Here is a 144,179-nt window from a genome sequence, read left to right as displayed (position 1 = left end):
GTCCACACTAGGCTTCCCCCCTCTCTGGGAAAGAGGTATAGAGGCATTTTGGGTTAGGTTTATCGTTTGCCAAATGAAGAGGTACACTCAAAGAAATCAGGATAAAAAGTTGAGTTGAATTTTTTTTGTCCGGGTTTTTCTTAGCTACACGAATACATAGGATTTTCCACAGTAGGTATGTAAGATATGGCGGTTTGTGGGTTTGCGTTTGTTTATGGTGTAAATCGAGGACACACGTGCAACATCATCGGTGAATCGAGGATGGGAACCAAATCGAGGACGAACTCGATTAGAAAACGTGTACAAAACTAATGAGAGCTGTTGCCAATAAGTCAGTACAAACAAAGGAAAAGGGAAGAGGAGCAAAAGAAAATACTCGATTTACACCATAAACAAACGTGCTAGTGTGAGTGCTGGCTAGTCATTCCTATATCAAGCCAATACTAAAGTGTTGAATCATGTCAGATTTCGAATGATGAAGATTAGTTACAAAGAAATCTTTTTCTTTTGAATGACAGTGTTACCCTCTTACAGATTTGTCTGTTATGCAGTGTATAGGAGGATATGGTGCTTGTGTGTTTTACATGCTTTGAAAGATTCAAAAGTAAGGTCTTATTCTTGTCATGATTAGTTTGGGCTTAAAATTGTACTTTAGCGGTAAAAAATGGACAGAAGACGTCAGGAATGATTATTGTCTGTAAATTGTCTACGTTAAATACAGGTGGAAGAAACTTGACACTCGTATAAAAGGTCTATTGACAATTGTAATAATTATCTAATCACTGAAATTTCATTTAAAGATTATTGATATATTTATTAACAGAATTATTAATAAAAACTTGTTACATTGATTTAGATGCCACTATACTGACTTTGCGCATGTATTGCCAGATTACCTGTTTAATGCTCGATCAATAAAATTCTGATGTAATCAGACATTCCTTTTTACAGCAAAATAGACATTTTGTACAAATCATTTTATTCAGCGAAAGCAAAATGTAGTCCCTATCATGTTCATAAATACATCGATTTAAAAATCGATTTATTATTCCAAAGTAGGTCTGCCTAATGGCTAAAATCACTTGGTTTCTAACAAAACATACAAATATCCGACATTTCAAAAATTACATATGGACATGTTTATTTCAAATGGAATGACATGTTCCGCTGCTGTTTCAGCCAAAACTTTTCGACCTATAACAGATCGTTCTAATATATAACGCTTACCACATGTGATTTGTTCACCAAATTAGATGTGTGGTTGCGAAAGCGTGCCGATTGTTAAGCAAAGCTAATCCGATCACGTACTTAGACGCTGTTACAGAGCAGTGAAATTCATGAAACCAAAACGTGGCCTTTTTGAAAGTTGTGTTTCTCAGAAAATATGTTCAGAATGGGTGAATGTTAAATTATAACGGAAGAAGAAATTCTAAACTTCATGTCAGTTAACAAATCGCCGTAATCGATGGCGAAACGTCAGTACTGGTTACTGGTAAAGCTTACCTTCAAATCTGGTAGAAATCGTTCGAAACATTTCCCAAATCTATGTATTTATTAAATTTTTTTTAGGAATTTACTCCGGTTGTTATTTTATGATTAGTTGAACACTGTACTTATATCATCTAAGTATAGTTCAAATTTCAGCCTGTTGTTGCAAACGCTAGTGTAACACCTTGAATTATCTCCAAGGAAAATTTCGACGAGGATTTTTTTTTACCAACCAACACGTGCATGCTTTTCAGCAAAGATCATCGGCGCTATGGTTGACCGATTTCGGTCAACCATAAATGAGTTGATAATTAATATTCATTGCTTTCATTTAGAAAACTTGAAATTCAACGACGAATTTGTGCATCAGGTATACTCGGATCGTACGGGCGAACTTTTTCCAGCGTCATGTACTATTTTGAATTTATAATGACCGTTACCGAGATTTTCCAAAACTCGGTCTTCGTTCGGCCCTGCCTGCTATAACAGTGCTATTTGGTTGTCTAATTTTGAAGATTCCAGATCAACATTAGTCAATGTTATCTTATAGAAATATCAAACTGTACTGTCAACTGTATGATATTGCAAAGCAAGTGATTTATTTAAATACTTGATCAGAACATTATGTGGTAAAGCGAAATCGGAAACGAAGCCGAGCTTTGAAAAAGGGTCGTCAATGTAGTCATGTTTATTTTTAGCAGGCACGTCACATTTGTTATTATGGTTAATGTTAACCTACGGAAAGTCCCTGGTGTAAAAATGTAAAAAAAATAGTACGTTACGCCCTGGTGTACAATAGTACGGTACGATTGTCAGCACACGATTGGACTTCGTTGATCGAGATATACCATGGCAGGTAAGCGGTTTTTTGTGCTTTAAATATCAAGTAAATGTTCCAATACTTGTTGAATATTCATCAATGTTTAGATTTATGCCTAAGTGAATTACAGTGTAGAATTGTGTTACCTTTATTGGCTAAGCACTGTCAAATTACATGACATGTAAATTCCTTGAAATAACACAAAAATGCCAAAAACTTCCCGTAGCCTACGGCCAGTAGCTTACAGTAGAGTTATGAAGTGCACCCGATACTGGGCCTAATGTCTGTACTTACTAGTTGAATGAGACTGAAGTTCACCAACAAAGAGTGAAGTATATATATACATTACCTGAGAAAATTCGGTGGAAAAGAATCGAAGAGTGACAGGCTTGCAGGTCGGGGCTCCGTTTTCGTATAACATTCCAAAGCCTTGTTCCCTAAAAGAACCCACTGTCGTGATCTTTTCATATTTTTAAATTCGAAGAACCTTATATGGCCCGTTTCAGACGTCGTGCTTATGCCGTGTCGAATATAAATCAACTTGAATTGTGTTATCATCCATGTTTGACACCAAACAAATGGCACTGACACAGCAATTAATATGGCACTACTGTGAGGACGAATCACTATTGTGTGTGCAAAAAATATACACGGTCGTAATTGATCGGCAGTGCACTGCCCCACCCGTCCACCTAGCTGTAGAAACACTGCTTGACGTCATTATGTTTCAGGTCTTTTGAATTCGTTAGTACCCCACCCGCTCTTGCCCTATAGAACAAAAACAAGCGCCTTGTAACTATTCATCTCTTTCACAGGATTTATTAGTTGCACATTAATCAATGCATTTCATTCCATCACCGAATCAAACATAATACATCAAAAATTACAAGTACAGGCTGAGTCAAAATTTTCCCAAAAGAAAGTGACCGAATTAGAAAAAACAAACAAGTATTGAAAAAAAATATACGTGGCTCGCTCCATTTCATAAAAATAACAGAGGCATTATTTACAAGTTATTGCCTAGTAACTGTGAAAAGTTCACGTTATTTGCAAACTCTATTCCCAACTCTATTCATTGCTTTCATTTAGAAAACTTGAAATTCAACGACGAATTTGTGCATCAGGTATACTCGGATCGTACGGGCGAACTTTTTCCAGCGTCATGTACTATTTTGAATTTATAATGACCGTTACCGAGATTTTCCAAAACTCGGTCTTCGTTCGGCCCTGCCTGCTATAACAGTGCTATTTGGTTGTCTAATTTTGAAGATTCCAGATCAACATTAGTCAATGTTATCTTATAGAAATATCAAACTGTACTGTCAACTGTATGATATTGCAAATCAAGTGATTTATTTAAATACTTGATCAGAACATTATGTGGTAAAGCGAAATCGGAAACGAAGCCGAGCTTTGAAAAAGGGTCGTCAATGTAGTCATGTTTATTTTTAGCCACGGAGGCTGCCTGATTTACAATTTAGACGTGAGCGTCGCGAAAAATTGTTAGGTCTGGGAACCAGACTACAAATAGTATGTCATGATTGTATACACGATTGGTCCCAATCCGTTCCCATGGTGACAAGCAGTACGCTCCCACCACTTCCTGCTCTCTCACTACTACCAACTGACAACCATGGCAGGTGAGTGTTGTTAAAAAATCATAAAGTAAATGCTCAAATTCTTGTGTAATATTCATCTGTGCCTAAGTGGAATACAGTGAAGTAGGCCTATGTGCTGTTTTTATTGGCAAAGTACTGGCACATAACATGACTTGTAAATTCCCTAACATAAAGCAAACATGTCAAATTTTCCTCGTGGCTTACGACGAGCAGTAGCCTACGGGGAGTGTTATGAGCAATGGGCACATTTTCCTTTATACGTTGAATATGACTAGTATGAGTATCACCCGTTATCCACTGAGTGAGCCAGGTCCTGTGTATCGTCTGATGTGTCTAGACATGATAATGCAAGCCGCGCGCCAGCCAATCGGAGTCGACTTAACTCAGTCGTGACGTCATTTCATTCCCAAATCAGTACTTAATGGTTTGATTGGTCAATTCGAATACTAACAGGATGAGAACTATTTTCTTAAATTTATATTTAAAAAAAGACATTTTAAATTGCCAAAAAAGTTCAGTTTATCAGTTTTGCAGCCGTGTTTTGCAATACAACCGGGCGCGATATCGCGTAACATGATACATAGCGCGTGACACATTTTTTTTGTATCCATTGTCTATGACGCACAACGGGTGAATAACTGAAGACCCAATATGGAAAGCGCCCTCTAATATGGTCAAAATCTAAGAGGTCAAGAGGCGAGGTCTTGCCTAATTAATCAGCGAATCTGCTCACATATCACAGACCCATGGCAAATTCGCGAGAGGCTTCTCTCAAGGAAAATGCGAGAACTCCTGGACAAATTGAGAGAAATGACCCGAATGTTTGTACCCCTGTACATTTTTAATGGACCCGCTTACACTTTCGCTCCACGACCCTCTTTTCTTACACATAATCATTTTCGGGTGAAAAGGTTAAATGCATAAAGGAACATTTACAATTTGCATCTGGTCACCCTGGCCGCGACAGGCACGTCACATTTGTTATTATGGTTAATGTTTAACCTACGGAAAGTCCCTGGTGTAAAAATGTAAAAAAAATAGTACGTTACGCCCTGGTGTACAATAGTACGGTACGATTGTCAGCACACGATTGGACTTCATTGATCGAGATATACCATGGCAGGTAAGCGGTTTTTTGTGCTTTAAATATCAAGTAAATGTTCCAATACTTGTTGAATATTCATCAATGTTTAGATATATGCCTAAGTGAATTACAGTGTAGAATTGTGTTATCTTTATTGGCTAAGCACTGTCAAATTACATGACATGTAAATTCCTTGAAATAACACAAAAATGCCAAAACTTCCCGTAGCCTACGGCCAGTAGCTTACAGTAGAGTTATGAAGTGCACCCGATACTGGGCCTAATGTCTGTACTTACTAGTTGAATGAGACTGAAGTTCACCAACAAAGAGTGAAGTATACATTACCTGAGAAAATTCGGTGGAAAAGAATCGAAGAGTGACAGGCTTGCAGGTCGGGGCTCCGTTTTCGTATAACATTCCAAAGCCTTGTTCCCTAAAAGAACCCACTGTCGTGATCTTTTCATATTTTTAAATTCGAAGAACCTTATATGGCCCGTTTCAGACGTCGTGCTTATGCCGTGTCGAATATAAATCAACTTGAATTGTGTTATCATCCATGTTTGACACCAAACAAATGGCACTGACACAGCAATTAATATGGCACTACTGTGAGGACGAATCACTAATGTGTGTGCAAAAAAATATACACGGTCGTAATTGATCGGCAGTGCACTGCCCCACCCAGCCACCTGTAGAAACACTGCTTGACGTCATTATGTTTCAGGTCTTTTGAATTCGTTAGTACCCCACCCGCTTTTGCCCTATAGAAAAAAAACCCAAGCGCCTTGTAACTATTCATCTCTTTCACAGGATTTATTAGTTGCACATTAATCAATGCATTTCATTCCATCACCGAATCAAACATAATACATAAAAAATTACAAGTACAGGCTGAGTCAAAATTTTCCCAAAAGAAAGTGACCGAATTAGAAAAAACAAACAAGTATTGAAAAAAAAAATATACGTGGCTCGCTCCATTTCATAAAAATAACAGGCATTATTTACAAGTTATTGCCTAGTAACTGTGAAAAGTTCACGTTATTTGCAAACTCTATTCCCACGTTATGTCTATTTTGATAGAGAGATTGCAACATTCAGCTTCCCACCACTGACGCATTTTACGGTTCTACGAAATAATGAATATAGTCTGGCAACCAGCGCAGCTGGGGTGGAACCATGTTTTGTCGGATAATGTTTGTGTGTGTATTCTAACCAAGGAGGTCGTTTGCAGTGTCATTTGTTTGATACAGGAATGGCAAATATGAAAGAATAAAGGACCAAATTCATCTACATGTATATGATCGGTAGATGGCAAGTTTGGGGCAAGTTGAGGATATTTTATCAGTCTAGATTTTATGAGGAAAAAGTTGAAGAGGGTAAAGCATGAATAGCTATTTTATTGAAACGAAAATACACTGGAATTGGCGTAATAGGCATTACTGGTTTAAATAAAGCTAATGTGTGTAACCGCAGGTTGAATAATGCTATCATAGCAAGGTCAAGGAAACATTACAATGAAAACGGCAAACAACCTTCCCGGCCAAGGTCCACTGGCGCCAAAATGGCTTGTGCAAATTAATAAATCATGTAGGCCTACATGTCAAGATTTTAGATAGTGTTAGAGAAACTAGAATTCGGCACAGCCTGTAGATTTAGAAATTACCTCCTCTGTATTTTTGAGTTTTTGTGTTTATTCTCTTTGATATATTGTGTCATAAAACCGGAAGTTAGGTGGTTCATACACAAAACATTTTGTTTAAATGTACATATTCAAGAAATATATTTTAAAATGCATAAAAATCGTGTACAAATCGACCGTTTACGTCATTAAGACATCACCTCGGATTTTGCATACCAATATCATTATCTTACTTCCCACCAAGTTTTAAAAAGATCCCACCAGACCTTGTCTATCAAAGAAAACAACTCAATTTTAATGAGTAAAGTTCATAATATGAACACATTTGTTCAACAAGTAAAATCGACCCCAATTGGCTGAGGCGCGAGAACGCATTTATGTGCATGTTTTTATCAGACGTTGTACAGGAGTCTGGGATGCGTGGATAACGGGTGATACACATTGGTTCTCGCGAGAGTAATACAAAACGCCCAGTTTTTAAAGAATGGCTTGGCGGACAGTTGTATTCTACTTTTAAATATTCTTTTGATTTAATATCGTTTCGTTTAAAACGCGTTTTGTAGCCCAATTGGGCGCATTCCAGGCCGTAATATTCCTTTAATCGCCGAATCTGTTCGCATATCATAGACCCTTGATGTGCAAGGGCATATTCCATAAGAGTGTACACTGTCCTTTGTCAAGAAAATCAAACGAGAGGTTATTACATGATTATTTGTTATACTCAATCAATGCAGAACCAATGCAGATTCAAGACCCGTTGCAAGGTGCAGCTCGAGCGAACATTCAAGGCAAGTACTTTTTTCAAGTTGAGACCCAGGGGATGCAGTGAAAGGGGGAACGGTGGTGCTTGGGGAACCCGTCCCAAACCCACATTCACCTGCATCCTTGGGAACAGGTGCTCTTTGGTGTTACAGTGTGCTACAAAATGTGTCACTCATATATTAGTCGATTAGCAGTTTCAAAACCATGGTTAATAATGAACTTGGTTCGTAATTCGTATACGATGGAACAGCCTTGAAAAGCCAAGATTCGATTTTGATTGGGATTTTTTTTTTGGGGGGGGGGCTTTTTTGCAAGCCATGAGAGTGGCACAAAATGAATCCATGTAATGTGCACAACATGATTGGGTCAAAATTATGTTCTTGCGGACAGCCCAGGCTATTGTCCGGCTTGGAAGTTTAATTAATTCAAAACCCATGGTTTTGTGGTACCAGTGGTGGCACACTCCTTTTTCCATGTGTTTTAAAGGAAAATATTGCAGGGAAAAATGGGGGCAATGCCACTCGCCTGGATCCAAACATAATATACAAAACAATGGCGGGGTTGTGAAGGTTTATGAATAAGGTATTAATCAGTGGGCTTGTGGTAGCCCCTCCAGATTAGATATATCAAAAGGAAAACCTGATAACCCAAGCCTCTTTCAAGAGGCGGGCCTGTAACCTTTCATTTTTTCACACAGGAAAAGTAGTCTAGAAAGTCAAAGTAAACGATAAGCTGCTTAATTAAGATATTTTTAAATCTAATTTGAACTGATAAACTATCCTGGAATGTTATTAGTCATTTCATAAGGACCGGGGAAACGTTTGCCAAAACTGGGACCAATTAAGCCACTATAATATCAACACTCTCGTCCAGCCAAGCTTGAGCGGATCCGGAGGATGGAGGATTAAATCCTGCTCCCAAACAGATGCTTGGCAATGTGCTCTTAAGAACAAGATGTGTTTCGTCCATGCATAGGTGGACAGCTTGGGCAACTTGAAACACGACTGTATGATATACCGACGTTTGCATATATATTGCTTTATAGCAGTGTGACAGCTTTCAAACTAGGCAGGTTGTGATATACAATCATAGAGATAGACCTACAGGGTAGCCAAAAACAAGTTTACACGTTTTCAGAGGCAGATTTCTCAAAATTGGGGAGATTATTGAAATTGGTTTAAGATATTCCTAACCTACAAGTTTTTTTTGGTGGCCGGCCCCCTTTATGGTAAACGAATGACCCAAGTCGGGATTCTGTATGCCGTTGATTATGGTCCGTGTTCCGTGTATATAGTGCGCCCATGAGTGCGCCGTCCGCGTAATTTTTATTCCTAGGAGGGTTAGGGGCAATTCATGAATAATTCATGTATATTCATGAGACCGGACAATGACATCAACAGCATTGTAATAAGTTACTCAACTAGTTATTTACAATACATTAAAGCATTTTAAAGAACGGTTGTCGTCGAGCTACCACACGGTAGCCTAGTGGATAGCGAGATGAGCTATGGATACAAAGATCCCTGGTTCGAATCCACGTCGTCGCTGCTCATTTTCATCAGCTATTTTTCTTCTCCAAATCTATCACTGAGATAATTTTAAATTAAGGGGAAAATAGAACGAGAACCTAAGTCTTGCAATGATTCAAAGGAAAAACTGAATTATTCATGACATTGCCCCTAACCCTCCTAGGAAAAAAAATTACGCGCGCCGTCCCCGCTCATCAGTAGCGCGCCCTCATGCGCCGCCCCCGCTATGCCCTATGTGGATCGAGAACCCCGACTTGACGAATCTGCCACACGTTTGTACGGAAGCTTGAATTGCCTTCCGCGATACCGCGTTACTGTGATAATTTATCACAGAAACCCGGAAATCAAAGATAATCCCTTCCTCGATACCGCGTAATTACCGTGATAATGTATCACAAAAATTCGGAATTCAAAGATACCTATTCCTCGATACCGCGTTACCGTGATAATTTATCACAGAAATCCGGAATTCAACGATAATTTCTTCCTCGATACCGCGTTACCGTGATAATTTATCACAGCGTTTGTACACGCAACCAAAGAGCTCATCTACCAAAAGTGGTAGCGGCCAACTTTGACCTTTGAGCATGTGAATGAAGGTACGTACGTACATGTTTAGTACAACATCATACAAAAAAGACAGATCACGTTCTGTGAATCAAATTGCAGAACTTTTTTCCACCCGAGTTGACCCCGACTTAGTTAGTTTCGAGTCAACTCGGTCCCAATCCAAGTCAGTTCGAGTCAACTCATTACCAAGTCAACTCGGTCCCATGTCAACTCGGTCCCAAGTCAACTCGGTCCCAAATTAACTTGATGGGGGAGAAAATGCTTTAGCAAGGCACTACAGGGGCAAAAATCAAATTGTGCCATGTTATGGGCCCGTGCCATGTTAGGGTACATCAACAATACGTGTTAAAGTGGTTACGTCATACACCGCTGATCACGCCTTGCTGAGGTACGCAGGCACACAAACCTGTGCTTATTATTTTTTTTCTTCCTTTTTTTCTTCCTTTTTTTTTGGGGGGGGGGGCTTTTCCGGGGGGGGGGGGGGGCAAGTGCCCCCCCTTGCCCCCCCCCCCCCCCCTCGCGACGCCCATGCTTATTATAGCACGGTGGTCACTTTTTTTAAGTTCATCATTTTTTTTATCCGTTGGAAAATAAAATAAATAACTTATGATACTTAACGATGCCGTCATTTTGTGGGCACCGCTACATAAGGAAGGTTTGTGTGGAACGCGTATTAAACCTCGGATGGCGTAGCCTCAGCGGTGTATGACGTACATGTAACCACTTTAACGCTTTTTGTTGATGTGCCCTAACATGGCATGGCCCCTAACATGACGCAGCTTGATTTTTGCTCAACGGTGCCTCGCTACAGCAGTTCCCCCCAGCAAGTTGATTTGGGACAGAGTTGACTTGGGACCGAGTAGACCTGAGACCGAGTTAACGTGGTACCGAGTTGACTTGGTAATGATTGACTCGAACTGACTTGGATTGGGACCAAGTTTGACTCGAAACTAACTAAGTCGGGGTCAACTCGGTCCCAAGTCAACTCGCGGTCCCAGGTGCCAAACAAAATAGGTGGAGAAAATATCTGCAATTTGTTTCACAGAACGTACTTTTTTATGTACTTTTTTGGGTTTAATCATTGATTTCGAGGTTGTACCGATTGTACCGCTCTTACTTGAAGCAGCGTGTTTCACCGAAGCGGCTGCCCGCAACAGGTCGTTCGTTGCCCGTTGTAGTGGCGCCACCGTACACAGTCTCGAGACGCTCGATGTATACGCGTAGTAGTACCGTGCGAAATATGGCCATCGTGACTTTCTAACGCATAGGCTTATGCATAAGGTTTTAACAGACGATTTTTCAAACGTCTATTACCTTGGTTAAAATGAGCGAGTCTAAATGTTTGGCTACTTTGATTGGCGCACAGTTAGCATCATGCATAATCATGTAATGCATATGCAAATATGAATAACTACATATCACCGGGGGGGGGGGGGGGGGGCAAGGGCGGATCCAAAAGAATTTTTTTTGGGGCCCCCCATAAAGTGGGTCAAAAAATTACGGCGTGGGGTTCGGGGCCCGCTTAAGGGCCCCGAACATTTTTTGGATTCTAGATGCTCTTTGGTGCGATCTGAGGCAATTTCTGACCACTTTTACCAATGTTTTTTTTGAGGAAAAGATGGTGGTGTACTCATTGCCTGCCTTTATTGCGACGTCACATAAAAAAAGGTTCCTTTTTTGGGGGGGGGGGGGGGGGGGGGGGGGGGTCCTTGGCCCCCTTTGCCCCCCTGGATCCGCCCTTGGGGGGGGGGGGGTTCTGACTGGCTTATCCGTCAAGGCGCTATTCGTTATTCATCCGGCCGTAGCGCGGTAAACGATATCTTTGCTAGCGTTATGCATGCAGTCATATGTCTATGCATGCAGTGCATTAAAAATACAGCGCGAACAGCGACCTCACGCGGCCACTATTTTTATGCAAATCAGTTGGACCCGATGTAGCGCCTTGGTTCTATCGTCCATGTGAGGTTTTGGGGGTGTTGCTCATTATGTTAATAGCCTTAGCTGACCTTAAATGTCGTTTTCTCATTGGTCGATCGTTGCGTGGAAACTTGCATAGTGAAACGTGGCACCGTACATAATCCATGCGGAACTTAGCTGCAAATAATTTGACGACGTCCGGATTTACCAAGGTGTGATTGGACACTCCACATATTAGCCCCGCCTACATTATCTGTAATCGCATACGAGGTCGAGCGCTGGAAATCTAGCTCAAAGTAAAGAAAAACATAAGCTTTTGCCGACGATTGAACCAAGGCTCTCGATCTTCCCCAACTGATTTGCATAAAAAAATAGTGGCCGCATGAGGTCGCTGTTCGCGCTGTATTCATAGCGCGACGATTGACCGCGTACGGGACGAATAACGACGAGAGCATTGACCAAGGCTAGTCAAGACGGACTTACTGCACTGACATTGATGACACACACGTTGACGTCGGATCGCCAGGAACGGTAACCAGATGAGGGCGCCCTATATAAGCTAAGGCCATTAATATTACGCGTATTATGCATCTAAGGATGCAACCCTGCAAATAAATTCCCATAGTCATTAGTGCTAAATGCCCATACTTCAAAACTCTTTTAAAAATACTCAGAACTCTCACAGGTATTCAAGCTGCACAGAAAAATGATGATCAACATGTTAGGCCAAAAAAAATTCTCCGGTTTCTGGTATGCGCGCGCGTCGCCGTAGCCATGCGCGTCGGTAAAATGAAATTTTTTTTTTTTTTAAATAAAAGATGATGTCTCAAAACCGCCAATCTCACTGGTTTAACTGGAATCCTGCTGCTGCACAATTTTAACATGTTTTATATTGGGTTATGGTCGAGAATAAGCTTTATGTGGCCTCTCTAGACTCCCATATATTTGCACTTAGTTTAGTCGGGCACCATTTGCAGTTATCAACCGTCATTTGAAGCAAAAAAAAAAACAGGTAAAAAAAAAAAAGCCGCGTCGCCGCACAACTTTTTGGGCAAGCTCCATACCAGAAACCGGAGACTTTTCTTTTTTTGGCCTTATCTTTCGTTTTCTTTTCATTTTTTGGTGGGTTGACCATTGACTTTTCGAGATATTCTCACCCAAAGAAGACGACCCCTATTTTCCCCAAAGAGGAAAAGTAGCCATCTTGAAAAACGATCCCTCCACACAATGGCAAAATAGCGCCACTTTCGAGCCCAATAGCATCCAAAATACTCAGAATTGGAAGACCCAAGTCCGGGCAGAGGTTCATTAATATTACCATATCTCTTCAATTTCCCAATTTTACGGCGCTCAGAACACCCTAATATATAATATTTTGAGGTTATAACTTTTCTGGTTGGTAGGAGAGTTTTTGCAGATTCATCATTGGCTTGTATAAGGTGTTGATAGCTCTCAGTGGTTGTATCGGATTCAGTACACAGTGCACTATATCTGTTACGAACTGAGGCAGTATACGGTGATCTGAACCAGTGCTATCGAAACTGCTGTATACGCCTCAACATTCTTAATTGAGTTTCTCCATTCTCTGTTGACAAGGATATAGCCGATCTGTGCTTTGCTACCAGACATATCAGAGATGCAAGTCCATAGTTTCCTGGGCCTTTTCTGGTGTTAGTTATAATCAGATTTTACGAATCAGTGTTCAGCTTTGTGCATGGACGGTGGTTGCACACTATGAAAAAAACTCAGTCAACTCAGTCAGGAACATTTCAATCATTTCAACTGCATAGGTTTTAAATACTGAAAAGTAATAACCTCTCTTTATTGATAGTTGCCAGAGACACTTTCGAATTCAGCAAAAACCGAAGCTCATCACCTCCGAAATTGCACATTCGTGGCCTATTGCCATTTTGCAATAGACTGGTTCCGCGCAAACATTACCGTTGTGATTTGAATTCAGGGGGCGGGATTAAAACCTATGCGAGGAAAAGCTCCTAATGCATTCGGGATTCACTGCTAGCTACATGTCCCTACAAAGTCCGAATGACAATGGAGGGACATGGAAGCAGTCTAGATAGAAGGTGCCTGGTAAAATGGTCAGTAAAGGCCAAGATGCAGCGATATTTTGCATAATCTGCACACATATTCGTCACCGACACCACGAACTGACACCCTCTACACCACATGTGTATAATTTCTTTTTAAAATTCAAATTTTCTTTTTTTGCACATACTAGCAGTTTGTATCATGAAGTTTAACATGACGAGGTTAAAATTGCTGAAATCATCTAAAATAAGCAAATTTTACTAATGAATTTTCAAGAAATTGGTCAATTCTGGTATTTTTGGTTACCACGAAGTGACCCTGCACAGGGTGTCAGTTCGTGAAAACCAAAATGTACGTGTTTTCGGGGAGTGCGCGCATGCAATAGCGTTAGTGAGTATCAGTTCGTGAATACCAAAATTGACGTGTTTTCGGAGAGCGCGCGCACGCATGCGCAATGTGTGCGCGCACTCTCCCAAAACGCGTCAATTTTGGTTTTCACGAACTGACACTCACTAACGCTATTGCATGCGCGCACTCTCCGAAAACACATACATTTTGGTTTTCACGAACTGACACCCATCTTAATCATTTAATTGCTAAATAACTAAGCAGTTTTTTACAATATTAAGTTTATAATTGAGTAGTGTAAGCATTTTCACATTAAGTGATACTAAAACCTCTAGGACAGATGGAATATTTTACTGAGTATATTCGTGTCAAACCTTTAAAAGCGTTTTTCTCCGATTTGTATTTCTGCAACGCTGACCACCGGGTGTCAGTTCGTGGTGTCGGTGATTATCAAAGACACTTGCTCTACAAGTATCTATTCCATAGGTTCACTTCACCCTCATCCATCGGCTTACAAGAAAACATCCTCCAGAAAAGGGGGGGGGGGAGGGCAGTGGCGTAAAACCAAACGACTGTTTCTCTTTCCTGGAGGCGCCACCACTCCACCCACATGCACCTGCTTAAAAGAAAATATTTTGTTAGTAAACATGAGGCAATCCCCCTCGCAGTGGCGCAGGAGTTGGCTTTGGGGAGGCTCAAATTTTCCCATTTTTTTAAGTTTAAAGTTTGAATTTAGGGGCAGGATGGACTATGACACCCCTATTATACTACTCGAAAATAAGCCACATACATATCACCAAGGTCAAATCGAGGAAATAAAAAAAAATCCCCCCAAATATTTTTTTCAAAGGCTGGGGGGGGAAGCTCAAGCCCCCCCCCGGATGCGCCACTGCCCCCTCGCCTTGATCCAACTATGATAGGCCTAGTATGGGAGGCAAGTTATTCAATTCTGCGAATATTATGTATTTTTCTTTAAGAAGTTTGTTTTATTTTCATTTCAGCTATCCCAAGATGCCTTGCGCAGGACAAGCTATTCACGTTGGCCGAAAAGTTGGGCACACAAGGCACTAAATTTGGATTACATTTGGGTTTCCAAGATTCTGATCTTGGTGTCTTCAACAAAAATGATGTGGGAGACACAGTGCAGGCGACCTGGAAAATGCTCGTTAAGTACACCAAGAAACACCCCGACACCGATCTGGTTGGCAAGTTCAAGAAGGAACTTAGAGAAATTGATCGCGTTGATTTGGCACTTGGTGAGCACCTTTTTTTCTATCTCTAAAAAGGCGATGCAAATTGTTTTAAAACAGGTAATTTGTTTTCCGATCAAAGCTACGAACTCTAATGCTACACGGCATTTACATTAAAGTTTATGAGTTGGAAATTCTTCTACAGTCAGCAAGGGTTCATAAGTCTAATTAGCGTCCGATGATGATCAATTTTAGTCTACTGAAAGCGGAATGGTATGCGTTAGTTTACACTCAAATTCCAAATTACAAATACTTCATCTTCTCTCAGTAAGTAAATCTCGGCCCTGAGACTGTCAAGCCTTAAATATACATTAAATTGAATTCATAGATAAAGACATGGCTGGCTGGTCTTAAACACTTTTCCAGTGCCACATGAAATTTGGGCTCCTTTGAAATCCGGTGCCTTTTAACATTTCATTGGTTCAACGCTCATATTCCTTACGTATGCATGCGCAATAATACAACTGAATCAGTATTTCATAGTCCGAAATTCACACTACACCAGCCCAGCTGCGTTTTGCGCGACATCGCATAGTATACGCGCGGCGCGCACGCCAATCTCCTTATACGGTAATGAGTTGTGGAGGGACATTCCATATTATTGTAAGATGGGTGTTTAAAAAAACATGAAGTAAAATTGTTCAACAAAATGGTTGGCAACGTCTTGATTTTTATTTGTTTTGATTTTTGGACCGTGACCGAAAAGGTATTTATGAATGGGAATAAATATGTGTTCGGTCGGTATTAAACACTCTGTTTAAGACCGGTGGGAGTCTAGATGGGTGACAATTACCCATCCAGACTCCAACCGGTCTTAAACATTCGCTCGTACCCCCACCCTGCAAATAGGGCGCTGGTAAGGGCTGATGAGCTTCACCGAATCTTGTGAAGGAAGTACAGATTGACCTTCGCATGCAGCTAACGCGCGCTACGCATGATGGGCACCGGAAGCTAGTTTGTGTGACGCATTCTATGTCACAGGTCACGCAAATCTATCCAATGAGAGCTCAAATGACGTCAGCCCTAACCAGCGTCCTGTCTGTAGGACGGGGGGTACGAGCGAATCTTAAACAGAGTTTCGCTCGTACCCCCGCCCGGCAAACAGGACGCTGGGATACTCTGATGAATTCACGCTCTGATTGGTTGGATTTTGCGTGAACAGTGACCTGCGCGTCATCAAGGTCATGACTCTGCAAAGTTTGAAACGGCAGTTAAGTCTGATTCATTACTCTTTTATTCCAGTTAAGAGATTTTTTTGTCGTTGAAAAACGTAATAATGTAGGAAATTCCGTAAAACTTATCGGTGTTGTACATTTACAATTCCGGTCACTCGCTCAGCCTCCGTTTTGAATCACGAAACGGTCGGATTGCTTTATGCGACGCTCAAAATGTTGTCCACATGGTCCGCAATGAAACAGAAATCACATCCGGTATGGAATGTGCACAATTCTATGGGAAGTTTTCGTATAGTCTTGAGCAGCTGCAGCCAGATGCTTTGTACATAGGTCATAGGCCATTCCTTCACAAAATTCTGTGAAGCTCATCCGAGTATCCCAGTGTCCTGTTTGCAGGGAGGGGGTACGAGCGAAAAACGGATTATTATTATACCTCCCGAACACCCATTTATTCCCTAACCCAATGAAATTGTAATTGCAGCCAAATGAAATCATTTTTTTTTACTCAAAAAGTTATCTTCCACCTTCTCAGGGCGTATACTTTGTTATTTGGGATGCTTTACTTTTCTTACATTATTATTTATTTTATATAGAACTGAAGGCAGCAGCAGAGGCTGACTTAAAAGAACAACAGGCAGAAGCAGAGGCCGCTGGCGATCTGCGGTAAAGCCAAAAGCGCCCTCAATCTAAAAGCCAATGTGGAGAAATAACCACGCGAAACGGAGATTAGAGTTACATGTCGACCATCGTCAACATGCATAAAATAGGCGTACTTAGGATGCATAGCTTCAAAGGCATATAGGTTATTTAGAGATAACATTTTTCTTTATCGCGAGAGGGGCACTGTTGCTTTTGATGGCCAGCTCAGTGACCATTTTATTTGCGTGAGGAGGAGCACTATTATTTTTATAGGCCAGTTTTCCATGAGAGCGGCACAATGTCACGGTTGCGAACGGGGCACTCATTGTGCTTTCGAGGTGCAGTTTAATATGTCGAGTAGTTATCGCGAGAGGAGCACTATTGTTTTTGATGGCCAATTTTCCATCTCGAGAGGGGCACAATTTTATTATTGCGAGAGGGGTATTTGTGCTTTCACGGGATAATTTTTCATCTCGAGGAGGTAAACAATCTTGTTAATGCGAGAGGGGTACTTGTGTTTTTGAGGGGAAGTTTTCCATTACAAGAGAGGACACAAATTTAATTGTAGGGCGATCATAATTATGCTTTCATCTGTGCGTTTCAGGGGCATTTTTTTCATCTCGAGGGGGCACATTTATAACCGCGAGGAGGGCACTTTTGTTGGCCTGGGAAAATGGGGGGGGGGGGGGGAGGGGGGGGGCGCAGCCCCCCCCCCCCCCCCCCCCCCGCGGCCATCTGCCGTCCCTGCTTGATGAACTGTTAAAATCTGGCTATAAGCTGGCTTGCTCCTCCGTACGTAATGTAGCCATATTGGCAGCCAATTTGGAAGCCGTATATTGTTTATGCAAAAAATGACAGTGGAAATTACAGAGAATAGTACAAATTGATTCACTGACCACTATCTATATCTGTGCACTATGTTACTGTGATGCACCTTTTTACAGTGCCTTCACCTGATTATTTACTTACGTTACGTAATTGCGGAACGAGCACATGCGCTTTCTAATCCGAATTCACTGTATCCCTTGGAATTTGATTATAACCCAGCCATATTAATTCTGTATGATACCCACGGTCTTGCCCCACGCTGGTTGTCTGTGCTCCAGAGGCATGTGGTCACCATAGCTCCTTGTAGATTGCAGTTTGTGTATTTATGGATTCTGTCTTGTGTTCTGTTTAAATAATAAATGGTTGAGTACGGAAAAGTCTGCGTTCACCGTCTTTAATTTACCGAGTCCTTCATAGTTAAATTGTCAACTTGAATCCCGGATGGCCGATTGAAGTTCGTCCATCACATTACTAATATCATAACTGTTGTAGGGTGTATTAATGAGCAGACACACAATGCAAAATTAAAAACTTTTCTAAATCACTTAACAAATTTCCTAAACTATACGTATATATGTTCAATACTACACATTTTAAGAGTATTGATTGATAGTGTTCAGCAATAATAGAACCTTGCTGTTGAGGAATTGGACACGTAGGCCTACGTGTATACTGTGGTGCGTGTTGGCGGTCAAAGCCAAGAATTGGTTCTGTTGTTTCTCTTTGGTTAATTGTCTTGGGGATTTGAGTACTACATCATCGAGCGTAATTCTTACCCAAGTAAAATTGCCGAAGAAATACACCGACAAGAGACAACCGAACAAATTTATTTATTATTTCATTTGTTTCTTGTTGGTGATGGAACCGAGGATTCCTCAAATGTGCCCTATGTTAAGGCTAAAAAGGCACTACGGAAACCTATAGAAGGGAGAAAAGGAGAAGAAATTACAGTTAGGTGGGAGGAAAACTATGGTGGCCTTGAAGGGACGCAAGGGACATAACATGTTGTGAATTTTGTTTGCGACGTCGTGATTTTTTTTGGCGACTAGTCGTGTATTTACTCACGGCCCGTCGCAATTTTTTTTTTGCGACGTCGTGAATATTTTTGCCACAAGTCGTAAATGTATTCACGACTGTAGTCGTAAAAATATTCACCACGTCGCGAAAATATTCACTAGTCGTGAATAAATTCACGACGTCGCAAAAATAATTAACATGTTATGTCCCTTCAGGGCCACCATAGAAAACCCACGGAATCAGGTAGGGACTGAAAACCCAATCCGCATGTGGTCCAGAGACCTCAGTGATAATTCCAAAAATTCCCAAAAATACTCACAACACCCCCCCCCCCCCGCAATAATTTGTAAAGAGTGCCACTTTTTTTTAAGAAGTGCCCTTTTTTTCTGAACAAGTGCACTTTTCAAAAGAAGTCGTGTCCTTTTTTGTCATCAGCCATTACGGGTGCTTTTTTTGGTTAATTTCACGCATGTATCGCCCTGAAAAGCACCATATATTGTCCGTTAGTGTGCACCGGTTTTGAACAGTGCCCCCATTGACAGTTGGTACCAGCCCCCGCCCCCCCCCCCCCCCCCCCCCCACACACACTTTTTGATTTTACGGACGGCCAAGTGTCAAGAGGGAAAAAAGTGTCTACATTTCACCACGGATGTGCAAGTGCCCTTTTCAAGGAATTGTTAACCCCCCCCCCCCAATAAAAATGACCGTGCTACGCCACTGGGTCATGTTTGTTATTATCATGCATGGTTAATGTTTAACCTGTGCGGAAAGTCCCTGGTGTATAAATAGTATGCCACGATGGATTGTCGATACGCCATTGAACTTCATTGATCGAGATCAACAATGGCAGGTAAGCGTTGGTAAATACATAACAAAATTAATGTTCACATTCTTGTGGAATATTCTTCAATGTTTAGATATGCCTAAGTGAAATACAGTGTAGATTTATATGTTACCTTTATTGGTTAAGTACTGTCACATAAAATGACAACTCAAAATACAAATCAAACAAACATGTAACAAAACCTCCCCATGGCTCATGACGCGATCAGTGTATAACCTTTACGGTAGAGTTATAAAGTGCAACCGATATTGGGCCAATGTCTGTACTTACAATTGCATGAGATTGAAGTTCACATACGAAGAGTGACTCGAATTATCATGCTCAACCTATCAGTTCTTTTTGGGTGCAAACAGTGACACCGAGTCAAACATAACATCCCAAATTACATGTTCTGCGTGAGTGCAAAAGAAAGTGACCGAATTAGAAAACAAATAGTAAAAAAATATATTTGGCTCGCCCATTTCATAAAAATACCAGAGGGATAAAGTACATGTATTGACTAGTAACTGTGAACATTCCACGTAATTTTCAAACTCCATTCGCAGGTTATGTCCATTCGATAAAGCGATTACTAAATTCAGCTGTCCACCATGCAAGCACTGAACATTTTTCCGTTGTTCTTCGTACAAAATATCAAAATTGACATCACTTGGGAATATGGAAATAATAATGTTTTGTGCTTGAAACACCAAACTTTGATGACACATGCACAAACACTGTAGAATACAGTGGATGTATTTCTAAATCATCAGGCAGTGCCGAATCGATATTTCTTTAAAACTGTCGTTACATGTCCATGATATTATTAACTCGCGCAATACATATTGTGCAAGGCGCCAGTGATATACGCCATGGATGCTTGACCCAAGAAGCAGTGAACCTTGGTCATGACAATGGTGGCCAAGTTGTTTATGCTTGCCAGGAATTGTAGGCACTTTTTCAGTCGATCTTTCAATAGGGGCAATTGTGCATACCTTTCCCTGCAAGTTTTTGGCTTTTTTGCCGTTTTAAAGTTTCCTTGACGTTGCTTGCATTCTGTACTGGACCTTTTCCTGCGGTATTCCCAAGCTACGGACGGGACCCGCTTCCATTTAAACCGGTAATGCTTTCCGCCTATTCCAGTATATTTTCGTTTTTATGATAACAAAGCTATTCATACTCTCTCCAACTTTTTCCTCATAAAACCTAGATTGATAAAATATCGTCAACTCGCCCTGAACTCGCCATCTACCGATCATAAAGATGAATTTGTCCTTAGCATTTTTTATGTTGGCCATTTCCTGTATCAAACAAATAATACTGCAATTATAGCTAGAGCTATACATTGCTTTATTTAGAACTGTTGTATTGGTCAGTTAAGTTGTTAATATTGTTAGAAATAATCCGTTTCCAGTTGATCCATTTGTTTTAACCTGACCAAAAGCATCCTTCCGGGTTTTATAAATTTCAGTATAGGTGTACATTTTATTTACACTGATGACATCATCAGTTGGCAAGTTAAATTTCAATATTGATTTAGTTCAGATAGGATTAACGTTCATCACAATTAAAATAATATGGAAATTATAATGAATATTAAAGTGTATGTATTTATAACACCCAACTTCCGGTTACATTAAAGGAAAGAAAACTGAGCATTTTCAAATTCTTAATACACAAACTTCCGGTCCGATTACGTCATGATTCTGAAACCTCGCAAAGTCCTTTGAGATTGTACAAAGAATATCTAGGGGTAATTTGGGAAAATTGTGACAAACGATCTTTGACGTACCGCTAGAGGGTGTCCTTTCAAGTAATCACATCATCATCATGGCATTTCTTTGGGTTTGACATTCCTCTCTGATGTTTCTTTGCCTAGTTTATATAATTAGTAAAATGCTTCCATTGCAAGCCGTGAGTGTGACGCAAAATAGATCCACATGTAATGTGCACAAAATGATTGGGTCAAAAATAATTATGTCCCCGTGAACAGCCCGGGCTATTGTTCGGCTTGGGAGTTTAAAACAAAACCCACGGTTTTGTGGTACCAGTGGTGCCACACTCCTTTCCCCATGTGCTTTAAAGGAAAATATTGCACGGAAAATGGGGGGAATGCCACTCGCCTGGATCCAAACATGATTTACAAAACAGAGGCGAGGGTTGTGAAGGTTTGTGAATAAGGTATTGTCCTCTCAGTAATTAGCCAATTTATTTTCCTTTGAATGCTCCTTTGCAGGCATCCCAAACTTCCTGACGGAGAAGAGGCTAAAGAAGCTGGCTGACGATGTGGGCACTAAAGGCCAAGATTTTGGAATACAACTGGGCTTCAAGAAATCAAGACTTGCAGTTTTCGAGAAAAATAATGTGAGAGATCAAGTGGGGGCCAATTTTGATATGCTTGATGAGTATGTCAATAAAAACGCTGGTACAGATCTGCTAAGCGAGTTGCTGCAGGCACTTCAAGACATTGGTCGGAAGGATTTGGCAATTGGTAAGCATTGTTCTGTATCCCCCCTCATTTTTCTATTTATAAAAATACAATGCAAATGCATGCTATGATTCGCATTGAGTTAGGATGAAAATAGGTACTCGTACTCGCAAAAAAAAAATTTGCCGGTATTTGTACTCGTGCTTTAACCGTACTCGCACTCTTGCAAATGTTCTCCCGCAAGAATTACATTATTTTGTACTAGATGCAGGAAAAGAACCAGTTTTCTACTGTTTGGGAGGCTTCTGCAATATTTTGTGTATTGCCTACTTTGACAGCAAAGAGGTCTTGAAATAAGTGACGCATTGAAATTTGCTTCTATGTGAAAAGTACTCGACGTACTATTTTTTGGTACTCGTATATTCGTTCTCGTACTCGTTGAGAAATGAGTACGAATGGGTTCGAATCCTGACGGGGAACATGGTGCTTGTGCGCTCGGGCAAGGTGTAGTACATGTAAATAGGTACCTGGTAGGAAGAAATTCTTTCAAAGCTTGGGCGTCATAAAAGCAGCCGTGCTAAAGCCAGGGTAATAATAGAGCACCAGGAGCAGGACACCAGGACATGAGCGCTATACAAGAAGCCAATATTATTATTATAATAATCGCGCTTTCCATCGTATCAACAAAAAAGCGCTTTTACAATTATTACCCCGGGCCGTTCATCAGGCCATGGGACCACGCGGCAGCCGATAATTATCAGCGCTCAATTATCAGTTTTCGACCCTCACGGTACTCATACTCCTGGGTGGAGAGAGGCAATTGCTTGCCCAAGGGCACAAACACCATGTTCCTGGCCGGGTTCGAACCCACGCACCATCATGCGTGAGTCAAACACCCTAACCACTGGACCATGGCGTTCGTGCATGCATCTTCGCTTGTACCCCCTGCCCTGCAAACAGGGCGCTGGGATACTCTGATGAGCTTCACATAATCTTGTGAAGGAAGTGGCCCTATGACCTGTGTATAAAGCATCTGGCTGCAGCTGTTCAAGACCGAAGTAAGACACTGTGCGCAAATACTATTCATACCGGATGTGATTTCTGTTTCATTGCGGACCATGTGGACAAAATTTTGAGCGTCGCATAATGCAATCCGATCGTTTCGTGATTCGAAACGGAGCCTGAGCGAGTAACGGGAATTGTAAATTTGCAACCCCACTAAGTTTTACATAATTTCCCACATTATTACGCTTTTCAACGAGAAAAAAAATCTCTAAACTGGAATAAAAGAGTAATGAATCAGTCTTAACGGCCGTTTCGAACTTTGCAGAGTCATGACCTTGATGACGCGCAGGTCACTGGTCACGCAAAATCCAACCAATCAGAGCGTGAATTCATCAGAGTATCCCAGCGTCCTGTTTGCAGGGCAGGGGATACGAGCGAAAACGGATTGTTATAATACCTCCCGAACACTCATTTATTCCCTAAATAATGTAACCCAATGAAATTGTAATTGCAGTACCCATGAAATCATTTTTTTTTACTCAAAAAGTTATCTTCCACCTTCTCAGGGCGTATACTTTGTTATTTGGGATGCTTTACTTTTCTTACATTATTATTTCATTCATATAGAACTACAGGCAGAAGCAGAGGCTGACTTACAAGAACAACAGGCAGAAGCAGAGGCCGCTGGCGATCTGCGGTAAAGCTAAAAGCGCCCTCAATCTAAAAGCCAATGTGGAGAAATAACCACGCGAAACGGAGATTAGAGTTACATGTCGACCATCGTCAACATGCATAAAATAGGCCTACTTAGGATGCATAGCTTCAAAGGCATATAGGATTATTGCAAGTCATGCATTTTGCTGCTTTCAAAGACAACTCCATTCCAAAATTTAAAGAAAAGTGTTCAAAACCTTACCTGATGAAGTTTCACGGATGTTGATATCACACTTTTTGAGGAAACAGTGAAAGCCATGCACGATATTTTTTTATCGTGAAGCACGATTTCGTCAATAGTACTCTTCATTTTCAAAAATCAGTCAATTGATAATCGTCAGAAATCAACTCCTTTTCTTAATTTCTTCGAAATGACAGCAAGCCAGACAGGATAATTGCACGGTGCAATTTTTAGCTTCTTTGATAATCCGGTAGCTTACTTTTGGGATGAATGCAAATAATCCTTAATACAATACAAATGATTACCACTACCATGTTGCACACTTTAAATCTACATGTATATAGTAATGCAGAAAGTTGTTTAGATGCAGTGGCGATTTTAGACTTCGGGTTAAAAATAATTTTACAATTTCGAGGAATTGTATTTAATTGTACGATAAAATGTTTTCTTTTTCAAGTTTCGAAACAAAAGTAAGGACCAAAATGAAAATATATCGGAACGGATGAATTTGAGGGCAGGTGAAAAGTTTGGTAATTTTTGCAGGAAATTGAAAATTTTGCGTAGTAATCTTTTTGCAATAAGGCATTTTTAATGGATATAACTGTGCACGTTATTACATCTGGTCAATCTGTAATATTTTTCATAATTGTTCTTTAAACAACTTTGATAACAGACAACCTCTTCCCCGGGGACTTCTTCATTTTCAACCTCGTTTTCAATTTTAAGAGAGTAAAACTGCCTTCGGCACACCGCACACTCTCCGCCCCGACAGTACCTCTCTGGGTCTGACCATGAATATGATTAGTTATTTAGAGATACCATTTTTCTTTATCACGAGAGGGGCACTGTTGCTTTTTGATGGCCAGCTCAGTGACCATTTTATTCGCGTGAGGAGGAGCACTTGTATTTTTAAAGGCCAGTTTTCCATGAGAGCGGCACAATGTCACGGTTGCGAACGGGGCACTCATTGTGCTTTCGAGGGGCAGTTTTACATCGAGCAGTTATCGCGAGAGGAGCACTATCGTTTTTGATGGCCAATTTTCCATCTCGAGAGGGGCACAATTTTATTATTGCGAGAGGGATATTTGTGCTTTCACGGGATAGTGTTTCATCTCGAGGAGGTAAACAATCTTGTTAATGCGAGAGGGGTACTTGTGTTTTTGAGGGGAAGTTTTCCATTACAAGAGAGGACACAAATTTAATTGCAGGGCGATCATAATTATGCTTCATCTGTGCGTTTGAGGGGCATTTTTTTCATCTCGAGGGGGCACATTTATAACCGCAAGAGGGGCACTTTTGTTGACCTGGGAAAATGGGGGTGGGGGGGGGGGGGGGGGGGGGTGAGGGGGGGGGGGTGGGGGGGGGGGACCTCCAGCCCCCCCCCGGCCTTCCGCCGCCCCTGCTTGATGAACTGTTAAAATCTGGCTATAAGCTGGCTTGCTCCGTACGTAATGCAGCCATATTGGCAGCCAATTTGGAAGCCGTATATTGTTTATGCAAAAAATGACAGTGGAAATTAGAGAGAGTAGTACAAATTGATTCACTGACCACTATCTATATCTGTGCACTATGTTACTGTGATGCACCTGATTATTTTACAGTGCCTTCACCTGATTATTTACTTACGTAATTGCGGAACGAGTACATGTGCTTCCTAATCCGAATTCACTGTATCCCTTGGAATTTGATTATAACCCAGCCGTATTAATTCTGTATAAAACCCACGGTCTTGCCCCACGCTGGTTGTCTGTGTTCCAGAGGCGTGTGGTCACCATAGCTCCTTGTAGATTGCAGTTTGTGTATTTATGGATTCGGTCTTATGTTCTGTTTAAATAATAAATTGTTGAGTACGGAAAAGTCTGCGTTCACCGTCTTTAATCTACCGAGTCCTTCATAGTTAAATTGTCAACTTGAATCCCGGATGGCCGATTGAAGTTCGTCCATCACATTACTAATATCATAACTGTTGTAGGGTGTATTAATGAGCAGACACACAATGCAAAATAAAAACCTTTCTAAATCACTTAAATACATTTTCTAAACTATACGTATGTTATACAAATATTGAGTGGATCAGCGTGGAATGGGAGGAATATTATCGCAAGGTAAAATCTGGACTTTTCCATTTCACGAGGCGGAGCCGAGTGAACTGGAAAAGTCCAGATTTTACCGAGTGATAATATTCCTCCCATTTCACAATTTAAAGCCACTCAATATTTGTTTTATATAACTAAAATATAGATCCTTGTCATTTGATATATTTGAACTTTTATTTCAATACAAAATTGGTGAAAAACGTATTTCTCTCTTCCAAACCACTCTTCACGAAAATGTTTGAACCCAACGCTGTAGGGCTGGCTCTTTGGAACAATACGCACTACGCGCAACGCTGAACGCACACACCAGCATGCATTTGCACACAAATACCGCGTCATGGAACAAGCATGATCCTAACTGTTGAATAGTATTTCCCATTCCCCATGGGCGGATAGTATACAAATATAACATGGTTTGAGGGTGGACAGTCGATATTCGCTCCCCGAGGTATTGGAGGTTAGTTCCCGAGGCGAAGCCGAGGGAACTAGTTTGTCAACTTCCAATACCGAGGGGAGCTAATATCGACTGTCCACCCGAAATAAACCATGTTATATTTGTTTTACTATACCTCATACATATTCAGTTGCCGAATTTTGTTTTATTATTATGCACCTAAAACAAAATTTGGGGAAACTTGTACAGCTCACCAAAAGATTCAACTTCAATTACTAGTTTGGTTCGTTTGCAATATAAATACAGTTACTACAGTTGTAAATACAGTTGTTTGCAATGTGTACAACTTTCTTTTGTACAGGAGACATCTTTACACGGTCTATACATTTTCTCCAGTACGGCATCATTGAGCTCTGTAAAGTAACATTTACGCGAACCGTGCAACCATGCATCTCTCCTGTGCGATGTTCGCGCGTGCGTACTGCACCCGTGCGACAGTTCCTCGATTGCTCTGTAAAGCGCATGTGTAGTAAACTGTCGCACGGGTAACCCATGCGACAGTCTACTACGCATGCGTATTTACAATGTGCGTGAATCCTCGCGCGCGCGTTTGGTAAACAGCAAGAATAACATCTGGCACGTGATGGTGAATTGACCAGTGAACGTTCGGCTCTCGATCATGAATATGTATGAGGTATAGTAATACTTTTTGAGCCCCGGCGTGAATGGCAGTAATAACGAATGACACGTGATGTGAGTTCCACCAATCAAATGACAAGGATCTGTATGTCGGTTATATAATAAATATTATAACACCTCACCCACAGATTCTGTGTCTTGATTGGCCGAGAGCGAGTCACATGTTACTTTCTAATTTTGCTATCTTTCTGTGCACGGCCAAAAGTACTATGCGCATAGCAACCAAAGTACTATACCATTAGCAACCAAAGTACTATTTCCACGGCGCGGTATTTGTGTGCAAATGCATGCTGGTGTGCGCGTTGCGCGTTGTGCGTAGCGCGTATTATTCCAAAGAGAGCGCGCCGCAGACTTGGGTTCAAACATTTCGTGGAGGGGTAGTTTTTAAGAGAGAAATACATTTTCCATCAATTTTGTATTGAAATTGAAGTTTATTTCAGCTGTGTTCAGATTTAAATAATTTAAAATATTTAAATCAAGCAGAATCTGTAAGTGAAGTGTTATAAAACAAATATTTAATGCTTTATCTCGTGGTGAAGTAAAACTAGCCTCCCTCGGTGATCCATGGATCATTCTATTTTCCCTCGGCTTCGCCTCGGGAAAATAGAATGTCCATGGATCACCTCGGGAGGCTAGTTTTACTACACCACTCGAAGCATTCAATATTTGTATACTAAACATTTTAAGAGTATTGATTGATAGTGTTCAGCAATAATAGAACCTTGTTGTTGAGGAATTGGACACGCACGTGTATACTGTGGTGCGTGTTGGCGGTCATAACCAAGAATTGGTTCTGTTGTTTCTCTTTGGTTAATTGTCTTGGGGATTTGAGTACTACATCATCGAGCGTAATTCTTACCCAATTAAAATTGCCGAAGAAATACACCGACAAGAAACAACCGAACAAATTTTATTTATTATTTCATTTCTTTCTTTTTGGTGATGAAACTAAGGATTCCTCAAATGTGCCCTATGCTGAGGCTAAAAGGGCACTACGGAAACCTATAGAAGGGAAAAAAGGAGAAGAAATTACAGTTAGGTGTGAGGAAAACTATGGTGGCTTGAAAGGACGCAAGGGACATAGCATGTCGTGAATTTTGTTTGCGACGTCGTGATTTTTTTTTGCGACTAGTCGTGAATTTACTCACGGCCGGTCGCGCTTTGCGACGTCGTGAATATTTTGCGACGTCGTGAATATTTTTGCGACAAGTTGTAAATGTATTCACGACCAGTCGTGAATATTTTTGCGAATACTTTTTTTCAGTTGCTTGGGGTGTATTAAAACCGGCGATAGAGGGCGCTTTTTTCCGATGATAAGCGCAGCACTTCAGGTGATGAAGGACTAAGACATGTAAAACTAATAATACATGTAGTAATAGATTCAGACTAGCTAGCTAGCTAGCTATAGTTTATACATGCTTAGTCTGGTTCCCTTGCCCTAGTGGTAAATAAATTCACGACTATAGTCGCAAAAATATTCACCACGTCGCGAAAATATTCACTAGTCGTGAATAAATTCACGACGTCGCAAAAATAATTAACATGTTATGTCCCTTCAGGGCCACCATAGAACACCCACGGAATCAGGTAGGGACTGAAAACCCAATCCACATGTGGTCCAGAGACCTCAGTGATAATTCCAAAAATTCCAAAAAATACTCACAACTCCCCCCCCCCGCAACAATTTGCAAAGAGTGCCACTTTTTTTTTTTTAAGAAGTGCCCTTTTTTCTTAATAAGTGCACTTTTCAAAAGAAGTGGTGTCCTTTTTTGTCATCGGCCGTTACGGGTGCTTTTTTTGGTTAATTTCACGCATGTATCGCCCTGAAAAGCACCATATATTGTCCGTTAGTGTGCATCGGTTTTGAACAGTGCCCCCATTGACAGTTGGTACCAGCCCCCCCCCCCCCCCCCCCACACACACACTTTTTGATTTTACGGAGGCAAAGTGTCCAGAGGAAAACAAGTGTCTACATTTCACCACGGATGTGCAAGTGCCCTTTTCAAGGAATTGTTACCCCCCCCCCAAATAAAAATGACCTTGCTACGCCCCTGCGTCATGTTTATTATCATTATGCATGGTTAATGTTTAACCTGTGCGGAAAGTCCCTGGTGTATAAATAGTATGCCACGATTGATTGTCGATACGCCATTGAACTTCATTTATCGAGATCAACCATGGCAGGTAAGCGTTGTTAAATACATACCAAGTAAATGTTCAAATTCTTGTGGAATATTCATCAATGTTTAGATATGCCTAAGTGAACTACAGTGTAGATTTATGTGTACCTTTATTGGCTAAGTACTGTCACATAAAATGACAACTCAAAATACAAATCAAACAAACATGTAACAAAACCTCCCCATGGCTCATGACGCGATCAGTGTACAGCCTATACGGTAGAGTTATGAAGTGCAACCGATATCGGGCCAAATGTCTGTACTTACAATTGCATGAGATTGAAGTTCACATACGAAGAGTGACTCGAATTATCATGCTCAACCTATCAGTTCCTTTTGGGTGCAAACAGTGACACCGAGTCAAACATAACATCCCAAATTACATGTTCTGCGTAAGTGCAAAAGAAAGTGACAGAATTAGAAAACAAATACTAACAAATATATTTGGCTTGCCCCACTTCATAAAAATACCAGAGGGATAAAGTACATGTATTGACTAGTAACTGTGAACATTTCACGTAATTTGCAAGCTCTATTCGCAGGTTATGTCGATTTGATAAAGGGATTACAAAATTCAGCTGTCCACCATGCAAGCACTGATCATTTTACCGTTGTTCTTCGTACTAAATATCAAAATTGACATCGCTTGGGAATATGGAAATAATAATGTTTTGTGCTTGAAACACCTAACTTTGATGACACATGCACAAACACTGTAAAATACAGTGGATGTATTTTCTAAATCATCAGGCAGTGCCGATTCGATATTTCTCTAAAACTTTCTGAAATCATGACATGAAACTATTAACTTGCGCAATACATTGTGCATGGCGCCAGTGATATACGCCATGGATGCTTGACCCAAGAAGCGATGAACCTTGGCCATGACAACGGTGGCCAAGTTGTTTATGCTTGCCAGGAATTGTAGGCACTTTTTCAGTCGATCTTTTAATAGGGGCAATTGTGCATACCTTTCCCTGGAAGTTTTTGGCTTTTTTGCCGTTTTAAAGTTTCATTGACGTTGCTTGCATTCTGTACTCGACCTATTACTGCGGTATCTCCAAGCTACGGACGGGACCCTCTTTCATTTAAACCAGGTTATGCTTTCCGCCTATTCCAGTATATTTTCGTTTTTATGAAAACAAAGCTATTCATACTCTCTCCAACTTTTTCCTCATAAAACCTAGATTGATAAAATATCGTCAACTCGCCCTGAACTTGCCATCTACCGATCATAAAGATGACTTTGTCCTTAGCCTTTTTATATTTGCCATTTTCTGTATCAAGCAAATAATACTGCATTTATAGCTAGAGCTATAGGCCTACATTGTTTGATTTAGAACTATTGTGTTGGTCAGTTAAGTTGTAAATGTTTTTATGAATATTCATTCGATTCCATTGGACCCATTGTTTTAACTTGACCAAAAAAAGCATCCTTTCGGGTTTTATAAATTTCAGTATACATTTTATTTACACAGATGACATCATCAGTGTAAAAGTCAAATTTCAATATTGATTTAGTTCAGATAGGATAAACGTTCATCACAGTGAAACTAATATGGAAATTATAATGAATATATAAGTTTATGTATTAATAACACCCAACTTCCGGTTCCGATTTCAATTTAAAGGAAAGAAAACGGATCATTTCAAATTCTCTCTACAACAACTTCCCTTCCGATGACGTCATGATTCTGAAACCTCAAAGTCCTTTGAGATTGTACAAAGAATATCTAGTAGTCAGGTTGCATACGGTTGGAATCGTGACCGACTGGTCCAAAGCACCAAACTTGGCAGATAGATTCTTATAGCCCCAGAGAAGATATTTAGAAGGGGTGACACCTGGAATTCTTTTGGGAACAGTGCCTAATTTGCATAAAGCGTTAATCCCTGTCGTGTAATATATTTTATTCCCATATTTCGGTAGATTTTTTTATTTTTGAAAAGTAGGCCTATATTTTGGGGATTTTACTTTTACATATCCTTACTTAAATAACATTTTCTAAAGAATATCGGAGACTTGAAGATTATGAGGACATAATAAAGATCCAAAATGGCGTATACCCTAAAGTTGCACGCATTTCCTTTTCCCTCGGATATCATCAAGTAGTATTGCCAAACCTCAGTATTGATGAACTTCAAATTCACAAAGTTACTTACTGGCACAGTTACTCGATTAAGACTTCATGGAAAATCATGTGGACAATGATAACATTGTGGTATTTAGCCCACAAAAACAAAAAGGGGGAAAATGAGGTGTATGTCCGTAAATTGGGCTATAAATTACGTGAAGCCTGACGTGGGGGACTTGATCAAGCTCCCCGTTTTTGTGTTCTGGGCTAAATATCACAATGTTATCATTGTCCACATGATTTTCAATGAAGTCTTAATCGAGTAACTGTGCCAGTAAGTAACTTGATGAATTTGAAGCTCATCAATACTATTTGGCAAGACTACTTGATGATATCTGGAGACAAGGTTAATGAGCGCAACTTTAGAGTATAATAGTAGCCATTTTGAATCGTCTCATAATTATCCAGTCAGTCTTAAATGTTTTAGAACATGTTATTGACGTAAGAATGTGTAAGTGGAATCCCCAAAATATACTTTCCAAAAAAAATAAAATAAATAAACATGTACTCAAATATGGGAATAAATGTATTACAAGGTAGGGATTAATGATTTATGCAAATTAGGCACTCTTCCCAAAAGAATTTCAGGGTCACCCCTTCTAAATATCTTGTCTAAGGCTATAACAACATATCTGCCAAGTTTGGTGCTTTGGACCAGTTGGTCACGATCTTATCAAAAATTGGGTCTAAGCCACCTGACTATCATGAGGGGAAAAGAATAGGCAGGAAAGTCGAAAATCACAGACGCACACTTTGACACATGCTTAGCTTTGGAGAGTCCCAGACGGTGTATAATCTGTGCTCGCTCGGTCCAATATTTGAATATAATTTTGTAAGTTAAGAAGAGAATCCGGTCCTCGGATAGGGCAATCATCACCCGATGAATAGTACATGGAAGCGCACATTATTCGCAAATAGAAACTGTGCATACTTTGGTGACAGTATTGTCTCGGTTCTCCAAGAAGAAAGCGAGGTGAAAGGCAATACATACATTCATAAATCGTAAAATATATTTGCGTTTATACTCACGTAGTATTAGTATACCGGGCGTAAATGATTTTAATCATAAATGGCATAAAGCTAATAATAATTTACTAAATTTGTAAAGTTTTGATATTGTTTATCAATTGATAATAACAAAAAATGGTCCCAGGTTATTTTGAACCGGGTACATGTGCTAGCAATGTAAATGCGGTGCCAGGGAAGTACCGAGCCTAGAGACAACTATATGCCATTACAACGTTACATAATTATATTAACCGATTGTGACCGCTTCTCATTAACCGACGCAAACCGCGGCAGCACAAACCGACAACGCACGGTACCCCACGATCACTGCGCAAATATCGTTTCAACTGGTGTGGGTCGTTAGTCCCTTGAATTTCGGTTTTATCATACGCAGACTCCTGCAGCACACGTGCATGCATGCGAATAAATAAAGCAAAGTATGGCGAGGCGTTGTGAACGAGATCCCGGTTGCGACCGCTAGATGATGATGTAGGCCTACATACTCGCTTTTGGTATTTTCAACCTATTTGCACCGCTAGCGACGTAGAGGGCGGAAGAGTATACATCAGAAGTTTATTCTGGTGTCATATGAAAATCGGACTCGTATGGAAATCGGACTCTTTTTCCCTTTTATTGGTTAAACCCTCTCACGTGACCGGTCCCCCTCCTAATAATCTATGCATGTGCAATATCACCAATGAGTCCGTATTTCATAAAACCTAAATTCATGCTGCACCGGCTGTGGCAGGGATGAACCGTGAGGTGAAGCAGAAGCGGTAAGGTAAAGGAGATTTGAGTTATTCTCTCGAGTTTGTGCATAAAAGGTCGCCTGTTTTTTTGCCCCGCCCACCCTCCCCAGCAATGTTGCTTGTTCGGACTCTGGTTTCTACGCTCGAATCTTTCTTCCCCATAGGCAGGGTGTGCATGGACTTAAAAGCCAATAGGATCATTTGCTTTTCATGCATCTTGGTTGTTTCCAATAATAAAACGGGTAACACCACTCAAATTCTGTTGAAGTTTCAGCTCAGTGGATAGTACACTTTTCGAGAAAACAAAAACAATAGGCCTACACATAATCGCGACACACGATTTCGTCAATAGCACTCTTTTTTCCCTCAAAATTCAGTTAATATTAACTGATCGTTAGGATTCACCTACAATAAATTTCACGGGGTGTACGGTACTAGTCTATAATCCAAGACTTAGTAAGCTTGTCGATAATTAATCGGTATTTACTTTGGGAATAAGTGGTAATATACGAGACATTTCGATGTACGGTACTTCATCACGGATAATTATGAGGGGAAAAAAGACATTGAGGACCAAATGTGGGTAAAATAAACGGAAATAAGTTTTGATGTGTTTGATGTTTCCCCTTTAATTCTGTTCGTGTCATTACTGACTTCTTTGCGGCTGGCTTTGTATGAGAAAACAAAACTGTAGAAAGGGCCAAGTGCATGGGTAAAATAAACGGAAATAAATTTGGATGTGTTTGACGTTTGAAGTATTATCGATACATGTCACATGCCTCCCCTCAACCTTAAAGTGGCATCATCATCATTGAATTATGTCAACACATACCAGGAAACCAAGTGAAAAAAAATATCTGTATGTGCCAACTTGCACAGATGAGGGTGGACCAACTTCATAATGTATTACACATTAGGGATTAACGATTTATGCAAATTAGGCACCCTTCACAAAACAATTTCAGGTGTCACCCCTTCAAAATATCTTCTCTAAGACTATAACAACATATTTGCCAAGTTTGGTGCTTTGGACCAGTTGGTCACGATCTTGTCAAAAATTGGGTCTAAGCCACCTGACTATAGGGGTAATTTGGTAAAATTGTGACAAATGGTGTTTACATTCAAATTTCATCTGTCTTTGACGTACTGCTAGAGGGTGTCCTTTCAAGTAGTGACGTCATCATCCCATTTTTTTCCCATTCCTCTCTGATTCCTTGCCTAATTTATATAAAATATCCTCACTTCGCCTAAAAGTAAAAAAGGTTCCATATTCAAGTTATAGTCAATTTTCATTGCACTTCCGGTAACACCGGAAGTACAATGAAAAGTCAAACGACTATATGCCTGGGAATTCAAAATACATTATTGCTCAAGACACTGTCTTACTGTTAAAAACGGTATGAGAACAGTTCTCCACTCATTGAAAAGTTACAGTTCAAAGTAATTTTATTACATTTTTATTGCATAACGTCTTCTGATTTCATCGATCAATTTCTATATTTTTGGGTTTTTTTTATGAGTGAAAGAACATGCTCTTTCAAGACATGCTTCATCGGTGTATCAAATCTGATTGCTTTTGAAAAGAAAAAAATTAATAATACAGATCACGTTCTTTTTGACTCACCCTGTATATTGGATTCCCACAGCGTTAGTGAATAGTATAGACGAATTTCAAATAAGTATTGAAACCGAGGCTTTGTGGGCCTTAAAAAAAAGCCGCCCTCTCAACAGAAGAGAGCAATGGGGGCCTCGGTTTCAGTGCTAGTTTGAAATTCGTCTGTAGGGCGATGTGTAGGAGTGAGAGTCCACATCTACTTTTCTCTCGTTTGATATTCTTGACAAGCGTGTAATAATATGACACATGCTGAAGTTTTGTTTGTTATATCCATGCAATCTTTATAGACGGAAAGCAGATCCAAGACACTATAAAACCCGAAGCAGGCCAGTCGCAAGGTGCGGCTCGAAGCAATTCTCAAGGTAGGTACCGTTCGTTTTTGTTTTTTTAAGTTGAAACCCATAGGATGCAGTTCAACTTGTTCCATTTTCTGGAGGCGCCTCCACTTCACCCACAGTTTGAGGATCAGACGATCACGTGTGCAGAACCGCACTACAAACGTCAGTATCCGAGCATGCACATTAATACCGTGCGCAAGCCAATCTGAGCAGCTTTTAGAAGTTGTGACATCATTTAGAACAGAAATTCAGCCAATATTGCTGCCAGCTTTTTCTCATAAAACATCGGGGACCGATCCGAAGACCAGATAGAAGGCGCCTGCTGAATGGTCAGATGATCTGGAGGTCAAGATGCAGTCTTTCTTGTGCATAATCTGCAAGCGTATCAAGGACACTTCACCCACATCCACCGGCTTTCAAGGAAAACATTTGTTAGTAAAAAATAGGGTAATTCCCCCTCGCCTGGATCCACAAAGGGGGAAGCAGGAGGTTGTACATTTTGCGAATTTCAGGTCAAAATCATATATATGACTTAAAGCATTGCATGGTGGATGACATAAAGTAGAAAGATTGCGAGAACACCATGTGGAAAGTAATCTCTTCTTGAGAGAAGTGTGGTTCTGAAAAGAACCGGTTGGTTGGAGTGCACAACTCGACGTTTCGGACAGTGTGCTCTGTCCGTCCGCAGGCTCATTTTCCTGAGGACGGACAGAGCACCCTGTCCGAAACGTCGAGTTCTACACTCAACCACTTGTTCTTTTCAGAACCACACTTCTTCTAAAAAGAGATCACTTTCCACATGGTATTACTCGCATTCTTTCTACTTGAAACTTATTTTCCTTCCAGAAATTAGCCATTTTGTTTTTCTGTGAACCCTCTTTTGCAGTCATCCCAAACTGCCTGAAAGGCAGCAAGTTACGCAAGCTGGCCAAAGATTTGGGCACCAAGGGCACAGAATTTGGAATTCAGTTGGGTTTCGATACACCAGAGCTTAACATTATCGAGAGCGATCATGTGAGAGACAAGGAGGGTGCGAATTGGGATATGCTTGACAGATACATCAGGGACCACGCTAAAGATACAGATCTGGTTGGCACGTTTCTGCAGGCACTTAAAGACATTGGTCGATCGGATTTGGTAGTTGGTGAGCATCTACGTCTTGTGTTTCCCCCTATTATTTCTAAAAAGGAAAGCAAATGTTATGTGCATTGAGTTAGGATGGAAATTGATAACTGAATTCAAGTTAATTGTATTCAGTCAATCAGAGCTAGGAACTCTAATATGCTGCACTGCAGTTACAGTTATGAATCTGAAATTCTTCTACCGTCATCTTTTTGCAGTAGGAACATGTCGGCCCTAAGACCGTCAAGCCTCGTCGTCACAATAATTGTCTTCCAACATCACCAGTGATAAACCTCAGTTTAAAAGTTCAAAATATTCAACAAAGTCTTTTTGAAGGCCCCTCTTAAAAAAAAACAAGTGGGGTTTATGAATCATATTGTTTGCCTAACCTGGGTCGTTAATAAAGATATTGTGCACTACAGTTGTTGACAGTTGTTGAAACAAGTATTCTGTGCCGTTGTTCCCAAACAGTCAGAATACACAATAAACTACTTTTTTTGGACGAAACAAGTTTTTAATAGGGTCATTGCGTTTAAATGGTGATATTCTTCGAACGGATTCAGCAATTTCAGTATTTTTTCATCTAAAGATAGCTTATGAAATTGGCTTTCCAGTCATTATTTTGTTTGGGTTTTATTATGATTTTGGGTTCCGCTTTTTTTGGACTGACCCTGTTTAACTGAATAAAATTAAACGTAAATATAAGTTTTAATCTATTCAAAATGTTATTTTCCACCTTTTCATCGCGTGTACTCTTTTTCATTTGGAATAAGTTATCTTTTCTTCCAACAATTATGCTTTTTATATAGCACTAGAGGAAGCAGCAGAGGCCGACGGGGATCTGCGGTAAAACTTATAGCGCCCTCAATCCATCACCCAACGTTGAGAAGAGCCTTACCGGCCATGCGAAACGGAGGCTTGAGTTACATATTGTCTACACCATCTTCTACATGTATATAATGTCGGATGCAGCTCTTTAAAGGCATAATACAGGGTGAGTCAAAATAAGCGGAACCCAAACCCCCCAAAATATATTTCATATGTTAAAAAAAATGTAGCTCCAAAATAATAATGACTGGAAAGCCAATTTCATAAGCTACTTTTAGATGAAACAAATATTGAAATTGCTCAATCCATTCAAAGAATATCACCATTTAATCGCAATGACCCTAACCCCCCCCCCCAATTGTTTGTGTGTTTTGACTGTTTGGAACAAAACAAAATGACACAGAATACTTGTTTCAACAACTGTCACCAACTGTAGTACACAATATCGTTATTAACAACCCTGTTTAGGCAACCAATATGATTTATAAAATGTACTTTTTAAAAGACAGGCCTTCAAAAGGACTTCGTTAAGTATTTTTAACATTTAAACTGAGATTTTATCGCTGATGTGTTTGAAGACAATTATGGCGACGATTCTTGAAGTCGCATTTTTGGACGAGACAGGTTTGAGGGTAATTGTGTTTAAATGGTGATATTCTTTGAGGGGATTGAGCAATTTCAGTAATTTTTTCTTTTAAAAGTAGCTTTAATGTGAAATTGGCTTTCCAGTCATTATTTTTGGTGCTAAACATTTTTTTAAATATGAAATTTAATTTTGGGGTTTGGGTTCCGCTTTTTTGACTCACCCTGTAGGATCACTGCAGGTCATGTATTTGTTCGTTTTCAGAAATAACCCCACTCCAAGTCCAAGTCCAAAGGATCATATGTTCAAAACCTAGCCTGAAGTTTCATCTCAGTCAGTGAATATTACATATCATTGAGAAAATAGTGGCAAACCATGCACGACATTATTATCATGAAGCTCCGAAACACCATTTCGTCAATACCACTCTCCAGGTTATAAAGTCAGTCAGTTGAATATCGATGGAAATCACTTTTCTTGATTTCTTCGAAAATACAGCAAGCTAGACGGGGCCATTTCGCAGCATGTTTCAATGATCCTATATATGCCTTTAATTCATCGACTATACAGAATCATAGCCACTAATTTTACGCACTTAAGCGATTTGTAGTAATGCAAAAGTAGTTTAGATGCAGGGGTGATTTTCGACTGGAGGATACAATTCGTTTTTAAATTTGGAGGACTTTATATTACGGCAAAATGTATATATTTAATTTTTAATTTTCGAAAAAAAGTTGGCCTAATTGAAAATGTTGGAATTGGTGAATACCAGGACAGGTGAAAGTTAAGTATTTTTGGTATTCAATTGCAAATTTTGCTTACTTCTAATTCGAAACTGTTTTAAATAAGGCATTTTATCGATATATCTGGGCACATTTATACTGCATCTTTTTAATCTGTAATTATGATCATAATTATTCTTTAAAAACTTTGATAAAAGAGACGATGTTTCCCTAGTTTTTATAGGGACTTCTTACTTTCAACCTCGTTTTCGATTGTGCTAGAGGGAAACTGCTTTAATGTATTCTGATTCGATACCACAATAGCAAGCAATGTATTTATATCGGACAGTTGGTGATTTATTTCCAATTAACGTCAGTGTCTTAACGCTCATTGTGAATTAAGTCCACTCCTCGAAAATATTATCCTCTCTTTTCCATTTGGCTTATAAAAAGAAATATTATGTACTATAAGATGGAATTTTTAAACGTCAGTGAAGGACAAAACCTAATTTGATTAATATTATGTACATTTGTTACGCTTCATATCAAATGATAATGACATATTATAAGTTTGTAAAAGTCTCCGGCTTATTTTTTTTTTTTTTGGGGGGGGGGGGGGTCTAAAGCCGCGACCAATATTGCGCCTGTGTTCCGGACACTGCGCACACTATAGATGGCTAGGTACCAGACTATTCCGTACCTAATTTGCATAATTTATGCAACATTTTTGAACATGCAAGTGATCCAGTACCGACTGATCTCCACAAAATAATGGAGATCAATGTTCATCAGATCATTGATCTCCATTAACAATGGTTTTGACCTCAAAACGCTGCGTTCACCTCCGTGTTATTATAGCCTAGGCGAACATTTTGGCAACCACATTGAATAAAACTTACCCCAACGATGCCGAGATGGCATTTAGTATTTTGGAATAAGATGGGCTCTGTGGTCTTAAAACCATTAAAACCACTTTGCACTAAAAAACTGGGATATTTGGTCGACTGCCGAATAAACTCGGTGATAATTATGCGTACTTCAAAAAAATTATTTAAAATAATCACAACTCTGCAAGGTGTTTGAGACAGCCTTCAATTTAAAGCTTAGTTCATCATCTTTCATTTTCTGTTAAATTCTCAGGTGGTAAGCCAGTTGCTTTTCTGAGAAACTCCCATTGAAAAATGATCACCCCTAAAAGTAGTCCGATGGCCCGTCGCCATTTTGAATTTAATGATGTCTGCGCTCCATTTCAAAATAGAGCAATTTTAGGGCCCAATTGCAACCGAATTTCATAGAAATACGATCCACCCATCCATTTTTTACAAACCGTCAACTCATGGCCAACAAAATACTCTTAATACCAAAGAAATTGAAAGCATACACATCGTGATGTAGCCCGGCGCGTAGGCAATTGTGGTCCTATTGCAGGTCTGTGGTGACCCTTTATAGACACGGGTGGCTGAATCACAAAAAAGCACAGACATTCACCATTGCTGACTGGGAATTATGGGGGACTTTCCGTATTTGTGGCTAGTCTCCTCACCAGCCGACGTCGCTATTTCGGTATAGTAGCAAATTGGATTTGAAGACAATTCGCTCGACGTACTAATCGTGTTTTGTCCATTGACACCGCCCTCGTCTTCTACAGTGGCGCTCTGTGTTCATGGGTGTTGATCACGGTAGTTGTGGTGATGGTGGGGGTGGGGGTGGGGGGGGGGGGGGGGGGCAGGGGAATATCCCCCAAAACTGTTTTTGTCGGCGCGTACGCCAATGGCCGCAATGCCCACTCCCCCCAATATATTATCCAAGTCGATTTTAACCAAAATAATGTACATGAACCAATGGTGGATGCGGCGGGGGGGGGGGGGGTGTCTTTTCTTTTTTTCTTGTTTCTTTTGCTGTCAACTGGTTTATTGATCACAAAAACAGAAATGTTCACATACATATTGCGTAAATCTATGCCCCGCTTGTATGTTTGTGTTGGCCTCCATTTTCGGCGCCCCATGGCGCCCCCTTTCCCGTTAATGCTGGATCCACCGTCCATTAAATTGCGCTGCATTAAGTCCCTAACCAAAGCCAGACAATTACCGACTTGAATTCAAGTCTACGTGCAGTCGCAACAGTGCAACGGGACGCATGCTTTTTGAGTTGCTCAGCGCACAAATCTGAAGTTAGATCATCACGTTTAACTTGCTAAATTTAGCAGGATTTGTCCTTCTTTTGAGCCTTCAAAATTTCTACTTTCTTCGAACATCCTCCATCCTCATTCCAGCGTAAAGTAAGTATAAATCCATTGAATTTAAAGGTACTTTGGTAGGAATTGTCAGATGACATGTGCACTGTTACGTACGTTTTGCATTTGTGCAAATTGTTGGCCATTTTTTGTCGAGCTCCCTGAATGAATTTCATTAATTGATTACATTGTACTGGAATGGCGCCAGACTATTTATGCAGGCACAATGCAGCCTTATTTTACTGTCACTTTTTTAAAATATGGCTTTAAACATTAGGGAATGTTTAATTATATATTTTAAATTATTCATTGAAGCAGACTTCAATTTATTATAAATTAACTTGTTTTCATTTCTCATCGCAAGTTCCAAAAATTAAAATTTTATCTGACTTTCAATTCAAAATGGCCGACTCGTGAATAAGGCCCATTCTGTTTTTTTGTCCTCCTAGTTTTGCCACGCATAAGGCCCGTTCCAGATAAAAATGTATTTCTCAATCCTCCCAGGTCAGAGGCTCACTTCTCGAAAACGATTCACGGGCATTAACACACGATCAAAAAACAGCCAATTTGCATCCTACTATTTATATATATTTTCACAATGAAGGAGAGCCTAAAACGAGTAATTATTGTTTTTGGCACAAGATTGTCATATCACACGTTCACCATTCAACAGCAACAGTTGCAACACTAGCGAAGCATTGTGTTGACGTGGGTGCTACATACAGTACAGCGTACGTTGTACGGTAACCATGGATACACCGAGTTGACCTCTGAGTGACCTCGCGCTCGAGCAGCGTATTAAATGTTTCCAATGCGCAACGCGGTGTCCTATTAAATTTGGACTCCTATGAAATTTGGTCTATTTTACTTTGCATAGACACTTACCCTCACACGTGACCTGTCACTAATCTAATTATGATCACATATAAGGCACGAGCAGTACATCCAACGAGTCTTCTGAACATCGATAATTTGAAATTGGTCATTATGACACCCCCAAAAATATCCAGTTAAAGCTCTGGTTATTCGTAACATTTTTTTAACTCCGATTGCTTTCAGAACAACAAGAAATGAGATCAGAGAATAGTGGCTTCTAGGACTATCTATATTTTAATGGTGCAAATGTGTTCCACTTTAATTGGAGCATGGTTAGCTATACCCCATTTTTGAGCTCTGACTAAGAATTGGCTAATGAGGAAATGCCCTGTTGTGATCATAAAATACACTCTTGATGACAGTTTTCGGAACACGTTTTTGTTTCAATCGATGCGCATGCGCCTTTCTTTTGGGCATATGTCTGCTCCCAAAAATTGACCAAAATTAACCTCATAAGTTTCCCACAAAATATAACTACCAAATTGAAATTTTTACAACAAAATAAAGATGTTTATGAAAAAATTGTAAATTGCAAAATATGTTCAGTAATGTTATAGTCACGTGGTACTTTGTGTATGGTTAGACGGTATCCAGGAGGAAATGTCCCCAAAATTGACCATATGTGCCATCGGCGTCGCATATTTCGACAGAGCTTACTGTGCACTCGCACTTGTTTTATATTACAGCAAAAGTATCCCCTCCTGAACTAAAGACAATCGTTTATCAAGGGTGGAATCAAATTAACGGTTTCCATTTCTGCATTTTTTCTATCAGTCGCAGAAACCAAGAGTCTTATGACTGAACAATCAACAGCTCCAGGACAACTTCACGGTCCTCAATCGATGCCCTCGAGTGGTATGGATGAGAAAGGTAAGTCTAAAACCTGGGAATTTAAACTGAAGACTAAAAGCAATATTTTGGGCCGCTAACATGTTTTAGAGTATTTTAGGATTATTGAATCTTTCAGTCAGTGGGTTGTTTGGCGTGTCTTTATGCAATTCTGTAGCTGTTTCCCTCGCATGCATGGTTTTAAGCTCTTGCAGGAGCTTCTACATGCAACCTCGTCTCCAGTGCTTACTTTATTTCCAACCTCGTTTCCAATAGTAAGCTCTGGAGTAAGCTTGTGCGGTAATGTTATAGTCACGTGGTATTTGTTGTAGTGGTTGGACGGTATCCAGATGGGGGAAAATAAAAATTGACCCAAAGTATGGTGTTTCATATGCGCCGCCGGCGTCGCATTTTTTTCGCCAGAGCTTATTGTGCACTGACACTTGTTTTGGGTTCCGTCATCCGCGATAATATCCCTTTTCTAAACCAAAGGCGATCGCATTAAATCAATTTTTGGCTGTTCATATCACGTTAATTACCAAAGTTTAGATTTAATTTATATAGGCTATACTTTTTTCTTGTGCCTCTTAATATGTTCAGAATTATAACGATCGATATTATATAGGTTTTCCCAGCTATTTTAAAACGTTTATCATTTGAATTGACAGTTTTCAATATTCAAATTCGTCCATCAACATCGATTTAGTTCACTGCCAATGTTTAATTTCGTCTTTTGTCAAACAATTTCAAATTCAGTTCAAGCCACTTCAAACAATGAGCACGCGTTTTCGTCCCAGAACATTCATTTTCGTCTCGTCTACGCCAAACCTTTTTATTCAGAAATCAAATTCGTCTAATTGATTTATATAAGACGATTTAGTCTCTGAATGCTGCCATTCGGCAACAGCTTAGACGAATTTCATTTGCAATGACGAATAGTCTAGACCCAGTGACTAAAGAGAGTGACCAAACTTTAAACTTGAAGGTAAACGACTAAATTGCATGGTTTTGAATAGGCGTGTTAAAATTTTTCGTGGACGAAATTCAATATTAGAGTTGGGGAATTTGAATGAAAAATATTTTAAAATAGCCAGGAAAACCTATATTACTTTAGTCTGTTCACTACGCCCCCAGGAATAGGGGAGATCGTGTCTATTTTGTTTCAATTAAATCTGCAGTTATCCCGCAATGCTTGCAAGACAGGAACCTCGAGAAGATCGCCAAAGAATTGGGTAAAGATGGGAAGTCGCTAGGCCGGCAGTTGGGGTTCAGCGAAGGGGAACTCCAATGCTTTAAGAACGACAACAAAGACAATCTAAAGGAGGAGATCATCAGCATGCTTACTGCGTATATCAACACCAAAGCCCATGGTGACCCCGTAATGGAATTACTGAAGGCTCTTAAAGAGATTGAGCGCATGGATTTATACACAAGTGAGTATCTCTGTTCTTTCTTTATTTAACAAAAATTGAAATCAAAATTACACTGCTAAATCTGCATAGCGTTAATTGTAAAGTGAATGCCCCTCTACAATCTGTACGAAATTTAAACTATTTTAGCACCCAAGTCTTCTCAACACAAAGTAAAATGAGCCAGTGCGTAGTAGAATAGGAAATGGTTTCTACAGAAAAAGCTACAGAGGGATATGTAATAATTTTGACTTGTTCGTTATTGGCTTTTATACAACACCTGAATAAATCCCCGTCATCTGATTGGTGGATCGTTGATCACATGTCTTGAATTATTCGTACCAATGCACGGCGTGCGCGTGGCTGACACTGCACATGTTGCCGATGGTGGCGCTGTGGTGTTTAAATTGGCAATAAAAGTTCTGAACTTATTGAACTGTTTGAGTTCTAAACTTATGGAAAAGTTTTAAGGTGAGATAAATTGAATATTATAGTTCTCAACCTGTTGAACAGTTTGCATAATATGATAACTCTGAACTTGTCAAACTTGTAAACAATTTTTAACCTGAATAAATTCGCTATTAAAAGTCAACCAATCAGATAACGAGGATTTATTCAGGTTTTATATAAAACAAATAATGAATGTTTTACGTTCGTGCAATAGAAAGAATAATTTCATTCAGTGACAGATGAAATGTTCCATTCTACTCGGCTTCGCCTAGTGAAATGGAACATTTCATCTGTCACCTCATGAAATTATTCTTTCCATTGCACTCACAACATTCATTATTTGTATAATAACATCGGAAGGGATACTGCATGGGAGTATTATTCTATTCGTTCGTTTTATTCTCTAAAACGCGATACTTAACGCGAATAAACTAGTTTCTGAGGCGCCTGCGCACGCGCACCTGAAAAGGAATTTGTTAATAAATTACAACCATTGAATAATCTTTTGTGATTAGGAATTTCGCTTTACCGCAGCAGCATAGGGCCGATACATGTATAACTCAATGGGGCGCCGCCAGTACTAACGATAACACTCCTATATACTCGCGTAATAACTTCAGGTTGCAATTACTTACTTATTATAACAACGTCGGTCTGCTCTTGCAGTCGGCGATTGATACCGCTGTAAGAGTTTATTCCTATTTGGTAACGGTGGGCATGATGACTTAACGATGCCTTTTGCTTTTGCTTTCCTTTAACTCTACAGAACTGCAGAACGCGGCAGAAGAAAGTGGCGATCACAAGTAGAGAAGACATCGCACCCAATCAGCAGCGTATCCAGCTTTTGATGTGGGGGGGGGGGGGGGGGGGGGCAACCGCACATCCACACCGAAATGTAGACATGTTTTTTTTCTCCGGACACTTGCCCTCCGTAAAATCAAAAAGCGCAGGGGGGGGGGGGGGGGGGGGCCTGGTACCCGTCTTCCAAATGGGGGCGCTCTTCAAAACTTACCATTATTATGTATACTACATTATTATATGGTAGAATCATGGCGCATTGTTTGAGCGGGTTTTCTTTAGTGGTATTGATGTCAAAAGAACTCTATAAACATTTAGTTAAATCATTGCTGACACAACTGTCAAAAAAAATACGCCGGGGGGGGGGGGGGCAAAGTGGCCCCCTGCCCCCGCTGGATACGCCACTGCACCCAATCCACGACCAAAAAAGGTGTTTTTATAAACAATCGGAAAAGCCAACATTCAAGTAATTAGCAGGATGCCCTATTTTTCTCAAAATGTAAACCATGAGTTTTTTAAAACAATTATAAATTTATAAACTCCTGATAAACTGCCTTTGTCTTTACAATAACTTGATATAAAATGACAGGAAGGATTTTCTCTTGATGATTTCAGTACTGGACTACTTTTATAGTAATTTGAAAACATACACGTTTAACTCGGTAGGCCTACCTGTGTTCTGTGTGTTTACAGGTGCTTTTCCCCGTGCTATTTTTGATTTTCATCCCCAAAGAAGGTTCCTTCAATATTGCTACTTTTCTAGCAACACAAAAGTTATTCACTTTTGAATGAGACATGGACCGAAAAAAATTGCCATTGTTAAGTTCGTTTTTGGCGGGATTCGCTGGTTTCCGGCCAGCCTCACATTCAGTGTCGATTATGTGCAGACCGGAGCCAGTCTGCTTTTTTATTTCTTGCCGATGCCCCAAAAAGAAAAATTGTTTTTTATTTTTGTTGTTAGAAAAACACACAGGTTAAACATTCGTTATTCGAGAGAAAAATATCGACTTACTGAGCAACTTTACGGGAAGCATTACAATGCCACACATTATTTTTGACAATGATTTAATTGACCACTGATGCATGCATCTTGCTTTGAGCTTTTTCAAAATTTCATTATAAATCCTGACATAAAAGAAAGGTGTCGTGTGACATATCCTGTTTTCTTTCGTTCGTGGCCATGTTAAACACTATAACTGTAAAAATCTGTATTTCAGTGACTGAAGTTGAACCCTTTTGATTCAAAAACCAAATGTTTGGTTTGTCATTGGTCATGTACAGGGTGAGTCAAAAAGAAAGTGATCGAATTAGAAAAAAAACCAGTTAATTAAAAAAAAAGTGGCTCACTGCATTTCATAAAAAATAACATAGGCATGGTTGATGTTATTGACTAGTGTGAAAATGTCACGTAATTTGCGTACTCTATTCCCAATTTATGTCTTTTTAATTAAAAAGATCACAAAATTCAGCTGTCCACCACTGATCATTTATTGCTTTACGATCTGATCGTAGGGGATATATACCCCATCCCCCGGGATTTACGCTTCTAGTTCTGAGGCCTGTGTCATGTACTGGGAATCGGATATCTTAACTATAAATCAAGAAATTGTATCACGAGATGCTGGGCAGTGGGGAGGAGTTTTCATTCACATTCATTTAAATGTGATAGGGAGAATGCGGTTTAGTATTATGGATGGGGGCTGACCTGCATTTTTGTCAAACTGATTGATAACTGTGTTTCATCGCATTTTCCGAGGAAAAGTAAAACAAGAAGGAAAAACAGCTGCCGACGGACGCACCCATTCAGATTAGATTTTTGGACATACAATCCTCAGTTTCTTTGAATTGACGCCGCGCTAGACCGCTACAGGGAAACTTTTGTCTTAAACCGAAGCAGGATACCATAAGCCTGAAGACATAATGGACTTCAGGTAATTAACCAAAGGATTTTAAATTACTAGATTTCTTAAACAATACATTTCGTCGTCCAACAAATTACAAGTACAAACGTAATACATGGTGTGCGATCATTTCTTTCGATTACCAAAATACATTGGATGTCATCGATTCCGGACCGATAGCAAAAATAAGGGATCAACATGCATATACTTAATAGTGAGCATAAGCAGTGTTGTAGTCGAGTACTTTTTTCGGAGTACGAGTACTGCCGAGTACTGAGGTTGCCGAGTACGAGCATGAGTATTACTTGTATCTCTGAGTACAATTACAGGTCTCCGAGTACGAGTACGAGTACTTCCGAGTACGAGTAGTTGTATTTCCGAATACGACGATACGGCAAATGGTTCATTGTGCGTTACTGGCCCAGGCTCAGTCAGAAGACCATCAGATCAACTGGAACCAAGCAGAACTCATCACTAGCATCGAACGCTGGTACCCCCGCCGCAACAGAGAAGCCATCGAAATCTTTAAACACAACACCGTTGACATCGGTTTCTCCATCAGCGACATCTGGCGCCCCATCCTCACCTCCCAGTCCAACGGGTCTCCTATACCCCAGGGCAACTCACTTCACCAGCCTATGGGTCCCCTATACCCTCAGCAACCTTCCCCTTTGTTCCCTTCCATCAGAATCACACGCCTCATTGATCTTCCAGCATCCCCCTCGGCCTGCATGGGCAGCCTCACCGCTTGCATCAGGATCCCGGGTCTGCATCCCTATCACGCTTCATCGGTTCCAGGCACCATATAAACCCACTTCACCGTTGGAATCCCTCAGTCTCCTGACGACGGGCAGAGTATACTGTCCGAAACGTTGAGTACCCTCCGGTTCTTTTCAGAACCACTTATATTCACAAGAGAGATTTACCACATGGTGCTACCGCAACAACTTACCTTTTAAATCTCACAAGAATTACATGTTTGTGCCCTTTCGCGCCCTTTACTTATCATGACGCACAATTCAAACCACTAACCGACGCACGACGGGTACGACGCGACGCCAGACTGTGAATACAACCAATAGAGAGAAAGTGACGGCGCAGCGCGAAGCGACGATAAGATCCAACGGAGCTGTCGTGCCGTCGTGTCATACAGTGTATTAAAGATGCGCTCGACGCCGAGTGTCGTCCATGCATAGTACAACACTACGTGTCTGTAGGCATGTCTTGGGCATGTCTTGGCCCTTACTGCAACTGTTCACTTATTCACAATTTCACGGTCAATTTGCTCTCAGATTATTGGTCCTTTCTATCAAGCTTCAAAACATTTTCTTTTACTACAGTTCCATTTTAAACCTACAACGGCGCCTGCGCATACTGATGCTACGGTCCGAAATCTCCCACAACCTTGAATATATAGAATGGTGCTAAGTATAACCTGTCGAGCCTTTTGGTGAGATTGATAGCTGTAACACGAAGCATCCAGTGGCATCATCAACGATTATCATTCGCTCGTACCCCCCCCCCCCCCCGCCCTTCAAACAGGACGCTGGGATACTCTGATGAGCTTCACAGAAGGAAGTGGCCTACGACGTGGCCTATGTATAAAGCATCTGGCTGCAGCTGTTGAAGACCGCAGTAAGACAATATGTGCAAATGCTATCCGAAAACTTTCCATAGAATCGCGCATATTCCATACCGGATGTGAATCCTGTTTCATTGCGGACCATGTGGACAAAATTTGAGCGTCGCATAATGCAATCCGACCGTTCGTGATTCGAAACGGAGCCTGAGCGAGTGACGGGAATCGTAAATTTACAACACAGATAACTTTTACAGCATTTCCAACATTATTACGCTTTTCAACGAGAAAATAACATCTCTTAACTGAAATAAAAGAGTAATGAATCAGTCTTAACGGCTGTTTTAAACCTTGCAGATTCATGACCTTAATGACGCGCAGGTCACTGGTCACGCAAAATCCAACCAATATCAGAGCGTGAATTCATCAGAGTATCCCAGCGTCCTATTTGCAGGGCGGGGGTACGAGCGTACGATTCGATTATCAATGCTTCACCGTTGACACAAAATCACGGAACTATAGAGGGCGTTCGTTAATGAGACATATCTGTTTCACATTTTTTCAACGGCACAATCGCGCCATAGAGCAAATACCCATAATACTTGACAAACATAAAATGTTCAGTGACCTAGATGACAATTTGCTTGTTTAATCTAAACTGAACATGTCAGGGACGAATAAAATACAAGCTCCTTTAGCGAAATATTGATTTGATTCATAACTTTCTGCGGAATTATGTAAAGCTATCAGCAACACTCTAAAACTCTGGGTCAGATTTGACCCACAATCCAGGCTCTGCAAAATGGCATTTGTCGACTTCCGGGACAAAATTATTGTTTTTGGGGTCCAACTGAAAATGGTCAATTTGACCCGGAAATGTGTCAGGCCCTATGATTCTGGGTCAAACCTGACCAGTGACTAATTAGTCTAATGTAATGAACACTTCTTTTTCAGCCAAACAGCTCATATATCTCAAAATAAATGATATAAAGTGAGACCAATACCTGAATAAGCTAGTGGTAAGACCCCGAGTATGAAAGGTTAAAGGGAATATACAACATTTGCAAACATCGAAAAATAAAACTACCAAGTTTTTGTGAAACACCTTACTAGGATGTTGGTAAATGCCAGCCTAAAGCATCCTGTGAAATTATGGCACAAGGGGTCAAGTCATTTTCAAGAAAAATGTATTTTTGTGTACATTTCCAACGGTGGTCGGCCGACCACCGTTGGAAAAACCTAACTACTTTTCAACTACTGCTCCGAATTAACAATTTTTTCTGTCCAAATTTTGTTTGCTATTGGTTACATGTTCATGAACGGGTGCAGGCCAGCTAGACTGGTTCCCCTTACCTTACAATTTTCTGACATCTATAAATTGATCAATTTTATCTTTAGTGGAGTCGAGGAACCAGACTACTTAAACATTTTTTTTTTTTGGTTTTTCAAGCATTTTCGAAGACAAAACTTCAAACATGTCGGTTAAACAATATTGGATCTATTATACTAACCCCTTGAATAGTTCCTTTCTGAAAATTGCAGCAAAAGCCAATGATGTACATTCCCTTTAAGTGACAATAAACAGCCGTCATATTGGAATATTATCAAATTGTTTGGTTGATTTATCTGTACGGTTTGGCGAGGATATTGCACTTTTTCCAATTGTTCAGTACACATCGTTCACATCACGAAGGAGCACGGTTCAACATTAACATCAAGATGCAAAGTCGAATGTTAATAATGTGAAGGTACATAGTTCGATCTGCATTGGACTTGCTCAGTACCGCGAGGGAAAAGTTACGTTCAGAAGTTTGCAATCATCTCGCCATGAGGACTTGGTCAAATCCAACTGTAACTCCACAAAAGGGAGCCCTGACAAATTATGCATTTATAAAATAGAAACATGTTGCCAAATAGTGTGAGCCTTAAAACAAATGGATTTTGTACAACTGCGGCTTTTGCCGAGTACAAATATAGTGTGTTCGGTTCAAAATCTACATATATTTTAAACAATATACATCTAATAATTTATGTAACAGGGCGTTGGCATTTAATGAACGGCTGTTATCAGTATGTCAACCTCGATCCGCAAAATCAATACATGACTTTGTAAATAGTGACATGGTCATAAATTGCAAATGAATACTGTATCGAATACTGTATATTTGACAGCAAAATAACAGGAAGTTGATAAAAAGCTAAATGATACAAGAAACTACAGTTTTTTTTAGAAGAGAGCTGTCTTTAAAGCCTGACTCCCTGCAGGGCAGAAAAGATCTGCCAGATCCCCAGTGGGTACATTCTGGCTGATCGGCGGCGCGGTATAACATTCTAAACAGTTTGACATTCTCTGCAGCTATCGCTCGTAGAATCTCTTGCATGCCCATCGCCACTAATTCCAGTGAATACATTTTCCCTAAATAAAAAGAACTCGAGCTAGCGCTCTACAAATTTGTGCTATCGCACTAGTAGACCGTGGGCCAGAAATCCTATCTCGCCTAGAAAATGAAGTCCGTTAAAAAATTTTGGTGGCAAGAAAAAAATGCTTGTTCTTTGTCAATTCGAGGGTGCTGAATTCAATTCTTCCTGTTGCCGAGCTGACAAGTTGCACGTTTAGTCACAATCGCCGTCCAAAGTTTGACCCCCCCCCCCCCAAGAAAAATCTATTAGGGGCCCCTAGCGACCGATGGCAGTATCCGGATCCATCCCCTTAAAGTTCTCAGAAACGGCTACTCCGATTTAAATGCAGATCGTCACCCACTTAGAATATTTAATGATCATTAAATCTATACACTTGTAGGTTCATAAACAAGGTGGTTATTTAATTACATGTACTTTAATTATGCAAAAACAATGCTCATATATGTTTTATTGCAAATTGGCACAGAAGGCATACATGTAACTGACTTTTCCATATAAGGCATGACTGACTTTTTCTATAATTGTATGCGACTGCATTATATAACTAACCTAAAACAATTGTTATATTGATGCCAAGGAAAATATCATATTAATGGTTTTATTGTTGTGATCATTAAATATGAAATTATGCACAAAATAACGCTTTGTCCATATTCAGTGTTTTTTATGCCAATAGTTTGTTCAAGGTATCACTGAATTTTTGCATGTGAGGCTGAAAGTATTGAATTGCATGTACATTTGTATGTCATTAATCCAAAATGAACCGTCTCCAATTTAACATAATCACATAATTACATAATTATGGTAATTAATTGTGCAATTTTGCAACAAATTGAATTAAAACAGCACCAACTTTTGTTCTTAAATGTTTATGAAAGGAAAAACTATTTGGAGAAGACTGACTTATTTCATTTACCTAAAGAGGCAAACAATAAATGGTAATTAATTCTCAAACTATCAACGAGTAACGCTAAGTTGACCACAGTCAACACTTTGTACCACCCAAATTTTTTTTTCAAGATATCACCAAGTTTTTCATAACATATGAAGTTCAAAGACTTAGGCCTATTTGCAGATTACCGAATTATGTCATTTACCTAAAGTAGAGTATTTGATTCCAACAATGTCCTAATTGGAAAGGTTTTATTTTGTGGTAATTAATTAATAAATAAGCAACAAATAAATCTTTGGCCATACTCAATTTTTTTTTCTAAAAAAAAATCTTCAAGGTATCACTGAATTTGCCATTAACACAAAAATGAACTGTCTAGAACTGGAACTTCCATAATTCCAAATACATGTATGTCATAATTATTGTAATAAAGTATGCAATTATGCAATGATGGATTGTCAAGGCATTACATATATTGAGTTTTTCACTTCAGTGTGGAGCTGCTGCGCTCGTCTCAAGCATCAACTTGGGTCAACAGAAGGTGGAGCTGGAAGAACTATTTGTAGATGAGGAATTGTCATAAGCCTAAAAATATACTGTTGAAAACTGGAATTTGCTGTAAAATACAAACCAAAGAAATATTCTTCCTGAAAGGCATCATGGCGAATCACGTTTCTGCTGTCTACACCAGGCCAAAAAAAAAGCTATGCATATTTACAAGTACATGTAGAATGAGCAAACACATAAATATGGCTGATGATGAATACATGTATGTAAACTTTTCCGTACTACGTGAAGTCCCTGTGTCTATTCATCGTCTTCAATGTCACTTTCTTCGTCATCGCTGGACAGGCATTCGATGTCTTCAGTAGTGGTGTTCTCACAATCACTGCAACGACACAAGTCTGTACACGGCAAGTCGCCTGCCACACAAGAACAAATTCATGACTTGCAATGTCCCTTCTTGCATTTACAAGAAATGTTTTGGAGGATAGTTGCATGCATATTAAGTTATCTAATTTACATGAATATAATGTGATGGCATGCCCATAGAAAATGTATTTTTTTAAGTATCCTAGTATTTCCTACAATTAAAGGCACTATATCCTACAATTAAGGGCACTATTACTGTGATCTGACTTTAGTCACACACTTAATAATTTTCCATAAAATAGGAAAATATTATCACCTTGCACATTGACTAGCTGCCATGCTCTAAATCAACAGAAAATATTCCAAACGTCTAGCCACTTTTTATGATAAAGAAGGTTCTGCATTATTTTTTTTTGGGGGGGGGGAGGAGGAGTAACACAACATTGGTGATAGCTTCAATGTCTTACCTTGATGTAATTCTTGTGGCATGATCTGTGATACCGGACTTCGATTGCCACCATGTCTTGATCTTGAATATCAAGAAGGATGGATTCATCATTGAGTAGTTCAGCAGCCTTTGTCCACCTGAAAAATATAGTGAAAAAAAAATCTGGTTCAAAGTGGTTTCAACAATTATGTGGAAATGTCTTTCCATTTATATGACATTATGGTGATGTCACACTTTATATACATGTACATGTAATTATGACTGTACCTTTTTCATATTCACAGTTTGTGAGTGGCTCTTTTTTCCGCGGTCCATATGGCGGCTGGATCCATTTGCTCTTCTTGCATATGATGCACTCCACTGGTAGAGCATGCCTGGTCCTTTGCTCTTTCTCTCCTGTGCGTCTTCTCTTGCGGGGGATTACCACATCTCCTGCGCCATCACCTCCTTCACTAGTTGAGCTCTTCTCCATCCTCAGTTTCGCTCGCTTTATTTTTGATACATTGCAGAATCTGTTGAAATGAGAACGAGACAGATGAAATATTTGGCAATGAAATGGCTGATTGGATTTAAACAATAGAGATCCGAAAGTTTCAGTTCAAAGTACGTTTGTAATCAAATCATACTTCTTGTAGAAGTAGAATTAATTTTTTTCCCTTCGTAATCAATATCCCTTATGTCCGTGGCTCTTAAAAAGAAAAATACAGAATGTCCGAAAACCAACCTGTCTATAGTCTGGCTCTTACAGCCATGGATCCCAACATTGAGTATTACAAGAACCAGACAATGCTATAAAGACTAACAACAGAGGTTGACAATTACGTTACAGCTGCTGTAATGATATACAAGTGAAACAAATAAGTGAAAGATTCCCAAATCTGGCCATCACTAATTTTTCCCTTCAGTGACCTATCAGCCATTAGAAAGTGAAAATCTGTCCTAAAAACTTAGCAGGGAAAATATTGAATTATTTACTGAGAACACAATTACAAATTTTAAGACAAGTTTCAAATGTTCTGACTGTAAAGGGTGACAAGTGATGGCCAAATATGGTTATCTTTCCCCCAAAATACTCAATCATTGTCAGAACTCGGATTGTCATGTTTGTCCAATCCTATTTTATTTTCAATGTACTAATAGCAAACACAACCTATTTATTTGCTTTAAAAAATGACTTCAGTTACGTATTAAAATAGTATAAATAGCCCCCCCCCCCCCCCCCCCCCCACTGCACTACAATGATAACAATTAACATTCGACACGTTTGGAATTGGAAACTTACATCTGCCAATGCCGGTGGTAGCCATACTCGGCCTTTGGTCGTTCGTTTTTCGCTATATCTTTGCTTTTTTGGGCAACTCCTCTCTCCTTTCCATCCAATTCTTGTCACTTCTGACAACAAGTTACAAACTTCTTCCAGCTCGTCTCTGAAAATGGTGAAATTTCACCGCTTTCTTCGCCAACGCACGTCCTGAAGACACTGCGCAATAGTCGTAGCCTTGTTGCCATTTTGTGATTGGTCAATTAACGACGTTGAAGTACATGTACGCAAGTACGTACGGTACCATGTACACGTACGGGCGCCGCATGTACATGTTCATCGTACAAGGCCAGATTCTGCAGGTTTTTTTGTGACACATTTCGTTCACATAATGATACAGAAAGGGGGAAAAGAAAAATCATTTCACAAAACCCTACTGTGTATACATCTCGATATGTGAATGAACATTGCAAGCTATCTGCAATGATTCGTTGGACATTAATTTTGTGCATAAACTTTGGGAATGGAATACTTCTCTCTTTAAAAAGAAACTTATATTATTCATCTATATTCATGCTTTCTTTAAAAAATTATGTTATGAATGTAAATTTATTAATTTTATGTACATATTGTGCGTATTAAATTGATCCCTGCTTTTCTCTTCAATAATTGTTTTAATTAAAAAAATACCTCCCTTATAATCTAAAAAGGACTGATAATGCGACCGGAAGAATTACTTAACACTCCAATTCCGTCACACTTTCCTCCATGCTTTCATGCATTTATGGGGGGGGGGGGGTGTCTAAACGATCTCACGATGTAATCATAGATCATTTGGAAAATATCAGAATTTATTTTCTTTACATGATGTTCATTTATGAACTGACCGTCACTAAAATGATTCTGAACGTATTGTATACTGATCGAGTGCGGACGGATCCCAGGTGCGTACGGTAAGCACCACTACTTGCGACCCCGCTTGCAGCTACTTGCACTGGCTGGAGGTACGAAGACGCCATCAAATGAACGTCGTTCATTGTCCAATCACAAAATGGCAACAAGGCTACGACTATTGCGCAGTCTGAAGACGGGCGCCGCCATGTTCTTCCTGACGTCCTCGTCCCCGGGAAAATTAACGCGATTTTCTAAATCACCTACGAAGCGCCGATTCGAGGTTGCAGCATACCGCCCTCAATCGGCGTTCAAAAAAACATCGCCGACGCGACGGGAAAGTGGCAATTTTCTACCTTGATTTTCACATTAGTGTGCCGGGTTTTCTGCCGGCAACATCAAAAATATTAATCAGTGTCACAAAAGGAGTCCATTAGGAAAGAAAAAAAGTTGCCACCAAAAACTCCGAACGATTCTGCACGCTACGATTTCTGGCCCACGGTCTATAGCTTGAGTAACTCCAGCTGAACAAGCTCATCAGGAATTCACATGTAACGCTGGAGACTGATGTACGTTGTAAAAATGAGATCGTAAGAGACCCTTAAAAACAGCCTCCACGAAATGGTCCTTTTTCCATCCACAAAATGGCCCTTTTCCCCTCTATCCCAACCCAGATTCCATTAAACATACCTCATAACATGCACTCAGTCATTCACGAAGCTAATGATCGACTTCAAACAGAACAAAAGTTACTAAAATATGAAAAATAATGATGATTTCGGTCGTTGTGCTTCAGAAAAATCGTCCAGTGCTGCACTGTCATGGCCGGCTGTGGTGTGGTTATTGCGTGCTTGAGCCGATCAGCCAATCAGATTAATCCTTGATTATTCATGCTGAGTAGGACATCCAACTGCCGTCGGGTCATGGCCAATTTACTTTACTGTGTACATGCAGAATGTACTACTGACCCGACGGCTGTTGGATGTCCTACTCAGCATGAATAATCAAGGATTAATCTGATTGGCTGATCAGCTGAGGCACACTATAACCACCACAGCCGGCCATGACAGTGCAGCACTGGACGATTTTTCTGAAGCAGAGCCACCGAAATCATCATTTGTTCATACTTTAGTAACTTTTGTTCTGTTTGAAGTCGATCATTAGTATTGTGAATGACTGAGTGCATGGTATGACTCTGAGGTATGTTTAATGGAATCTGGGTTGGGATAGAGGGAAAAAGGACAATTTTGTGGAGGGAAAAAGGACCATTTCGTGGAGGCCGTTTTTTAAGGGTCTCTTACTGTGGGAGACGGCGGTATGATAGGCCACCGCCGTAACGTTGTGTATGGTGTGTTTGTCGTGAGGGATTTTTCTCTATGACACCGCTATTGCACGGTGCGGAGGGACTTTCCCTGAATGAGAATTTTTGCGTTGAGTGGACGACGAGAAATTCGGATGCATGAGAATACACCAATGTCAGGAACTCAGGAGTCACAACCATGCATCCTGAAATGGGACGGAATAGTGGCATTTTTGGCGATTAAAGCTCCAGGAAAATGTACAGTCACCACTCCATGTACATGAGTCGTCAATAAACATTAAGGCTTGACTGACCCTGGGGTAAGGTTTTCATATATTTATTATTCTACCGAAGACAACTTACACTGTGTTGATGTCTAGAACCCACATATGATTATGATTATCAAGCTTTGTGTATATTTATGTAGTAAATTGGCACTACTTATTTTTCGTTTCAGGGTTTGTTTTTGGTGTTTTATAATTATGACCTATAGTATCAGATTCATAATAAACAATGAGAAGTGACTGATTGGTGTCAGACTCCAGATTCATCCATGTTTAAGTATATGGACGGACCCCAACCCTAGAATACATGTAACAGTAGGGGTAGACCACCACATTACGATCTCACTTTTACAACGTACATCTGTCCCCAAGCGTTACATGTGAATTCCTGATGAGCTTGTTAAGCTGGAGTTACTCAAGCTGCTATCGCACCACCGATCTGAGCTCCTGCAGTCTCTGACATGAACTAACAAGTAACAACACATAACTCTTCCAGCCTAAACGCCCCAAGAGCGAAACAAAAACAGCCCTTCAAATGTTAGTAAAATCAAACCTCACAAACTCTTCCAAATTTCCCCGCTATGAATATTCGGAATACCACACCCCAAAAATCAATAACAGTTGACATATTCAATAGGCTGTACCAACTGTCGTGAAATGCTGATTAATATTCAATAAAATAAAAAAGCACCCCCTTGTGACACGGATTCTTTGTGATTATTATTCAGCCAGCAAGCCGTGACCTTTGCAGGCAGCTATAAAACGGGTATTTCCGTTTCATGTATAGTGAAATTCCCGGATATTGTGTTGTATAGTATACATGTTCGGTCGCGTCGGAAACACATCCGCTGCAGTTTTGTTTAAACATTTCTGATTTCCGACTGTTTTTTTTGTGTAGGACACAACTCGTCATCAACTCCACTAACGTTAGTTTCAGAGAGGAACCTCGCTCTGTGTGTTATCGTTTACCTTGCTGCGGAAATCGAAGGTTAGTGTTTTGGTTGGCCCCAATGCGAATGTTGTGCTAGTATCAGGGAGAAATTTACATTATGAGGACCTTTGTCCAAATATTATGCAAAGCAGAAAATACAATTTTGCAAAATAAAACGTTTATATAAAAAGATATCCAAACAGTCATGCAGTAGGCTGCTACGGGCCCGGGCTTATAGCATCTGAGATTTTATTTTTTTCTAGCAATGTAGCGTGACTTAATTTTCTTTTTCATTTAAAGTGATTTGCAAGGGATACAAAATTTCTGGCACGTATAACAGCACCTTAATTATGTTTGCGTGAATCCATCGTAACCCCGCAGGTTTATGTCATCGGAAGACTGCCATAAGGATCTAAAAAGGCAATGCCCAGAGTTGGGTTTCTTGAGTATTTTTCCCTCAGTATACAATGACCAAACATGTAACCGGGGGTGAGGGAGGGGGAGGGCAGGCGCGGTTCTAGAACCAATATTTTTTGGGGGGGGCTAGCACGGTGGATCCAGAATTTTTTCAGGGAGGCGTGCTGAAATGTTGACCGGTTATTTTTTTCAGACACTTAGGCCTCCGAAAATCAATAGGTGGTGGGGGAGGGGGGGGGGGGGGGCCATGCCATATTTTCAATGGGGAGCGCCAATAAAATCCTAAAATCATTCACACTATATTAACTAATGCACCCTTGTCACGGCTATTTCTTAGTTAAGGGGGAGACCGTGCGCATGTACATCACAATCCTTCTTTTTTGCTAATGCAATTTTTTTTAAGACTTTTTTTTTGGGGGGGGGGGCTAGACAAATTTTTTTTGCCCCCCCCCCCGTAGAACCGCGCCTGGGGGAGGGGGAGGAGAAAACGATGACGGTGAGTTAATTGTGTGTAGGTACTTGATCTTGACCATCTTCCCAGAGGTGCTTTAAAGATGTAATGATATCTGTAATTATGTTCCAGTGTTGGAGCAAAGGTTTTGACCCTCAAGGCCAAGGCCAAGGCCAAGGCTTTGACCCTCAAGCCTCGAGGCCAAGGCCAAGGCTTAACCCTCAAGGCCAAGGCCAAGGCCAATGCCCTGTTGAAATGACCACTGATATAGAACTAATTATAGTCACATGAGTGACACATCATCACGCAAGGGCGGATCCAGAACACAATTTTTTTTGGGGGGGGGGGACAAAGAAATTTTGGTCCCCCACAAAAAAGTGGGTCAAAAAATTACGGCTTGGGCTTCGGGGCCCGCTTAAGGGCCCCGAAAATGTTTGGATTCGAGATGCTCTGTGGTGCGATTTAAGGCAATTTCTGACCATTTTAACCGATGTTTTTTGAGGAAAACATGGTGGTGTACTCATTGCCTGCCTTTAGTACGACGACACATAAAAAAAATATGTTTTTTTTTTTTGGGGGGGGGGGGGCATGGCCCCTTTTGGCCCCCTGGATCCGCCCTTATCGTCACGAAGTGCTCGTTACGAAGAACAACATTTTTTAATTGCAATCAACATGCTCGCATAGGCCTACACCGTTTTATGACTGCACTGTATCTATTAAAGTATAAGTTCAGGTCTTTAATATGGTTTAACTAAATTCAATAATGATTTACTTCTATATTGACACACAATTCTCCCAAGTGTAACAAAAGGGGGATCCAAGAAACTGATTTGGGAAATTTTTATTTGCTGGCCCAACATGGTCAGAAATATCAGCATTATCTAAAACAGATACATGTAAATCTTTAGCACTTATCAGGGAGACATATACAACCAATCAGATCTATTCCATAGTTATATGCAATTAAAGTGATCATCTCATTAGCCCCACAAGTGTACGGAATATTTTTGCAGCAAATCTACTACAATGGTAACAAAATGGGATGCTACAAAAGTGGAAGTGTGCCCAACACGCAAATCTATAGGGTGCTTCCCTCCTCCATGGTTATACAATTAAAATGGTAACAGCAAAATTTCGAACAGATTTATCTGGAAAATGCCATATCTATGGGCCTTGAAGAGCCTTGACTCAAAATTGCAAGGCCCTGAACCCTCAAGGCCAAGGCCAAGGCCAAGGCTTTTGCCCTCAAGCCTCGAGGCCAAGGCCAAGGCCCTAAAATCCAGCCTTAAGGCAGCTTTAAGGCCAAGGCCCAGCATCAAGGCACTACATCACTGTTATGTTCCTCAATTATCAACAGAAAATTAAAGCATTCATGATGTCGGAGGAATTAAGGAAAGCAGGCAATGTAAAATACAAGGCGGCACTTGTAGAGGGCTTGTCTCCTGTCCTCAAGTGTTCTAGACTTCAGTCAGCAATTAATCTATATGCCAGGGCCGCATCGGAGGCCACTGGACCAAGAATGGCGAGCGAGTGGTCTTCGGCAACCAAGAATCTCGGAATGGCTACAAAGAGGATGGCCCAAGAGTACATGAAAGACAAACAGGACACAGGATATGCGAAGACTCTCATAACATTCCGAGAGGCTCTGAAATACCTCGGCCAGGCTTTGGTCCGAGGTGCTTCTCTGCTGGGTGACACCTGGAGGACCAAGCTGCAAGAGGAGATCAAGGCTTCTTACTTTGAGATCTTGGAGATTATCGGTACGTTTGATGACCCTAAGAAGAAGCTTAAAGAGATGTACCAGGTACTGAAGCTGTTGCCCGATGGTGAGGCGCTCTCTGCATTGGCCAGGTATCACATTGCTGATGTTCTCTTTAAAGAATCAGTCTGTCTGCTTGAAAAAGGTGAATATCAAAAAAGTCTCGGACTTCTCCACGACATCCACCAACCGGTTGAAGAGGCTCTCAGTATTCTACGGAAAGGGAAGCTTGCTGAGCAGGATCTTGAAGCGGATGAGGTTCGTGTAAACCTGGAGGTCATTCAGCAGGATGCGCAGTTTCAAATCTGCACAGCGGAGTCCATGCAGGCTCGCAAGTATGGAGAGGCAATGCTTGTGAATCTGTTGGACGAGGAGGTTTGGAACATGGACATGGTCTGGGATGCGGTGGACTGGTTCAAACAAGCTACTCTCAAGGTATGTAGGGGAGTTACTTAAAAACAAGCATCATTGAGGAATATCCGCTTGCACAGCAAGGGTCTGTAACATGTGAGCAGATTCGGAAATTAATTATGCAAAAGAGACTGATTCTGACCATGTAGCGGGCGCCTTCTATCTGGTCTTCCGTATTGTTGTGGTAGAAAAGGACATAGCATCCGATTTGACCAATCCACGGCATAGTCCACAGTTCTGATCGAAATGACGTCACAGTCTTTAAAGACCACTCCATATAAAATCACATAAAAGCCTTATGATCAAACGTTAATCCGTGGCTTTGCCCACGTTTATGTCTGATACGCAGACTACCCTTATTTGGGCAAGCAGGTCGAATTCAGAAATATTTGAAAAGAAGCACTGCTTACAGAGACTCGTACGTAGCCAAAAACCCTTATTCCCAGGGTGTCGAGCAGTACGTTCCCACCACTACCTGCCCTCTCTGCCTGGTATTAGATAATTTGCATATCCAAAAAATTGGATACGTATGCTAATGAGGAAAAGTCTGGTGCCAAGTGCAAGATATAAATCAATTACCTGCTAATTGCGGTATGATGGGTATCGAATGACGATACAGGAAGCGGGTTCCCATTCAAGGGCTTACTATTGGAAACGAGGTTGAAAATAAATAAGCTCTGGGGACGAGGTTGCGTACCTCGCGCTGCATGGTCAGACCAAAATTAAGACCGTCACTAAAGCACATGTCCGACTCTATCTGTCACAACAGATATTGCAGTACACGCTAACCAATTAGGTCGCACGCCTTCTAGGCAAAAGCCATTAGCACACCGGATTGTGATTTCACCCCGGTGCAGGGACGATTGACCTATAATGCGGCTATCAAATATTTTCCCCACCCCCCCTGCCCCAGGTCCGATGTTGGGATTTGGTCATGTTTTTCATGCCCAAGGGTGGGGATTTTGGTCACTCAAATTGCATTGTTAACATTGGCGTACTACATGGAAAGGCAATCACTAATGAGCCCCTCGTATGTATGTCGGGGCATGGTCGGGGATTGTCACTTAAATTTTGCACAAGAGGTAGTGATTTTGTCACTTCAAAAGTGACAATTCCCACGTCTTGGGAGGGGCAGCCAGGGGGGGGGGGAGGGGGGGGGAAACAATTGATAGGCGCATAACAACAACATATTGTATACTTAACAGATCTGGTTTCTATGTTAAAAAAATGTTTGTTACAACCGTCATGTTCCCCATCACTTCAGGCAGCTGAGCTAAACTTGGAGCAAGAAGCAGCCGCCTTAAGTTATCTCGGCCTAATCAACGAGAAAATCTTGCTCATAAAAACCAAGACCAAGGTGTATTACAAGCGCTGCTTGGAGCTGGTTGAGGCAGCTAAGCCCAGGACCTTCATTGGTCACAAGTGGTACACGCAGTGTGTAGTGGGATTCAAGAAGATCCAGGATGAGGAAAGATGGAGAGACGAAGCCGCACAACAGGAAATAAAACAAAAGGTGAATGGCATATTTTTTTTTTATAAAGCACAGATACATTTCAGCACTCTTTTAAGACAAAAAAATGGAACAAGCTACTGCAACACATATCGGTTAAATGTGCCCATTTACCAACCTGACTTCATAAGCAGGTATAGCAAAACATGCCAGAATTATTCAGTAGAACGTGTACATCTACAACATTCACACACTCACACAAAGCCTCCTGGAAACTTCAAGATTGTTTTAAAATCCCTCTTCTGTGATCACTGGCAGGTTCTAGATACACTAAAAGATGAGATCACAGCTCTCAAAAAGGCCAATACAAGTGCAGTCAGCCTCGTAAAGTACCTTCTCGACCACCATCCATCCCGGAATAGCTCCATCAAGTTCACCAAGACTCACCTCGACCAACTGAAGGAGACTGAGGGCAGAAATGACAAGCCCACATTGAAACAACGAAAGAAGCTGCTGTTGGGAGCTCTCCAAGATTACCACACAGACAAGGTTGTCAAGTCGGTAGGAGAAACGGAGGAACAGGTTCAAAACAGAAAGGTCTTCCTTGAGGAAATCACAAAGATGATCACCGCGCATTACGAGAAGGTGAAACTCAAGACTTAAAACAATAGAACGAAGATGAGAGAGGGAGAGAAGAAAACTAAAACACTAAAATAAACCGCGCTTATTTAATGTAAAAATAGGAGCAAGTTGATCATTGTATAACGACAGTTGGACAGGTCGGTACCACAAAACAGAGTGTTGCTGTGAAACAGCTAGAAGAAATGCATTGTGATGATGTTCCACCATAGAGCTATATTTAATATAGCTCTATGTGTTCCGCCGAAGATTCGAACGCGCGCGCAATATTGATGTCTTAAAGCAAAAACACTGGTGAACTGAAATGATCATTAAGAGCCGTATTCATTCGCACTGGAGATTTTTTTGGGATTACAACTAACGGAGACTGTTGTCAACTATAGAACTGTTGTCTATTTAACCAAATTAAGTCCAAAGCGGACAGCCGGTAAACAAGGCTTCCTAATTTGTCAAGTGTTGTCTGTCGATAGTAAGTTTTACAGTGCGTCTGCGGTAAGTTTTACAGGGCCAACTAGATCGCGTTAGCATTACATTATTAGTTTTATGTACCGAATGACTTTCCGCGAGCCAAAAGTAATCCTAGTGCGGGCGCATTGTACATTAACCACTGGAATATTAACAATAATTACTCGTAGTGACTTCGTACATAATACGAACGCAGCTTTAGGGTTCAGTTGGGTGTCTGAGGTTGGTATAATTATGCTGTTCTCTTTGTAAATACTAAAAATCTCCAATTGTGGGACACAAAATTTCGAATTTTATAGAACTCTTTAGGACACTAAGCAGGAGAAAACTCGTCATTCTGTGTGTAGGCCTGTAGGTATAAAGGCACATTTTTTTTACAACTTTTTTTTGCTCATAAATACTGACAATGCGGGCGATTCGCAATGCAGTGCGCCACCAAGAGTTTGCCAAGGAGTGTAAATTTTGCTACTTTACGGTCGACAAAACATGGCCCATTTGAACGAGTGTCAGACGACATCTTAAGCTAACTTGTTTGGGGCATAGCGTTCTGCTGCCTTACAAAAATACACCATATCGATAAAAAGAAAAGAAAAGAGCAAACATATACTCGAACCATACGCTTACGAAACTACTGACCGGAAAAAACTAACAATTTCAAATGTACCTGCGCTGCGAATTTGTCGACCATCTCCCACAGTGCACTGGGAAAAACGAACTCTCCAAGGCAAACTCTTGGTGGTGCACTGCATTATCAATGGCTCGAATTGCCCACCTCGGTTGGACAAAATGTCAATGTGTGACCCTGAGGCGAAAGGCCGTCACGGCTTGTTCATAAGTGTGGGAACGTTCCGCCTAGCTCCAAAACAGAGGACACAATCTTTATTTGTCAAATAGAGATATCTTCATTCTTTTTACGGTCTTACACGTTGTGTCAACTGAAGAGTCATAACCGAAGTACACTTCATTTTGGAAAGGCAATAAGGGGCCAAACTGATATAACGACACTGTAACAGCATTTTAAAGACGCGAATTGGAATCCTCAAAGTGTAGAAATTTCTTTAAATCTTACCAAACATTCCGTCATACGACTTGCTGAACACGACGACTGGAAACAAATTATCTGTTTTTAGAAGCTATCGCCATAAGAAATAGAACTATTTTGGGATTTAAATTCAATTTTGCACGTCTAAAAATAGAGATCTCTATATTAAAATAGAGATGTCTCTATATTTCGGGATTAAATATGAATTTGCGCGCCATACGCAACTAACACGAAGGCTAAATGTAAGAGAATATTTGTGTGAAGCTTAAATAGTGGAAAGTAGCAATAGTTTAATGCTGTGGTTTTCTGGGTTTTCTGTACAAATATACTTACATATATTATCCTTTTTAAATGTATTGAAATTAAAAATAATTTAAAGTAGTTAGAAATAAAAAAGCATTATGAAATGAAAACACCATTATCCAAGTGGAAATCATTTTCTCCGGAAACCTAACGTTTATAATTATAATCGAGATGACTAAACAAAATGTATGTTTTATCAAATATTTGTGTTTGCAATCCAAAAAGGAACGTATACATTAGAAGACATGTTATGATATTACTATACAGTACTTTAGAATAGTTCAGAAAAGAAAATCATATTTGAGAATTTAGAAAAAGTATTATTCTGACAAGAAAATAAACAATTTACTCACTCCAGTGTAAACAATAATTGAACCTTCATGATTATAAATTAAAATAAATCCAGAAATGTAACAAACCCTGAAGAAACAAATCCCATTGCCTGAAAACATTTAACTTTTGTTTTTACTTTTTCACTTGTTTGTAAATAATGTGAAATCAGCTAAATTCAGCTAAGCCTAAATATACATGAAATGAGGGTGAACAACCCAAATTGTTTTTTTTTTTTGGGGGGGGGGGGGGAGACTATTTTGACGTTGGTGGTGCCATTTTCACCCCTACTATACTGCTCAAAAATAGGCCACATACATATCACCACGGTCAAATCGTGGGACAAAAAAATACAAAAAAGAGAAAATCTTCAACCGGGGGTGGGGGGGGGGGGGGGGGCTAAAGCCCCCCGAGCTGCCCCCCCCCCCCCCCTGCTAGGGTCACTGTGAACATCAAAGAGGTGATAGACTCGGTCAAAGTCTATGAAATTGTGTTACCGTCAGTGCAGCGTGACAAAATGTTGTAACACACTGCATCGGGTATCGATTAACGAATCAAGGGAAAAGAGCCATAGTAAATGAATAAAGCACGGAGGTTTAATCAATAAATGATAAATGCCTGTGATTGATCGTGTTACGGCACGAACAGATGCTTAAAAACAGAAATATTGAAAACAATGAGCTAGAATACACTGACAAACGTGTTGACGAGCAGCATGCAGAAGAGGGAGCAATGTAACCGCGGGCTTTATTATAGTGTTCCTTTTTTTGGTAGCAAGTCTCCAATGTCATACAGTGGCTAAGCTCTGAGTGCCTCGGCGTGACGGGTAATTTGAAAATCCGCCTATAATCTACAGAAAAGATCAGATTTAACAAATATGCAGATGTAGCGCAGCTTGTGTGCATTTGAGACTGTCAATCACATCCGTTGTGATCATGAGGCTGAAATTCAAGTACATGATTCGGTCCCTGATTGCGTGTGTGACCGTATTGTCAACTGCAGCCTTGTACCTTGGAATATCCGGTCAGACATCACTGGAGGGCCAGGGACGGAACACCAAAGTTGACGATTTGTAAGTTAAAGCTTATTCCTTTTTGGTGTTTTTCTTTTTTATCCTGAGTTGCCAGAATATTTCTCCTTGGGAATAGAACTCATGTCAATTTTAGAGGTTGGAAGAAATCAAAGGTAAGCACATTGAAGTAAGACCAATTTGGGTCTAACGTAAACAACACATAACTCGTCCAAGCTGTGTGGTATAGGGAGTGAATCATCATCTCGAGCAATAAGGGAAACAATAAGTTGATTTAGCCCAACAAAATGAGCCAGGTCGTATGCTTATATTTATCCATAGGAACATTCTGCGAATCTTTTACTACACTCAGTCAATTTTTGTTACATTATCGGTTAGTGATACAGTATTGGTTAATGTGTGTGACATTATCAGTTGGTGATACAGTATCCGTTGGTTACTACATTATCAGTTGTAACAGCCTGCAATAATGTTGAAGCCATCGTATGTAGCGTCAGCAGCGATAATTATAACCTATAATTAAATAACACCGGTTTGTGATAGACCTTATACTGACAATAAAATGCGTCAAATCCTTTTCCACTTATCAGTACCTCCACTAGTGAACCAGTTGAAAGCCTTTCAGTCGAACCAGTGAGCACAACACTTACCACGATTAAGGTAAGTTAGTAACAGTCATCCTCAATCTCCGATTTCATGAAACAATTCATAACCTACCCCTTACGTAGGACTTAGGCAACAATTTGTTCAGCAGCTACGCAAATTAACTTGAACAGCAATAAATCAATATCTGTGTGAGTGTTCGATCAATGCGTAGTTTCTGGCTCAAAACTAAGCAGGCCTACATGAATCTTTCAAAATCTTGAATGTTGTAAAGATGCTTACAGGAATTAGATTTCAATATCCATTTAACTCGGATGGGTTGGTCACATCCGTCGGAAGCCTATCGACGAGCCAGTTAACATCTATATATGCTCTGTATAATCCCCATCTCATGGCCAACGCAGACAAGGTCATCAGCGCCTTATTTACCCAAAGTACATCGCTAGATTATTGTCACAGGATTATCTGGTCTCCAGGCTCCCCACTAGAAATCTGGAGACTCAGTCGCACAAAACAGAGATGAATGGGGAAAACTTGTGGCCGTTTGCTGTGCATGTAGTCGACTGATAATGATGATGGGGATGGTGGGGATGATGATGATGATGATGACGAAGATGATGGGGATGATGGGGATGATGGGGATGATGGGGATGATGGGGATGATGGGGATGATGAGGATGATCCATTTGAACATACGCGTAGCAGCCATCTTAGAGGGCAATGCCATTGTTTTGCTGAGATGTGAACGAGTGAACCTTTTGTGCATCCATTGTTACTGAAATAAAATAACAAAAGATGTCCGCTAATGCCTATTATTCTACCAATTTGTAGGTGAAGGCAAACGCTGGCAAAGTCACTCAACCGGCACTAACATTGAAAGACCACATCAGGTATGCCTGTTTAACAAAAAATAGCCCCTTTGCGTGACAGCCATCTCGGAGGTACAGCGTTTTGGTTCCCCATGGATATGAGAAGACATTGATATATTTTGTGCTGTTGCTTATCAAATAAAAAAGACATGTATGATGGCTGCTGCTTGAAATATGAAGAAACGACTGTTACTCCTATGAATTGATTCCGCCTCAAATTACGAAAAGTGTGCCTGTGGTTAATGGTTATACGTTTTAATATCGATTGAGACGTCAACGTTAAACCCACTAGGACGTCGACTTAGTGTACACCGAATGATATTATGCCCCAAATGGTTTTGGGATTTTGTAGAGTGCACTTTAAGCAATTTTGTTGCGTCAAACGTAAAAAGCATTTGCACAAAAATCTGACCAAGGACTTTGTAAAGTGAACTTTGAGCAATTTTGTTGCTTCAAACAAATCACAAAAAGCAAATGATCCTATGTCCATTTAATGTTTCGAATTTACTGTGTGTCCATTTCATTTCATTGCAGGCACTTTGTCAACAAATACGCCCCCAATTATCCGAAGAAAGGTTACGAATTCCTGAGGCTTCTTCGGAGGAAACGTATCAATCAAACTTGGTCCAGAGATGACGCCAATGTTGACAGATTCAGGTAGGGATGTTAGTAAAATGACCTAATGTACAATGTCGACCTCATTATTTGATGGGGCTCATTCCAAATGTAAAAGAGTTTCCCAAAACCAAATACCACCCTCTTTTTGTGCCGTCATATAAAACTAATGTGAGCATCATAGTAGCTTTTCTTGTACGCAATGATAAGGAGGCGCTCGCGATTCTGCCTGAAGAGAATCCAACCGATTCCCGCCTCTTTTGAAGTCCAGCAAAAAAAACCCCGGCAGATCGACAACCAACATTTGATCTCAACGTATACAATCTTGATAGTCCATTGACCATAGAGTGCTCTTTAACTGATCGCCTTGCGCTGGTTGCCGGTACAGTAAGTTGGAAGGAACAAGTCTATAGATAAATCCAAAAGATCCAAAGTGTATGAACTTCTTTTCAATGCATTTTTTCCTATTTGTTTTGTTATATCAATAATATCAATAACTTTGTTATTGGCATGGCAATATGGCGGACGGCGACGTCACTTCAAACAGTCAATGTTCTAACCAGATTTTGCACGTGGAGTTCAGTGGCGCGAACCCACCTCTTAAACACAGCGCCCCCGTACCCGTGCGGATGAAATGTAATATCAGTTATGTTTGACTTTGCATAATGTGCTCCTTATAATAGCTGATTTTAACACAATTGAAGCTAGTTGGATTCAAGTCACTTTTGTTCCGGTCCGATCCGGCTTGGTTTAGTCCACGTGTTTGTCTTACGAACAGAAAGGACATCTTGGCAGCGTCAGGCACGATGAGCGCCAGAAGAGCTCTCTACCTCACAAAGCAAAACACACCAATTGGAACCCAACTGCCATTTTATCAGCTAGGGGACCCCGTAACGATGACAGAAAGTTTCCACAAGCTTCTTCCTGATGTAAGTCGAGTCTCAGAAAGTCTTAAAAACACTGTCCTCTGTAGTAAATACGTAAAATGTCCCCGATCCAAAATGCATTAAAACTACATGGTTGTTGACCAGTACATCGGTCCGAAATTGCCTATGCCATCCAAACCACGATTTGCGTGTCCTCAAATTCTTAAGTATTTGAACATTATATTTTGGGCCATGAACTTAAGGATTTGTGAAAAATAAGGGTCGAAGCCGGGCGCAGGACCGTGAGCTTGTAATTCTGTGAAATTTGGGCCCTAAAAGCTCTCTATTTCTCAATGGAGTGTTGGCACCGTTTTTCAAAATGGCGATCATCTTCGGATGGTCCCCAAAAATTGAAAAGAAAATTAAAGATGACGAAATATGCTATGATGTGCGTCTCGAACACCTTGGAGAGTTGTGAGTATTTTTCCTCCTACCAAAATGTGCAGAAACTACGATAGCCAACCGAGTTACAACGAATGCTGATCACTAATTGAAATGTTACTGAAGGAAAAAGGAAAACAAGAATTTATGTTTATTTAGGGACTTTTTCTTTCAACGGGCAAGGTTAATTACAAAAAATGTTTCCTGTAGAATTATTTACTTTCTCCTTGTTTGATCTATGACTATTGAAATAAATCTCACCAAGCTCCCATATATTTTTAAAAGGAAATATTCTGATTTGTCTTCCCTTTCTGGTACTTGGTGCACTTGTTATGTAGATGTTGAATTCAAATCGTTGGAGTCTGTTTCTTGAGTCTTATAAAACAAAGTTTCCTGACACGATTTCTTCTTTAAACAGAAAACAATATTTGAGCCACATGATCGATATAGGCGCTGTAGTGTCGTGGGCTCAAGTGGCGTACTATCGGGCTCTGGATGTGGTGCAGAAATCGACAAAGCGGACTTCATTTTCAGGTATAATTCTTTTCATAAGATGGAGTTTTGCATAGAAATGTGATGTAATTCAAGTTAAGTTTTACCCTTAACCGACGTATAAACACTGTATCAGTGAGTTACCTCCAGAGTGAAAGTTGGGGGAAAAAAATCTCTCGAGTGAGACTCGAACCCACGACCTCCTGCGTTATACCAAGTGCAGACGTCTTGAACACTCGCCTACCGAGCTTACGGGATCGGGTACAATACAATAATTTAAGTTGCATTTTTAAATAAATAATAATAATAGAAAATCAATTTTATTTGGACAGAACTCCCGTTTGATACTACCGTTTGATACGAATTAATCTCCACATAACAATTGTTGCTTTCTTTATTGTTCCTTTACCATAACAGGTTTAATCTTGCCCCAGTGAAAGGTTATGAGGATGACGTAGGAACTAAGACAAATTTCACCACTGTCAACCAATTCATACTCAGCAAGGGGTAGGCACAGAGAGTTTTCGGATACGGAAAAAAAGTTGGCCAGGATCTTCGGATATTTCGCTCGTTCCAAATCATAATTGATCGGAAGCGCGTCACGTGACACTTGTAACAAAATGACAGATTTAATGCGCATGCGCAGAACAAAAGTTTGAAAATGTTTTAAAGTTGTGATTATTTTCATTATGATCTTTTGTTGTTTGACGCTGACATGTATAGCCAGAAAGGATTATCATAATGTCGAGTGTATGCCTATACGCGCTTTTAAACAGAAACTTTACAATTTGGTTCTTATTCGTCAAGGGGACGATGTAAACAAAAACATCACCAACATCTTTGTAAATGGTGTTTCTTCCTTTCACTTATTCCTTTATTCCCAGAGAGGACCCCTTAGTTGGAAAGGAAAGCATAGCAGCATTTGACGCCCTCCAGCGGCAGTTTCAGGGCAGCTTGCTGTGGGTTCCAGCTTTCAGCCAGAGAGGATACTACGAGTTCGTCCAGAGGATTGTCAACGTCAGCCTTGCGTCAGGAATAATGAAACCCGTTGTTCAAAATCCAGGCCATTTCATTGGCATGATGAGACTCTGGAGGGCGCTTCACAGACGAAGCGACTGGCCATCCACGGGTACGGTGATGACTGCATAATAGTAAACTGTAGCACTTAGAGGTGCCAGCAAGTAAATCAATTGATTATACCAGTGATAAATCCACATACCCAGAACTCTAACAGGTGTTCAGACTGCACAGAAATATAATGATCAACAATCAACATGTAGTTTTCCATTTTCCTTTCAATTTTTGGTGGGTTGACCCATGACTTTTTTGGAGAAATTCTCACCCAAAGAAGACCACCACTAAAACGAATGATATTTCCCAAATTGAAGGAGTAGCCATTTTGAAAAAAGGATCCCTCCATAACATGGCTAAATAGCAACATTTTCGGACCCAACTGAACCCGAAATGTTTAAACCAGAAGGCTCCAAATACAGGCCAGAGGTGCAGATCCATACGTCTTCAATTCGTCAACTACTAATATCTCAATACATTTCCTCAAATTCTCCCTACTGTTCCATTGAAAGTTGATATACATTGTATTTGGACTTGTTTCCAATCCTTGTTTCCAATTATTTATCTAACTCTGTTATTTTGACTCTGTGGACAGGACTGTACATGGTGTCAGCTGCATTCGAACTCTGCGAGGAGATTGACGTGTTTGGCTTCTGGTACTACGAGACGTCACTGGAGGGCGTCCCCGCACCGTACCACTACCACAATGACATCATCTTCGGCACACGACACAGTCGCTTCAAAGAGTTTCAGGACCTCGTGAATTTTCACGAGATGGGAATTTTAAAGATGCACTTTGGGAGTTGCAAATCCTGATAAGAAGATAGGCAAATGACCTGCGGAATTCACCTATCACTTTTACCTTAAACTTAAATGCCTTTTTTATCATATGGGGGCGCCGCCATCCTTGGGTTCAAACCATCGGATGAATTTGAAGTTATTAAAATATTTGATATACATGTATTTATCATCACTGGTTGTAATAAAAAGAAATTTCTGTGTAAACCCGTTGTCTTCGGGTAAACGTTTGCCTTATTTTGAATATTGTAACTTGCACTCATATATTTTGTATGGAACGAAACAGAGAATGCCGAAGGCAATTGTTTTGTGCGTTTATTCGTTATGATGCACGTGTCAGTTATCGTTGGCATGGTAGAGTTCGCGAGGTCCGATCTTCAATTACAGTCTGACAAAACTAGCAATATGTAGCTCTAAATCTAATGAAAGGCAGGCTGTATCATTACACTCATTAAAATACACTCATAAGTCTGTTAAACAAATCATGCATAAGTTGCAAAGATGTTTGTCCAAGGAGAAATTGTGTAGCTCAATGTTGATCGAAGTCTCCTTTGGCTCTCTAGCGTGCATGCGATTTTAACAAATAAGACGAGACGCAAGTCAAAAGCCCTCAGAGATGGCATGACAATCCTACAGCCAGACAGCCTAACGCGTACGATTAGACTAATTTCAAATTAACATCAAAACCGAGGGCTTCATTGCTCTCTTATGTGATGAAGTTAAATAAGAAAATGTCCTTAATTTCATACAATGATTTAGCACCGCGAGGCTCGTTAGCTGGGCTGCTAAACTGAAATTCGTGTATAGACGGCATATTAGAGTGTCAGCAAGACGAGGCAAGCCTGGTTATGTTTGTCCCACACCGGTCTAAGTCAGTACGCACAAAGGCAGTCTGTCCTGCGTCTAGTCTATCTAAACTGCGCAAAGCATTGTGGGTATACTTTAAGTTACCCATTTACGTATGCACATTTATACCGTGCGCATGTGTCGTGCGTAGGGGTGCAGGCCAGTAAATCGGTCCGAAATTACCTACGCCGGCCAAGTCACGATTTGAATTCCCTCAAATTCTCCGGTATTAGAGCATTTTGAAGGACGTGAACTTGATAATTTGTAAAAACAAAAGAAGGTTGGAAGCCGTGAAGAGGAGTGCGAGCTCGTATTTCTGTGAAATGTGGATGAAATTAGGTCCTAAAATGGCTCTATTTTGCATGGAGCGTAGGCGTCCATTTTCAAAATGGCGATGGGCTCTGTATTATTACTTGCACTCAACCTCGCACTCCTCCCATTTCCATTTTGCTTATATAAAATGTAATCTGATACTGATACCAGGGTGAGAGAGCAGGTAGTACGTGGTGGGAGCTTGACACCATGGGAACGAGGTTGAGTTATAACGGAACTCTACAAACACAGAGCTCGAGGACTATACAACGGTTGATCGGGGGGGGGGGGGCAACGGGGTCCATCCCCCCTAAGAAAAAGAGAATCTCATTAAAAAAAAATTTTTTTTAGTGACGTCGCAAAACAAAAAGGGCAGCCACTGCGCACACCACCCACAAAACTCAACAAAAGCAATACATATGCCCCCTTGCTTTTCATATTAAATTTGGGGGGAACAGTTTTGGACCCACTTTTTCGAGGAACAAAAAAGCAATTGGACCTCCAAAAATCAAATTGAGATCTGGATTTGGCCTTGGGAATAGAGGACAGCAGTGGGTAGGCCTATGACCAATCGGTAAGTGCAACTCTCGCGATTCAACGCCAGTACGTGTCTCGCATATACCCGAGGGCGCCACCAATTTATTGCAGTACGGAGCCGGGGTTCAGTAGAGGTCAAGGAATTTTACGCTGACGGGGTCGTAAGTCAGTGCCAATACCACTCACTCGCCTTAGCTGGTAAGTACTTGAAGGAAGAGAATTTTGTATGGCTGTGTCAACAGATCAAAGCCATCATGAAGTAGCACACGAAACGTGCGTTGCTCTGTGACATGTCGTGTGGCAATAGGTAGGAACTACATAGTGGCTCATTAGCATGGGCGTCGCCAGGATTTTTTCTAGAGGGGGGCAAAACTTTTTTTGGCCAAAAAATGCTTGTATTTCTCAACACATTCTCGATTTATCAGTTTTAAGGGGGGGGGGCAGGGACATCATTTTGCCCCCCCCCCCCCGAACTCATTAAATTCACACCACTTTGTCTTCGCGCCTCTTTTTCTTTTCTTTTCTTTTCTTTTCTTTTCTTTTTCTTTTCTTTTTCTTCCTTTTTTTTTTTGTTTGGTTGCTTTTCCGGGGGGGGGGGAAGTGCCCCCCTTTCCCCCCCTTGCCCCCCCCCCCCTCGCGACGCCCATGCTCATTAGCTTACATTGAACAAGGGCTCATTTCATGGGGCTGCCGGCTGAATGGTTTGCCATAAGTTGGTTCTACTACAGGACACGTATTGTGTAACAGAAAAATTGCTGTTACAGGTCAGAAACTATATTGAATTGATGAACCGAAACAATTTCCTGTATACAGATACAGAGGTAGTAGTGTACGTGTACAGAGGAAAACGAACAGTAGAATCTACTGTGCACTCTTATGCAGTATCTGAAATTATATTTCTTTTGAATACCAATTGCATATGAATCTATTGCAGAACCAGGCCCATCCACGTTCCTTTTCGTTCATTTCGAAGGCTCGTTTTCACCATTCTCATCCACCAATGGCTTTTAGGGAATTCCACACACAATCTAGGGAATTCCACACAAAATCAAGGATGCATTTCACAAGCAATCGTCTTCACAAGCGAAAGCTTTTCACTTTGTAAGCGTTAAAAAAAATCAAGGCGGTTAAATACGCTACTCAGAGCGACGTATGTCGGTTACTAGAATGTACGGACAGGGGCGGATCCAGGATATTTCGCAGGGGGGGGGGGTTCATCAGAATTTTTTTTTTTTGGAATATGACGATTATTAACACTATATTACAAAACACTTTGCAAATACCTCCTTACCAAGCTGGCTCTGCCCGTATTTTTTTGGGTGTCAGAGCAGGGGGCTTTTCGGATTATTTTTAAGGAATTTCTATTTTTTGGGGACATAGCTGTGGGGGGGGGGGGGGTTGCGCCCCCCATGGATCCGCGCCTGACAGATACGTCAACCATTAGCAATCCGTTTTGGAAGGTTTTCTCACAAAAATAAATGGCAGGACATGGGACCATATGAGGCTATATCCTTCCCGGAGATATACCTGGAGAAATGGCTCTAGCCAAGGGTGCTTCATTTCAGTGGTTCATGTTTCTTGTACAACTAGATCTCCATTTACTGAACACAAGGTCATTTTGTTTGGGTGGAGGTGGGTAGTACGTACACGTGAAAAAGGGCACTCGCCTCATCCGTGCTGAAAGGTATAGGGACGGCCTCCGTAAATGCAGGCGCTCATGAAAGACTATTCACTTGTGCCCATATTTCTCACGTGTGCCCGTGTGAAAAAGGGCAGTCGTAAAAAGGCACTCGTTACGAAATAATTGATGAGTTTGGAGGTGAAAACCCCCCACCTAACCCCCATTCAAACTCAAATATAAAGATGTGTATGTTTAAATTAAGACTCTATTGATGCACCACGGGATTTGGCATGAGTGCCACTATTGTGTATATTAATACCATCTAAAGCACAACCAGGAAATTATTTAAGCACTTATGAGAATAATTAGGCCCTACTACAAATTATGTCGCATGTGAAAAGCGCCCCCCCCCAAAAAAAATATATATATAATATAAAATAACAAAAAATTAAAACAAATAATAACAAACAAACAAAAAACATCTAAAATAAATAAATAAATAAATAAAAAAAGAAGAAAAGAAAAACGTTGTAGATATGCTGGTATACGACTTCATATTCCTGTGGCTTATTTCCAGCGGTGAATTATTATGCAGCAGCAGTCCCGTAAAAAATAAGTATTTTTTTTATTGTCCCGTCGCAAATTAACTGATGCGACGGGATCATCTTTACGAGTGAAACAATCAGCCTGCTGGCTATGCAATTGGATGCTAATACAAGGCAGAATCCTTGAACTCATAATTATTGTAGAGTGGCACAGGGCACCGTCGAGTTAACGGGTTTTTGTGCCACTCGTATAATGGTAACTATTACGGACCATTGTAATCGGTACGCGTACGGGATATACGTGTGCGGCTTGGTTGAAGTTGCTTGTTAAAACGCCATGCATTGCATGGTTATTTCATCGGACTTACCGTGGTAAATGTGCAATAACAACACAAAATAGTGATGAACAGGCAACTTTCCCGAGCCGCGCATACGTATCAGGTGCCCGCGCAATTTTTATGGTGCCTAATGTATGACGAGTTGTGCATATCTATTTTGTTTAGTCAGTTTCTGTCTGTTGACCCGAAGTCATGATGTTCACGAACAAAGCGAGGATGACCACACTACTCGTCATCTGCGTCCTAACAATGGTGTTCTACATCGGAGTTCATCAAGGTACGTACGGTACAATTATGTTTCCGGTAGTGCACCCCCCCCCGCAAGGCCTTTTTGTCTTAAGCGACAGTTTTTTTCAATTCGCGTCTCGGTTAGGACGACACGCCTTATTGGGGCGACAATTTGGTGTCACCCTATTGCTAAAACGACCCTTAGAACAAGGAATTTTCCTGTCGCAAACTATTTTAGATCGATTCCTCGTGGTCCAATTAGTAAAAACACATAATTTCGTGGAGAAAAGATAAATAAGGTAAACTTGGGTTAGGTTACAGTTGAGGTTCGTGCACAAGTCTATCTGAAAGTCGCCCTATTATAGCATTTAGAGTAATTTATTATTAATATTTTTAATATAAAATGGTTTATTTGTTTCTAAAGACAAGATGTGGCTATCACAGATTGCATCAAGTCGAGACAAAAAAATAAATCTAGTTCACAGTACTTATCAATACATACAAATAAAATAGAAGTAAACAAGTACAAAAAATAACAATTGCCCAAATGTCATGCACCCCTAAAAAACTTACTTGTCCCAGCTTCAGGCCTAATACTGTCCCAGCCCCAAAACTACCAGTAACTTACAAATCCCAAACTTCATTAACATCTGGGGAGGGCTCTCGAGTATTTTTTAGACCCGTCTTGGCAAAAAAAGAGCGGGGGGGGGGGGGGGATAGGGTTGGACCTCATCTGGCGCCGGGTGCTTTTCTTGTTAAAATGTACTCCACGCGTAGCTGCGTTTTTGCCACCTTGCTGGCAGTTTCTATTGTGCAATGTACACACATTTCATTTGCATCAGCCCTTTTTCTGTTTTCCCCTTTTCTCCGCGCTCTCTCTTTCTTTTTAAAGGGGTGGGTGTTGTGTGGTGGAGGGGGTGGGGGCACAACCCCATCGAACAGTGGTTTCAGATCATGCCGATCACGGAAACAAGGGTTTGTTGTCATAAGGTTTTCTACCCCAAACATCATAGCTTTAAGAAAATGAACGGTTTATAAGTATAATTTCCCATTAGGCCAATCGGTAATAAGTACTCGGTAAAGGTGGAAATTGTTTAAGCATATAATTTTTTTTTCTTGTTAGGGCGCGTCAGTGAATACGTGAAGATTGCATTGGGCTACATCAACGATGACGTCAATCCCCCAGATGTTATGACCAGAAACGGAACATTATTCGAACGTCAACCCGTCCAACAAATTGGCACCGGCATCGCAAAAATCGACGCTGAAGAAGAAACAGTGCACGAAAGAAGCGACGTAGTTGGAGTCGGTGGGACCATGATCGATTTAGAGACTGCCGAGCCAAAAGAGCTGATGAATCGGATGGTGATAGTGACTGCGACATCGCAGAATCATTTGAAGGAATCGAAGGGAATGATCGGGAGCGTGCAGGAATTCCTGCCAAACACAAGAATCGTAATGTACGACCTGGGCCTGACTCCAAGTGGTATCAAAGAGGTTAGAATATTAATCCATTTATCTATATCTGGCATTATGCGATTTTTGTTTGTTCAAGCGAATCGCAAAAAAGGTTCCATCACACCAAAAAGTAATTGATTGCATTACCCGTTGCTATATGATATTCGAACCAACCAGCCGACCAGCCAAGCTCGATGGTTGAGTGGTAAGACGTCTGCAGGAGGTCGTGAGTTCGAGTCCCACCCGAGTAAGCTTGTGTATGGGTTTGGGGAAATAGGCCTTTCTTTTGTTTGTAAACATTGGCGCCATTTTGTATGGGCTGCCGTAAGCGCATAAATTGAAGCCGTGGTTGGCAACATATTTTTCCAAAAAAGTCCTCATAACGCCATCAACACGTAGTAAAAAGGCATATGTAGGAATTATTTTGTAGCTTTGTTGAAAATGTTGTATTATCAAGTATCAAATAATATTTGGGTGATCTGTAATAACTCTTCTTCATTTTTTGCAGTGTTGGACCTTCCATAGTTTTGCAGGCCGTGGTTGGCAAAAGTGCAGTTTGCCAACCAAGCGCAGAAAGGTCTATACAGAAAACATTACCCACATCAAACAGCGCCCCCTATTTTGTCTGCCATACCTCGAAAAGGCTAATTAAATGAGTCCTACAATTTTTGCTTGGTTTCATGTTTAGGTGCGGCGTCTTTGCAATGTAGAACTTCGACCGTTTGATTTCAGCAGGTACCCGTCACACGTCAGGAATCTCTTAAAATTCGCCTGGAAACCGCTTATCATTCAGGTAAATAATTTTACGATTGAAGAAATGACAAAAATTCTAAAAAAAAATCTTTTCAATGTCGATTGTGGGTAAAATCAAAGTTATTATCGGCACATGTCTCCAGCATTTAATCTCCTTCGGGTGAATGTTTCAAACGCTCAGAATAAAAATGACAGGAAGTTTTCGGGATGTTATATATGGTCAATACCATGGTCAGCATCTAGCAGTTAAATCCAGTGAAAGTACATTAAGATTACCTTGGGAAAAGACAACCATAAAGTTAGGAGCTGAAACACGAACATATTTAAGCTGTTCAGGCGTTCAGTTGCGAGACAAATTAAGTTTCAAATCTCGACATAGAAGAAATGTTACACATTTTGTTTATCGTGCACCTCTGTAGGCCACAACGTAGCATTGAAAAGTCACATGACCACGCAGTGACCGACACCAGATATTACCGTCATTTTAATTTGTTAAAAGACATGACCTTGCCTCGGCCATTGACCTGCAACAGTTGCCTGTGAATGCACGCAAGCAAATTGATAATGTAATACTATCATACAAAAATACAGACTCAGTGTGTTTGAAGTATCTCAAAATGAACTCAATATCATTTGCACGATTTGCAGGAGGCGTTGAATGAGTTTGGCATCGTCTTTTGGTGCGACGCGTCAGCGCGATTCAAGAGAAATCCACTGGTCCTGTTCTCATTGCTTAAAGAGCAACACGGCTTCATGAGCGAAGTCGTTCAGTACAAACCTGATTACATGCTGATTCGTACTCACCCTAAGATGTTTGAGGCACTAGGCATAGACAGGGAGAAATTCAAGAAGGACGACGGCTACGCCATGTGCATCGAGGCCAACCGCCTGCTGTTTGTGAACAGCGCCCTTGTGCGAAGGAACATCATCGAGCCTTGGGTGGACTGTGCACTTAGGCCCGCCTGCATCGCCCCGAATGGGAGCGTCATACGGCAATTCATGGCGGGACCAAAGCTGTACACGCACCGTTTTGATGAGGCCGCACTCGCCCTAATCATCTACAAGAATCTGAGGGGTGTGTTCAAGGAGCAAAATGACCGGTCGGAATTGTTTCATGACGTTGTCAAACTGTCCCGTTCCAGTCAAGGCTACGAAAAGGCGAAGGTCTGCAAAAGCTTAGCTACCATACTCGAATGAATATTCATCCAGAACACTTTCTTAAAGTTACATGACATGTTGTGCGCTTGGACTAAGTTAAAATATGGGTTTAGAAGAAGTACATTAATCGTAAAACATTCTAGGGTAAGCAAAGCAACTTGACTCAAGCCAGATTGAAATCTATATACGAACTAAAATCGTACTGTTTAGGCCAAAAAAAAAGTCTCCGGTTTCTGGTATGGAGCTTGCCCAAAAAGTGGTGCGGTGACGCGGCTTTTTTTTTTTTTTTACCTGATTGTTTTGCTTCAAATGTGTGCTGATGACTGCAAATGGCGCCCGACTAAACTTAGTGCAAATATATGGGAGTCCAGAGAGGTCACATAAAGCTTATTCTCGACCATTATAACCTAATCTAAAAACACGTTAAAATTGTGCAGCAGCAGGATTCCAGTCAAACCAGTGAGTTTGGCGGTTTTGAGACATCATCTTTCATTGAAAAAAAAACGTTTTCATTTTGCCGACGCGCACGGCTACGGCGACGCGCGCGCATACCAGAAACCGGAGACTTTTTTTTTTGGCCTGATGAGGTTCATCCTTTTTACCACTCACCGCTTCTAGGTCTCTATGTAACCTTAATACAGAGAAGCTTTTTGGCTCATGGATTGAGGGACGCCGTCGCTGTCATTGTCTTTCATTTGGTATCTTTTTAATATTTTGATAACTCTGAGATTTGTTGCTGGTCCCAAAGGGCCAGACTATGGGCTCCGTGCGACAAGGAAAGAGGGCGCCCTTTTACCTAGCAACAACGTCCCATGGGCCGGACATTTAGCTTGTTGACGCGCACCGTTCCTTGTGTGTGACGCACGTACACCAGGGGATTTGTACTGTGTACACGCAGTGGCTTGCTGTGGGTTCCAGCTTTCAGCCAGAGAAGATACTACGAGTTCGTCCAGAGGATTGTTAACGTGAGCCTTGCGTCAGGAATAATGAAACCCGTTGTTCAAAATCCAGGCCATTTCATTGGCATGATGAGACTCTGGAGGGCGCTTCACAGACGAAGCGACTGGCCATCCACGGGTACGGTGATGACTGCATGATAGTAAACTGTAGCACTTAGAGATGCCAGCAAGTAAATCCATTTAAAATCCACATACCCAGAACTCTAACAGGTGTTCAGACTGCACAGAAAAATAATGATCAACATGTAGTTTTCCATTTTTCTTTCAATTTTTGGTGGGTTGACCCGTGACTTTTTGGAGAAATTCTCACCCAAAGAAGACCACCCATAAAACAAATGATATTTCCCAAATTGGAAGAAGTAGCCATTTTGAAAAAGGATCCCTCCATAACATGGCTAAATAGCAACATTTTCGGACCCAACTGAACCCGAAATGTTTAAACCAGAAGGCTCCAAATACAGGCCAGAGGTGCAGTTCCATACGTCTTCAATTCGTCAATATACGCCTCATAAGTCCGACGCCTCCTAGGTCCGACGCCTTGTAAGTCCGTAAAAGCGTTTGGCCATTGTCGGACTTATGAGGCGTCGGACCTACGAGGCGGAATTTATGCCTCATAAGTCCGACGCCGCATGACCTGTTAGGAGTCGGACTTATGAATACGCCCCCTCAGAACTAATATGGAATAATTTGAATGTTTAATGATAGTTAAAGAGCCGACCCGCCAGGGAGCTGTTTTTGATAAAATCATCACAAACATCTCTGGTCACTATCAAAAGCCAAACATTTTGCCACCACTTGGGCGCAGTGACCACAACACAGTGCAGTGGCAACCGGTGACAAGTCTCAAGGTTCAAAATGATATTAACATTGCACAGGTTCGACCAATTCGAGATTCGGCACTTCGAGAGTTTGGCCAATGGATTGTTCATCATGACTGGATGGAAGTACGGAGTGTGCAAGAAGTACAGTCTAAGTGTGACGCAATGTATGCAGTACTACACAAGCAAATAGATTTTCATTTTCCATCCCGCTGTGTGAGACTGCATTGCAGAGACAAACCATGGATGACATCAGAGATCAAATCCCTGATAAGAAGGCGACAAAATCTGTTCAGAAAAGGTAACGTTCAATGGAAGACAGTCAGAAATAAAATCATCCGGCTAATCTTAAAGTCAAAGCAGAACTATTACCATCATCGAGTTCAGAAGGTCAAAGCTTCGAACCCTGCAACCTGGTATCGGGAAATTCGGTCAATGACAAGAGGGTCTAATTCCATTCCCTCAATAATCCCACCACCAGGAATTGATCCAGCGAGTTCTAAACAAGTGGCTGATAGCATAAATAACCACTTCACATCAATTGCAAACGACATTCCTGCTTTGGACATGGAATACTTACCAGCATACTTACCTGCACAGGAGCCTTGTCCAGTTCTACAAGAATGGGATGTCTTCAACCATCTACGGCGTATCAACTGTAGAAAAGCAGGTGGTCCTGATGGCATTCCAGCGCAAGTAATACGAGAATTCGCTTATGAGCTCAGCAAGCCTCTAACCGACATCCTTAATCGTTCTTATCAACAAGGGATTGTTCCTAGTCAATGGAAACAGGCCATTGTTGTTCCACTTCCAAAGACTAACACGCCGATTTGGAATAAATTGCGCCCTGTGTCACTTACTGACCATTTTGCAAAATTGGCCGAGACATTTGTGACAAATTGGATCCTGTCAGACATTGGGGATAAATTGGATCCCAACCAATTTGGAAATCGCAAAGGAGCTTCAACATCACATTATCTCATCAAGTTAATGAACACCCTGTATGCACACGCAGATTCCCGCAACAGCTACAGCAATGTTGTAGTAACTGACTTCAGTAAAGCCTTTGACTTGATTGACCACAACCATGGGCGTCGCCAGGATTTTTTCTAGAGGGGGGCAAACATTTTTTTTGCCAAAAAATGCTTGTATTTCTCAACACATTCTCGATTTATCAGTTTTAGAGGGGGCAGGGACATTCCCCCCCCCCAACTCGTTAAATTTACACCACTTTGTCTTCTCGCCTCTTTTTCTTTTCTTTTTTTTATTTTCTTTTCCTTCTTTTTTTGTTTGTTTTGTTGCTTTTCCGGGGGGGGGGGGCAAGTGCCCCCCCCGCCCCCCCCCCCCCCCTCGCGACGCCCATGACCACAACATAGTCATTGGCAAGTTACTCCAACTAGGTGTGAGACCATCAGTGATGCCCTGGGTGTGCAGTTTTTTGCACAAAAGATCCCAGTGTGTTCGCTACAAGAACGAACTTTCGGAATTCCAAGTCTTACAGGGAGGTGTTCCTCAGGGAACCAAATTGGGGCCACTTTGTTTCCTAGCACAAATAAATGATGCACTCCATGAGTCCCAACAGGGGATAACAGTTTTGAAATATGTGGATGATGTCACAATAAATGATGTCGACAAAATGATGTCACGAAACTCAATCCAGGCAAATGTGCGGTTATGAATGTAAGCTTCCGGAAGAATCCCAATGTACCACCTTCTTTTGAGTTATGTTCACAGCAATTGCAAGTGGTTGATTGTGTCAAAATTTTAGGTGTCCAAGTAAGTCATGATCTGAAATGGAATAAGCATGTGTCTGAATTACTTCACAAAGCTAACGGCAAACAGTACATGTTGAAGATGTTAAAGAAATTTAATCTCTCCACAGCTGATCTTTTGACAATCTACAAAGGGTATGTGCGGTCTGTGTTAGAGTATGCTGTTCCAGTATGGAATGCTGGTTTGACTGTGAAACAAAGTGATGATTTGGAAAGAGTTCAGAAACGTGCTCTCAGAATTATTTTGGGTTCTAGTTACACGTCATATCAAGAGGCTCTTGACAAAATGCATTTATGCACCCTTCATCAACGTAGGAAAGACATATGCCTCAAATTTGCCACTGAATTAAGAAAATCTGTCAGTTTCGAAGATTGGCTTCCTAAACAGCGGGGCGATCAGGTGCAATATAACTTAAGAAACAGCCAACAGATCTCTAGAGTGAAGTGTAAGACCAACAGATATGCAAACAGTACTATTCCTTATTTAATTGGCCTCTTAAATGCAAAATAATTTGGTCAATAAGACATCCATGCCTGCTCACCATCAATGTATCTCGGAGTTTTTAGCTCAATGTTTTTAAGTGTAGTAAGTAATGTTTTTAATGTAGTAAGTATCCACATTTAAATTTTTTTTTTTTTATTGGGGGGGGGGGGTGTGTGTTTTCAACGTATTGGTGTGTGCATACATATTTTTGGGTGCTGGTTCTGGTAATTGATACATTTGTTGTTATGTGTTGTCTTGTTTTCAAGGCAGGAACCACCTACAATAATTAGTCATACATGTACATGTATTCCAAAGTGCAATTTAGGGTATTGTTTTTTATTAAGTTGTATTTTAGCAACCATTCACTTTTTTAAGGGGGGGGGGGGTGTTTGTTTTAGATATATATTTCTGTGTAGAGTTTTGATATTGTGTAGCGTTGTTTGCTCTGTATTTTTCTTAATATTTTTTTGTTGTACATTGTAAGTAACTTGTGGTGTCTTGTGTATGCGTATAACATGTTTATTTTTCTGAGGAAGTATTTCAATTTTGTTATGGAATTTTACCCTGTCTTTTAATGTTTATATGTTGTTTTTTATTGTAAAAATTGATGCAATTTAGCCATTGGCTACAAGTTCAATTTCAATAAACCAACAATAATAAAAAATAATAATAATGGTTATTCTTGCGCTCACCGGACGGACTGTTTGCATATTTTCTTGGTTACACCCTTGGGCATAGTAACGCCATCAATCGGTATTGGATTTCGTTTTCTTCTACGGAAACACAACTACAAACAGGAATATAATCAATAGATTTCCTCAAATTCTCCCTACTGTTCCATTGAAAGTTGATATACATTGTATTTGGACTTGTTTCCAATCCTTGTTTCCAATTATTAATCTAACTCTGTTATTTTGACTCTGTGGACAGGACTGTACATAGTGTCAGCTGCATTCGAACTCTGCCAGGAGATTGACGTGTTTGGCTTCTAGTTCTACGAGACGTCGCTAGAGGGCGTCCCCGCACCGTACCACTACCACAATGACGTCATCTTCGGCACACGACACAGTCGCTTCAAAGAGTTTCACGACCTCGTGAATTTTCACGAGATGGGAAATTTAAAGATGCACTTTGGGAGGTGCAAATCCTGATAAGAAGATAGGCAAATGACCTGCGGAATTCACCTATCACTTTTACTTTAAACTTAAATGCTTTTTTTATCATATGGGGGCGCCGCCATCCTTGGTTTGAAACCATCAGATGAATTTGAAGTTATTAAAATATTTGATATACAAATATTTATCATCACTGGTTGTGATAAAAAGAAATTTCTGTGTAAACCCGTTGTCTTAGGGTAAACGTTTGCCTTATTTTGAATATTGTAACTTGCACTCATATATTTTTTATGGAACGAAACAGAGAATGCCGAAGGCAATTGTTTTGTGCGTTTATTCGTTATGATGCACGTGTCAGTTCTCGTTGGCATGGGAGAGTTCGCGAGGTCCGATCTTCAATTACAGTTTGACAAAACTAGAAATATGTAGCTCTAAATCTAATGAAAGGCAGGCTGTATCATTACACTCATTAAAATACACTCATAAGTCTGTTAAACAAATCATACATGAGTTGCAAAGATGTTTGTCCAAGGAGGGTGTCAGTTCGTGGTGTCGGTGACGAATGTGTAGCTCAATGTTCATCGAAGTCTCCTTTGGCTCTCTAGCGTGCATGCGATTTAAAAAACAAAAACAAAACCCAAGTCAAAAGCCCTAACAGATGGCATGACATTCCTACAGTCAGACAGCCTAACGCGTACGATTAGACTAATTTCAAATTAACATCAAACCGAGAGCTTCATTGCTCTCTTATGTGATGAAGTTAAATAAGAAAATGTTCTTAATTTCATACAATGATTTAGCACCGCGAGGCTCAGCTGCTAAACTGAAATTCGTGTATAGACGGCATATTAAAGTGTCAGCAAGACGAGGCAAGCCTGGTTATGTTGGTCCTACAACGGTCTAAGTCAGTACGCACAAAGGCAGCCTTTCCTGCATCTAGTCTATCTAAACTGCGCAAAGCATTGTGGGTATACTTTAAGTTAACCATTTACGTATGCACATTATGCCGTGCGCATGTGTCGTGCGTAGGGGTGCAGGCCAGTAAATCGGTCCGAAATTACCTACGCCGGCCAAGTCACGATTTGAATTCCCTCAAATTCTCCGGTATTAGAGCATTTTGAAGGACGTGAACTAGATAATTTGTAAAAAGAAAAGAAGGTTGGAAGCCGTGAAGAAGAGTGCGAGCTCGTATTTCTGTGAAATGTGGATGAAATTAGGTCCTAAAATGGCTCTATTTTGCATGGAGCGTGGATGTCCATTTTCAAAATGGCGATGGGCTGTGTATTATTACTTGCACTCAACCTGGCACTCCTCCCATTTCCATTTTGCTTATATAACATGTAATGTGATACTGATACCAGGGTGAGAGAGCAGGTAGTGGTGGGAGCTTGACACCATGGGGACGAGGTTGAGTTATAACCGGACTCTACAAATACAGAGCTCAAGAATTAAATAACGGTTGATCCGGGAGGGGGGGGGGGGAAGGGCGGAACGGGGTCCATCCCCCACCAAGGAAAAGAGAATCCCATGAAAAAAAAAATAGTTAGTGACGTTGCAAAAAAGGGCAGCCACTGCGCACACCACCCACAAAACTCAACAAAATACATATGCCCCCTTGCTTTTCATATTAAATTTGGGGCGGAACAGTTTTGGACCCACTTTTTCGGGGAGCAAAAAAAAGCAATTTGACCTCCAAAAAACAAACCGAGTTCTGAATTTGGCCTTGGGAATAGAGGGCAGTAGTGGGTAGGCCTATGACCAATCGGTAAGTGCAACTCTCGCGATTCAACGCCTGTGTCTCGCATATACCCGAGGGCGCCATCAATTTATTGCAGTACGGAGCCGGGGTTCAGTAGAGGTCAAGGAATTTTACGCTGACGGGGTCGTAAGTCGGTGCCAATACCACTCACTCGCCTTAGCTGGTAAGTACTTGAAGGAAGAAAATTTTGTATGGCTGTGTCAAACAGATCAAAGCCAAGAAGTAGCACACGAAACGTGCGTGGCTCTGTGACATTTCGTGTGGCAATACTCAGAGGTAAGAACTATATAGTGGCTCATTAGCTTACACTGAACAAGGGACAATTTCATGGGGCTGCCGGCTGAATGGTTTGCCATAAGTTAGTTCTACTACAGGACACGCTCTGTGTAACAGAAAAAATGCTGTTACAGTTCAGAAACTATATTGAATTGATGAACCTAAACAATTTCCTGTTTACAGATACAGAGGTAGTAGTGTAAGTGTACGGAGGAAAACGAACAGTAGAATCTATATGAGCCTATATCCTTCCCGGAGAAATAGCTTGAGAAATGGCTGGCCAAGGGTGCTTTATTTCAGTGGTTCATGTTTCTTGTACAACTAGATCTCCATTTATTGAACACACAACGAAATACTCGACTACAGTGGCGTAGCAAGTTCATTTTGATTGGGTGCAGGTGGGGTACGTACACGTGAAAAAGGGCACTCACCTCATCTGTGCTGAAAGGTATAGGGACGGCCTCCGTAAATGCAGGCGCTCATGCGAACTATTCAATTGTTCCCATATTTTTCACGTGTGCCCTTGTAAAAAAGGGCAAGGTAAAAAAGGCACTCGTTACGAGATAATTGAAATGTGTGGAGGTGAAAAAAACCCCACGTAACCCCCATTCAAACTCAAATATAAAGATATCTAGGTTTAAATTAAAAGTCTATTTATGCACCACAGGGTTTGGCATAAGTGCTACTATTATGTATAAAGCACAACCAGGAAATTATTTAAGCACTTATTAGAATAATTAGGCCCTACTACAAATTATGTCGCATGTGAAAAGTGCCCTCCCCCCCAAAAAAAATTATATAATATAAAATAACAAAACATTTAAACAAATAATGATGAACACAAAAAAAGACAAGTAATCTTAAATAAATAAATAAATAAAAAAAGAAGAAAAGAAAAACGTCGTAGATATGCTGGTATACGACTTCATATTTAATGTGAATCACTACTGTGGCTTTATTTCCAGCGGTGAATTATTATGCAGCAGCAGTCCCGTTAAAAAAAGGTATTTTTTTATTGTCCCGTCGCAAATTAACTGATGCGACGGGATCATCTTTACGAGCGAAGTTTATTTTCCTGCGGTACGAAGTATAGCAGGAAAAATTTGCCTGTATTTACTCACAAGCTTGATGCTTGAGTGATCAGGATGAAGAATAGGGTTAATTTAAATAGAATGTCAGTGAGGACGTAATCGAGTAAAGGGCGTGTGTGGCCGTGGTATGGCCACTCTAGCCTGCGTCCACCACGCGCTAGGTCGGTATTTTGTCATAACGACCATAATACATGGTATATTTTATTTAAAAGAAGATGAGACACTTTGAGTATGTATACGTACCAGTAAATTATGCATTCAAGAATTACACAATGTATAAGGGACAGGCCTCAAGGTTTTCCAGAGTTTTACCTCATAGAGTTTTATCTCTGGTTTTTCACCCTGGGCAAAGCCAGTTATACAGCGAAATCATAGATCTATACTAATACAGCATTAATCAAAATATAAGTTACAGCAGCGTTATTGAAAGTGAGCTATATACGAAGACTTCAATCGTTGAAAAAGAGCTTCCATCGAATGTTTTTGTTATTACAATGTATCATACAGCAATTTGAATGTAAACATGATTGTGATTTTTGAACTGTATTAATGAACTGAAAATAAATCAGCCGACGCTAGCCATGGCGACAGGCTACATGCAACTAATTGTGATGTTTGCATGTATAATTATTGAGTGGTGAAAGGGACTATAGTTAGCGCAAGTAGTGCGCATATAGAACGGACACAATCAGCCTGCTGGCTATGCAATTGGATGCTAATACAAGGCAGAATCCTTGAACTCATAATTATTGTAGAGTGGCACAGGGCACCGTCGGGTTAACGGGTTTTTGTGCCACTCGTATAATAGGAACTATTACGGACCATTGTAGTCGGTACGCGTACGTGATATACGTGTGCGGCTTGGTTAAAGTTGCTTGTTAAAGAGGTTGTGGAATGCTCGAGGACATTTTCGTCATTTCCCGGGTATTATGTAGCCTAAGGCGTGATGAAATAAAAACGACTATTGCGTCTCTCATGAAATGAGTACAAAAGGTACTTTTGAGAGCTGTTTTATGTGCAATTTGTGTAAAATTCGTCGATGGGGCAGCAAACAAAACATAGTAAATCGTGACGTAATAAACAGGACTCCCTAGCAGCGTAGTATAAACGAGTCCTGTTTATACGTCACGATTTTTCCTGATTTTACGAAGAACCCGACGACTGTTGATTTCAATTATGCACTCGACGACCAACACATTACTCGATGAATTTCAGTTTTATAAACATCAACGCACATTACAAAAGAATGGGACTTTGTCATTATGATATATATGGGTCTACTCTACAATTAAAAAAATATGTAAAAACAAAACGACTTTCAGCATTCCACAACCTCTTTAAAACCATGCATTGCATGGTTATTTCATCGGACTTACCATGGGAAATGTGAATGGTGCAATAACAACACAAAATAGTGATGAACAGGCAACTTTCCCGAGCCGCGCTTACGTATCACGTGCCCGCGCCATTTTTATGGCACCTAATGTATGACGAGTTGTGGATATTTATGTTGTTGTTTCATTTCTTTCTTGGATTTTGTTGAGTCAGTTTCTGTCTGTTGACCCGAAGTCATGATGTTCACGAACAAAGCGAGGATGACCACAGTACTCGTCATCTGCGTCCTAACAATGGTGTTCTACATCGGTGTTCATCAAGGTACGTACGGTACAATTATGTTTCCGGTAGTGCAACCCCCCCACCCCCCGCAAGGCCTTTTTGTCTTAATGTACAGAATCCTGCAAACAAGCGACAGTTTTTTCAATTCGCGTCTCGATTAGGACGACACGCCTTATTGGGGCGATAATTTGGTGTCACCCTATTGCTAAAACGACCCTTAGGACAAGGAATGTTCGTGTCGCAAACCATTTAGATCGATTCCTCGTGGTCCAATTAGTAAAAACAACTAATTTCGTGGAGAAAGGATAAATAAGGTATACTTGGGTGAGGTGACAGTTTAGGTTCGTGCACAAGTCTATGGGAAAGTCGCCCTATTATAGCATTTAGAGTAATTATTATTAATATCATTAATATAAAATGGTTTATTTGTTTCTAAAGACAAGATGTGGCAATCACAGATTGCATCAAGTCGAGACAAAAAACAAATCTAGTTCACAGTACTTATAAATACAAACAAATAAAATAGAAGTAAACAAGTACAAAAAATAACAATTGCCCAAATGTCATGCACCCCTAAAACTTGCTAGTCCCAGCTTCAGGCCTAATACTGCCCAGCTCCAAAAGTACCAGTAACTTACAAGTCCCAAACTTCATTAACATTTGAGGGCTCACGAGTATTTTTAGACCCGTCTTGGAAAAAAAAAGCGCGGGGGGGGGGGGGGGGGGGGGATAGGGTTGGACCTCATCTGACGCCGGGTGCTTTTCTTGCTAAAATGTACTCCACGCGTAGTTGCGTTTTTGCCACCTTGCTGGCAGTTTCTATTGTGCAATGTACACACATTTTATTTGCATCGGCCCTTTTCTGTTTTCCCCTTTTCTCCGCGCTCTCTCTTTCTTTTTAAAGGGGTGGATGTTGTGTGGTGGAGGGGGTGGGGGCACAACCCCATCGATCACTGGTTTCAGATCATGCCGATCACGAAAACAAGGGTTGGTTGTCATAATTGGTTTTTCTACCCCAAACATCGTAGTTTTAAGAAAATGAACGGTTTATAAGTATAATTTTCCATTAGGACTATCGGTTACAACTACTCGGTAAAGGTGGAAATTGTTCAAGCATATAAAAAAGGGTTTTTTTTTCTTCAGGGCGCGTCAGTGAATACGTGAAGATTGCATTGGGCTACCTCGACGATGACGTCAATCCCCCAGATGTTATGACCAGAAACGGAACATTATTCGAACGTCAACCTGTCCAACAAATTGTCACCGGCATCGCAAAAATCGACGCTGAAGAAGAAACAGTGCACGAAAGAAGCGACGTAGTCGGAGTCGGTGGGACCATGATCGATTTAGAGACTGCCGAGCCAAAAGAGCTGATGAATCGGATGGTGATAGTGACTGCGATATCGCAGAATCATTTGAAGGAATCGAAGGGAATGATCGGCAGCGTGCAGGAATTCCTGCCACACACTAGAATCATAATGTATGACCTGGGCCTTACTCCAAGAGGTATTAAACAGGTTAGAATGTTAATCAAATTATGCATTTTTTTTAGTGAATGGCCCCCAAACAAACTTAGTTCCATACCAAAATGTAATCGATTGCGGTATATACTCGTTGCTATAATGGGACTCGAACCAACCAGCGGACCCGTCAAGCGCGGTGGTTGAGTTGTAAGACGTCTGCATTTTGCAAGCAGGAGGTCGTGGGTTCGAGTTCTTCCCGGAGTAAGCTTGTTGGTTTTTCTCGCGAGCTCTTGGACAGCATCGAGTATTATTAGCCGTGTGGTTGCAAAGGCTTCGCGTCTAGCGTTTTTAGGCAATATTTAATCCGATGACGCATATTGCGACGCTAAAAACAGAACAGTGAAATCAATGCACCTCGAAACAAGGTTTTTTCAACGTTCTGTTTTTTAGAAAATATGCTCAGTATGATTGAAATGTTAAATTTTAACAGAACAAATTTTAACGAAAAAAAATTTAAACTTAATGTCAGTGCAAAACTAATCACTGCTATTGAAGCCCAAACGTCCATAGTCACTGGTAAAACTGACCTAAAATGTCGTGCAAACATCATTCGAAAAGGTCCCTAAATTTTTTTACTTGTCTCAATTTCTAGGAATCCTCACCAGTCGTTATTTCACGAGTAGTTGAACGCTAATATCATCTTCGTACATTCCAATTTTTAGCTCAATCTGTTTTAGCAAACGCTAGAATTACCCCTTGAACTAGCTCCAAGGCAAACCTCACTGGACTAGGACTTTTTGAGACCAAAACATAACGTGTTTTTTCAGGTTAGCCGATTTTGCCGCAACAGTGATGATGAAGCGCATGATTAGCATATTCATTAGCGTGACTCGGCGTGACTTCGCGCGGGTCTCGGTACCGACCAATGGGAGCTGGGGAAAAAGGGTGATATTTATTAATAATAAATTGTGAAGGAGGCGATAGTGCACATTTTTACTGCACACCATACGCCTAATGATAAGAACCATATAAATATTCGTGAGGCTTGAAAAGATAAGCATATAATGCAAACACCAGTGTTATAGCTTAAAAACATGGACGTACCCAAGCATGTTTTTCCAATTTCCAATTTCAAAGAAAAATACTGAACATGTCGATTTTTGCACGTAGTCATTATAATGGAAACAAACCCTGGGAGTTACATGGAGATACGGTCTTCCAAACGGGAGAAATTCATTTAGTTACATGTGAGCTTACTTATGGGAGCTAGGCGGGGAGCGAATTGCGAATTGCGAACATGCATATCTAATGCCTTGTTCTCCACACCACAAACCGAAGATAAGCTTTGTAGTGGACCAGCCAAAGTGGAATATTACACTGTGGACGACATTTTGGTAATAGCAGGCAACCCTGTCAGATCAAATAGTCAAAGAATGGAGAAGAAAATGTAGGTGGATGCCACCCTAATTTGACCCAAAATATACCTTATTTGCATAAATTATTAAACTCTGCAGTGTAATATATTTATTCATATATTTGAATAATATTCTTTATTTTTTTATTTTTTTGAAAAGTATATTCTGGTCATCCTTCTAATATCCTCACTTTAATAACATTTTTCTTAAGCATATGAGGACATAGTAACGATCCAAAATGGCTACTTTTATACCCATTTGTTGTGTGCATTTACCTTATCTTCAGATATCATTAAGTAGGAAACCCTTTACTAATTAGGCCAATTAACGGACACTTCGTTTTCCCCGTTTTGTTCGCTGGGCTTAATATCACCATGTTGTTATTCCTCACATGATTTTCCATAAGGTTTTAATAGGGTAACTGCGCCATTAAGCAACTTGGTGCTTTTGAAGCTCATCAAAACTGAGGTTTAGCAAGAATACTTGAATATATCTAAAGACAAGGTAAAAGATATCTAAAGACAACATAACAAATGTACCCAAATATGGGGGGGGGGGGATATATGACATGGTAGGCATTAACGATTTATGCAAATTAGACATTAAGGGTCAAACTTAACGATGGCATCCACACACATCTTGTTTGTTATGGTTCAAAGAATTGATCTAGCATGGATGCAAGCTATTGCCGAAAAATGCCGTGAATTTTTTTTCTAGAGAACTTTTCCACATTTGGCTGGCCTACTATTACGTTTGGTGAGAAATTTTCCTTCAGGCTGCACTTTAGTAATATTAAAAGGTAAAATCAGAAGAAGTGAAAAACGCTCACTGGGATTCGAACTCGGATCACCTCCGAGCCAGGACTACTTCAAACCAGTCCACGAATCAGCTTCCAATCGTTGGTGATTTAAACACATTCATTACTTGTTATATAACTTATTCTCTAAAGCCCTGGACATCATGAATACGCATTGTAGAGAGAGCGCCCTCCTTTGATACCGTCGGGTCTCGTTTGGGAAACACGACGTCATTTTTTTGTCTCGGACCTACACAAAACAAAAATCCACAAAAAACATCGAACAAGGCCACCGACTACCAACCCTGTGTTGTTCTATGCGTTTGACTTCCAGTTCTATCTTACTGAAGTGTCATACTCATGCCGCCATTACTTAGTGCCTTTGAACTACCTTCAAGACACATTGTTCCATTAAAATGAGCCCTACCATTTGTTTGTTTTTATCTTTAGGTGAGACGTCTTTGCAATGTAGAACTTCGAACGTTTGATTTCAGCATGTATCCGTCACACGTCAGGAATCTCTTAAAGTTCGCGTGGAAACCGCTTATAATTCAGGTAAATTTTACCGAAGAAATGACACAAATACTTGAGGATTTTCACGTGCCCACGCTCCTTCATTCCTTTAGTCTCTTTTCAATGTCGATTGTGGCTAAAATAAATGTTATAATTTGTCTCCTTCGGGTGAATCTTTCAAACGCTCAGAATGAAAACGACAGGAAGTTTTCGAAATGTTTCATATGGTCAATACCATCGTCAATACCTAGAACAGCAGTTAAATCCAGTGAAAGTACATTAAGACAACCATACAGTTTTAATAGGAGCTGAAGCAGCGAGCATATTTAAGCTGCATTGCCCGAGGCGTTCGGTTGCGAGACAAATTCAGTTTCAAATGGCGACATAGAAGAAATGTTATACAGTTTGTGAATCGTATACCTATAGGTCATAACAGAGCACCGAAAAGTCGCAGATCATGCAGAGACCGACACCAGATACAGGGTGAGTAATAAAAGCGGAGCCCAACCCCCCCCAAAAATATATTTCATATTTAAAAAATACATAGCACGAAACATAATATTTGCTGAAAAGCCAATTTCACTTTTAGATGAAAAAAATACTTAAATTGCTCAATCCGTTCAAAGAATATCACCATTTAAACGCAATGGCCCTAAAACCTGTTTCGTCCAACAAGAAAAGCAGTTTATTGTGTATTTTGACTGTTTGGAACAACAAAGAAAATGACACAGAATACTTGTCCGAACAACTGTCAACAACTGTAGTTCACAATATCTTTATTAATAACCGTGGTTCGACAAACAATATGATTTGTAAAATCCACTTTTTTAAAAGACGGTCCTTCAAAAGGACTTTGTTGAACATGTTAAACTTTGAAACTAAGGTTTTATCGCTGGTGAAGTTTGCAGACAATTGTGACGACGATTATTGAAATTGCATTTTGGACGGATGAGGTTTTGGGGTCATTGTGCTTATACTTTGAACGGTTGGAGCAATATCAGTAATTTGTTTCATCTAAAAGTAGCTTATGACATTGGCTTTCGGGTCATGATTATATTTGGTGCTACATATTTTTTTTCAAATATGAAATATAATTTTGGGGGTTTGGGTTCTGCTTTTTTTGAACTCACCCTGTATAACCGTCATTTTAATTGGTAAACAGACATGACCTTCCCTCAGCTATTAAGCTGCAACAGTTGCCTAGGAATGCACGCAAACCCATTGATAATATAATACTCTCATCCAAAAAAAACCAGACTCAGTGTGTTTGAAATATCCATAAATGAACTCAATATCTTTTGCACAATTTGCAGGGAGCGTTGAATGAGTTTGGCATCGTCTTTTGGTGCGATGCGTCGGCGCGATTCAAGAGAAATCCACTGGTCCTGTTCACATTGCTAAAGGAGCAACACGGCTTCATGCGCCGAGTCGTTCAGTACAAACCTGATTACATGCTGATTCGTACTCACCCTAAGATGTTTGAGGCACTAGGCATAGACAGGGAAAACTTCAAGAAGGACGGCGACTACGCCATGTGCATCGAGGCCAACCGCCTGCTGTTTGTGAACAGCGCCCTCGTGCGAAGGAACATCATCGAGCCTTGGGTGGACTGTGCACTTAGGCCCGCCTGCATCGCCCCGAATGGGAGCGTCATACGGCAATTCATGGCGGGACCAAAGCTGTACACGCACCGTTTTGATCAGGCCGCACTCGCCCTAATCATCTACAAGAATCTGAGGGGTGTGTTCAAGGAGCAAAATGACCGGTCGGAACTGTTTCAAGACGTTGTTAAAGTGGCCCGTTCCAGTGAAGGCTACGAAAAGGCGAAGGTCTGCAACCAGTCACTGACAGTCAGTGACTGGTTACCTATCTTCCCCAATGACTGGTAACTTAGCTCTACTAGTCTTCGTTTTATATTTCTAGCATCAGCTGTATTTAGCGGTGCCGTTAGATGTATAGCCCATTATCATGTTTCGGCCATCTTGATTTTTTCGCATTCAAATCAACGTAACCAAAGCGATGCTGGTTCTTAAACGCTTTATTAAGGGCCTCCCCTGGTATCAGGCGTGTATCAATGGGTGTTGTTTGCCCGTTGCAAAACAGAATTTTCGTCCCGTTTAATACGTCTTCACCGTCCTGATTTTACTTCTATCAACGTCCCGATTTGCTTTTCAAATCTGCATCCCGTGGCAATCTGCCATTCTGCACCCCCGGCTGCCGCAAAGGGTGTACGCTTTGACATTTTGGACATTAAAAACAGGACAAAAACAATAGAATGATAAAAAAGAAATGAATTCGAACGTAATGAAATTCCCACTTTATGAGGAAAAAAATCCTCCAAAGCTTTAGATTAGAACAAAAAAAACCCCATTTGAACCCACACCACGAGGATCCCCAGCGGTACAAAATCAAGACTCTACCGATTGAGCAGGAAATTCATGGTAATACCTGCGTACGTCTCATAATAAGTAAAGAGGGCTCTAGACCACCATGTATTGTGGATGTTGTTTTTGGAAAAAAATGATTTGCCCCCGGCTATGCCACTGCCTACTTTATTTGAAGGAACTGCAAGTAATCTAGGAACGATTGAACGATCTGGCAGGGAAGCACGGCATCTCAACGCCTCAGTGATTCCTGCTTACTTGAACTTGAACTGTACAGCTTGTTGAACCATTCCATGCAAAGGACGGACTTCAAAACCATTATCCCTGTCTGTGTATTGTCAGACATGTTCAGAGGTTTTAAAGGCCCTTCGTGATCTTTCGTGATTATTGAACTAAAAACATTTTTATGATAACATTAAAAATACATGTAAATAAAACTTCGTCAGGAAAAGTAAACATGTGGAGAGGGCGGTCATATTTGTAATTTGTCGCCACGTCGTTATGTCTACTTTGACGCAACGCCACGCTTTATTTTCAATGTTTGAGTCTCTCTACATGTTGTTACGTAATACGTTGGCCAGTGTTGGCCATTGTATTGTTGGCCAGTGTTGTCGCAAGAGATCATAAACACAGCCTGCGAAGCGTGACTGTCGCGACCACTAAATGAAGTTGAAGCAATATTAATATTATGTTAACATACAACGGAATTTCCAATGAAGACTGGAGGCCCAACCAGTGAAGACATGGTGCTTGTCCCTTTACAGGTATAATACATTTCTTTGCGGTAGTATAATCATGGATGAATATAATATGTATGTGTTTATTCCTCCATGTAAAAAAAAAAACAATGCTCGATCTAATGCGTTTTACTCTGATTTAACAACCAGAGGACGACATGTGCATGTATAGTGTTAAAGGCGTAGGCAGAAGGCGATGGATTGACATTGCTTGGATAGGCATGAGTAAGTGCATTCATTGTTACTAAATGTTAAAATGTTAAAATACATCTGACCACGCTCTGAGGTATGCTCTAACACAGACCGGCACCTTGAGTGCAGAAAAAACTACCATGCAAAACCTAATCAGGCCAACATTATATTACTCATTTGTTTTAGCTGACAAAATGGGGAGGACCCAAGATTTTTGCGGGGGGGGGGGGGGGGTTTCATATCAGCAAAACATTCTTAAATGTAGACAGTTTTTTTTGTCTTTTTGGGGGGGGGGGGTGTCAGAGCAGGGCGGTTTTTTGCATTATTTTTTTGGAATTTTTATGAAAAATATTTTTTATGACAGAGCTTGGGGAGGGGGGTTAAAGTTCTTATTATAGTATTTCGCTCACCAGCCAAGTTTGAGGTCTGAATTCAATTTTAAAGGAGACTTTTTTCAACATTTTGCACCCGAGAGTGATGCCAAGTGATTTCAATTTGAAGCTAATACTAGACTGGTACGTGTCCAACTTTTTGAAAAGATTGACCCTTCAGTAGTCTTGAGGCATGACTGGGGAGAATGTGTAGAAAAAGATAGACTAGGTCCCAGATGTTTCTTTTCACACGGTTGGTTGATGCATTACTAAAGGGGTGTTGGACTGGTTGTTTCATGTGCCAGTCTATTTTCTTGTATTGCATGTTTTCAATAGCTGAAGTTTTGGGACTCTCATACACAGTGTTGAGAGTCCCAAATTTTCGGACTACATGTAGGCCTATACATTCGCCACACAATAAGAAGCAAATGTTATGCTGAAAGAAATGAAAGACAGTGGGAATTCTGGGTTGTTTACTACATTGTACAAAACTTAATTTCTTTTCTTCCATACCACTTTCAAGGTGTAGCAACTGTGATACTGTTGGTGACGTAATCTGCAAGGCTATAAACCTCTACGGCATGTTGCGATGGCCAGTCAGACTCTTCTGTACATGAAACTCGCCTTATCTGTGTTGATAGTCCTCTGTGCTGCGATGGTCGGGTACCACGTCTTCATGAAACAAGGTGTGATGTACACGAAATGACCATATTTTAACCCTAAAAGGGCCGCGGCGGAATTCGTCCTCCCCCTCAACTTTGTCCACTAAAGCCTTAAATTGTTTTAATTTTAATTAAAAAATTATGAATAATTAATTAGCCATAATTCCAAAATCTTTTGACTATAGTCATGAAATGTCCTGGGTATGTTTATGATGAGTTGCTCTATGCATGTACAAAGTTTCAAATTTTTTTCGTCACTCGATGGTTGAGATTTTAGGGGGGGGGGGGGAATCCGCCCGCCGGCTGAGAGATGGTCAAAATGACCCGGCCTGATTAGGGTTAGGCAAAATGGTGTATTTTTTATGAATTGATTTCAAACTTTCTGTTTCATTCACAGACTACATGGAGAAATCTCTGAAACAAGTACCCACTGAGGTAACTCGTGACCCCGATGACGTCAGATTGTCTGGGGTCATTCCTCGCAACAGCTCGACGGTTGAAAGGAAACTAATCAAAGACATTGACAATGAGTCCAGAGATATCGATACTGGTCAAGTTCGACGCAACGGAGTAATCGAAGAGGTTGGAATCGATGAGCGCATGATAGGTTTGGTCACTGCGGATCCAAGAGAACTCATGAATCGGACGGTAATAGTGACTGCGATATCGCAGAATCATTTGAAGGAATCGATGGGAATGATCGCCAGCGTGCAGGAATTCCTGCCGAACACTAGAATCGTAATGTACAACCTTGGACTCAATACAGCAGGTATCCAACAGGTAAGAAGCAATGGTCATATGAAGACATGCTGGAAATGACTTAACATAAACGCCTATTGGAACAAGTGAAATGTCAATGCTAATGCAACTGAAGGTACGTATAACATTGACATTAACCCGTAAAGGACCTACCGTACCGATTTAATGAGAACAACCTTGCTGAAGGTCAGGACATGGATGGTACAAAATACCCTGTGAAAATATCCCTCCTGAAACTGTATTGTAGGGAAGAATATAATTGAGGGTTATGTTTTAAGTGTGCCTGAGGACACACTTTTATACTTTTGTTACAAACGGAAGTTCAGTAACGTGAAACAATGAGTTTGCATATGTTTTTTCCTGTTTTATGAAAAAGGGGTAGTATATCTTAGCTGCTGAGCTAAATATTCCAAGGGTGTTGTGATGCACCCTACTTAGGATTTTGAACATTGTTCTGTTCAAACAAGAACCTTCACAAAAAAAATGAAGTTACGTGCGTGCCTTTAAAGGTTTTGTTTCTCTTACTACACGTACTAGGTAAAACGGCTCTGCAACGTTGAACTCCGAAGCTTTAACTTTGCCAAGTACCCGCCGCATGTACGAAATCTCCACACATACTCATGGAAACCTCTGATCATACAGGTGGGTGGAAGACGTTGTCAAGAATGACTCCAATAGACTGCTAAATTCACCGCGTATTGATTCGGACAGTGTTTACGTTTAGGTAAACACAGAGAGATTATTGGAGGTATTTAGGTAAATACAGAGAGATTATTGGAGATGGACCTGATCGAGGTTTATAAGATCCTCAACGGCTTGGAAGGCATTGAGGAGAGCAAGCTCTTCCAGAGACATGACAACCCATTCCAAGTCAGAGGTCACAACCTAAAGCTCTACAAACCAGGATTAAAGAAAGGGTTGAACTGCAGAAAAAAACTTCTTGTCCATCCGAGTTATTTCTGAATGGAACAACCTCCCATCACATGTGGTGAATGCAACCTCAACAAACCTGTTTAAGAACCATCTTGATACCTACTGGAAAGAAATTGGATATGGGGTCACAAAGGCTTAGCCTATTCTATTCCCATCAACCTAACTAAGTAAGTAAGTAAGGTACGCGTTATTAACACACGGGAACTATTTGACCGTTTATCAAATAATCATGCACTGACGGCATTGTACTTTTAACAAAACCACAGCGAGCAGGTGGACTTATACCCCCGATGAAATAATATTACTGATGCTATATTGCACACTGATTCCTGTCACTTGGATAATTGTTTTTTAAATGACGATGAATTAATATGAGTGTTACTGCGCTTCAGAAAGTTCAAACTCGGTTGACAAACAGATAAAATATGAAGACTAGCAATCTCAATTGGAGAGATTATACCATGGTCGTGACTGTCAAAAACCTTGTCTCTGCCGCTGAGGGTCACGATGTTATGCAGTTTAAGTTCTGAGTTCAGCGCATGGACTAAAGTAATGTCAAGTGCATATTTATGTTTACACCGCCAAACAGGAGACATTGGATGAATTTGGTGTCATCTTTTGGTGCGATGCATCAGCACGTTACCAGCAGGATCCACTGGTCCTCTTCTCTCTGCTCAAGGAGCAGCAAGGCTTCATGAGACGAATCATGGAGTTCAAATCCAACAAGATGTTGGTAAGAACCCATCCGAAGATGTTCGAAGCCATAGGCATCGACAGGGAGCAGTTCCGTGCAGATGCCGGCTACGCAATGTGCTTTGAGGCCAACCGACTGTTGTTTGTAAACAGCGCCCTCGTGCGGACAAAAATCATCGGACCCTGGGTGGACTGTGCGATGAACATGGCGTGCATCGCCCCAAAAGGTAGTGTGCTAGCGCAAAACCAGAAAGGTCCTCAGCGGTACACGCACCGCTTTGATCAGGCCGCGCTTGCCCTGGTCGCGTACAAGAACATGAGAGGTGTCTGGAATGCGAACAACGACCGGTCAGAACTCTTCCACGAGGTGGTCGGGCTGTCGCGATCTGCAGCTGGATCTGAAAAGGTACAATTCTGTAAAAGCTGAATGGGGTCGAACATCAAAATAATATTCACTATCCTTTCGGCCAAAAAAAAGTCTCCGGTTTGCCGTAGCCATGCGCGTCGGCAAAATGAAAAAAAAGTATTTGTTTTTTAATGAAAGATGATGTTTCAAAACCGCCAAATTCACTGGTTTGACAGGAATCCTGCTGCTGCACAATTTTAACGTGTTTTCAGATGGGCTAACGATCGAGAATAAGATTCATGTGGCCTCTCTGGACTCACATATATTTGCACTAAGTTTAGTCAGGCACCATTTGCAGTCATCAGCCGACATTTGAAGAATAAAAAAGGTAAAAAAAAGAAGCCGCGTCGCCCCACCACTTTTTGGGCAAGCTCCATTACCAGAAACCGGAGACTTTTTTTATGGGGGGGGGGGGGCCTTAAGAGCTCTGGCTAGTCTATAGTGTTGGGATCAGAGTTGTGTAGTCGAGTAATTTTTTTTCGAGTATCGAGTAACGCCGAGTACTTAGGTTACCGAGTACGACTACGAGTGCTTACGAGTACAAGTACAAGTCTCCGAGTGCGAGTACTTGTACTTTCGAGTACGAACACGAGTACCAGTATTTGTTGTACGAGTACGAGTGCTTCTATATTTCCAAATACGGCCATACGACAAATGGTTCATTGTGCGTAATTGGCCCAGGCCAAGTCAAAGTGATATACAGACTCACTCACGGCTGGCTGTTAAATGTGTTTGTCCGAACGTGCACTACAGAACAATCAGGAAACTTTGATTTGTCCTTCATAGTAAAGTAATGTAGTACATAAACCAAATACACGTAACTAAATTATGTTTGAAGAATTAACCATGCAATACAGCCACCCTCAAATACACACAACGAAGCACTATACTTTAAATAATATTATCTGGTTGATATCTCTGTGATAAAATTCCATGAAACAGATTTCCTCTTTATCTTAACGACGAATTCAGAATTCCACAAGTAGGGACACAAAATTATTTTTATTGACGAATCCAGACACGTGATCATTGTACACTCACAAAGCCCCCTTCAATGGAGAAACCGTTATGCACACTATTGTGCAAACAACTGTCCCGTACGGATTATCTTAACATTAGCTAGCATAATGCTGTCGCCATTGAAGGGGACCTTCGTGATAGAACTGTTAGCGTGCCAGGATTGGTTTGTATGCATGTTGTCGTTATTTTTGGGCTCCTATAGCATTTAAGAACCCCGTATAAAGTACTAATTACAAATTATCTATTTCTTTTTGTTCATACAAGTTTGTACACATTGTGAACAATGGCAACATTGAAATACAATGAATGAATGAATAACAAATCTAAATGAATGAATGAATAACATATATCAATCAAGCATTAATGTAAACAAACCACGGTAACGAGGGTTCCAACTTGACTGAAGCATTTAACTCTTCATTAACAATTTAGTACTCTGAGTATTGTTTAAATTCAAATTTCTGTTCGTTTTAATACAATCGTTTCTTATAACATATGTACTAAGAGAAATGATATTCAGATAATAAATCATGCAGGAGTGTATGAGTTAAATTGAATACTGAACTTGACACGCATTTAAGATGTCTGAACTCTAAAGCTCTAATGAGTTCATATTACAAGATTCAAGTTGCCAAGGGAAAATGAATGTTTCTGATCATTTCAAGCATCAAGAAGTCGATAACACAATAATTTTAGAAAATCAACCCATTATTGTTTTTTTCAAACCTGCATTGATGTCTTAAGGTCTTAAAATTGCAGGGCATTGCAATATGCAGATTTGTCAGAAAAGCAAAATACACACTCGTGTTTAATTTTATATAAGGATCTAGTGACCTTTGTTTAAAAACCTCTACGTTAAGCATGCACCCTTCGTTTGAACTGTGGATTTCACACCGAACTACATACCACAATCTAACATGGTGTTGTACAATGACATGTATATTTCATCGAATACTATTACATGGTAGTTTGTATCAATAGTTACGATCGGTTAAAGGCAGATTGGTGTTATTTTTGAACTACCGAGGCAAAATGAGGAATGTCACCCAAAACCTTGTTTTGAGTTGTCGACGGCTGAAGTCGAATACATGTATACAAGAAAAATAGTGTCAACATCAATATTGATTGTTTTGTAGTGTTGAGTAGCCAAGGTATCCAAGATTCACAGAATGCATTTTTGTTGGGCAAAAAATACCCACTAAAGTGGAAAAACTGAAGAACCTTTTTTACTGCTATTGGCGACGCAATGCGCATCTTTTTTTCAAAGCGGTTTTGCTCGAAATGAGAATAGCGAAACTTGGCAGGACACTGTTGAAGTTCCTGCGGCATATCTTTGGAATAAATTAAGCTACAGATATACATTTTGTATCATTGGAAAGCCACAAAGATTTGCGCTTTAACATGATGTACATAACGTGAAAAGTCAAAGGTTAGGTGGGGGTTATTCCTCATTATGCTATGGCATGTCACATTAATGTTGTGCTTTAATAGAGCAAAACAGGATGGTTGGCGTGTAAAATTATTTTGGGCAAATGTATTTTTTTCAGTAATGTACAGCACTTCTCATTTTTTAATGTCAACAGACCGGTATTCTCTGTGTACGTGATAATATTTTAAGGTCCTTTATCAATAAATGGCTGAAGGTATAGCTGAAATTAAATTTATGATGCGAGTAAAACTTATATCAACTCGATCAAGGCTCTGGGTAGGGTTTTGTGTTTCGCTGACATATGAAAGGACATTAAACGATGATGTTAATTTTGTACTCGTTTCGCCCAGCCTGCTCTCTCTCTACACGCCCCAATCGGCTATATCTCAATGAACAGGTTTCTTATGGGGCAATACAGTTCATTTTTGTTTTCCAAATTTTGCTGCGATCTATACGCCTCATGGAGCTAAAGTAAAAAAAAAAAGGATGAGTAAAAACAAACGAAACCCAAATGCCGGGACCATTGTTTTAGTGAAGTTCTGCATATAGCACTTGCAAAATCTAGGATATGAAAGCCCAATTCAAAAGCACTCTTTTAGTACAAGAGTAATTAAAATCACTTATGTAATTTTCAAGTTACGGAATTTTAAACAAAACCTTCGTTTTAAAGTTCTGTCCACGGATCACAAAAGGGTAAGTGTTCTTTCAGCAAAACGAAAACAAATCACAAAGGAGCTTGTGTGAATTGTTTTTGTTTTGCTGACAAACGCACACCTTTTTTTTGTGATCCGTGGACAGAACTTTAAAACGGTTGTTGTGTTTAAAATTCAGTAACTTGAAAAGTACACAAGTGATTTGAATGATTTTTTGTAATAAAAGAAGCTTATGAATTGGGCTTTCATTTTCTAGATTTGTAAAGTGCTACACGGTTTAGCTTCACTAAAACAAAAGTCCCGACATTTTTTTTTTACTCACCCTGTAGAGCTACAAAGGGAAAAGTATATGTATTAATTATAGCTGGCTACATAGATCATCGTTCATCACAGGTGGGGATGTATTGCAACGAAAAGAGCTAAGAGAGGATTTACTCTTGTTGCAATTGTGGGCCGTTTGCCACGACTTGGTGTTGTGCAGCTGGTTGCACGGCAAACCGTTTAGCTGACAGTGCAACGTTTCTTTGGTGTCTCTCCGCTCCTGCAACGATCCAAAGATAGGAGAGATACCTCAGAGAATAGCTCAATAACTTTTTATTCCCCTGCAGAACTATAGCGCAACCATGTACCCATAAGCACGCTGTACATCCGTTGATTTTAAGAAGGCATAGGCCTATCAGGAAAGTATCGGTTTGAGAGGGAGGCCAAAGTAGTCTGGTTACCGTATTCTGGACTCAAAGCAGTCCAGAGTTTGGCGCTATTTTTACACCGTATGAATTACTGCATACCAGAGGAGATGATGCAACATTTTCCGTTATCACCATTGACTGGATACTTATTCTTATGTGCCACGCACGGAGCTCTTTAATGTAAACAAAATGCATTTAAAATGTATTGGGAACAACTCACCAGGCAACCTGAATGACGGTGTAGGAAATACAAAAAAAAAAATAAAAAAATTGCGCCAACCAAATATCACGCAGCTACTTTGATATTCGACTCTTATTAGTATATCACTCTGCATAGACAGAATACAATTCCAGAGATAAAAGGTTAATCGTATGCATAAAGATAGGATGTATTCTTTTTCATATGCATGCATTAGTAAAATAACTATTTAAAAAAAAAGGCATGTTCAATGCGAGCAATTTTCTGGGTTTACCCTTCTCACAGCTCTGTTCTAACTTCCTATAGCCTAGGGCATACTTGCCCCATCATTGGTCGTCCAATACCTGATTTTTATTTTGACTTTTAACATGCATGACAAAAATAACATGCTTAGGCCTACTCGACTCATTTGCAAAGTATTGCGAAATTATCGTCATAATAAATCCACCGCGGAATGCATGGTCCCCGAATGAGTAGTTTTTATCCGAGCCTCTTCTATGGTCGGTAAGTCTGCCAGAAATCGGTGAGATAACATTTTGCAATATCTCAGACGAAATACCCATGAAGTCGCGAACACAGCCATGCACACACGTGTACCCACACAGCTCGGCCTACAAAAGTACTGTGGCATTCCTTTGTCTTCATTTTTCTCGGTGCATTGTTAATACCCTTCCAACCCATTTTTTAAAATACGAATTTGCTTGAGTGTTCCTCTTTATTTTGCGACCGATAAACATTACCCCAAAATGCCTCTAAACCCGTTTTCCAGAGGGGGGAACCTTATGTGGGCATGGCTTAGTCCACGTAAGGTCACACAACCTGCATCGTATAGTGGACTTTCGTATAGTTTTTTTTTCAAGTCCACATAAAGATGACAATGTTAGCACAAACAAAATCAACGTGCAAACATCGGGTGAAAGCCGCTGTAGTGGAAGACAAGCATGCCTGATGTATTTTTTTCGGGACAGATAAAGACAGTATAAATTAAGTTAAGAGCAGTCTCACCTTTTCAATTCGAAGAGAGTTTTCAATAGCTGCTTAACTTTTGGGTTGAGGGTGAGGTCAAGAACATTCTGCCCTTTTTTATTCTTGATGTAGATGTCGGCGCCATTTTTAATTAGGTACAGCGCTATGAGAACCAGGTTGGTTCTTTGGTCGGAAGAACTGTCTTCGTCGATCTGCTCGACAAGCTCCATCAACTAAACAATTCAACAAAAACATTCTGCTGAAACTAAAATGGTATTTTGGTTTAGCAATTACAAAGCATTGTGTCATACATTGTGATACAGGTATGTTGATTGATAGAACAGTGTTTCACAGTGTGGGGTCTGCTGTGTCCTTATAAAGGTTAAAACGTCCGAGTGATTTAGAAACCAAAAAAAGCTCCACGAGAGACCCCCTTTAAGTCGAGTCGGGCATATTTGTTCATGAAAGTGGGGGTAGTATACAAATCGTGTCTGATGTATTGCTGAGTAGAATTATAGGTCTTTCAAATGCGTTTTAGTTGGTTTCATTGGGATGTTTGTTCAAAGGATACAGCAATCACAATACGGGACTTGAAACCAATTGGGCCACTTTTTTTATTTATCAAGTTTACAGATCGAATCCAGTAGAATAAGTCACATGTTACTCTTGAACAAAGGAAATAAATCCTTTGTGTTTTTCTCTAACTGCACCTTCTCACTTTGAAGGAGAGTCGCCCGAGTTGATTTTCAACCCCTGAGTTTGATGAAACATGCACAGCGTTTGTTGCAATATATCGATTTGAATGAAATAAAGTTTGTTTGGTATAGGTTGGTCATCAGAGTTTAAGAGGTAATTTGAAAATATTCCAAAACCCACAAACGATATGCTTTATTAATTGGTTTTCGACTATTAGGTTTTGTGGTACAACGTGTATGGGAAATCTTAACATAAATCTGTCCAGTTTCCAAATTGTATGTTTTCTGGTGAAGTATACATTGAGCGTGTAAAATCTTTACATCGAAACCTTGAAAGACTATACTATACTGCTGCAATAATGCTTACCAATGCGCCGCAAACTACATTGACAAGCTTTATTGCATTGTGTCGAGGCGCGTTTGTTTACATCTTTCTGCACAAAGTACCCTATTACAAGCACTTGAATATTACAAAAAACAATGTTTTATTTCTACTACACTGCAAGTTGAGATACATCACGTTGTAACAGCTGGAGCATGCACCAGTGTCCTTTCGAAAGTAAAGAGTGCAATTACTAAGAATTTCTGCTGGAGTTATTGAGCGAAATAATTTCCTAAGCGTTGAAAGTAGCCAGATTCGCTCAGATCATGCTCCTAAAAACTCGACATTTACCTGTCCCAGTGGTGTGACTCGCAGGATGTCTTTCATGGAGGCTTCTATCATGACCAGATGCAGGCTTGTATCACCGTCGCTATCCTGGGCGTTCACATTGGCACCATTGTTGACCAGGGCCTCAATACATTTGTTGTAGGTGTCGTTAGTGGCTAGATGCAGCGCTGTCTGTCCATCGTTATTTTTCAATTCTTTATTGCAGTTGGCCTTGGTAACAAAAGTTGCAAATTATTGTAATCCGTTTGGAATGAACTGGTGCCTAATGTCACAGATGAACCACTATATCGTATTAATTTTTTTGTTCAAGATCTGAACCTTCAACACTTTCAGAATTTCCTGGATTCTGATGCTGTGAGAAACGTGCTGTTGTTGAGGAGTTGCGATAGGTTCGAAATTTGCAATCTGTTTAATGTCATTAATTTCAGTACTTTTAACTCTAATACGTGATGTCACAAATACACATTTCACGATAAATACATTTTTACGATAAATACACACGCCCATAGTGTGCCAGATGAAACGACCATGCAAAACGGTGACTTAACAAGAACCGTGGGGTTCGGGGCCCGCTTAAAAGCCCCGAAAAATTTGGATTCCAGATGCTCTGTGGTGCGATCTGAGGCAATTTCTGATCACTTTAACCAATGTTTTTTTGAGGAAAAGATGGTGATGTACTCATTGCCTGCCTTTATTGCGACGTCACATAAAAACAAAAAACAAATTGGTTTCGGGTGTTTTTTTTTTTGGGGGGGGGGCATGGCCCCCTTTGGCTCCCCCCTGGGTCCATCCTTGGTGCAGACATTCACGTTGGCAGAGCCACGATTGAACGTCTGCCATAACGAAGCAAGCACATGTAATGCGACCCTGCGTGTCCGCCAACCGGGTTGGTATTAAGAAACTGTTACATGTACTTCTTTTTCGATGCGAGAATTTGGATGGCATGTTTTTGAAATAATAACAATGGGGTTACGAATTAGGCACCCGCGGATGAAGGTGGATCATGTCTGAATCGAAATTTAGGGAGCTCGTCTCGATTTTTTCTAGTGTTTTGGTCCTGTTTTGTTTTGTATTCCATTTTATGTAAACCATGCTATCAACAACCTCACCTGTTTGACGAGGATCAAGATGACTTCATCCAGTCCGTTTGTGGCGGCGATGTGAAGTGCCGTAAAACCGTCTGTTTTGGCAACATTGATCATGTCTGGTGAGTTTCCTAGAATCCATTCCACAGCACTAAAGTAATGAAATTCGTTTGTTTCATTATCGCATCTTCAGAGTTGGTATGACGTAACGCACTCTACAGACTTTTTACTTTTAAGTTCAGATTGTTATACTTCAATGCCCAGACTGTATAAGAAGGTGTTCTTTTCAAATTAGGACAATCTTCAAAGGTCATCATGCAAGGGTTGGTCTAAAGCTGAGGTCATAATGTTTTATACGTTAACACGGGGTGTATATGGTTAAGTTTCAAATCAATATTTATAAGAAAAGAAAACAAAAACACCTACAAACTGTTTTGGCAAAACACTGCGTGATGCAAACTGTTGAATCCCTTCTTGTTCACCTGACGGAGGTTAATTCGTGGGTGGTTTATCAGCAAATGGATGATCTGCTTGTTGTTCTTGGAAATGGCAAAGAGTAATGGACTATCACCATCCTTGTCCTATTAAATTAAGTACCAGGAAAGCAAATATTATCACTGAGAGTTTTGAAGGTTTTGATGCCCTGCCAAACATGAGATCCAGAACCAATTTTATGGAGCTGCTATAAAGCACAAACATTTGCTTAGCACCAAAAAATATGGCTTATAAAAGCAGGTTACCAGCCAAAACTCTATGAGATTTTTACGCTAAGCAAACACCAGCTGAATACCATCACATGGAGTTTTGGCTGGTATAACCTGCTGTTATAAGCCAGACCTTTTTGGTGCATAGCACATTTGTGTGCTGAGCAGCTGGATGAAATTGGCACGCAGCGCAATATCACGCTGTGTGACATGCGTTTTTATAAACCAGACCGTGGCTAAGCGTGTCCATCCTAGACCAGTGGAAGACACTATCCAAGCGCTCGATATAACAAACTCGTTTAATTATACTCTTTTCGGTCGTGTTTGTCTCGAAGAAATGGATAAATATTGAGGTCAAATGTCCTAGAACAGGAAACGAATAAGTTACTTCATAGTATCATGAATGTGAACAGGCTTCAATGACATACTTTGTAGTTAACGTCGCATTTTTGCTTGTCGTGTTTAAGCAGCACTTCCACGCATGTCTGGTGATCCTTCGCAGCGGCAAGGTGGAGTGGGGTCAAACCATTGTTGTTCGCTGCGTTTATGATGCTTCCTGCTTGCAGGAGACACTTGACAATCTTCGGCTCATCACTGTCAGGGAAAAAACCAAATAATTACTGCATTAAGAAACAAAACTGTCAGAATTACTGCGAGAAATATACCCGACTATCCATGAAGTGTGGAGGGTTGTTATCGACATTTGGAAAATAACCTGCAATGTGGCGGTTTGGCAGAATGTTATGATTTATGTTTTACTATTTTTTTTTCATTAGGGATAACCGCAGAATTACCCATAGAAACCAACGTACAACAGACTTGTGCTGTTTTGACACCTGGGGCGACAACAGTCGAGGGTACAAAATATCTAGCATTGATATCTTGCCGACATGACACGATTGTTTGCTGACATCCAATGACAAACAGGTGTGTCACACTCCTCCACACACGCACCTGGGTATAGGCCCTTCTCTGAGCTCAGTCGTATTATTTATAAAGCCCGTACCAACTAGCTGCAGTCGTGTAACAAGTATAAAGCGACTTATTCTCTGGTGCTTAGCATATCTGAGATTGTGAATTACGCATTGTTTCTGATCGATTAAGCCACGCCATCCACACAGTGATCCTGTGTGGATCCCACTTCTGACACTTAAAACTAAAGGCAAGTACATGAGGTAGCTCACCCGAGCACTGCAAAGGCAAGTGCCCTGTCTCCGTCCTCATCTTGCTGCTCCAATGGTGCTTTGGCTTTCACCAAAGCTGTGACTACATCCATGTGACCGCGATGGGAGGCGGCCTGAAGGGCTGTCTCTCTTTTATTAGTTTGAAATTTGACCTGTTACAGAGAAACAACGGCGATTCAAGAAAATCTGATATTGACTTGTAAATTTGTCGCCCACAACCCAGCTGCTGGCTGCATGTGTCCTTTGGCAAGCCACCTCATCTAACCTGCCCCTCTGCATAATAATGGTTACAACTAGGGAGTACAAGGCGATGGAATGCCATTTAAGTAGAATCTTGGCCGTTTCAGGCTGAGATACTGCAATCGAGAGGGACTGAAAACTGAAAACGCAATCCGGCCACCTGTGCACCAAGAATCGAACCCGGGAATTAAGTGGAAGGAGATGTCCACTGCACCAACCCGACTCCTTACATGTTACCCGACTTTAACTAATCTTCTCACCGCGTCCGGGTGATCATTGATGATCTCCCGCACTTTGTTGGTGTTGCCGGTGGCTGCCGCCTGGAAGAGAGCAGCACCGCCCGATGTATCCGCCAATCCACCAAATAGGTCTCCGAGTTTCCCCAGTTGAGACTTCAGGAGTAGAGCAGCCAGTAACTCACCTACATCGGTGTCTGGAAACAGGGACAATTTTTGTAGAAAATATTGGTGAATATTCCTGAGGTATAATTTGGTTTAAAAGTGGATAGCCGTTATGAGCGCCCAGAGGTATTCATGCAAAGATGACAAACTAATACCGCGATATATTTGTATATGTCCGATACCATATTTTCTTTGTATTCAAGTCAATTCATCAGTCCTAAATTTCTACCTATTAAATACCAAGCTAGCCCATGAGATATTGAATGAAGCCTTAAATTCATTAGTCAGATTTGATTAGAAAACAGTCACAGTGACCGCACATAGGATAAGCTTTTGATTAAAAAAAACAGTCAACATCCAATAATAATTGTTCAAGTGGTTCGCTACAATCAGCAGTACTGGCTAAAATCCACGGTCAATATGACCGCAAGCTAAGACAATCGATGCATCTTAACTTAAGTTTCCAGTCAGCTCTAAAAAGTCGAGAACTAAGTCAGTATGTGGTAGTGTTGTTGAAACGTACATACGGACGGTTTCGGTACCTGTGATTATTTCTGTGAATGTCGACACTTCATTTTTAACAATGTCGACATCAAAATATTGTCAGTGTCGACATAGGTATTAATGGATAATATTTTGAGCACTTACCTCCAGCACTAGCTGTGGATTCTTCAGCTCCCTTCTTCTTCTCCATGACGAGACACAGGGGATTAATGAAGAACGACGCTCCGCCAAAGTTGACCTTGACATCGCCATCTGTGTCGACCACGATGACTTCACCGACTTTTCCCCTGAACTGAGATGGGAGAAAACATGAAATACACAAATTTTTTTTGTATTTTCTTCGTGAAGATTGTACATCTACTTTGCAAAACTGTGCTTATTTTTGAACCCCACCATGATGTTTCGAGGGTGTACGCAAACATTTAGATTGATCCACCTGTATCATATATATCATGTACACTATAGATTTGTTTTTTTTTTTCAATTGGAATTTTCCAAACGTGTAAAAGTTATTCTGTTTTGAATAAGACATCGAATGAATCGCTACCGGCGTTTAGTTGTTCAATTATTTCTTCACAAAACTTGTGGATGCCAGATAATAATTCAGCTCTTGCAATGCAGGTTTCTTTTGCGCGCAAAATAAAATTCCCTCTTCAGAGGTTGCAGACGCCTTTAATATTAATAAATTTGGGAGTTTTTTCTCTCGTAAAAAACATGTCATTCAAAAAATTAATACAATTTCGATGGGAGAAAAAAAATCCATTTTGTTTTTAGACCATGGGGTATACAGTGTACATCTTTTATCTTGGCGTGCGCAATATGTTCACCTCTGCATGGGTCCAATCGATCTTACGGACAAAAAGGTGTAAACGCGTATTTCACTGAGTAGTAAGGATGTTGGGTTGCGCGCGGACGTACATCCTGTAAACTAAGAATCTAAATCTTTGCCAGCGCTTCAAGGATGGTGAATATACAATGTATACGCATAATTATAGGTTATTGGCCTAACAGAGCCATGGAATTGAGCCCTGGTATCTGTCTTACGTCTGTGATTTCTTCGTTCCAGCCACACCTCTCCAGCTGCAGTTCCTTGAGCTTCAAAGGGTCCATGTCCAGCAGACGGACCTTGTCTCCGGAGTCCAAGTAAGGCTGGACTCTAGTCCCATCTGCAAAGGATCGAAAATCAGAGCTTCAGGCGTGTGGTGGTCGTTTTGTGGTTATTAACGTTCATAGTTTAAGACGCAAAACCAGAGAAATCGTTATAATATTGACTCGATTTACAAGTTATAAGTCGGTCAGGAACATAACGGAAACGTTTTAAGAGAGACTACCGCAAATGTAGGACACAATACCACGGAATTGCAATTTTATCCGCATATGGAGGACTGGGGCATTGTGTCTCTGCTCATGACCGAGGGCCATATTATACCCCATCTTAATTTGAACATTATTTTCTTCGTACAGGTTTCCTCAAATGAAATAAATATTTATATGACTTTTTAGAGGCTACGTAGCTGACAGGTCTTTTAACCATCCCCCTCCTCTTTTTGCCAAAACAGTTTTCTGCATTGTTTATCAAAATCTTTAGATTTGGAACAAATAATATTGAGTTGTTCAAATCATCATTTGTTTGCATAAAGAGTATGGATTTGGGATAATTCTGTCCCAAACTTCAATTCATAAGACGGAATTTTGCGTCGGAGTGATGTAAATCAGATTTTTTTGCCATTCACCGACGTTTAAACACTGTATACTCAGTGTGTTACCTCCCAAGCGAAAGTTGAAAAAAATCACTCGGGTGGGACTCGAACCCACGACCTCCTGCTTTCTAGTGCAGATGACTTACCACTCGACCAGCGAGCTAACGGGATTGGTTGGCTTGTTCGAATCAGATGTTCGAATCGAGTGGTAAGACATCTGCACTACAAAGCAGGAGGTAGTGGGATCGAGTCCCACCCGAGTGATTTTTTTCCCATCTATCACTCGGGAGGTAACACACTGAGTATACAGTGTTTAAACGTCGGTGAGGGGCAAATAAATTAATTTGATTTACATCTCCCCGACGTGAAATTCCATTTTATGAAAAGTCCCAAACTTCATTGTTTTTTTTATTCAACCGATTTTGGTCCAATTAAAAATTTGCTGATCAATATTAGGTTTTGCCCTTTCCCGACGTATAAAGACTGTATACTCCGTGTGCTACCTTCCGAGAAATACCGGTTGATTTGCCATTCATTCGGAATAATTAAAACCGTGCTGAAATACTTTTTAAATGGCTTTCGTATTGGAAGCAGCCACATTGGAGTCACATGGTGAATCGTAAGTGATCACGTGACTGTGATCTTAAGTCTAAAGTGCACAGTGCTTGTTTCAGGAAAAGAATTTTTGAGAACACTAACACCAACATATTATTGACAATGCCAGACATATTTTCTATAAACAGATAAAATTAACGATCACCGTTTTCAAGAGGTTGCAATGGCAACCATGAGCCACCGTATAACAATGAACACTGATGGACTGAACATTGGGACGTATCCCAATATTGTATGCGTATGGCCAAAGCATTCTGGAGATAGGGTTATGAATGTACTTTGAAGATAATTTTGGAGATTTTTTTCTTATTTGGGAAAAGAACTTGCGGAAGACTATTTGATAAGGACCGAGTATCATTTACCGAGCCTCGGGAGGTGCTCAATGTAGAATTCTCCCATTGTCTCTTTGTCTGTGTATTGCAGATCCAGCTTGCCTTCGTGACCCCGCCGGTACTTGTTGGTGGAGCGGCCGGGCCATTTAACGGCGACCCAGGAACGATGGGTTCCCTCCCCACCACTCACTTCACTAACGGTACCAACTTTGCCTTCCCCACCTGTATTAAAAAAAATTACCATCACTAATTAACGATCAGGAACAATCTATAGCTGCTTAATGGAGGGCTAGAGTTAAGGTTCGGGTAAGTGTTATAAAGTAAGACCTATGTTGTGATGGGTTGGGTTTAGGATTAGGTTTTTCACCATGTTGGAATCGATATAAAAAAGAAGAAGAAGAAGAAAAGGGATTTGAGGATTATTGAGTCAGGTGTATAAAACTATGATATTGCCCTTCAATGCCTTAAATTAGAGACATCAGATCGTGAAGGAAACAAATGTGCCTTACAGTGTTTGGTTCAGATTCAGACCCCTGGGGCCAATTTCACAAACCTGCTTATAATTAAGCACTATTTTTTTAAGCACAAAAAAAGCCTTGCTAAATATAATCAGGTTACCCGCCATAACTACATGCGAGGTTCATCGCTAGTGACTTTGTAGTTAACTGTTGGTTACGTAGCATAACAAATAATCGCATGGAGTTTGGCCGGTCAACTGATTATATTAAGCAGAGTTTTATTGTGCTTATATTGTGCTGAAGCAGATCTTTGAAATTAGCCCCTGGTTACAAACTGAATCACCTTCTTCCTAACCGTACGGACACTTTGAAGTGATAGCCCCACCATAGGCGATTGTGCAGTAGTTTACATATACAGAAGTGGCACTTAGGAGCCTGCAAATTAGAGATGCATACTATATGCCAAACGAACTGATACACGGTTGCGTCAAGGCTATCTTCCACCTCGACTTACTGTACGGCTGTTTGCGGAAGTGTGTGTGGGGCGTACGTACATGCACACAAAGCACACGTAAGGGTCGTCGGGGCTAACGGTATAGTACAACTAGTGATTGAGTCACGGCGCGCGCGGTGTGCGGTAGCGGGAACAAGCTCGTATGGGAACAAGCAGATAGCCTTGGTCAAGGCTAATACAAACATCCTTATTCCGTGTTTGAAATATCTCCTACAATCTCCAATTATCATTTTACTTAATATTGTGTAATTAAATGCATGTGTATTCATTCGTCCATTTTTTAAAGGGATGATACAACATTTGCAAACATCATAAAACGAAATGGTCAAATTATCACGAAATACCTTTCTGGATTGTAAGGGACTGACAGTCTAAAGCATCCTTTAAAATCGTGGCTCCAGGTGAGCTGACATTTTCGAGAAAAACTGAATTTTTCCAACGCTGGTCGGCCGACCAGCGTCGGAGAAAACTGGCTTTTTTCAAAATTTGTTTCTAATTTTTCATATTTAGTTATTCTGACTTTTCTTTGCAATTGATCACACAGGGTACAAGCCTGCTAGACTGATTCTCTGACTTCACAATCCCTGAAAGTGTATTAATTGCTCCGTTTCATCTTAAGTAGGGTCAGGGAACAAGACCACAAGAACATGATATGTTTTCTTGGTTTTTCCAGCATCTACAAGCCCGAAACGTGAGACAAGTCAGTTTAATAACATATACTAATCCTCCAAATCCATTTGTTTCTGAAAATTGCAGCAAAAGCAAATGATGTAAATTCTCTTTATATGACTATTCTCGTTTTATGTTTTAATGCCTATAATCGTCATTTAACCCGTTTATATGTAAACTACGATTTTTATTTATTGGTTTATCTTTGTATGCAATCTAACTAATCTTGTAAATTTTCTAGAAATGTTGCAAATAAATAAATAAGCTAAGGTTTGTGTTTGTGTGTGTTACAATCGCAAAGTGATGGGACAATGAACTATTTTATTTGACATACCTAGTCTAGGTCTACATCAAGAAGTGTTCATACTCTATTCACAATTTTTTGTTCTTTAATACTTCACCTTTCTATGACCTAAGTCTATGTAATATATCTTCATACAATGAAAAAAATGATCAGAAATGTGGGGACAATTCATATCAGACCTGTGGTGAGCTTTGAGAGGTCAATGACCTTTGTAAACTTTATAATAGCTATTTGTGAGATTTTTTTCCCACGATTCATGGCTAATGAAGGTGTTCGTGCTATAAAGAAAATTAGCCCATTTTGGATTCAACATCTGGTTACCTTACAAGAGGTCATGACCTTTGCAAAACCGTCTCCTACCTATTGTTGTTAATAAGATGAACACAAATGTAAATGCCCCTTTTTTCATGACCCAAGTCTAAAAGTTAACTCTTTTGCCATTAAAAGAATTTCAGATCTGGGCACATCATATGCGACGTAGTTACACCCTTGGAGAGGTCACTTGTATATATCTTAGTTACCGTTATTTATCATATTTATTCGTTAAAAAGCTTTTCGTGACCCATGCTGATAATAGTGCCAAAGAACGGTATTGCACCAGCCGTGTTATGAATGTAGACCTCACAACAATTTTGAGGTGACCTCCGACCTCTTTTCTCCTTGATTTATTGGCCTATGCAATATGATGAGATTGGAATAGAAATCTGTGGGTGTTTTGTAATGTCCATAATGTCAAGCAATAATCACCCTCGTTTACATATTATACACCCTGTAACTATACAGACTTTGATAACCACGTTTTTAACCTTTTTACCAAGCCCAATGGTCAAGTGATGCTTGTCCGCTGTGCCTCTTATAATTCTATTGCGCCTGCATCTGCCCTTATAAAAAGGAAAATTGAAATTATAGGTCATGAAAATCTTTGGGGTCGGGCTCCATGACGTGCTGTGGAATAATAGTCAAAATAGACCGCGGTCATGAAAAAGTGTCATTTGGAAGATTAAACATGATAAATAACGGCAATCAGAGTATACAAAGTTCATTGACCTCGTAAAGGTCATCAGAGGTCAAATATGAAATGTCTCCATATGAAAAAAAAATCATATTATGGCAAGATTACCAACATTTAGATATCGGTAGTAAAAATAGTAGTACCATCAGAGGTCAGCTATGATATTCCCCACATATGAAATTCTTTTCATAGCATGAGCCACTTAACAGTATGACTAATTAATGGGGTCATGTAAAAGTCAGGGTTTAAAGGGTAAATTGTGTAAATAACTATAAACAGAGTAAGTGCAGTTATTACAAAGGTCATTGACCTCTGGAGGGTCATCAGATGTCAATTGTTAAATTTTGCCGTATTTGGTCGTTATTTACATTGCTTGAGGACTATACCTAGACTTAGGTCATAGGAAAGTGATGCTTTCAAAAACAATATGTATAAATAGAGTTTTCAAAGGTAAGGTCGTTGACCCCTCAAAGGTCACCTCGGGTTAGATATGAAACGTCTCCATATCTGATTTTTTTGTCATGGCATGAAGACCTCACATGCCAGGTTTCATGCTTTTATCACAAATTGAACAATTCTGTCCCTATGCCACACTACTTATTATGAATGCTGGTGTAGTTTAGACAGATTATGAAATGCATTGATTTTAAAAACATGTACATATTTTGAATTTAATACGAGCAACAATAAACTACACCTAATATTTGACAAACATCCTCCGTATTTTGCTGTCATCCTTTCCATATAAAAATTAAACATTTGATTTTCCAATACCATCTTGATCTTCCCATTCCCAATCGGGCCCTCGCATCACTCGGGCACCTGGGAAAATGCCCAAAGAGCGGCATTTGGTGGCGCCAAATCGACAGGGGACTTCAATCCTGAAACGAAAAAAAAAGTGCTTAAAAGGACGCCATCTTGATGGACAGTACATTGTGCATGCGACACTGTACACTGCTTCAGAGTAGGACATATGAACGCAATTCCCCAAACAATATTTTGACCTCGAGATGCGCATGAGCGAACACCATATGACACGTTCGGTTGCTAGGTTTAGACTGGACGGTCCCATGGTTGCATGACATCTATGGATGATTTCAATGGACTAGCTTTTTTATGTAGCCTGTACAAAAGAAAAATCACCTAGCACGAATGCATTCCTTATTTATGCAGACACAGGTACACAGATATAATAATGTATTGCATATAGGTGCGTTCTCAGAATTAAATTGCCATTCCTATACATCTATGCGTCATTTTACTAGTACACGTACACCAACACCAAATCTTACTTACACCAACACCACTACTGCATTGTGAAAAATACCGACAAAACGGTCTATGTGTTTGAATTCGTTGTTGGAAAACATAACTTTGTAATAGAAACAGCGTCGTTGTAATTGGGTGAATTGTAATATTTTCGAAATACATCGATTGTAAACACCAACTTGTTGAATTAAAAGTCAAAGTCGTGTTTGTTACTTCAACAGTTTAAAGGATCATGTACTCTGTATTCAGTAAACATTTGGTGACGGCAAACGTGGACAAGCTGGCCTAGGGCCTCAGGATTACGTTTAGCGGTGATCATATTTAATGGCAAAATAACCGCGAATCCCAGTTCTCCCTATCCAAAGGAACAGAAAGAAAAAAAGGGTAAATAAGCAGCTTGAATTTGATGTTTGTCGTATTAAACACCTCATTACCAGGCATTGATCAACAAACTTTTTTCATACTGACCATGCATTTTGGGTATATATGGAAGACAAACAAACCATATTATGTTTGTGCAAAAACCTTTGCCGCCGAGTACAAGCTACAACTGCCATTTGATTCCTCCTCATTATATGTCAATAATTAAGTAATTAAGAGGACCGTTTTGGAAATCCCTCTTTCGATACCAGTTTCATTATCATGAATATGCAAAATAACCTATCCAACAGTGACAAATCAGAATCAAGCCTTTTCAAGCTCACACCTCCAGAATTGATAACTCATGGGTCAGGTTGGCGTAGCGGTACTTTCCTCGCCTTCCACCGCTGGGACCCGGGCTCGAATCCCGTCTGGGCCAATATGTGGATTGGATTTTTCAGTCCCTACCTGATTCCGTGGGTTTTCCCCAAAATATTCTTCTGCTTTTTTTCTCCCACCCCTTAAACTGTAACTTCTTCTCATTGTCTTCTCTCCACAGGTTTCCTCAGGCTTGCGAGCTACAGTGCCTATAGGCACTTTTGAGGAGTCCTTGGTTTCATTACCAGAAATAATTATTAATAATGTTAACAATGATTATAATCAGAAATGCTCCTCTGACACTGATGACTGGTACTTTGAAAGAAATCAAGATTATTTCTCTTTTAATTTTCAAAGTTTAAAATCTAATTTTTACTCCACATTCTATTCATTAATAGGTGAGGCTTGGTTAATTGTGGAAAAAAAGGTAACCAAAAATAATTTCATGTTTGACTGGTTCACTGTCCCAATACTTTTGTGCATAAACTGCATTGCTTGTTTGTCATCCAATCCCATGATGCAATGTGAACATCGAAAAAGGTGTTAATTATTCAATGGTCAATAGCTTTCCCCGGAACTAAGTTGGGGATCCTAGTGAAGCGATGACCCAGGTCATGCTTTCCCTCGTTATAGCAGCTGTGACACAAGTCAAAGGCATGACACTCCAGATATTTCCATTGCATTCCTACAACACCTTTCTAAAACTCACCCTGGAACTGAGTTGGTTTCGATCCTCGTGAAGCAATGACCCAGGTCATGCTTTCCCTCGTTGTAGCAGCTGTGACACAAATCGAAGTCACGGCACTCCAGACATTTCCAGCGTATTCCTACGATACCTTCCTCTTGGCAGCAGTCACAGATGACAGTCGGATGTTGCACTCCTATTCCAAGATTGAATCAATTATGTTTAACAGTCATTTGACTATTTTTAAAGAGTGAAAATTCACTCCCTTTGACTAAAGGTACAAGACAATTTTCAGTCAAATTCATTAAATTGAAAAAAAAAATCGAGTTTCAGTTGGAACCTTTTTTTCCACAATGTTTTAATCCAAATTTATAGGGATTTTTAATGTAAATCTATACTCCCGAATTTTACTCATTGCAACTTAGAAAGCATCGATGATGTCATGATAATTTATAGGAAAGGTGGCACAATATACTAAACTGCCTGAAAATTACCCCCGTCCCTTAAACTGTCTTTGAAAAATAAGTCAGAGAGGCCAACCCCACCCACCCCCCCCCCAAAAAAAAAATGGGGGGGGGGTTCGATGTCCCTAGGGCGCCAGCAAAGTTTCCTGGTAATTACATACGGTAGTTGAGCAAAATGTTTTTTGTTTCTCCAAAGATACTCCACAATATCTCCTTTTTTTAGTATGAAACCGTGCCTGACATGCTAAATGCCACATGCCATGGAAAAAAATGCTAATGTCTGCACTCGACATTGAGTTCTCACTAATATGCATCGTTTTGGTGCATGTTATAGTCTTCAATTGATAAACAAGATTTTATCGAGTGAGTGCCGTTGTGGCGAGAAATTTGGACTCTATGAAATACGGACTCATTGGTTACATTGCGCATGCTTAAGTACAGAAAACGGGACAGTAAAAGGCACGTGTGAGAATAAGATAAAAGAAACCTGAGCATAATTGAGCGAAATGTCAACCAGCCAACCGATCCCGTTAGATCGGTGGTCGAGTGGTAAGACGTCTGTATTAGAAAGCAGGAGGTCATGGATTCGAGTCCAACCCTAATGATTTTTTTCCAATTTTCACTCTCGGGGTAACACACTGTCTATTCAATGTTTATGTATTGGTGAAGAGACAAACCTAATTTGATTTACATCACCCGGACGCAAAATTCTATCTTATAAAAAAGGTAAAAGAGATCACATTTCCTAGAAGTCCATATTTCATATGTCACCAAAAACAGGTGCTCAGCAGGGGTTTCCCAGGTCAACAGGCGAGTACGGTTCATTGCGCATTGATATGGACATGTACACGGTTCGGCGCATTGTTCATTATGAAAAGAAATAACAACAATAGCCTGAAAACGTGAAAATTCCCCGGGGATTCCCACTGCGTTGGTCTTAATGAAAAAACCCTATGATGCGTGTTGTGTAAAATTATGAAACAGGTTATTTTTGGCACCCATTTATACATATTTAAAGTACATGTATTTTTGTGTGCTACTGGCTTCCGCTGGGAATTTAAGGCTTCAACTCTGCAGTTCAAATTATTTCTAGCTTATGAACTTTATTATAGTAGGCGATGGTTACCCCCTAAAAGTATTAAAACATTAGCCCAAGCTACAATTAAACAATATACATGCATAACGTAAACAAGAGATGCAAGTTGTGTATAACAGAGAATTACATAATCGTATGTAGATCAGATCTAGGTACACTAAATAAGAGAGGCGAAATCGTCTCCAAGTGCATGCATCGACACACTTGGGTTCTTACTTCAGTGGCGTAAACGCGTACTAACTTCAATGACGTAACGCGCGTAACGCGTGCGCACACTTGTTTCGAAATAAGGTAAGATGCTACTATTCTATATTTTGTCATTCTGCTGATGAGTGCCTTATGGCATGAAACAGGCTGTTCAGAAGAGAAATATGCCAAAGTTTGATAAGCTCACATCTTGAATTTATTGCATGATTATTGCTCTTCAGAGATGTATCGAGCACTGTGAATTGTGAAAGAAGACGATTTCATTGGATATATACAATGTATATATATATATTCTGGATCCTTTTCAAAATTTTCTCACATCTACAAATCTGAGCTTGAGTACATGTTTTTGAACGAGTTTCATCGGTATTCCAACTGCGCAGTAAACATATCAAGATTAAACGATTTTATTCTGAATAAAAATGGTATAAAATGTGCTCAAGTCTAAGGAGGGAAAATTAAAACTTGATTTGCAATTTTGTACTTGGAACCAAATAAACTACATGAACTGTCACATTTGATCGTATGTTTATACGTACATATAAAATATGGCTTACGACACTGTGTACGTACTTACTTCACTAACAGGAACGGTTGTTAGGTAAAATCAAGTGTTGTAGTACTCGTACTCGATTGTCAAAGTAACCGTTCTCGAAATTAGTGTACTCGTACTCGGGCAGCAAAGTAACTCGTACTCGGCAGTACTCAAAAGAAAATGGTATAGTTTGACTTACCAGTGTGGCTGCAATACTTTCAGTTTGAAATGGTTGCATGGCTTGCAAATCAGAGAAATCGAAGTTTTCTAATTTTCCTCTTTACATATCCGAAAAACACATTTAACAGCTAGCCCTGAGTGGGCCTGTATAATGGTCTAACGTACTGAGTCACTTTGTCGAACGGTCATATTCGGAAACAAAAGTACTTGTACTCGTACTTTTACGCCTACTTGGAATACAAGTACTCGTACTCGTACTCGTACTCGGAAGTACAAGTACTCGTACTCTAAGTACTCGGCAGTACCTGGTACTTGTATAAAAGTACTCGACTAAAACACTGGTAAAATCTTGACACCCCCCCCCCCTCGCCCCGCCAGCTAGATTCAAATTCACTGATACTGGAATTTGGGAGTGTGGAGAGGGTAATGAGTTAACATCACCATGCTAGTAATTAAAATATAATACAGCCTTTAAGGCCGCTTGTCCTTTTACAATGATGATGCTATTACTGTGATAACAATTAAGTGATCTAGTTGCAGCTTAGAGATTTTCTTTACAATATATGAACCAATAACTTAAAACTTAGCTCACTTACTGACTGGCTGGTTGCGTTCTAAAAACACACAAAAGCAAAATTGACAACAGAATTGACACCAATTCTAACAACTTTTTTCGTGCTCAAAAAGCAGCGGAAATGCAACTTCTGCCTCTTCGACATCACTGTGTTTATTTTTTTCCGAGCATTATGGAGATTCTCATTGCTGCATTGCAAAAATAAAAACCGTTTCAACATTAAAAAAAAAACTTACAAAAAGTTGCATTTCGGTCATTTCAAAATATTAGTGGAAGATCCGAGATTTTCTTCAGTTATTTCAGTCGGGGGGGGGGGGGGTAGGTATAACGAGGCGTGGAATAAATAAACCGTAGCATAAATACACTTAAAAAGCTTCTAACTTCTAATTGAATAGGCGATTCAAAGAAATGAAAATACAGACCACGTCGCATTGAAAGCAATTAGGGGATTCCAATATTGCAATGAAGGTTACCACATGGGTTTTTCAAAAACAGAATCTGCGCTTACCTAGTTGGGCGTTATCGTAAATCCGCAGATCGTACTTGCCGCTTGCTCCACCAGCGCGGTAGTTTGCAGCTTGCCCGGAGTCCCACCGCACCCAGACACCCTTCACTAATTATAAAAACAAGATCATAGGTACAAGTACATATACTCTCAAGTCCAGTATTAACTTGACAGTAAAGCTTTTTAACTTGAGGGGGCTTTATACATGTATTGTTCGAAGCATCACTGCACTCCTCATTGTTGGAATATGTATTCATTTTGTTGTGTCATCCCTTAATATTAAGTTTATTCGAGATTACAAAAAGCAGCATTTGAAATGACCCGTCCATACTTTGGCATTTTGTTCAATAACCCCCCCCCCCCAGAATGTTAAAGATGTTAAGCTGTACTATCCCCAAATGACCTCCCCTCCTCCAATATTATTTAACGGAGGTCATCAAGCGTCAGGAGAAAAATACGTGTCTACATTTCAGCACGGATGTGCAAGTGCCATTTTCAAGAAGTGGTTAACCCCCCCCCTCATATACATGACCTTGCTTCGCTCCTGTTCGTTGCTCAAATCCTCACACACACACAAAATGCAAAAAGTACACCAAACTCGAAAATGGCGTCCAAAATTGCCTCAGATCGCACTAGGCAGAGCGTCTAAAATCCAATTTTGTCGGGACCCTAAACAAGCGGGCCCCGAACCTTACGCCGTTTAGGGAAACTCGCTTCGCACAGTCATTTACTTCCGATCAGGCTCCCTGCCTCTGAGATGAGGCTGGCCGATGGTTTTGAGCTTCATACAGCCCTGATAGGACCCCTCATAGGTCACCATTCTAGGGGCAATTTGTGTAACGTACTTATAATAACTTACCGCTATCCTTAGCTTGTGCAGGGACCACGGTACCTACGCAGCCTTTCCCCCCGTCCTGATCGCCCCATTTCCAGTCAGGACCTCATACAACTCGCACCCCTATGAACGTGACGGTTTCGCTCCGTATGGACAATTTGTATAGGGCTTGTATGACTTCTGCAGATTACTTACCGCTGTCCTTAGCTTGTGCAGGGACCACGGTACCTACGCAGCCCTTCCCCCCGTCCTGATCGCCCCATTTCCAGTCAGGACCTCGCACAACTCGCACCCCTACGAACATGACAGTTTCTGCTCTGTATGGTGATGTTCTTATGAAGTTCAGCGATAAAACTCCCTCTTAAATCTAAAACCCTAAATCCAAATGTTTCTCTAGTGTGAGAGTAGGCGCGCCAATGGGCCCAACCTCGACCAACAGTAGAGTCAGACTGAATGTCGGTGGGCCTAAATGTTGGGAATATTATAGGCTGATTAGTCATACCCCAAAATAAAAAATTACACAACTGAATATGGAAATGAGTTCCCTTGTCTTGCAGCTCTGATTGGTTGGTTTTTGGTACCCACGAACCGCAGTCAGTACTGACTGAACTGCCGCTTGAGCGCACAACCGGTTCGCATGAAATGCACGTAGCCATTGCTCAAAATTACAAACAACGCATTGCGAAAGCTGCATTTTCCATCACAATGTTGTGAATAATACAATAGCGGTGACCGTGTTGCGCTACAACGGCGCTGGGTACCAGCTAAACTACAAGGGGAATTCCCTGACTCATCACGTTGCAGCTGCAACGTACGTGGGGCCGGCGTCATATGCAAATCTGATTCATATGAAATGCGGACTCCTTTTACCACTTTATTGGTTAACCCCTCTCACGTGACCGGTAACTCCTCTAATTATCACACTTAGTATGCTTGCGCTATGCTGCCATCAAGTCCGAATTTCATAGAGTCCTAAATTCACGCCACACCTGGAATCCCAGTCTATTTTCCCCATGACAGCATTTTCCCATGACAGAATTATAAATGTAGCCTATTGGGTGATCGGGAACAACAATTGCAGTTTTTACATGGTCTAAACTAATTGACTAATATCATCCTTTGGTTTTGTCTTCGTTTTCTTTCTTGTGTCTGTTCTTGTTTATGTGTTCGTGTGTTTTTTTCTTTACGAACTTCAAAATTTGTATGAACATCAATGCAGATGCAGAAGTGTGATTACAAGTGTAACGTAATAATGACGTCATAAGGTATCAAATTACAAGCGATTTCGGTTTAAAAGCTGACCGTTTTGTTGCAATCGGAACTCAGGAATGAAACGAAGAATCAATGTTTATACTTGGTGATGTTATGGAACATGACGTAAAGTCGCTTGATCTTTACTTCCAGGATAAAAGGGAGGTCAAACTTGGATTGAATTCAAAATACCGAATTAAGTATCAATATTACAACATGATTGATTGCACCCAAATGGTTCAAGGGATAAAAAGTCTTTTTTTTCTAACATGAACATATGAAAGGTGTTCATGCTATAAAAAGAATGTATAGGCCTTTTCATATTCGACCTCTTGTGACCTTACGAGAGGTCATGACCTTTGTAAACCCATATCCTACCTATTGATGTTGAACAGATTTACACAATTGTAGTCCGTGGGCCATGGGGGTCCCAGTGCACCCCCCCCAAAAAAAAAAAAACGACCGCCACCGATATTTTTTTGATCCTTGGCATGTCCCCAATAGGAAAAAAGATGTTTACAGTGAAAATTTAGGGATTCTCTCTCTCAGGAGGCCAATTATTGGAATATCCTATGATTGAGCTTAGAAGGCATTTTCTTAGCACTAGGGTTGGAAGGGGACGAAACAAAATGCCATAACCAGAACAGACCTTGACCAATCTTAATCAAACTCAGCACTTTTATTTTTCATGACAGCTCTTTCAAAAAATATATCTTTGGTTGCCATGGAAACTAACTATACAGGGCGCTACGATCAAACGAAATATATATACATGTTTATTTTGAAAAGTTTCTGAAAAGTTGCTTATCATTAACATTACAGCTTACTTTTCGTCTTGAAAGCCACCAAATCATAAAACAGAAGTTAAGTTATGATTATCCAACTTCTGTTGAGCTGGTAGGTCTTAGTAAATTGAAAATTATATACATTTTTAGTAGATTAAACAACGTCCTGCTGAATCAAGGTTCTGGTATTCTTAGCCTTTGGGTTAGTAGGTGTCAGGCCAATCTTCCAGATACATGACCATACCTTTACCAAACTTGCATAAGTTCGACATGGTATTTATTCATATATTTATCTTTCTAAAATGCTTTCAATTGTCATAGAAACCGTCTACAGAGCCTGACCCTATACCCAGATAAATGTAATAATATATATACATTTTTCAATAAGTAGAGATGTTGTGAGTTTTTAGTCTTAGTGGCAGTTAAATAAAAAGAAAATCAAAAATAGCAACATGGATGTGATCCATTCTAGCCTGTTGGATCCATACTTGTAAACACAAATGGGGTAAAATATTGAAAATTACTTAATTTATGGAAGATTTTGTCATCACAAAACTATGCTTATGTCGCTAATCTAAGCATAGATGTGAATATTCTTAGCTCAGCGATGGACATATGGGAGGTAACGGTACATTAGTCAACATTACACATGTAAATATCAACAAGGGCGGATCCAGAGTGGTTTTTGCTGGGGGGGGGGGTGAGGCTGCCGGGGGGGGGGGGGGCTGAAGGGCTCTCACAAGTGACAAATTGCCTTATTTGTGAACTTTTTGGTCACTGCGGGGGGGGGGGGGGGGCACTCCAGCCCATGTCCACTCCCTAAGACAGCAAAGTCACAGATTCTTGTCTCCTAAAGAGATCACGGTCGTGGGCTTAGGTTAACTTCGCCCCAGTCTTCAAATCATCGCAGTCAAAGAGATCATCCATTGCGCTAGCTCAGCTTCTGTCATCTTTACAAGTTCATCACCGGCGAGGTCCACATGCAGATCCATCGAGCCCTCCGGAAACACAAGCCAGCCAATTCCAAAATCTACAGACAAGATCGTGCAGCCATCACCTCCCTTTGTCAAGACAAGTCCAATCACATCCTCTAAACTGACAAGGACAGCACCACTTTGTCAAATGCAGACTTTATAATAACTTCAAGGTGTGTATTAAGAGTTCTGAGAGTTTGCCATCTTACCCTCAGACCTCACCCTCCAGTCAAACGCTGTCAGAGTAGTCTGCTTGGGAGTCATTTCTTTCTTTGACAACATACTCAGCGCCAACTGACCTGTCATCAATTCTGGCCAATATATTCATGGAAAAAAAATGAGCAGACCAACATCATCACGGCAGAGCACAGACCACATGTTTGGCTCCTTCATCGTCAAGTGATAGCACCTTCATCATCTAGCAGCATGGGTAAGAGAATCTTCTTTTCCTCTACTTCCCCGACCAAGGTTCTCCTATACCTAAAAGGCCCATTAATTAGGGTCACATGCGAAAGGTCACCCCCAGTGAGTATACAGTGTTTATACGTCGGTGAAGGGCAAACCTAATTTGAGTTACATCATCCCGACGCAAAAATTCCATATGCTAAATAGTTAATACGGTACCCGCTGCTATGTACGCCTGATTCAAACCAGCCAACCGATCCCGTTAGCTCGGTGGTCGAGTGGTAAGACATCTGCACTAGAAAGCAGGAGGTCATGAGTTCGAGTCCCACCGGAGTTATTTTTTCCAACTTTCACTCCGGAGGTAACACACTGAGTATACAGTGTTTATACGTCGGTGAAGGGCAAACCTCATTTAAAAGATCGCCCCCAGTCGCCCCCCCCCCCACTGAGATTTTGAGTTTCTAAAAAAATTATCATTGATTTACATGTCGCCCACCATGAAATGTTCCAGCCCCCCCCCCCCCCCCCCCCCCACTGAAAATTCCTGGCTACGCCACTGGGTCCCCTATACCACTGACAACCCTTATTCACAACTTCCTTGATACTCCAATGATCAGCTACATGTGCATGTAGCATGTCCTGCCCCAGTCCTCCTACACCCTTTGGGTGTTGGAATCCCTCTTGCTCCTGACGAAGAGCAAAGTGTACTGTCATATGTCCCAAACCCTGGAGTTTCCCCTGGTTCTTGTAAGACCCTCACAAACTAAAAAAAATAAGTCTCATCTCTTTGTTTAATCTTAAACTGATTCTTTCAGGGTTTAAATACAAAATGAACCACAAACAGGTGAACTATGCTGATACAAAACCTTCTCTTGGGGTCAACTCAAAATCAACTTTTGGGGTAGTTTCAATCCGAAGCAGTGGAAAATGTAAACAGATGCTCAACTTCAGTGGGACAATAATTATTTGATAGTTGCATGTGTTTCTGTTGACTATTGTTCCTCCCGTACGTCCATCGCTGAGCTAAGAATATTCCCATCTATGCTTAGATTAGCGACATAAGCATAGTTTGCGATGACAAAATCTTCCATAAATTAAGTAATTTTAATATTTTACCTCATTTGTGTTTACAAGTATGGATCCAACAGGCTAGAATGGATCAACTTTATGTTCATATTTTTGATTTTTCCTTTTATTTAACTGTTACTTAGACTAAAAACGTACAAAATCTCTACTTATTGAAAAATGTATAAACATTTTTATGTATATCTGGGTATAGAGTCAGGCTCTGTAGACGGTTTTCATGACGATTCAATGCATTTTTAGGAAGATAAATATATGAACATATACATTGTCAAGCTTAACCAAAATTGGAAAAGGTATGCATGTATCTGGAAGATTGAACTGACACCTACCAACCCAAAGGCTAAGAATACCAGAACCTAGATTCAACAGGACGTTGTTTAACTTATTAAAAATGTATATAATTTTCAATTTGCCACAACCTCACTCTCAAATTAGCTCATCAGAAGTTGGGCAATCATAACTTAACTTCTGTTTGATGATTTGGTGGCTTTCAAGACGAAATGTAAGCTGTAAGGTTAATGATGAGCAACTTTTCGGAAAATTTTCAAAATAAACATGTATATATATTTCGTTCGACTGTAGCGCCCTTCATAGTTGGTTTCCATGGCAACAAATAATAATTGCTGAAAAACCTTTTAATGAAGGATAAGTGTGCTGAGTTTGATTAAGATCAGTCAAGGTCTGCTCAGGTTATGGCATTTTGTTTTGTCCCCTTCAAACGCTAGTGCTAAGAAAATGCCTTCTAAGCTCAATCATAGGAAATTCCAATAATTGGCCTCCTGAGAGAGAGCATCCCTAAATGTTCACTGTTAACATCTTTGTTCCTATTGGGGACATGCCAAGGATAAAAAAAAATATCGGTGGCGGTGGGTTGGGGGGGGGGGTGCACTGGGACCCCCCATAGCCCACGGACTATTCATTGTGTGTGACGCACGTACACCAGGGGATTTGTATGCAGTGGCCGCGCTTCACGGCAAAATATTGCAGTCAGGCAAGATGGCGTCGTTCGGTAGCCCCCAACTGTACTTTCTTTGCCGGTGAGAAGGTACTTGTGAACGGAGCGGATAACCACCTACAATTTTTTTTAGCTAACTGCTCCTGCACTGAATGAATGCTTTCAATGATAAATATACACAAATGTCAATGCAAGTTCCGGTAGGGGCCTAAATCTGCCATCTCTGTTCTTGACGTTCTGTTTATCTTTTCCCCAATAAGTGGGGAGTGAAAATCTTGTTTGCGAACACTGCTCACGTATTTGTTATCGTAATTTGGAACCCTGTTCTCGTGTTCATTGAACACGAGATCCAATTCAACACGAGATTCTTTCTGGAATCTTAGGGATGATCGGCAGTATAGAAATAGGCCGAAAGTTAGTTGTGTTGTCTCCACCCTTGTGAATTAAGGCGTGTTTCTACTCTCTAGGGTATCCCTGTATTGTTCGCATCTTATCGTTAAAGATGTGCGTTAAGGATTTAGTTCTGTACGGAGACGCTATTTTAATCTTTTTCACACTTATTCCATTCGGACCTGTTGTTTTTTCCGACCGACGTTGATGATATTTGCTTTTGAACATAGTCTTCTGTAATCTCGGGCAGTCATTTTTCATCGAGTGAATCTATAACAATGAGTGGATATCATAGTCCACCTCAAGTTCACATGGAGGGGCATTACTCGCCATACGTGTTTCGATTGTTGTAAAATTATCGCTGAATGTTTCAGCAATGTCGGTGAGATCAACTCAGATCACTTATAAATTGCCCATCCTGGGAAAGAAGAGTCTAAGGAATAATTTTCTGCTTTATTGGGGATAACCTCTTTTAGTTTTTGTCTACAGAAAAGTTCAGTTTGTAACTGCATCTTCTTCAAAGGCTATTGAATATTGAAAGTGAACCACCGGTTTTTCTCAGTAGAATATTGATAACTTTGTAAACATCAGTTTACAAATCAAGCCATCAGGTGACAAGGAATTATTCAGGTGTTATATAAAACAAATAATGAATGTGTTACATTCGTGCAATGGAAAAAATAATTTCATTCAGTGACAGATGAAATGTTCCAATCAACTCGGCTTCGCCTCGTAGAATGGAACATTCCATCTGTCACCTCATGAAATTATTCTTACAATTGCACTCACAGACATTCATTACTTGTATATAGCGTCGTGGGTCAATACTATAACGACGGGTTGGCAAACAATAGAAAGGTCAACGTCGAGAAAATGAAGAACATTTATATACGTATCGTTGTATTGTTGGGAATGCCGAATAACCAACAAACACTAGCCTATTAAGGACTTGATAAAACTCTCTTTTCTTATGCATTGTATGAGGCTGTTTTGCAACTTTTGTGCAGGTTTTGCGACTAATGCACTTTTTTGTAAAATTTGTTGCAAACAAAGGGTTAAATTAATTTCCATGTGCAGCACATACAAAATAGCGCCCAACGATGACAAAAATAGAAAGGTAAATAGTCTACTCGACCTTTGTGCAACATTGTGATTCAGGCCGTAAACCTGATCTTTCACCCTGCAATCATTATTATAGCTATAATTGAGGCCTAAAAAGTAATTAGGGTATTCCCGTTTCATGTATTGCGAAACGTTCCTGGAAATTTCCGTATAATTCCAAATTTGATATATTCGGCAGTTCGGTCCCATCGGAAAACACATCCGCTGCAGTTTCGAACGGATAAGTTAACAAATCTGGTTTCTGACTAGTTTTACTGTTGGGCACAACGCGACATAAACTCCACTAACGTAAGTGATATAGACGAATCTTTCTCTGTGTGTTTTTTTTCATTTACGTTATACTATACTGCCAGGGCCTGCTGCGGAAATCGAGGGTTCGTTTTTTTGCGGGCCCCTATGCAAAGGTTGCAGTATCAGATCAGAATTTACATAATATGAGGACCTAAGTTTTGTTGTATGTGCGTGTCACTGCTTCTTGGGTTGACAGTGCAATTGTCCCAATCAATGTTGGGGCAGTTGAAATCTTCTGCGAGGATGATATGCTTACCTGATACCGTTTGTAATTTTTTTTTTAACGATCTGCTGCGTTCATGTCACTGGCATTTCAACAAGGCATATAGAAATATCCGATCAGTAGTTCCCTGCTATTTTGGAGTTAAACCTTGACCCATTCTAACTCACAGTTTGCAACAAGTTCCGGTTGTTCAATTGAGATCAAGTTCCAATGAAACAGTATAAAAACACCCCCTCCAGAATTTGCCCAACAGTTTTACCTGTTGATATGTTGACCAACGTTGGTCTACATGTCAACATATTTTGCCCAAAGTGTTAAGAGTGTACAATTCCAAGTTACTGGGTACTCACATACACCACAGGGGTAAATACTGGCGTATTTTTCACGAGGTCCGGGATGCGAATTTTTTTCTCCCAAACGACTTCCACATGGGTGTACCTTATGGCGTTTTGGACTTAACTTTTATAAAAACATGAGAAGAAAATATAAAATTTGAAAAAATAAGTGAATTTGAACGTTATGAAATTCGGACTTTATTTCCCTTAAAAAAAATCCTCCAAAGCCTAACGTTAGAAAAGGAAAAAAATATCGGGTGCAAAACTGAGATTTGATCCCGCAACCTCGCGGTGCAAAATCCTACCCTCTATCGACTGAGCTGTCGCACTGCTCGCCAAAACGGGGAAACAAATAATTATTTGCCTGCGTGCGTATCAAAAAAGTATCGTAGAGGGCGCTAAACAAACATGTATGCGGATGTCGTTTGGGACAACAAAATTCGCGTCCGGGATTGGGATAAATGTCCCCAGAAAGCAGAAGTGCCAAAACGGTGCAGAGATGGTTGGGTTTGAATTTGCTGCAGCAGGATTCACTTGAACTTGAGAAGTGACGATTTGGTAGCAATCGGTTTGCAGGAATAGGCCTACCAGGTTTACATGTCCAAGTGTATTCAGATGCTGGTACAGTTGGAGGAAAAACACGATGGTAAGCGAAGAGCCATATGGGGGGCCGGTATCCAGCAATTAGTCATTGATACTCTACATTTTGGAGTCCAAATGGCAGACCAAGTGATGATTGTGTAGATCAAAATAAATATAGATTGCTTTAGGATTAGGCACAATTTCCGCGATTCACCCGGATTGAACTGGAGTCGATAAAAACGCGACCGCTCTCTCTCTCCGCCCATCGCCCTCTATCATTCATCAGAAACAGTCAGAATCATTTGGTCTGGGAATGACTACAGGATTCCCAAGACATAAGTGCAAACAGGCGCGCTTATCTAATCATACCGTTACATAATGCACGATCCACTATTATACAAATATGAATGTGTATGAGTGCAATGGTTAAAATATTTTCATGAGTTGAAGGATGGAGTGTTCCATTCAATGAGGCAAAGCCGAGTTGAGTGGAATTACCTTACGTCTTTCAACAAATGAACATATTCTCACCATTGCACGAAAGCAAAACATTCAATATTTTGCTTTATATAGCATCCAAGCAGATCTTTGTCATCGATTGGAGGACTGATACAAATATAAGAATAAAGAAGAATTTACAAAATAAAATTCTGGCATCCACTTTTTCCCCAGCTAGTTCAAAGTTCAAGTTAGCAAAGGTTTAAAAGTCAAAACAATAACAATATGTTTTGACTTAAGTTTGTAACTGCATCTACTTCAAAGGCTATTGGCTATTGAAGCAGAACCACCGGTTTTTATCAGTGGATCGGATATTGATGACTTTGTAAACATCAGTTTACAAATCAAGCAATTAAATGATAAGGATTTTTTTCAGGTGTTATATAAAACAAATTAATAATGAATGTTTCACATTTCGTGCAATGGAAAGAATAGTTTCATTCAGTGACAGTTGGAATGTTGAATCTATTAAACTCGGCTTCGCCTCGTAGAATGGAACATTCAATCTGTCACCTCGCACTCACAAACATTCATTATTTGTATATCGTGGACCAATACTACATGTATAACCACGGGTTGGCAAACAATGGAAGGTCAACGTCGCAAAAACATTTATAAATGTTACCAAACGTATCGTTAAATTGTTGAAAATGCCAAATCACCAATAAACACTAGCCTACCGACGACCTTATTAAACTCTCCTTTCTTATAAATTATAGGAGGCTGTTAATAATGCACTGATTTTGTACGATTTGTTGCCAACAAAGGGTTAAATTAATTCCCATGTGGCAGCACATACAAAATGGCGCCCAACGATGACAAAAATAAAAAAGGTAAATAGTCTGCTCGACCTTTGTGCAACATTGTGATTCAGGCCGTAAACCGGACATTTTACCCTGCAATCATAATTATAGCTATAATTGAGGCCTAAAAAGTAATTAGGGTATTCCCGTTTAATGTATTGCGAAACGTTCCTGGAAATTCCAGTATAATTCCAAATTTGATATATTGGGCAGTACGGTCCCATCGGAAACACATCCGCTGTAGTTTCGAACAGATGAGTTAACAAATCTGATTTCTGACCAGCTTTACTCTTGGGCACAACGCGACATTAACTCCACTAACGTAAATGCTATAGACGAATCTTTCTCGGTGTGTTTTCGTTTACCCTATACTACCCAACTTTATGTCTTACAGTTTCCGAGAAAAGACGAAAATACTTCGGTTATTTATCTCGGACACGACGGAGTACGAATAGGCCTACGTATTTCCTGTCGTTTTCAGTCAATGTACTGTAGAGATCCCTCTGGACGGGGTGGGGTTGGGTGATGAGGTAATACTAGTGTGGGTTGTAACTGACTGGTGAAGAGCTCTGGGTCTGGCTAAATGGGTGATTGGGAGGGCAACACGGGCACGCAGGTCCTAGTGAACAGGTGACGCTTTGAGAATAGTTAGCTTCCTTGCCTCAATGACTGCCGATTTATTCTTGCCAACCTGCCAGCCCAGCTGCCCATTCTCACTGTGTGAGAATTCGGCAGTGTGGTAAAAATACAAAGAATACAAATTACAAACAGCACGTACATGTCAGTGTTATACAGGTATAAAATTACAATAAACGTGTACATGTAGATCTATTTCCCCAAATTAAATTAAATCCTCGCACGAAATAAGAATTACCTCAGGCAATGCTGAACATAAAGGAGCAGGCTCACATTTACACATGCTGGCCAGGCACATTCATACACACTATCAACCACTTTCATACACACCAGTCCTCAATGAACAGGAAGAGCCATTATTTACTTGTGCGTTATTATTCCCTAAATGTAAACTGGAATCTGACAATGCGCAATAAGACCCATGTTAAATTATACATGAACATAAATACGTACGTGACGTTATACACAAATACATGGGAATATCACGCGTGCGCGCACCACGCTGTCACATTTTGCACGTGAACGCGTGTATGCCTATACTACACGCACAATGTTTGCTAAACTCTCCACAACGAGCTCACACTTTGGAGCCCCAAACCTACATTTATATCTTATCAAAACTTTACTTTAATGCCTCCAGTATTATCTATGAACACTAGCGGACAAATCCTAATGCAATATTGGGTAGCGTGCAGTTTGCAAACAAATGATATTTCAACTCAAAAACGAGCTTCAAAAGTTGACAACGTACCTGTGTGAGAACTCGGCAGTGTGGTGCCGGTCAAGGGTTGCGTATATATAATAAGGGGCGTGGCTTAACTACATGTAAACACTACGTGCATATCATACGCACACTTTACAGTACGATGCACGTTATGCGTGTCTAATACATCATATACATGTATTATGTACGAATACATGTACATGTACAATGTATAACATATGCATACAGCACCGTGCTTGCGAACTGAGCGGTGACCAATCACCAATGCACAAAATGTGGTTTCTTAAACGTCCGCAAAAGGCGAACACTTTACGGATGAAATCACAACTATAGCATCCAAACAGCTCGCCTTTTTGGGGTCGCAAAAGTGGACCCCGAAAGTCGTTCTGGCATGCATAATACAGGAATAACACAAAAACGCCCAACGATAGTTGTGTGGATGTTTTATATCGTACTTTTAAATGTTTTTTTTTCCGCGCCGATTAACATCATTTCGTTCAAAGCTCGTTTTGTAGCTCATTTGGGCTGTTCCAGGACACAGTGTCCCTTGAATTGTGTTTGCGTAACTCCATCGCAACCCCGCGAGTTTATTTAATCAGAACATTGCCATAAAGATCTGAAAAGGACAGTGCCCAGAGTTGGGTTTAGCAAATGTCTCTACTACATGTACAGTTTACACAAACAAGGAACCGCAAAACAGAAGCGGGTGAACAGGGTGATGAGGAGTTAATTGAGAATGTACACTTGACCAGGATGTATTTGAAAAGACTCTTGAAGATATACTATCTTTAAATTATTATTATTATGCTCCTCAAACATCAACAGGAATTTTCCATTCATGATGTCGGAGGAGTTGCGGAAGGCAGGCAATGTTAAATACAAGGCGGCACTTGAAGAGGGCTTGTCTCCTGTCATCAAGTGTTCTAGACTTCAGTCAGCAATTAACCTATATGCCAGGGCCGCATCTGAAGCCACTGGGCCAAGAATGGTGAGTGAGTGGTCCTCAGCAACCAAGAATCTCGGAATGGCTACAAAGAGGATGGCCCAAGAGTACATGAAAGACAAACAGGACACAGGATTTGCGAAGACTCTCATAACATTCCGAGAGGCCCTGAAATACCTCGGCCAGGCTTTGGTCCGAGGTGCTTCTCTGCTGGGTGACGCTTGGAGCAGCAAGCTGCAAGAGGAGATCAAGGCTTCTTACTTCGAGATCTTGGAGGTTATCGGTACCTTTGATGACCCAAAGGAGAAGCTTAGAGAGATGTACAAGGTTCTTAAGCTGTTGCCCGATGGTGAGGTGCTCTCTGCATTGGTCAGGTATCATATTGCTGATGTTCTCTTCAAGGAGTCGGTTCGTCTGCTTGAAAAAGGTGAATATAAAAAAAGCCTCGGATTTCTCCACGACATCCACCAACCTGTTGAAGAGGCTCTCAGTATTCTACGGAAAGGGGAGCTTGCTGAGCAGGATCTTGAAGCGGATGAGCTTCGCGTGGACCTGGAGATCATTCAGCAGGATGCGCAGTTCCAAATCTGCACAGCAGAATCCGTGCAGGCTCGGGAAAATGGAGAGGCAATGCTTGCACATCTGTTGGACGAGGAGGTTTTGAACATGGACACGCTCTTTAATGCGATGGACTGGTTCAAACAAGCTACTCTCAAGGTACGTAGGGGAGTAACTAAAAGAAACAAATATCATTGAATGATCCTTATAGAGTGTACACCCAAGTTGTTATCTATTATTCGAAGTATTTAACGAGTAAAAAGGACTGTTTGGGAAGCATTTCGTGAATTTTTAATTTGATCCATGAAAAGCCGCCCTTATTTTAGTCTATGGAATATCTACTTACACAGCAAGGTCCTGTAATATGCGAACAGATACGAAGATTAATTCTGTAAAAAAAAAGACCGTGTCTTCATTATTCCTCGAGATTCATCGGGCGCCTTCTGTCGGGTCTTCCATATTGTTGTATTAGAAATAAACCATGGCATCCGAATTGACTAGTCCACTGCATAGTCCACATTCCTGATCGAAATGATGTCACAGCCTCTTAAAACCACTCCAGATAAAATCACATAAAAACATTTTGATTAAACGTTAATCCGTGGCTTGCCCACGTTTAATGTTTGTACTCAGACTATACCCTCAGGTCGAATTCAGAAATATTTGAAAAGAGATACTGCTAACAAGGATACGTACAGAGCCGAAAAACCTCGTTCCCAGGGTTTAAAACAGTACGCTCCCACCACTACCTGCTCTCTCACCCTGGTATTGGATCATTTGCAATCCCAAAAAAATTGGAAACGTTTGCAAATGAGGAATAGTCTGGTGCCTGCCTGTGTTTTGCATCAGCGTTTGTTTTCGTATTGTCTAGGGTAGAAACAGAATATATTCTTCGCGGCGTGAGTTACGAAAACACGACTTTTTGTTCAAAGTTAAAATGTAAAAATCAAATATCCAACCAATATGCATGCATAACATTTCATATAAATATGAAAAAATTGGAAAGAAAATAATTATCTTTGAGAAGTTTTGGACATAAAAAGTACAAAGAACGTAAACATACGTAATACAGGTGAAATAACAACACCAAGTGCAAGATATAAATCAATTACCTACTAATTACAGGGCTTACTAAGTAAGCTAAGCTCTGGAGACGAGGTTGCGTACGTAGCATGGTCAGTGGGCCATAGAATAATACCAAAAATTAATACCTTTCCTAAAGCACATGTTCGACTCTATCTCTCACAACAGATATTGTAATACACACTAACCAATTAGGTCTTGCGTGCACGCCTTTCTAGGCAAAAAACAATAGCTAGCACACCGGATTGTGATTTCACCCTGGTCCAGGGAAAATAACCTCACAACAACAAATTGTATAAATGTTTGTTACAACTGTCATTTTACCCAACACTTCAGGCATCCGAACTAAATTTGGAGCAAGAAGCAGCCGCCCTAAGTTATCTCGGCCTAATCAATGAGAAGATCTTGTTCTCCAAGACCAAGACCAAGGTGTATTACAAGCGCTGCTTGGAGCTGGTTGAGGCAGCTAAACCCAGGACCTTCATTGGTCACAAGTGGTACACGCAGTGCGTAGCGGGATTCAAGAAGATCCAGGATGAGGAAAGATGGAGAGATGAAGCCGCACAACGGAAAATAAAACAAAAGGTGAATTTTATGAAGGGCTTAAATTTTGATAAAGCACAGAGAGATATTTCCCAATCCTTTTTAAAGAGGTTGTGGAATGCTCGAAGACATTTCCGTCATTTTTCGGGTATATGTAGCCTAAGGTGCAGTGGCGTCGCCAAGGGGGGGGGGGGGGGGGGCACGTGCCCCCCTGGAAAACCTAGTGCCCCCCCCCCCCCGAGTGCCCCCCCCCCATCAAATGCTGGTGCCCCCCCTATCCTTTGCAAAATTCTGCGCGTTGTTAAAATCATTACCTCAAAAATAGCAATTTCTGGAGATATCTTCAGATCGAATTTAGCATCAAATGTGGCACCATTTTGCATCTAGCCCATCCTCCGTATGCGAAAATTTTCCAAAGGGCAGGGGGGTACCCCTCCCCTTAGACCCCTCCCCCAGGACGGCGATCCGTATCCACCTAAGTGCCCCCCCCATCAAATGCTGGTGCCCCCCTATCCTCTGCAAAATTCTGCGCGTTGTTAAAATCATTACCTCAAAAATAGCAATTTCTGGAGATATCTTCAGATCGAATTTAGCATCAAATGTGGCACCATTTTGCATCTAGCCCATCCTCCGTATGCCTTAGACCCCTCCCCCAGGACGGCGATCCGTATCCACCTAAGTGCCCCCCCCCCATCAAATGCTGGTGCCCCCCCCCCCCTGTGCCCCCACAGACTGAAAAGTCTGGTGACGCCACTGCTAAGGTGTGATGAAATAAAAACGACTACTAGTGTTTCTGTCATAAAATGAATACAAAAGGTACTTTTGAGAGCTGTTTTTCAGGTCCTGTTTCGACCCGAACGTGCAATTTGTGTAAAAGTCGTCGTTGGGGGCATCAAACAAAACATAGTAAATCGCGACGTAATAAACAGGACTCCCAATGCACGTAGTTCCAGCGAAACTTTTTGCAAATCACTCCGCGCAACGACATCTTTGTTTACATCTACACTGGGCGACATGTTGTATGGGCAGCCACATGCTCCATAAATTCAACCGTAGTTGGCAACAGCTTTTACCCGTAAATTCTAATGGGCAAGTTCAGAATTTTATAGGAAGATATCTCCATTGACTTTTTGGTAGTTTCAATTGATTATTCAGTGTTTTGATAGTTACACAGCATTTTATTTATAGATCGGGGATCATTTTTTTGTGTTTGCCCTAACGACCGACCATAGTAAGAAACGTCTGTTACATGTATCGATCGATCGTGACACGCGCGCTTTGTACAGCTAGGCTGGAAATTCACGGGTCTACTTGTGCCGCTGGCCCGGCCGCGGGGACCGTAGATTTTGACACCGGTAAACGGTGTTTGAATTTCAAAATAATTGTTTATACGTGTACGGGTAGCGAACGCACTAGGCCAAGGCAAACCTATATGCTTATTGTGTCAGTCACTGGCTGTAATCACACCACATTTTGTTTGCAATAAATTTCCAGTTTTCCCGTCCGGTTATGGGCGGACATTAGGGCAAAAAAGACAAAAACAAAAATAAAACAAAACTACAAAAATAAATGAAAACACACAGAAATAAATGAACAACTCAGAAATAAACGAATATAACTCAGAAATAAACGAACAAATCATAAATAAACGAACAATTCAGAAATAAACAAACAATTCAGGAATAAACAAATATAACTCAGAAATAAACGAACAACTCAGAAATAAACGAACAACTCAGAAATAAACGAACAACTCAGAAATAAACGAACAACTCAGAAATAAACGAACAACTCAAAAATAAACGAACAACTCAGAAATAAACGTACAACTCAGAAATATTAAACGAACAACTCAGAAATAAACGAACAACTCAGAAATAAACGAACAACTCAAAAATAAACCATCAACGCAGAAAAAAACCATCAAATCAGAATTAAACGATCAACTCAGAAATAAGCGATCAACTCAGAAATATATACGAACTCAGAAATAAACGAACAACTCAAAAATAAACGAAGAACTCAGAAATAAACGAACATCATTCCCAGGGTGTCCAGCAGCAGTACGCGCCCACCATGTACCATGCAGTACAGTACGACATAATGTTTACCGCGGCATCCAAAATGGCGGACACCTTGCATCGCTTCACGCTATACACGTAGAAAAAAACGGAAGGTAAAAATGTAGTGATTTTTCGTCGACGACCTCCAAAGCCAGAAAGAAGTCTATGCGAAAGGTAAGCCTGGAATGCAGTTTAATTTTTATGATGAAAAACGTTGACTTTGTTTAGTTTACCATTGCATTCCGTCATGTCTGTACGTCAGATCATGGAGCTATGTACGAACGGTATGCCAATGCCGGCCGGGTTTGGCCACATGTACTTGGCTGGGATGGCGCGGCGTGGCACTGCGCCATGACTACGGTGGTCAGACTGGAAAGAATTCCATATACGTACGCCACTTGTTTTTCCCTGCAATGTCTTAGTACTAGTAGTAGCCCCCAGAAAGCGGTGAACATGTCCTAAAAAGTGATATTTAGCATGGAAAATATTGAAATATTTAGTGAGAAAACACATAATTTTTCAGACCATACTGGTTTGTAACAGGGTGTGAAGTAACGTCCATCTAGACATCTAGACATGGAGGTAGACTAAGGAATTCTTTCCCCGGACGGGCATGGTCCATATGTCTTGTTTATTTTTTGAGCATTTTGCTGCTATAAAGATCAAACGACTTCCGCGACTCTAAAATTGTATTCACAATTCTAATAAAAGAGACTTTTTACCCATTATTTTTCAGTTCCAGTTGATTTTTTTAAGTATCTTTATGCAACAATTTTTACAAACGCAAAAGGCCCCTAGCACTAGTATTAATGTTGACTGCGATCGGGTGATCGTGATGCTATCTGTGGATTGCGCTGCCACCAGTCGAACCGCTTCTCAAATACGCCATTGACATGGTTAGTTAACTGTTTAGCCTGAAATACTCAGTGAACCCCAAATAAACTGGGAACTGCTGTGTGCACATTGCATTATTTTAGTGACCCACAGAAAATATCATGCATTGTGTGTTTGGAAGCAGAGAAAATGAAGGGAAAAATGAATTGGATTTACTTAAACAAAATCAGCAGTTTATATCAGTTCTCTTTGGTTCCACTGGTTGCACAGGGTACAAGGGTAATTAATGGTAGTAATCCGAACAGGATGTCAACATGATGATTAAGTTGTAACTCTCAAATTTTGGTTTCAGGACAATTCTAATAAAATGGAAGGGAAGCCTGTGATGAAACAAGATCCTGCCGAGAAGCAATCATGAAGCGGAAACTACAACTTACTACTACATGTATGCCTCATTTTCTCAGTGGGAGCAGACCAATGCAGCCTCATCAGCTGGTTGAGTCTGTTGCAGTAGCATGTGCGACCGTTAAATGGGAAAACAGTGACATTTTCTTGGAAAGGAGGTACCCCTAACCTACAGAAAGCGTTCAAAAAGTGCGCTGCTATGCTACAATATTTGGCCCTCACTAAATGAAGTAGGCCTAGTTTTTTTGTCTGTGTAGCTTACATGTACATGTACATGTACATGTACATGTACATGTACATGTACACATGTACATGTAGGCCCTACTTTAGTCTTTGTTGTCACTCCAAGTCTAGGGCCATGTCACATTTGCAGTTCTACATGTAAATTGTAACTGTTCAACTTCCGCACACAGAAACTAAAAGAGGTGCTACATTTTATTCTGCAGATATTTGTAAAAAATATTAAATTTACCGGTAAAAAGATACATGCAGTGCTAGATACATGTAATGTAGCGGCCAAACTCAGATTTCTTCTTTTTGCCTAGTAGTGAGGGCACTGTACCAGAGAGACAATAACCAAGTGCTCCATAGCAACATAGCTTTAGCGTTGTAGAGTTTGCAACTTGTGTGTTAAATTCTTCGCCCAAAGCAATAATCCCGCTGTTTACTGTTAAACAATTTCTATAAATTATTTAGTGATTAGTGTGATATTTAGTACCGTTTTATAAGCCTAAAAGTTGCATTTTCAACGCATTTGTTGGTTGCATAGTCACGGTATTGTGGAACCTGTTAAAAGCACATGTACTGCAGGTCGAGATTTATACAGGGTGTACATAAACCCTTCTTGCATTTAGACATCAGTATTTTTTAAATGTGGAGTAGCTAGTATAAATGCAAATTGTTGGACTGACACTGGATTTAGGTCATAGTTGATACACTCACTCCATGTACATGTACATTGTAGGGGCCTACAAATTTACATAAACATTGCTTTGGACATGTGTGTGCATGTGTGTGCATGTGTTTGGAACATGTAAGTGATATGTAATGAGCTAATTCTGTTGGAATAAGGTTACACAAACACTGGGTAATTTCTTGTAACAAATACATACATTTTATTTTCTATTTTATTGTAGTCAATCTGTGCCTGACATCATGTACCACTACAAAACTGTATCAGGAGAAGTTGTATTACACAGTAAAGTTTCTGGATCTCCAGCAAAGCATTGTCGTCTTTAATCTTTGGCAGATTCATGTAAATTTTACAGAGAGTCGTGTTAGGAGTCAATCACAAGTTTAAACTGCACACTTCCCCCCCTCATCCCCCACCCAATTCACCAAATGTCCCATCCTCCAGTGCCTCCGCCCCCACCCCTGTCCCCCACCTTTGTCAAACAGATATCAGGATATTCATGGGGACCATCAGAACACTAGAAAAACAGTGACCAAGGTTCACATATGCCACATAGTTTGCACAAAATTTAGAATGGTGCACCTTTAGTTCATTTTGTTCAAATGTTTGTGTAATCTCATGAAATGCTGTTATAGTGTTACAGGTTGAGCATGGTTAACTTGTGTACATACATGCTATTTTGAAAAGCACAATTGTATACATTGTATACTTCTCAAAAAAATGTTTACAACACAAGTGATATTAATATAACTGCTAATTTAACATTACAATGTGGGTTTTTTTATGAGATATTAAAGCAGTGGTTTTAATTAACTTGTGAAATGTGAATTGTACTTTTTTTCAGGCAATTTCTTTAAGTTACACACAAATAATGCTTGCCCCAGTCTAGTACAATGCAATAAATTAAAACTCAAGAGTGGAAGGAAACCTTAAAATGTTGTTTAAAAAATCCTTCTACTAAATAAACATAACAAGAACATGTAGGAAAGAATTCCATATAGGGACGTCAATAATTTTTTCTTGCAATGACCTACCAGCCATCAGAAAGCGATAACATGTCGTACAAAGTCAAATATAGCAGGGAAAACATTGAAGAATTTAGTAAGAAAGCAGAAATGCTCAGACCACTCTCAAAGTTGTATACAGGGTCTCAAGTGACGTCTGTATGTGGAATTCTATCCAAAATGTGGACTGCCGTATAACAGTTAACATTCAGTCTCTGAAGTTGGAAAACCAAACTTGATGAAATACATCCAATCCTTGTACAGATACATGTTAAGTTGCTCCTATTCTTAATGACACATTTAGCTCAGTAGATAACAAATTGCTTAGTAGATAAATGTATTTCACCTAAAATTGCACTAACTATTCATAGAAAAGTTTAGATTTTTAAAGATGACTAAAAAGTCTGCAATTTGTTGACAAAAATTTTAATGTCAAAAATATAATTTTAATAACATGTACATGCACTTTTGCTCTTTGAACTAGAGCAATCACATTTATGACAAGACCAATTAACTAGTTTTGCCAAATAAAATTTGTGCGAGGTGTCTTGATAAAAATTGCAAACCCTGGGCTATATGGTAAAACATTGACCTTTATGAAAAACATTGACCTTTATGAAATTGGAGAATCCTCAATGGTTTCAAAAATGCCTCAATGAATGAAACATGTACATTTTTGTACTATGAGCACATCGCTGTGGCATTGGTGAAAATTCGAAGGTCACAACAAGGCACTCCTACAACTGCCATCTGCATCTTCACTGACTTGGTAAAACTCGATTTCTCATTCGTCATGGGTTTTGATTCCTTCAGTTGCAGAGGAAAGTTGCAGTCCTTTTTGGCTAGAATCACTTGC

The 144,179-nt window shown here is 40.4% G+C and overlaps 9 protein-coding genes across 11 annotated transcripts; 7 read left to right on the top strand and 2 right to left on the bottom strand.

Moving 5' to 3' along the window:
- The first annotated feature begins 40,460 nt into the window (after positions 1-40,460).
- On the top strand, positions 40,461-45,001 carry LOC119731611. Of its 2 annotated transcripts, none has more exons than XM_038204813.1 (4): positions 40,461-40,626; positions 42,232-42,327; positions 43,485-43,718; positions 44,911-45,001. In XM_038204813.1, the coding sequence occupies exons 2-4, from the start codon at positions 42,252-42,254 to the stop codon at positions 44,949-44,951; spliced, it is 351 nt and encodes a 116-aa protein (XP_038060741.1). In that variant the 5' UTR covers positions 40,461-40,626; positions 42,232-42,251; the 3' UTR covers positions 44,952-45,001. The 2 variants fall into 2 exon arrangements, with proteins under 2 accessions (XP_038060741.1, XP_038060740.1); XM_038204812.1 differs by having other exon boundaries at positions 43,464-43,718.
- A 6,159-nt stretch (positions 45,002-51,160) lies between these two features.
- LOC119732522 lies at positions 51,161-54,529 on the bottom strand. Its single transcript, XM_038206080.1, has 4 exons — positions 54,339-54,529; positions 53,324-53,568; positions 53,076-53,193; positions 51,161-52,658 (listed from the first exon to the last, which is right to left on the bottom strand). The coding sequence occupies exons 2-4, from the start codon at positions 53,526-53,528 to the stop codon at positions 52,622-52,624; spliced, it is 360 nt and encodes a 119-aa protein (XP_038062008.1). The 5' UTR covers positions 53,529-53,568; positions 54,339-54,529; the 3' UTR covers positions 51,161-52,621.
- A 5,437-nt stretch (positions 54,530-59,966) lies between these two features.
- On the top strand, positions 59,967-63,106 carry LOC119732346. Its single transcript, XM_038205804.1, has 3 exons — positions 59,967-60,785; positions 62,026-62,274; positions 62,530-63,106. Exons 1-3 carry the CDS (start codon positions 59,967-59,969, stop codon positions 62,872-62,874), a joined length of 1,413 nt encoding a protein of 470 aa, XP_038061732.1. The 3' UTR covers positions 62,875-63,106.
- Positions 63,107-67,198: 4,092 nt separating this feature from the next.
- On the top strand, positions 67,199-71,055 carry LOC119732345 (sia-alpha-2,3-Gal-beta-1,4-GlcNAc-R:alpha 2,8-sialyltransferase-like). Its single transcript, XM_038205803.1, has 7 exons — positions 67,199-67,372; positions 67,455-67,513; positions 68,027-68,149; positions 68,886-69,036; positions 69,833-69,948; positions 70,324-70,413; positions 70,791-71,055. Exons 1-7 carry the CDS (start codon positions 67,199-67,201, stop codon positions 71,053-71,055), a joined length of 978 nt encoding a protein of 325 aa, XP_038061731.1.
- Positions 71,056-75,933: 4,878 nt separating this feature from the next.
- LOC119731716 lies at positions 75,934-79,837 on the top strand. The gene is made up of 4 exons (XM_038204940.1): positions 75,934-76,251; positions 77,326-77,699; positions 78,349-78,453; positions 79,062-79,837. Exons 1-4 carry the CDS (start codon positions 76,167-76,169, stop codon positions 79,608-79,610), a joined length of 1,113 nt encoding a protein of 370 aa, XP_038060868.1. The 5' UTR covers positions 75,934-76,166; the 3' UTR covers positions 79,611-79,837.
- Positions 79,838-86,580: 6,743 nt separating this feature from the next.
- LOC119731504 lies at positions 86,581-98,771 on the top strand. Of its 2 annotated transcripts, XM_038204676.1 has the most exons (7): positions 86,581-86,641; positions 89,390-89,501; positions 90,606-90,979; positions 93,587-93,691; positions 94,963-96,797; positions 97,857-98,019; positions 98,393-98,771. In XM_038204676.1, the coding sequence occupies exons 2-5, from the start codon at positions 89,417-89,419 to the stop codon at positions 95,536-95,538; spliced, it is 1,140 nt and encodes a 379-aa protein (XP_038060604.1). In that variant the 5' UTR covers positions 86,581-86,641; positions 89,390-89,416; the 3' UTR covers positions 95,539-96,797; positions 97,857-98,019; positions 98,393-98,771. The 2 variants fall into 2 exon arrangements, with proteins under 2 accessions (XP_038060604.1, XP_038060605.1); XM_038204677.1 differs by lacking the exons at positions 97,857-98,019; positions 98,393-98,771 and adding an exon at positions 96,921-96,986.
- On the top strand, positions 97,923-100,859 carry LOC119732344. The gene is made up of 4 exons (XM_038205802.1): positions 97,923-98,019; positions 98,393-98,775; positions 99,511-99,624; positions 100,277-100,859. The coding sequence occupies exons 1-4, from the start codon at positions 97,923-97,925 to the stop codon at positions 100,805-100,807; spliced, it is 1,125 nt and encodes a 374-aa protein (XP_038061730.1). The 3' UTR covers positions 100,808-100,859.
- A 3,336-nt stretch (positions 100,860-104,195) lies between these two features.
- Positions 104,196-124,221, bottom strand: LOC119732343 (E3 ubiquitin-protein ligase MIB2-like). The gene is made up of 16 exons (XM_038205801.1): positions 124,113-124,221; positions 123,086-123,190; positions 122,600-122,617; positions 119,546-119,717; positions 117,604-117,710; positions 113,903-114,094; positions 112,270-112,391; positions 111,370-111,517; positions 110,581-110,753; positions 110,081-110,232; positions 109,325-109,490; positions 108,619-108,773; positions 108,217-108,343; positions 107,111-107,317; positions 105,782-105,975; positions 104,196-104,429 (listed from the first exon to the last, which is right to left on the bottom strand). Exons 1-16 carry the CDS (start codon positions 124,219-124,221, stop codon positions 104,390-104,392), a joined length of 2,187 nt encoding a protein of 728 aa, XP_038061729.1. The 3' UTR covers positions 104,196-104,389.
- Positions 124,222-135,808: 11,587 nt separating this feature from the next.
- LOC119732342 lies at positions 135,809-139,628 on the top strand. The gene is made up of 3 exons (XM_038205800.1): positions 135,809-136,637; positions 137,898-138,146; positions 139,599-139,628. The coding sequence occupies exons 1-3, from the start codon at positions 135,816-135,818 to the stop codon at positions 139,626-139,628; spliced, it is 1,101 nt and encodes a 366-aa protein (XP_038061728.1). The 5' UTR covers positions 135,809-135,815.
- The last annotated feature ends 4,551 nt before the right edge of the window (positions 139,629-144,179 follow it).

This window comes from Patiria miniata, unplaced genomic scaffold (genome assembly GCF_015706575.1).
Source record: "Patiria miniata isolate m_02_andy unplaced genomic scaffold, ASM1570657v1 HiC_scaffold_24, whole genome shotgun sequence".
Taxonomy (NCBI): domain Eukaryota; kingdom Metazoa; phylum Echinodermata; class Asteroidea; order Valvatida; family Asterinidae; genus Patiria; species Patiria miniata.
This window is presented reverse-complemented; position numbering and strand designations above follow the sequence as displayed.

Excerpts from the sequence above, each read along its gene's own strand:
- LOC119732344 (XM_038205802.1), top strand. The coding sequence starts at position 97,923 with ATGGCCAGTCAGACTCTTCTGTACATGAAACTCGCCTTATCTGTGTTG. Across the intron at positions 98,020-98,392 it reads CCACGTCTTCATGAAACAAG|ACTACATGGAGAAATCTCTG; the intron begins GTGTGATGTACA and ends TTTCATTCACAG. Across the intron at positions 98,776-99,510 it reads ATACAGCAGGTATCCAACAG|GTAAATACAGAGAGATTATT; the intron begins GTAAGAAGCAAT and ends GGAGGTATTTAG.
- LOC119731716 (XM_038204940.1), top strand. The coding sequence starts at position 76,167 with ATGATGTTCACGAACAAAGCGAGGATGACCACACTACTCGTCATCTGC. Across the intron at positions 76,252-77,325 it reads CTACATCGGAGTTCATCAAG|GGCGCGTCAGTGAATACGTG; the intron begins GTACGTACGGTA and ends TTTTCTTGTTAG. Across the intron at positions 77,700-78,348 it reads CTCCAAGTGGTATCAAAGAG|GTGCGGCGTCTTTGCAATGT; the intron begins GTTAGAATATTA and ends TTTCATGTTTAG.
- LOC119732346 (XM_038205804.1), top strand. The coding sequence starts at position 59,967 with ATGTCGGAGGAATTAAGGAAAGCAGGCAATGTAAAATACAAGGCGGCA. Across the intron at positions 60,786-62,025 it reads TCAAACAAGCTACTCTCAAG|GCAGCTGAGCTAAACTTGGA; the intron begins GTATGTAGGGGA and ends CCATCACTTCAG. Across the intron at positions 62,275-62,529 it reads AACAGGAAATAAAACAAAAG|GTTCTAGATACACTAAAAGA; the intron begins GTGAATGGCATA and ends GATCACTGGCAG.
- LOC119732345 (XM_038205803.1), top strand. The coding sequence starts at position 67,199 with ATGGGGATGGTGGGGATGATGATGATGATGATGACGAAGATGATGGGG. Across the intron at positions 67,373-67,454 it reads TTTTGCTGAGATGTGAACGA|GTGAAGGCAAACGCTGGCAA; the intron begins GTGAACCTTTTG and ends ACCAATTTGTAG. Across the intron at positions 67,514-68,026 it reads ACATTGAAAGACCACATCAG|GCACTTTGTCAACAAATACG; the intron begins GTATGCCTGTTT and ends ATTTCATTGCAG.
- LOC119732343 (XM_038205801.1), bottom strand. The coding sequence starts at position 124,221 with ATGTTCGTAGGGGTGCGAGTTGTGCGAGGTCCTGACTGGAAATGGGGC. Across the intron at positions 117,711-119,545 it reads GAAACCAACTCAGTTCCAGG|GATTGAAGTCCCCTGTCGAT; the intron begins GTGAGTTTTAGA and ends TTTTCGTTTCAG. Across the intron at positions 111,518-112,269 it reads GGAACGAAGAAATCACAGAC|TTCAGGGGAAAAGTCGGTGA; the intron begins GTAAGACAGATA and ends CTCCCATCTCAG.
- LOC119732522 (XM_038206080.1), bottom strand. The coding sequence starts at position 53,528 with ATGGAGAAGAGCTCAACTAGTGAAGGAGGTGATGGCGCAGGAGATGTG. Across the intron at positions 53,194-53,323 it reads AAACTGTGAATATGAAAAAG|GTGGACAAAGGCTGCTGAAC; the intron begins GTACAGTCATAA and ends TATATTTTTCAG. Across the intron at positions 52,659-53,075 it reads GCCACAAGAATTACATCAAG|GCGACTTGCCGTGTACAGAC; the intron begins GTAAGACATTGA and ends CTTGTGTGGCAG.
- LOC119731504 (XM_038204676.1), top strand. The coding sequence starts at position 89,417 with ATGATGTTCACGAACAAAGCGAGGATGACCACAGTACTCGTCATCTGC. Across the intron at positions 90,980-93,586 it reads CTCCAAGAGGTATTAAACAG|GTGAGACGTCTTTGCAATGT; the intron begins GTTAGAATGTTA and ends TTTTATCTTTAG. Across the intron at positions 93,692-94,962 it reads GGAAACCGCTTATAATTCAG|GGAGCGTTGAATGAGTTTGG; the intron begins GTAAATTTTACC and ends CACAATTTGCAG.
- LOC119731611 (XM_038204812.1), top strand. The coding sequence starts at position 42,252 with ATGACTGAACAATCAACAGCTCCAGGACAACTTCACGGTCCTCAATCG. Across the intron at positions 42,328-43,463 it reads GAGTGGTATGGATGAGAAAG|TTATCCCGCAATGCTTGCAA; the intron begins GTAAGTCTAAAA and ends TTAAATCTGCAG. Across the intron at positions 43,719-44,910 it reads GCGCATGGATTTATACACAA|AACTGCAGAACGCGGCAGAA; the intron begins GTGAGTATCTCT and ends TTAACTCTACAG.
- LOC119732342 (XM_038205800.1), top strand. The coding sequence starts at position 135,816 with ATGATGTCGGAGGAGTTGCGGAAGGCAGGCAATGTTAAATACAAGGCG. Across the intron at positions 136,638-137,897 it reads TCAAACAAGCTACTCTCAAG|GCATCCGAACTAAATTTGGA; the intron begins GTACGTAGGGGA and ends CCAACACTTCAG. Across the intron at positions 138,147-139,598 it reads AACGGAAAATAAAACAAAAG|TTTTCCCGTCCGGTTATGGG; the intron begins GTGAATTTTATG and ends ATAAATTTCCAG.